At 40.6% G+C, this 144,179-nt stretch overlaps 3 protein-coding genes and 1 long non-coding RNA gene across 6 annotated transcripts; 1 reads left to right on the forward strand and 3 right to left on the reverse strand.

Moving 5' to 3' along the window:
* Positions 1-246: 246 nt before the first annotated feature.
* Positions 247-14,825, reverse strand: LOC117524564 (UDP-glucuronosyltransferase-like). Its single transcript, XM_034186371.1, is given in 6 exon segments — positions 247-2,062; positions 6,112-6,331; positions 7,590-7,677; positions 7,898-8,029; positions 13,914-14,506; positions 14,509-14,825. Coding segments are annotated over 6 exon segments (1,581 nt in total). The 5' UTR covers positions 14,774-14,825; the 3' UTR covers positions 247-1,779.
* On the forward strand, positions 14,677-90,559 carry LOC117524565 (neurexophilin-2-like). Of its 3 annotated transcripts, XM_034186373.1 has the most exons (4): positions 14,677-14,791; positions 38,506-38,713; positions 40,644-40,793; positions 89,305-90,559. In XM_034186373.1, exons 3-4 carry the CDS (start codon positions 40,749-40,751, stop codon positions 90,049-90,051), a joined length of 792 nt encoding a protein of 263 aa, XP_034042264.1. In that variant the 5' UTR covers positions 14,677-14,791; positions 38,506-38,713; positions 40,644-40,748; the 3' UTR covers positions 90,052-90,559. The 3 variants fall into 3 exon arrangements, with proteins under 3 accessions (XP_034042264.1, XP_034042263.1, XP_034042265.1); XM_034186372.1 differs by lacking the exons at positions 14,677-14,791; positions 38,506-38,713 and adding an exon at positions 40,025-40,563 and having other exon boundaries at positions 40,647-40,793; XM_034186374.1 differs by lacking the exons at positions 14,677-14,791; positions 38,506-38,713 and adding an exon at positions 40,025-40,559.
* On the reverse strand, positions 25,431-25,924 carry LOC117524566. The gene is made up of 3 exons (XR_004564797.1): positions 25,881-25,924; positions 25,687-25,774; positions 25,431-25,450 (listed from the first exon to the last, which is right to left on the reverse strand). It is a non-coding gene; the product is annotated as an uncharacterized LOC117524566 (long non-coding RNA).
* A 17,304-nt stretch (positions 90,560-107,863) lies between the features above and the next one.
* LOC117524459 (speckle-type POZ protein-like A) lies at positions 107,864-141,492 on the reverse strand. Its single transcript, XM_034186247.1, has 11 exons — positions 141,327-141,492; positions 130,885-131,001; positions 128,852-128,973; positions 128,113-128,264; positions 127,060-127,187; positions 123,507-123,684; positions 111,752-111,807; positions 111,330-111,452; positions 109,450-109,592; positions 109,268-109,321; positions 107,864-108,700 (listed from the first exon to the last, which is right to left on the reverse strand). Exons 2-11 carry the CDS (start codon positions 130,960-130,962, stop codon positions 108,556-108,558), a joined length of 1,179 nt encoding a protein of 392 aa, XP_034042138.1. The 5' UTR covers positions 130,963-131,001; positions 141,327-141,492; the 3' UTR covers positions 107,864-108,555.
* Between the last annotated feature and the right edge of the window lie 2,687 nt (positions 141,493-144,179).

Genomic DNA, 144,179 nt, shown 5'->3' on the forward strand with positions numbered 1-144,179 from the left:
GATGACGGATTAGGTGAGTTTATTTTAGACTTTCTTTCATTGGAAAAAAGACACCGTGGCTTTGAATGGATTTAAAGTAATTTAAACAAGAATATAAGTGACTTTTTGACTATAAGGTATGTCGATATTTTACCATGATTTTCAAAATGTTCAAGTTTTAGCTGTTTTTTTTTAATGCTTTAACAGTCTTTTCAATCTTCATGAATTTCATGTAGTTTGTTCTTAGTTCATGCATAATTTGGTTTACAATTAAAAAGAAAATCATTCCAGGTCCTGCTTCCATATTGTCATATTCTGTTATTTCAACATTATCATTGACAGTTCGAATGAAAGGTTGAATCTAGGATCATTTAAATATGCACTTATCAAGGTATTAAGGTGTCTATTATTATCCCCAATGAGGCAATTTGTTGTGCAGCCAGCAGATAGCACATTCATACATACAGAAACTTAAACATAACATGACCTTAAATATGGCATGAAAACTCAAACAGTAGACATAATTATACAACATAAAATATGAAGACAGTTATGTTTTCATATTATTACGCTCATGTAATGTTTAAAAACCTAGTGACAGTTGGTATAAAAGAGTTCTTGTACCTACTGGTCTGACATCTCTTGGACATAGTCAACTTTCAGGATTTGTATTCTTTTACATGACGTAGTTTTTTTAACAGATAGTATATAAGTTTGGGGTTTCCATTAGAAAGCATGTAGAGTACGGAATTTGTCTTTTTATACTAACTATCCATAACTTAGCTAGCAGGGTGAACTTTAGATAGGAACCTAATACATATATCAGTTTCTGTTTCTATAATATAACTAGATTTATATCTTAGCCTATTAGCCATAACTTTGTTTTACAACATGTCTACAGACTAGGTAGATGTTTATTTCAATCTTTTTCTGTAGGAACATTTAGGTTTCAGGTACTAACTCCTATATTATGTAGTTATATTTCTTGTACATGTTTGCTGCCTTGGTTGTGTTAATGTCACTTATATACATGCTGTTCATATTCTTGAGCCTCTTGGGTGGGTAGGGAAAGTTCCCATGGGATTAAAAAAAAAAAGCTTTTCAACCTACCATCCCTGGTTCTCAAGACCAGGCACCTACGTGGCTCTGTCTCTTTTGCTCTTTTTAAATATTTAGGAGTACCTTAGTAGAGTTCCACCTTAGATTTGGAATGTATAATACGAGAAGATATACCTTACTGAATTTTCATAAATCTACGACCAGATGGAAGCAGTTTGAACTCTGGGTACGAGGGGTAACTGGATCATCCAAGATGAACCTTTTTAATCGATCTGTTTTATATATAGATGGCAGGTCATTTAAGGAATCACCAGCAATCTTGCTGTACTCATTTACAAAACGATGCCGACGGTTTGTTTTTCAAATTAAAACCCACACCAGCAGATAAAAGAAAAGGTAAGATCAGATTCAATAAAACATCTTCATAAAAGTACTGTCCACATTGAGATTTTGTTTCATTTCTCCAGGAGATGCTAAAAATGTATCATTAGATACAAAATTTGGTATTTGGGGCCCCACGGGCCCTAGACCCCGGCTCTGGGGGACTGCCCGCCTGCAAATTTTCCTCAGATTTCACAATTTTCATTTCACAGCCCTGAGTATGCAATTTGAATTTTACACCATTTGTACACTAGGCACATGCAGACAGTTGCACACGGGTTCCAAATTTTAATGAAGTATTTCTCATTCACTTAAATTACAGAATACCTAAAAAAACAAAACAAATCAACGCTAGAAACTCTACTCTCGCTTCCTCTTGGCAACCGCTTTTCTGCAACATTTACGGATGCAAAACAAACACAATTTAAGTTCCAACCACAGCACAGATATGACAACGATGAGCAGGAATCCGATGACATCCAGGCTGTGATACTGGATCCAGTTCAAGTCGTGGGCGGCTACTCTGAGATGGGCCGCTCCTTTGTGTCTCATAACAAACTCAGACCAGAAGACAGCCAGGTCTAAAGGCTCCACGGGACGGTCGTTATGTATCAGGGACAGTTTCACCATCTGCTCTCTGTAACTGGGCACAGGGAGCATCGTGTTAGTTTCTACATCACCCGTCTGTACAAACTGCAGTCTGTGCTTTGATTTTACACATGTTAAGACAAATGACACAATATAAGGTGATGTTCTACTTCATAATCCATATTCATACTTCACAACAAAAGCTAAAAAAAATATGGTAAAGGTTATGTATAAATACAGGGAATTTGTGTAGATTCCAGGAACTCTCAAAGCAGAAAAATCATGACATCAAATTTACCTGCTGTGTATAGTTTATTAGTCATCCCCTTGATAAAGGGTGTGGCCTGTTACGAAAGCCGAGTGGCTGCGATTACGCCACTTGTCATTAAATTAAGAGGTTTATGAATCTAGCTGTCCTGTTCAATTTTAGTGGAGCAGATAATGAACAAATTATACATTTGGTGGTACAAGCACCAAATTGTGGCATGGTGACTCATCATATGACTCAGCACATCTGGTCGACTCCTGCCTGAAAATTCAAGATGGGCCCGTTTTCCAGCATACTCCTATTTGAGTGATGAAAATGATATTGATGTGATATTCCATTTAGTTGCATCATATTTTATTGTGTCCGCCAAGGACGCAATAAAATCATTGGTGTCTGTTAGCAAGATTACATCAAAACTACTGCATAGATTTTGATGACATTTTCACCACAGATAGATATTAGATCAAGGAAGACACCACTGAATTTTGGAGGTGATCCGGATCTGGATTCTGGACCAAGTTTCACTTTATACAGGCTTTGAAGTATTACTGTTAGCAAGACTACGTCAAAACTACTGCATGGATTTTGACAATTTTCAACATATATTAAGCCATGAAGACTCCATTAAATTTTGGAGGTGATCCAGATCTGAATTTTGGATCACGTTTCACTATATAGGTTTTGAAGGATTCCATCAAAACTACTTCACTGGTTATCCCCAAATTTTCACCAGAGCCATATGAGGCCATGAAAGACTCCATTAAATTTTGGACATGATCTGGATCGACATTCTGGATCAAGATTTCAACTTACATAGCCTTTGAAGGATTACTTCAAAACTACTACACAGATTCTCACCAAATTTGCACCACAAACTGATAATAGGGCACGGAAGACTCCACTGAATTTTGGAGGTAATCTGGATATCACTTTATATAGGCTTTGAAGGATTGCGTCAAAACTACTTCATGGATTCTCACTAAATTTGCGACAGATATTAGGGCACGGAAGACTCCACTGAATTTTGGAGGTGATTGGGAATCAGTGGACGTGAGAAATCTGTTTGCTCTTGTTTTATTTGCCATTATGGTATTTTTTAATGCTATTTGCCAAATTAGAATGAAGTTTATTGAATTTAGTGTTAATCGATTCCACTCAGCATGTTTTTAAAATGCTCATCTCATGAAATTACTGCATGTAGGCCTATTAGAAGGTATTAAATGTTAAATGTATTGTAATTTTTAATATCTTAATACTTTCATGTTGGAACATGAAAAAATAAATCAGGCATGCCTGAAAACCTTGCAATTTGACGGCAACATCACACAAATCAAATAGACAATGCCATTTTTGTGAGAAAAATGGTTGTGGGGTTGATTTGGTGGTCATCATCAAATTAGGCACCATCTTGGATTTCACTGATGCTGCAAATCAGATCCATTGTGATCGGACCATTTCAATGGTCAAAGTAATTGGTAGGTTATTTTGGTGGACTTCTTGGATTTTCAAGTGGCCAATCGACCAGATTTGTTGAGTACCATCATTTCAAATTGGTGTTTGTACTGGCATTTTCATGCTTTTGTCAAATTGATGCCACCAGGTCAATTGTGATCAAGCAACAACTACAGCATGACAATATATGAACTGTAACAGGATGAGCCGAGCCAAAATACACAATGGTTTACTTAATAAATGTAATGCAAACACTTGGTCACTAATTCACAAGTGCAAGTATGACACACAGCATGCTGGGAAGTGGTGGAGACAACCACACCACACTCAGGAGGCTGTAATAGTATAAATTCAAGTCACCAGTCTGATTATGGCACTTCAGCAGACTAATGCCTTTAATATAAATGTCCCTCTCAGAATTAAACCATAAAAGCAACTTTTTTCAAACAAAGAATGCCTATTTAGAAGTCAAAGCTTTACTGATCCTGGAGATTTCCAGTTATATTTTGGAGTTTTGATTCTTTACTGCCTAATAAAAGACAAATTGCATTGTGTGCCCAAGTATTTAACTATCAATATCCCACATACTGTATACATCCCCTTCTAAATATTAGTAGGTCTTGTTATGTCATAAAAAAGGCATCCAGATGATTCCAGTGCACATTTTCATGGCATTAGTCCCATGGATTAGTCCTATGGTCCTTGGTCCAAAGAACTAAAATGGAAACTCATCCTTTTAAACTTTAAAGAAATTGATTATTTTTCAGTTTACATGTAGGTTATAATACATTTGTGAATAAATTGGCCCCTTCACACACAACACGAAGCCGACTGGGGCATGAAGGAGGAATCGCATGCCACTCATGAAAAATCGGAGTCCAGCTGTCGCCACAACCATAAGTGTACACCAGCGGCTGAAAGACAGAAAGTGCCCTGCAAGTGCCCATTCGACCTCCCTCTCGGCAGGTGTCAGCCAAATTCCAGGTGCCACACGAACATCCAACACCTCTTGCTGGGCACTTAGAAAAGGCAGAGCTATTTGCAATCCCAGCACGAGAATAGAGTGCAGATGACCACATTCGAGCTGTTTGTGAAAACTGTCTAAGTGCAACACAAGTGTGGCATTACCAAGCAACACACATGGATGTGACTGTGCCAAACTCCCCCCCCCCCCCCCACCCCCCACACACACACAAATGGCTTGTGGAGTGTGCCATTGTCCCCTCCCCCCCAACACACACGCCATGAATCCAACATTGTCAGCTGTGGCTGAAGGTCCCAGAGTCCGGTCGCTGTCCAGCATGGTGCGCTGCTGGAACAGCTGACTGTTGTGTACTGTGACTCAGCTGATGAACACGTGTGGCAGGCGCTCATGCCCTCATGATATGCTGATAATTATGTACAGACAGGATCACATGAGGACCGGCTAGCATCTGAGTGCGCAGCACGGTGAGAAATGAGCTGGCCGGCCAGGCTGATGCCACTTCCACCATGTAAATTGTAGTTTACATGACAGACAGAGTGGAAATTAAATAAAACAAATAAGGGTAAAGGCATGAGCTCATTCATGTGTGATCGCTTTGTTCGTACGCATTGCTGTGGACATACGGCACCTGTCAGCTGACCACAACGCTAGTGAATATCGTGCCATGCAGAAAATCACAGGGAAGCATGTGTATCTGCGGGATTTTGGCCAAGTGGTTAATGCGTTTTTTTTCAGTGCAGAAGGTTCCGGGTTCAAATCCCACCCCTGCCACATTTCTCCATGTAATGTGAAGTTGTGTCAGGAAGGGCATCCGGCGTAAAACCTGTGCCAATTCAACATGCAGATCCACCTTGGATTTGCTGTGGCGACCCCGAGTGCAAACAAGGGAGCAGCCGAAGGGACTTACTCTAATAATTAAAACATCACATTTGTAATGTGGTCACCAGCGGATCACTGTGCGCTGGACATGCCATGCCGGCTGATGTGTTCATGACACAGGAGCCGGCTCTTCATGAGACGAGCGCATCAGGTACTTCATGTAAAGCATAAAAGGAAAGAGGAAGCTACGTCATTTCAGTACTTCCTGGTGTACGTCTAAACGGAAGCTAAATCCGCTCTTTGTAACAGGAATTAGAATTATAATTTTTTTATTTGCTCTGCTGCCTGACTTTACACGTGCCTGCATCGTGTTCGTGTGCACGAACACAAGCATGCACAAAACCACTGCCACAGTATTGTGCATGCCTGTCCGACCAAGTGTCCTTCCTGACAGCAGGTCGAATGTTTCGCGGTTCTTAATTTCGTTTTGTGTTCACTGATTGTTGTCTGGTTTCTGCTTATTTCACCCAGCGTCGTGTTATGTGTGAAGGGGCTCCAATGGATGTTTAAGTTGTCTTACCTGCTGTTGTTGATGACTTTATTTATTGCAGCCAGCAGTCTTTCAGTAGTCAAGTCAAAAATATCAAGTTTTTCTGCAACACCACGAACTACCATGCGATGTACGTTGTCTGCCTGGTCGCCAAACAGTGGAAACATCAACATTGGTACGGCATTACAGATGCCCTCATAGATACCGTGGGTACCCCCATGAGTGATAAAGAGCTTAATTTTTGGATGCCCTGAGAAACAGGAGGGAAAGAGACATGTATATTTTACAGTTAAATAAAAGATGGGGGCTTGTACCCCAAAATATATATTTAGATCAATTTGAAATTCTATAACAAATACATCAGCATATGAAAAATTATAAATAGAATGTGGCATTGTAGGTTAATATGGGGGAAAATGCGATTCTATGTTTTTATTTCACAGTGTTTAAAGTTTTAAGAGTGACAGCAAAACTGATTTAAATTTTATGAAAATATATTCAGACTAATTTCAACTGTGTGAAATCATGACATGATCCATTCACAAGTAGTAGTGTCGGGCTTAGAGAGCTAAAATGTAGGTGAGTGAGTCCACTGGTCCTCCACATGATCAGAATGCGTCCAAACTGCCTAATTTTCAAACATAAGGAAACTGGATTGTTTGAACATATTCAGACAATGTGCAATGTACACATTTAAATCATGTAAAATGGATTTTTTTTTTATTTAGCAAAGCATGATTTCGAGGCTCAAATGGCATTGTTTGGGATGTCACCATCTTGGTGTGGCGTAATTCCTCCAGAGGTGATGTGTGGGCAAGACCACTGGAGCCAGATGAATGTAGCCCAAACACCCCATCACAGACTGACCTCCCAAACAGGTGATGCAAGAGCTAATAGGCCAACTTTGGTTCAGGTGTTTGATAAGACATTAATGGGGACTGGGCGATGGTTTCCATAACAGGTAGTAAACAGTATGACCAGCATATGGCCTTAGTAATCATCGCACCATCAGTTCAGCTAATATCAACATGCTACCTGGTGTGAATGGTGTTAGCATATGCGATAAATAAAATTTCACTCTGATGGTCCATTAGTATAATTATCCACACAGTAAAAGCTATATTTGTAATCAGATGCTGAGAACAGACAAACGAGTTGACAGAGTCAAATCCACAGCAACTAGCTGCCACTCCTAGCTGGAGGCTAACTCTGGCACACAGCTGTCCCCTAATTATTATGATTATTAATTAATTATTATAACATTATGGCTTAAACAGATATGTTATAAAAACTAATTCACCCCCATACAGTTGTCAAATAGACCAAAACCATTTATTTGTCCTGAAAGTTTGACATTTTAACATGGGGTTCTACAGGGAGTCACTCCCTTTTGGAGCCAGCCTCTAGCTGTCATTCAAGGAACTGCAACATTTGCCATTTCTGCACTGGCTTCATTTATAAGATTGATTATAAGATTCAAAAATATTCTATAGATGAATTAAACACACCTAACAGATCGTTTTGAGGAAGCCACTTGAGAATTTTGACATTCTTAGGCATGTCTCTGGGAGCAGGTCCAGTGTATCGCCACAAAACCTGTAACAGAAAATAATGTTTAACATGACATACAAACTAAGACAAAAATGAGATGGTCTTCAAAAAAGCAGGGCACAGTGGTGAACCCTGCAGTTCAAACTGATACAAGATTAGTTATCACTCCTGAAGTTATAAGATTAAAAGGATGATGTAGCAGTTAATTAGAGCATTCAGAGGATAATATGTGAGCTGATTGAATTTAGTGAAAATAATTGATTACCCTTTGAGGAATTTGCCTAAAGGCATCAAAGAACACTTTGGCCTTATTCTCAGGAATGCGGGACACTATTGAGCCAAATGTGAAGACAATAAAGCCATCGTCTCCTGAACCGTCCACAAACTCCTCCAAGTCCTGCAGACAAAATAAAAAACAAGAATGTGCGGGAGGAAAATACTGTGAAGTGTGCAGATGGAAAACTTGTAAAATATCCTCTGAAACTCAATTTGGAATTCAGTTTACAGTCCTCATTCTATCACATTTCTAATTCAGTGGAACATGAAAAACCCACCATGTCTACAACAGTTTCTTCTCTCTGTAATCTGATCAGCTCTGATCTTCTGTCAGCAAAATATACGTATATTAGTTTCTACATAGTCAAATCCACGAGTATTTAACTTCTGCAAACCTCCTTAATGGAGCTGAGATTAAACACTCATGTGCTCTTTTGGCAGACTTTCAGTTCTAAATCAAGGGATGATCCATAAAAATGGCCCATAAGTGTCCAGTTTGTGAATTCTGACCACAGACTTCTTGTGGCTTAACTGAGGATTCAGTTGACGTCTCACAGGCTAATGCCTGCTCAGTGCCCAAGATTAAATCTGGCCAGATGTCAAAATCAGACTGAGGAATTTGTGTGTAATCTGGCTGGGGGACCAGGCTGTGATGTCCCCAAGAATGGACAAGGAGGTATTTGTTAGATGAATCTGTGATCAGGTGACAGACCATCTGTGGTCTAGTGACCCTCAATCTGCTTACATAGGAATCAAAGCACTTTGTTCCTCCAAACCTACACCTCGTGCCATTGTACTTACAGCAGAATATGGATCAGTCCTAACAGATGATTCTCCTGCATTGTCTCATTGGTCCAGCTACTTTGAGCATTTTTTAAAATGCTGACCCTCCTGCTGGGATGTTGGACATCTGGCACCAGGGTTTTGGGGCTGATTCTCCAGTCAATCGTGAACCATCAATGGCTGAGAAACAAATGAGGGCAGGGAAAGCTTGAGGGATCTGTGGCATTGGAGCTAAGCTCCTCCAGAAGGTTGAAGATGCTGTTCATTACCTCTGCCATCGAAGTTGGGAGGTTGTGTTTTCACTCCTGTTTGCTTATCTGTTTGTGAACAACCTGGATCCCACAATTTTTCCCGTATGACATTTTTTACAGAGGATTCATATATAGGTGTTCTGATAGTTCTGATAGGAAAGAACTGATTAAATTGTCAAGGTCACAGGTCAAGTGACAAAGTCAGGAAAAATCCCTATCCTTTAAAATTGAAGACATTTTTCAAAAATTCAAAATTTTCATATTTGACAGCATTATGGAGGACTGTATCCTTTATCGACTGAAAGTTTGACCAGGATCTGATCCGGTGTCGCCGAATGGTTTCCCCCTAAAAATTGGCCTGCCTTTAATGCACATGTGTCATTTTGGAGCGTAAGCAGCAATTCACTGATTGCCTCGTTTCTGTTTAAAACTGTCTTTAGAATGATTTAAAAGGTTAGAATTTGTCATTGGAAGGTTAATAATCACATTATTCCCTTTGACTGCTTTGGGTGTAGAGACTCAGTGTTGCTGTGCTGCTGTGGTCTGAAATGACGCATGCACAGTGAAGACAGGGCGGACCAATTTTGGGCGGGGGGGACCATTCGGTCGGCGACACCGGATTACAGATTTTAACCCCTTAATTCCTAGAGCCCATTTCACCAAAATCACATACCCATACATTACGATTTATTTCTCAGTTTGTACAAGATTAAAAATGAAAAAGTTTGGATCAGCTAAAAGACAGGTCCTAGGGGATGTTGTGGATGCAAAAAAATTGAAAGTAAATAATACTTGGTAGGAGTAAATGAGGTTTTGTTCCCAAAAAATGAATTCCGATTTATGTCTATTTGCTTGGCATTTCAGCTGTGGTTAGTTGATATGTGATTGGAGTGGATACTTTTGTAGAGGAGACTTCACTTGACATTTTGATGTCTATTAAGTGTATGTTATATTGGTTAGTTATGAGTGTTCAAATGTTCCAAAACAGGGCAAGTCCCCAAATTTGGGGACTCTAGGATTTGAGGTTAAAATTTAACATTGAAAACTCTAATGTATATTTTGCATTGTATTGTAATCAAATGTGCCCCAATCACTCATATTTGAAAGTGCGGTGCAGACTGGCACTCAGTATCACCTGACAAAGTTTGATCTGGATCTGATCAAGGTTGTGGATTTTGCAGTATACTCGTATATAATAATCAAAAGTGCTGTTATGGATTTACCTACACCACCAAAATTGGATGGAGGTTCCAATTTTATGCCTGTGTATCTTCCAGTCAGTCGGAAACCAAGTGCCAAAAAGCAAAGACAAACTGTGCATAAGAGAGAACCAATGTTCCTTGATTATCTGAAAAAGAATTTAGAAACCAAAAAAAGTCAAAAAACAAATAAACCATGACAATGCCACAGGACTCACCTTGATTTTTTCTTTGAAAGTAAAAATTTGTGGAATTAAAAACTAGTGTTGTCGGAGGTCTGCGCTCTACAAGCACAGTGCTCTGGTCTGGCATTGCAAACAGTCTTTGATTCAATCTGAGAGAGGGGTGTTATCACTAAAGATTGACAGGAAGGACTTATTGTCCCTATCTGGAAAGCAAAGGGTGATTGTATGGATTGTAACAACTAAAGGGGTTTCACACTGCTGTCTGTGCCGAGGAAGGTGACGGCAAGGATTATTAAGAATAGTCCTTGTACTTACTGGAACAGTCTGGCTTCACACCCAAGAAGTCAACCATCGACTGCTTTCTAGCCCTGCAAGTCATGGTGATGCTAACATCTTTGGTGATACAGTTGAATACAATGAGTCTGATTTAGTGACATGCCATTGTGTGCACATTAGGAAAAACAGGAACTGGAAAAGCAGTATAGTCAGCCAGGTCACAGGTGAGTTGGCCTATTTGACTTGTTGATCTAACACTAATATTAATCTAAACACTAATCCTAAACTGAACACTTTCATTATTTGATGAGAGAACAGAAAATCTGCTACAATCTGGATAGAATATGGACTGGCTAATGACTGTTTCTTGGTGCCACCCGCTCACATCACAAGGTGGCTCAGGTGATTTCACTGATGAACTCATCCCATCTGCTCAGCGTGATGTTAATCAGTGAAATCACCTGGTATTGTTGGTTGTTGCAAAGAAAACCTGCACCCTCTTGGCCCTTTCTATGCGTTAAAATAAGTTCTGATCAGTGTTTACAAACTAGTTGAGAAAGAGCCAAGTGGGTGCAGGTTTTCATTCCTACCGATCACATCAGCAGCTGATGTTCCAGACAAACTCCTCCCCTGGATTAACTGATTAACAAATCAATGCAATCAGCTGCTGGAGGCCGTGGCTTCTACAACGCCAATTTTGATGTGTCAGGATTCAGAGCCAGGTATTTAACAAAATAGAACCCAAATGCAAGACAGCCAAAACACAGGAGGTGAGTTCAAAAAGTTGCCAAGTTTTAATAAACAGTCAATGAGCCCGATATACAAAAAAAGGAGTGGGTAAGGCTGCAACAAAAATAGGCTTTATCCAAATAGGAGTGAGGTTACAAAAAACAAGAGTGAGGAAAGTTATAACTAAAATACAAATAACCCTGAACACAGGGTGAGGAAAAACCCAGTCAAACAGAAAGGACAAACAAAAGCCAAATATGCTTAGAGTCCCAGGAAATTACCTGAACATAACAAACAAATAAACTTAAAGAATTTCCTTGATCATTAATATAATACATACCACCATGACATGAGAAGCATCAGCAACAAACAATGGACCAGCCAGGACTAACTCAAAATGTGACCTTAAATAGCCAGCTGATCTAATGAGGCACACCTGTATTGATTACACAACAAGAACATGTACTGACAAAAGGAGAACACCAGAGTGCAGCAAAGAACAGCCTTCCATGTGAAAAGAAATATAACACTTGACCCCCAAGTCATAACCTAAATACATCAGAGACAGGAACTGCAAAAATCAAATGAAACCTGAAGGACTGTTAACAAATAAAACAAAGAAATAACTTAACAGACTAAAAAGGGGAACAGACCTGAACAAACACCAAAAAATAATCCATCACAGATGGCTGCATGACACAATGAAGTTGGGACATTGTGTAAAATGTAAATAAAAACAGAATACAATGATTTGCAAATCCTCTTCAACCTATATTCAATTGAATACATCACAAAGACAAGATATTTAATGTTCAAACTGATAAACTCTACGTATTGTTTTTGTGCAAATATTTGCTCATTTTGAAATGGATGCCTGCAACATGTTTCAAAAAAGCTGGGACAGTGGTATGTTTACCACTGTGTTACATCACCTTTCCTTCTAACAACACTCAATAAGCATTTGGGAACTGAGGACACTAATTGTTGAAACTTTGTAGGTGTAATTCTTTCCCATTCTTGATTGATGTAGGACTTCAGTTGTTAAACAGTCCGGGGTCTCCATTGTCGTATTTTGTGCTTCATAATGTGCCACACATTTTCAATGGGTGACAGGTCTGGACTGCAGGCAGGTCAGTCTAGTACCCGCACTCTTTTACTATGAAGCCACGCTGTTGTAACACGTGCAGAATGTGGCTTGTCATTGTCTTGCTGAAATAAACAGGGACGTCCCTGAAAAAGTCGTTGCTTAGATGGCAACATGTGTTGCTCCAAAACCTGGATGGACCTTTCAGCATTGATGGTGCCATCACAGATGTGTAAGTTGGCCATGCCATGGGCACTAACACACCCCCATACCATCACAGATGCTGGCTTTTGAACTTTGCGCTGGTAACAATCTGGATGGTCTTTTTCCTCTTTTGTCCAGAGGACACGACGTCCATGATTTCCAAAAACAATTTGAAATGTGGACTCATCAGACCACAGCACACTTTTCCACTTTGCGTCTGTCCATTTCAAATGAGCTCAGGCCCAGAGAAGGCGGCGGTGTTTCTGGATGTTGTTTATGTATGGGTTTCACTTTGCATGATAGAGTTTTAACTTGCACTTGTAGATGTAGCGTCGAACTGTGTTAACTGACATTGGTTTTCTTTAGTGTTCCTGAGCCCACCCGGTAAGATTCTTTACACAATGATGTTGGTTTTTAATGCAGTGCCGCCTGAGGGATCGAAGGTCACGGGCATTCAATGTTGGTTTTCGGCCTTGCCACTTACGTGTAGAAAGTTCTCCAGAGTCTCTGAATCTTCTGATTATATTATGGACTGTAGTTGATGGAATCCCTAAATTCCTTGCAATTGAACGTTGAGAAACATTGTTCTTAAACTGTTGGACTATTTGTTCATGCAGTCGTTCACAAAGTGGTGATCCTCACCCCATCCTTGCTTGTGAATGGCTGAGACTTTTGGGGATGCTCCTTTTATACCCAATCATGACACTCGCAATTAGTGTCCTCAGTTCCCAAACGCTTATTGAGTGTTGTTAGAAGGAAAGGTGATGTAACACAGTGGTAAACATACCACTGTCCCAGCTTTTTTGAAACATGTTGCAGGCATCCATTTCAAAATGAGCAAATATTTGCACAGAAACAATAAAGTTTATCAGTTCGAACATTAAATATCTCGTCTTTGTGGTGTATTCAATTGAATATAGGTTGAAGAGGATTTGCAAATCATTGTATTCTGTTTTTATTTACATTTTATACAACATCCTAACTTCAGTGGAATTGGGGTTGTAATCAAAACTTGCACTCTCTCTGCTCTTTCTTGGACTAGTTTGACAACACTGTTAATAAATTAAATCAGTATGCAAGATGACCAAATTATGCATTTTATTTGGAATCATGGATTGAATTACTCAGATTAAAAAAAGAAAAAACAAATACGTAGAACGAAGTAACCTCTCGTGTATGACACGCCTACGTGTCTTATGCCAAGATTTAACTTCACGTTGGCGTCAAAACAAAGTGATTATCTCAAATTTCCCTGCAGCACATCCTGTGTACACGTGTTTTTTTAAGTACTCACCATTGGCAGAGGACCTCTCTTTGCACAGTTTATGCCCCCAATAAACACCATGTTGGGCATGATCGGTCTGGGCCATTCAAAGGTAAAGTCGTATCTCACGAGCCAGATTGCAGCATAGCTGAGAAGACCTTGGTAGGTCATGTTGTCTCCCAGGTATTTGGAAGTGATGTGATCAAAGCTGGCATAGGCTTTACGACATACGTAGTGCTCCACAGAAGACATGAGGATGTTCTTCACTCTCTGGAGGAAGTTCATGTGGTCAGTATTTCCGGTGAACTCCACAGGAACATATGAAAGAGGTGTGGGACACTGATTAGCCTTTAAATCCATCAAACAAGGAAGTCCGCGCAAAACATAAACAGCTGGGATTGAAAACATATGTGAGATAATAGAGCCGCAGGGAAGGAAGGGGTCAGTGAGCAGAAGATCGAAGTCCTCACGTTGTAGTCGACTCATCAGAGGCTGAGTGTTGAGTAAGCTCTCACATCCCGTTACTTGCATTGAGGTAAAGTTAACTAATCGCTCGATATTGACAAACAGATCTGTGATGTCCGGTGGTTTCATGAACACTGACCCGTTAGCTCCTTTAATCTTTCATCCAGGTCAGCTTGGTCATACGGAACTTGATAGACCTCAGTCCGGTAGCTCTCTGAGCCTTGGATCAGTATGCTGCTTTCAGGCACCAGGACCACCACCTCGTGGCTCCTGCGGGCGAGCTCCTGCACCACAAGCTTCAAGCTCAGCCAGTGGCTCCCATCTACAGGCAAAATCAGCACTTTCCCCCCCTGAACGGGCCCCAAGCTGAGGCAGCACAGCCAGACCAGAATCCCAGACGCAGGAAACCGCACCCCGCCACTCATGGCCTCGTCTCTGCAGTGGTAAGTTTGGTGTGTGTGTGTGAGCGAGTGTTTATCTTCTGCAGGAAGCTCCAGCTGTAGTGGCGTGCAGGCTTTTATAAAGTTAGGAAACAGAGAGAGAGAGAGAGAGAGAGAAAGAGAGAGAGAGAGAGTCAGTGGGCTCGAGGGTAAAATGTCTAGAAGGTGGACTTTGTCCCTACTTTTTCATTCTGTTAATATCCTCTTAGCTACATAAAGTACATTTATTGCAGTTTGGTTGGTTTGATAAATATACTACAATACTCAGCTTGGAGGATTTTGTGCAATAAGATACAAATTTTTCAAATATGTAAGGCAGTGAGATGAAAGTGTAGGCCATTGACCTCGTCTTTCTAGACTATGCACAGTAAATAAAACACCGGAGATCATTTTATGCCACTCCATGCAGCTAGGGGGCGCAGAGTGGGTCCACGGTAGCTTTGCATCAGCATGTGGTAAAGTCAAAACTGCAGTACAGGGGCAATTAGGTAGGGCGTGGTTCACCATCTTTTCCATTCTGAGAAACCAACAATTCTCTTGACAATGTGGAAGTTTTGACTCACTGGGTGCAATGTTGAGAAATGTTGACTTCTTGGAATTCAAAAGATGGAGAACTACACCCTACTTTCTCTGTGTCAGACTCAAAACTTCTCAATCACCCCTCCTAGGAATGTGTGTTATGGCAGGATTATAGATGCTGGACAAAGTTTCATCTGCCCCCTGGCCATGACAATTTGCCACTAGGATAATGATGATCTACAACATTTAACAAGAACACAGAAATAATTGGGACTTTCTAGAATCAGATCTGTTTGACTTTTTTTTTGTCTGTACTTTCTTCATTTATACTTTTTCAGGTACTCTGTTAGAATGGCCTCAGCAGTGGGTCCCCCCTCTGATTCTGGTCTGCTTGAGGTTTCTTCCTCAAAAAATGAGGAGAGGGAGATTTTCAGTCCGATTGTTGCCTATGTACTTGTTCAAGGTGGTTGGTAAAGTTAGACCTTGCCCATGCAAAGTGCATTGGGATGACTTTGTTGTGATTTGGTGCTATTTTAATGAACTGAACTGATTTGTTCTTGATTTTTTTTCCTTAGAATTACAAACCCTCGCAAGTAGGGGGTGCTCCAATCCTGTCAGTACCCCTAATTTCAGCATTCCTTTCTGTAACTGCAATGGGATCCTTTATGATGGCTGTATCTCTTGACTTTGATCATGTTCGATCATCCTGCAATCATGTCTGCGTCATATTTTATCATGAGGCGTACTGCAGAGCGAGTAAACAATTCATAGTATTTGGCTTTGGCTTCTTTATAGTGACTGCACGGTTCTCCGTGCAGTGTCTTGTCACTAGCATGCACACTGGCCTTCATCGCCTTTCACAGTTTTTTAACATTCAAATGGATCCGTCTGCAACAAATCCACAAACTCTGCAAGAACTCATTGAGAAAAGAGTCACAAATGACTTGCAGTAGCAGCTGTCAGCAAACGGGCTGTGGTTGCATTTTAAACAACCTCTGCAAATGGTTCGCGTACTTCGTAAATCATATTTCGACAGTGTTCTGCTCCTTAATTCCAGAAACCTGCTGTCAAACCACAAAGTTATATGTTAAACAAGTTTGAGGGCAGAATCCCTGCAGGGAGGATCACCACTTAGACAATACAGTTAAACATCCACTGTTACCGAGGAGGGCAAAAAGCAACGTATCTACATACAGTGCCCTCCGAAAGCAGTGCCCTCCGATTTTAATTTGTTTGTGCCATTTCAAATACAAAAAATAAATAAATAAACATACAAAAAAATCTAATAAATATCTTCATTTTAAACTCAAACTGAAACCAAATCACAACTTGATTTAAATTAATAAAAAATATAAAAGCCAAAATGATGGGTTGCATAAATAATGGAACACTTTGGTATAATATGTTGTACCAAAGGTAATCAGGTATACCTGTAAATAAGCAGTTTTATTACCAGTTTTCTTCAGACGAGTCAGGGGATGGATACATGAACATTTCCAAGACACTGAATATGTCTTTGACTTTATTTACATCAATTATTAACATAACAATAATGACTAATGTCATCATCATGAAGCTGTAAAACTGGGGATAGAAAATGCAAAACATGCACTATGCACAATTTTTCAATCACAGCCACAGAAGCCTATAACTGTTGTGTGTGGGCCGCCAGAAGAGGAGGTACTGCTGGCCCACCACCACCAGTGGGCGCCCTGCCTGAAGTGCGGGCTTCAGGCACGAGAGGGCGCTGCCGCCATGGACACAGCCGGGGGTGACAGCTGTCACTCATTACCTCTTGACAGCTGTTACCCATCTACTCAACGTCCTCTCACTCCATAAAGACCAGACGTCATTTCCACCTCGTTGCCGAGATATCATACTTCATTGGAGGTAATATCCTCAGCCGTTCTGTAATTGCAATATTTGTATATTGTGAGTGTTTGCAGGAGTACCAGTTCCTCCGTTGGTGAAAGCTGTGAGAGCGCTGAAGGCACTCTTTTCCCCTGAGGAATCTACAGTACTCAGCAGTGTTTGAGTGAGAGGTGGAGGTGGCATTCCCACCGTTGTTGTTACTGGGTGTACACACACCCACACTTGACTGTCTTTGTTCTCGCCAGCAGTACCAGATCCGACAGTCGGGGACGGTGATCACCTGGGAATTCGGGACTTGGCGGCTCCAGTATTCACCAGGTTCTGTGGCGGCGGAAATCGTGTGGTTCCAGCTCTTCTCAGGACAGACGTCTTCTATCCTCGAGCCTGCCCACACGTCACCTTTGTGGATTGACTGTAATTATATTCTGAGATTGTCTGTATTTCGTTGTGCACATTTCACAACATTAAATTGTTACTTTTTTGGCTCATCTATTGGCCGTTCATTTGCGCCCCCTGTTGTGGGTCCGTGTCACTACACTTTCACAACAGGATATCTCGGCCAGCGTCATGGACTCCGAGGGGCGTCACCCGGCTGTTGAACGACCAATGGGAGAGCAGGGAGCGCAGGCGTCTGCAGGAGGCGTGATTGGTGAGCTGCAGCACATTCTCACCGCCTTTACGGCTCGGTTGGATCAAATGACCGAGCAAAACATCCTCCTGAACCGCAGGGTGGAGGCTCTCTCCGCACAGATGGCGGCGAGCGCTCAGGGCGCTGCTGCAGCTCCTCCTCCTGCCGACCCTGTGCAGGATATGAACGTTCCAGTGGTGGTTCAACAACCCCTCCCACCATCCCCTGAAGCATACATAAGCCCTCCTGAGCCGTACGGAGGTTGTGTGGAGACGTGCGCGGACTTTCTCATGCAGTGTTCGCTCGTCTTCGCACAACGTCCCGTCATGTACGCGTCAGATGCTAGTAAAATAGCTTATGTGATTGCTCTGCTTCGGGGTAAGGCACGCGCCTGGGCTACGGCGCTCTGGGAACAGAACTCACGGTTGTTATCAGCATACACTGGGTTTGTGGGGGAGTTCAGAACAGTGTTCGATCACCCAAATAGAGGAGAGACCGCTTCAGCCGTGCTGCTGTCAATGAGACAGGGACGCGAGAGCGCAGCCGCTTATGCAGTCAACTTCCGCATCGCGGCTGCGAGGTCTGGCTGGAATAACGTTGCGCTTCGTGCCGCCTTCATAAACGGACTGTCGTTGGTCCTGAAGGAGCAGCTGGTAGCTAAGGAGGAACCGCGGGATTTAGATGGGCTTATCGATCTCGTTATACGGTTAGACAATCGGTTGGAGGAACGCCGTCGGGAGCGAGGCGAAGGACGTGACCGGATACGCGCCACCCCTCTCCCTTCCGGGTTCGAAAAGGGGCCGCCCTCCCCACGCTCCACAGCCGCAGCACTCTGTGGGGCAACAGCTCCCCCTGCTGACGTTGTTAGGGAAACGCACAGGGCCAAAATGAGGAGGCTGATCCGTGGGGAGTGTTTTCTCTGCAGCTCAAAAGAGCACACACAGAAAAACTGCCCCAAACAGCCACAACAACAACCGCCCTCAGAGACTGGGCTAAGGGGGGGTCAAAACATTCACGTGAGACACACACAGATTGCCACATGACTCCCAGTTACAATCCTGAGCGGGGATTTAACCCTTCAAGCCCCAGTACTGGTGGACACGGGGTCAGAAGGGAATTTGCTAGACAGCAGATGGGCAAGGGAGGTAGGGCTCCCTCTGGTGGCGCTTCCTTCGCCATTGCAGGTTCGGACACTAGATGGCACCCTCCTCCCTTTAATCACACACAAGACACAACCAGTAACTCTGGTGGTGTCTGGAAACCATCGGGAGGAGATTGAGTTTTTTGTAACTCCTTCTACCTCCCGCGTGATTTTGGGCTTCCTATGGATGTAGAAGCACAATCCCCGGATTGATTGGCCGTCTGGGGTGGTGGTTCAGTGGAGCGAAACCTGCCATCGGGTGTGTTTAGGATCCGAGGTGATAAACGAACCGTCATCATGAGATTCATCAACAGAAAACACAAAACAGCACTGTTAAAACAAGGAAGAAAACTGAAAGGGACAAACGTATTCATCAATGAACATCTCACCAAACAGAATGCCGACATCGCCAGGAAAGCACGCTTCTTGAAGAAACAGGGAAAAATCCAGCACACATGGACTTCAAACTGTAAAATATTCATCAAACTGAACGGATCACCAGAACAAGCAAAAGTCATGGCAATAAGGAACATCGAGGAGCTGGACAAATATGAACAATGGTGTTTCTTAAAGCGAGGATCTGGACAAATATGACCAATAAGGTATGAGGACACAAACACATCACAACACCATGACACAGACCAGAGGAACCTATTCATCTACTACCTATTCATCTACATCTGGAGACAAGAAGGATATAACTCAAAGGATTGCTGATCATGGAAAAGTAGAACTGAGAACATTTAAATACACAGACCACAATGTACTGGACTTGGAGCACGATATAGACCCGGACAATAATTTCTTCTCAAATATCAATGACAGTTGTTGCTATTATACAGATGAACAGTTTAATCGGATCATTAGAACGGATAACAAATTATCAATAATCCATTTCAACAGCAGAAGTCTGTATGCAAACTTTAACAACATTAAAGAATATTTAAGTCAGTTTAAAAAAATATTTAACATACACTCAACAAAAATATAAATGCAACACTTTTGGTTTTGCTCCCATTTTGTATGAGATGAACTCAAAGATCTAAAACTTTTTCCACATACACAATATCACCATTTCTCTCAAATATTGTTCACAAACCACTCTAAATCTGTGATAGTGAGCACTTCTCCTTTGCTGAGATAATCCATCCCACCTCACAGGTGTGCCATACCAAGATGCTGATTAGACACCATGATTAGTGCACAGGTGTGCCTTAGACTGCCCACAATAAAAGGCCACTCTGAAAGGTGCAGTTTTATCACACAGCACAATGCCACAGATGTCGCAAGATTTGAGGGAGCGTGCAATTGGCATGCTGACAGCAGGAATGTCAACCACAGCTGTTGCTCGTGTATTGAATGTTCATGTCTCTACCATAAGCCGTCTCCAAAGGCGTGTCCGAGAATTTGGCAGTACATCCAACCAGCCTCACAACCGCAGACCACGTGTAACCACACCAGCCCAGGACCTCCACATCCAGCATGTTCACCTCCAAGATCGTCTGAGACCAGCCACTCGGACAGCTGCTGAAACAATCGGTTTGCATAACCAAAGAATTTCTGCACAAACTGTCAGAAACCGTCTCAGGGAAGCTCATCTGCATGCTCGTCATCCTCATCGGGGTCTCGACCTGACTCCAGTTCATCGTCGTAACCGACTTGAGTGGACAAATGCTCACATTCGCTGGCGTTTGGCACGTTGGAGAGGTGTTCTCTTCATGGATGATGCGAAGGAGATGTGTTGCACTGCATGAGGCAAATGGTGGTCACACCAGATACTGACTGGTATCCCCCCCCAATAAAACAAAACTGCACCTTTCAGAGTGGCCTTTTATTGTGGGCAGTATAAGGCACACCTGTGCACTAATCATGGTGTCTAATCAGCATCTTGATATGGCACACCTGTGAGGTGGGATGGATTATCTCAGCAAAGGAGAAGTGCTCACTATCACAGATTTAGACTGGTTTGTGAAGAATATTTGAGGGAAATGGTGATATTGTGTATGTGGAAAAAGTTTTAGATCTTTGAGTTCATCTAATACAAAATGGGAGCAAAACCAAAAGTGTTGCGTTTATATTTTTGTTGAGTATAATTGCTATATCAGAAACATGGATCAATGAAGATAAAGGAATGGATTTTGAACTGGATGGATATGAATTTAATTGTGTAAACAGAAAAAATAAGAGTGGAGGAGTGGCTGTGTATGTGGATAAGAACATGGATTATAAAATAGTAGACAATATGACAACTGTGATTGATAACTTATTAGAATGTATAACTATTGAAATATGTGAAGAAAAAAGCAAAAATGTATTAGTCAGCTGTATATATAGAGCACCAGGATCTAGTATTGAAACATTCACTGACTGTATGGGAAAAATGTTCTCAAAAACTAATCAAAAAACTGTGTTCATTTGTGGTGACTTAAATATTGATCTGCTCAATCCAAATAAGCATAAAATAACAGATGAATTTATCAGTATAATGTACAGTATGAGTTTATATCCAAAAATCACCAGGCCAAGCAGAATTACATCCCATAGTGCTACCTTAATTGATAATATATTCAGCAATGATATTGAGAATAACACTGTGAGTGGATTATTAATCAATGACATTAGTGATCATCTACCAGTTTTCATCGTTTATAATAGAAACCATCGGCGGAATCAGCCAGAGGAGAAAATAAAATACAGGCGAGTGCGGACAGAGGAAAACATGAACACACTAAAGAAGGATTTACAGGAGCAAAACTGGGAAAAGGTATACAGTGAAAGTGATGTTGATAGTGCATATGAAACTTTTTTACAAATATTTACATCATTATATGATAAAAATTGTCCAATTAAACAAGACTACAGAAAACAAAAAATCCAAGATCGACCATGGATGACGAAAGGGTTACGAAATGCATGTAATAAGAAAAATACACTGTATAGAGAATTCATAAAACTAAAGACTAAAGAGGCAGAAAATAGATATAAGAAATACAAAAATAGATTAACTAATATTATACGGGTATGTAGGAAGGAATATTATAGTAACATATTATATAATAACAAAAACAATATTAAAGGAATATGGGATATATTAAATAGCATTATCAAAAATGGTAATAAAAAACAGAGTTACCCTCAGTATTTCATTGATAATAATGTCAAGAAGGAAAATAAGGATGAGGTAGTCAACGGTTTTAATAATTTTTTTGTAAATATTGGACCAAGCTTGGCAGAAAAAATTCCCGATTCCCAATCTGAGGATTGGGATAATAATCTTATAGAAAGAAATCCCTGTTCAATGTTCCTCACAGCAGTGGATGGAAATGAAATTATAGACATTGTGAATAATTGTAAATATAAAACATCTACCGATTTAAATGAAATTGATATGGTGGTGGTAAAACAGGTCATTGAATGGATTGTAGAACCATTAACATACATCTGTAACTTATCATTTCAAACCGGTAAATTTCCCAATCAAATGAAAATAGCTAAGGTTGTGCCGCTGTATAAGACTGGGGATAGACACCACTTCACAAATTATAGACCTGTTTCTTTGCTTCCACAATTTTCCAAATTATTAGAAAAGTTATTCAATAATAGATTAGACAAATTCATAAATAAACATAAATTACTTACTGATAGTCAATATGGATTCAGAGCACATAGTTCAACATCACTTGCATTAATAGAATCAGTTGAGGAGATTACAAACGCCATAGACCACAAATTATATTCAGTTGGAATATTTATAGACCTTAAAAAGGCTTTTGATACAATTAATCATGACATATTAATCAATAAACTTGAACAGTATGGGATTAGGGGGTTGGTGTTGCACTGGGTGAGAAGCTACTTAAGTAACAGAAAACAGTTTGTGAAGTTGGGGGAATATACATCATCATGCTTGGACAATGCTTGTGGCGTCCCACAGGGGTCAGTATTGGGTCCAAAACTGTTTCTAATTTATATAAATGATATTGTCAATGTTTCCAAAATATTAAAATTAGTATTATTTGCAGATGACACAAGCATTTTTTGTTCAGGGGGGGATTTGCAGGAGTTACTGAGGAGGATCAGTATAGAAATGGGAAAATTGAAAATATGGTTTGACAGAAACAAATTATCATTAAACTTAAGTAAAACAAAATACATGTTATTTGGCTATTGTAATACAGACATACAGGTTCAGTTACAAGTCGAGGGGGTAGATATTGAAAGGGTACATGAAAATAAGTTTCTGGGGGTGATAATAGATGATAAGATAAACTGGAAGACTCATATAAAACATATACAAAGTAAACTGTCAAGAAGCATTTCAGTTCTAAACAAAGCGAAACATATTCTGGACCACAACTCACTCCGCATTCTTTACTGCTCACTGGTTTTACCATATTTACAGTACTGTGCAGAGGTATGGGGTAATACTTATAAAGGTACAACACAATCACTATCAGTAATGCAGAAAAGAGCTATAAGAATTATTCATAATACTGGCTATAGAGATCATACAAATCCACTATTTTTACAATCCAAATTCTTAAAATTCACAGACTTGGTTCATTTTCAAACAGTACAAATTGTGTATAAAGCAATAAACAATTTACTTCCAGCAAATATTAAAAATATGTTTTTTAACAGATCAGGGGATTACAGTCTGAGGGGGAAATTTAATTTAAAGCATCAGTGGGCACGAACAACATTAAAAGGTTTCTTTATTTCTGTCTGTGGGGTGAGGATGTGGAACAGATTGGGAGTGGGGCTCAAGCAATGTCCAAGCATGAACCAGTTCAAACAGCGGTACAAAAATATGTTTTTTTCTGGGTATAGGGAGGAGGAAGGGTAATGAGGGTTAGGGTGTTTTTGTTTTTTGCTTCGGCTTGTAAATATATAGTATTTTGTATGTAAGTAGGTATGTGTAGGTGTATATTTATGTTTGTGTATATATATGTGTATATATGTATATGTGTATATATGTGTATGTATGTTGATGTGTGTATGTATATATGTATGTGTATGTGTATGTATATGTATATATATATATATTGATATCGGTTTAGGTGTGTAGGAATCTATGTGTATATGTGGCAAAGGGTATTACTGGTTGTGGGGAAGAAGGGGTAGGGATAAATAAGCTGATGCTTCACCCTACCCCTTTTCGGTCATGTTGGGTACACAGTAGGAACTTTTTTGTTGTTGTCTTTACTGATCTATCTTGTAATTGTTGTTGTATCAAATGTTCGAAATAAACAGTTTTCATTCATTCATTCATTCATTCATTCATTCATTCATCCTCTGTTGGTGAAAGCTGTGAGAGCGCTGAAGGCACTCTTTTCCCCTGAGGAATCTACAGTACTCAGCAGTGTTTGAGTGAGAGGTGGAGGTGGCATTCCCACCGTTGTTGTTACTGGGTGTACACACACCCACACTTGACTGTAATTATATTCTGAGATTGTCTGTATTTCGTTGTGCACATTTCACAACATTAAATTGTTACTTTTTTGGCTCATCTATTGGCCGTTCATTTGCGCCCCCTGTTGTGGGTCCATGTCACTACACTTTCACAACAATAACTCCTTCTGGGTGTCTTGGTGGCTTTCCTCACTCTTATCCTTCTTGCACAGTCACTCAGTTTTTGAGAACTGTCTACTCCACACTGATTTACCGTAGAGTGTTTGTAAAGTCCCTCTGTTAAATAAAAGACATGTGCAGAAGAGGTTACAATTTGCCAAAGAACACATCAACTGGCCTAAAGAGAAATGGAGGAATATTTTGTAGACTGATGAGAGTAAAATTGTTCTTTTTGGGTCCAAGGGCCGCAGAGAGTTTGTGAGACAACCCCCAAACTCTGAATTCAAGCCACAGTTCACAGTGAAGACAGTGAAGCATGGTGGTGCAAGCATCATGATATGGGCATGTTTCTCCTACTATGGTGTTGGGCCTATATATCGCATACCAGGTATCATGAATCAGTTTGGATATGTCAAAATACTTGAAGAGGTCATGTTGCCTTATGCTGAAGAGGACCCTTGAAATTAATGTTTCAACAAGACAATGACCCCAAGCACACTAGTAAATGAGCAAAATCTTGGTTCCAAACCAACAAAATTAATGCCTCGCCGATCTGAAGAAATCATGAAAAACTGTGGTTATACAACTAAATACTAGTTTAGTGATTCACAGGATTGCTAAAAATGCAGTTTGAACATAATAGTTTTGAGCTTGTAGCGTCAACAGCAGATGCTACTATTATTGTGAACACCCCCTTTTCTACTTTTTTTTACTAATAGCCCAATTTCATAGCCTTAAGAGTGTGCATATCATGAATGCTTGGTCTTGTTGGAGTCACATTAAATATACTCAGCTCCTCTGCCACACCACGGGAAACCATGTGATGAACATTGTTCGTGTGGTCCCCAAAAAGTGGAAACATCACCATTGGTTATTACAGATTCCCTCGTACAGACCGTGGGACCCTCCGTGAGTTTAACCTTTGCATGACCTGAGAAACACAAGAAAACAAGGTCACATTCCAGCTCCAGTTGACAGTAAAGGCTACAGTTATGATCATTTCATGCAGTTCGGCAAAAGTTGCATAATTGTACAATTTTGGAATTTTGATGAATACCCTAAAATATCTGAGGTAAACCAGTTTTATAAAATGGTAAGGCTTGTTTTAACACTGTGGTCTTGTGCTGCACTGTCATCACATCATGCATTTGGTAACAATTTACACACCTAAAAGATCATTTTGAGGAAGCCACTTCAAAAGTTTGACATTCTTGGGTACTTCTCCAGGTACGGGTCCAGTATATCTCCATAAAACCTGAAACACGCAATAACACATGGGGTCCGGGGATTTGACTTATTCATCTATTTACCTACTCATACTGTAGGTTAGATGAGTTATTAGTGAGTGATTCTTCTGGTACCCTTTGTGGAATTTGCCTGAAAACATCAAAGAACACTTTGGCTTATTGGTTATAAATTGAGCACTCACTTTATGTCATTAAATTCTCTTATCCTTTGAACCGTGCTCTGTTTCCTTTATACTGGGTCCTGTCAAACGCTGGGTCGGTGCTCCGACTGCGTCCGACACATAACAGTAGTCTCTGGCCAATACATCACGGACCCAGCGGTAGCAGAGGCGGTACTGTGCCGGGAAGGCAGCAGCAGACGTCAGAAGTTATCCGGATCAGTTGCGGGTGCTCTCCGCCCGGATGGTGCATGTCGGAGAACTGATTATTGAATAGTGATTTGAGCTCTCTTGCAGCCGTGTTCCTGTGGTGTTGCCTTATCTGTGGGTTTGTTGTGGAGTGTGAATAGCGACGGTTTTGCGTCACACTTCGTCCGGATAAGAGGTAAAACGGGAGCTGCATGAGTGTGTGTTTAATGGGTGAACGCGCATGGCGGAGTTCTGTGGCACGGGTCGCTGTGCGTCCTGTTGTTACAGTTGTAGCCCCGTCTCCCCGGGTGAAGATAGCTACTGCGTCTGTTGTGTCAGCTTCGGCGTAATTTAGTTGAAGCACATTTTGGTTGTGTGTTACACGTAGCTGCGCACAGGGAAAGCAGCGTGAGTTGTTTTCTCGGTTACCGAAGGGGTTTTTATTTTTAGCACTTTGGCTCCCCCTGTTGGTGACTGAGTCACATTACCGTCATAGCTCTTAAGGTGGAACAGGTGTGTTCCATTTGTTTGAGGTTAACGGTATAAGTCACTTATTAGTTTTGTGTTGGTTCATTTTTTGTGGCGGTTTTTTGAGTTGGTTTTTGTGTGGGATGTTCAGCACTATTAGTGTTCTGGGGTCGTGAACGTGCAGGCTGTCTGGAGCATAGAAGGGACCCAGGTGACTTTATGTTAGTCTGTTAGTCTTTCTTTTTTATTTCTTTTGGTTTCACCTCCCAGGGTTTGATAGGACGGTCCTCTGGGGGGTGATGGGGGGGGGGTAATTGGGTTGTTTTTTCTTTTTTCTTTTTTTGTTTTTGTTGTGCCCTCTCTTCTCCTCTGGCTCCAGCCGTGTGAGCCGTAGGTGTGCAGTTTGGTTATGCTGGGCGTTTCCCAGGTAACCTCTGCACCCGGGAGGGGGGGGGGTTTGGGGTATTTTTTTTAATTCCGTCTTCTCCTCCAGCCCCAGCCGTTTGAGCCGTACGTTGTCGGCGTTGCTGGGGTGGTGCAGTTCGGTTATGCTGGGCGTTTCCCAGGTCACCTCTGCACCCGGGAGGGGGGGGGGTTTGGGGTATTTTTTTTTTATTCCCTTTGCAACCTCCAACCTTGGCGCGCCTCTGTGCCGTTTGCCATTGGCGTTGCTGGGGTGGTGCAGTTCGGTTATGCTGGGCGTTTCCCAGGTAACCTCTGCACCCGGGTGGGGGGGGTTTAGGTTTTTTTTTTGTTACTTCCCTGTTCCACCTCCGGCTTCAGCGCGCCTTTGAGCCGTATGCCATCGGCGTAGCTGAGGTTTGGGGCAGTGAAATATACCCGCAGCTGGTGGCTGGTTTAAAAGTCGGAGGGGTGGCGCCGTCTTGTGCCGTATGCCATTACCGCTGTTCCACTCCTCCCGGTTGACTTTTGGGGTATAGTCGTGGTTGGTGACACTGGACGTACTTCCAGTTTCCACTGCGGACTCTAAACATGGTCGGACAAAGGCTGACCGCACAGGTTCAAGAACTCCTGGCCCCACCTGTGCAAATTGAATGACAGAAACAAAGGCAAAGATGCAGTCAGAGGAGAAGACGTCAACAGTTCTGTTAGATGAAGATTCATTTGGAAGATGAATGCAGATACGGTTTCCAGCCATGGTCCCTGGAGGGGGGTGTTTTTCCTGGGCCAGGTTTGTGTGGTCGCCGGGAGGCTTCCCATGAGGGTGGGGTGCTGTTGTGTGGCTGGGGTGCCTGGCTGGCTTTTGTTTCTGTTTTCTGTCTTTCCTTCCAGGTGGCATGCGTTCAGGACTGAGTGGCTGATGTGTGGCTGAGTTATCAGGACCTCACCCTGATCACCTGAGGCTTGTCATGTGCAGCTCGTCAGGACTCACAGCTGTGGTGCATCTGTATGGATTGGGGCATGGTTGCATTTAAGTCTGGAGTACACAGTGTGTATTTGCCAGAGACTCGACCTTGTGACCAGACGGGTGAGATCGACGTTTGGAGAACCATCTCATCATTATGGATGCAGAGACCGTACCAGGTTTGATGCCATGGTCTGTGAAAGAGGAGGGGGTGAGGTCTCACGCTCGTCAGCACACGTCCTGAGGTACTTTAGGTTTTGTGACTAACATGAGTACAGTCAGTAGATGTGGTGTCCCTCACACCTTATTATATTGAGCTGTTATGTTAGTCGTTTAATCAGCTTCCACTGCAGTGGAGAATTGAACTGGGTGTTCCATGCCTGCAGGGTGGGAAGCTGATTGGTGATTAAGCCAGGAAGTGTTTGCTGATTATGTATACCTTTGAGTGGTCTCTCTGTGTGTGGAGTGGTGGACTCACATTATAGTTTCTTCTTTCACAGACTCGGTTGGTCGCAGACATATTAATATAGGTTTGTGTGCATGAGCAGCATATGCATTTTTTTTATAAGAAATCCAAGCTCTGTGATATCGATTGTTTGGTTTTGCAGTAAATTCCATCTCGTGTTGTTTTAATTTTCCACTTCACCATATGAGGCTTTATTTGTTGTGCAAAATGTGTTCTCACCACACATTCTTCCTTTATAAACTCCACTTCATGTATGGGAAAATGTGCACACATGATCTTTATTGGTACACAACAATTACAACCCCTGGCAAAAATTATGGAATCACCGGCCTCGGAGGATGTTCATTCAGTTGTTTAATTTTGTAGAAAAAAATCAGATCACAGACATGACACAAAACTAAAGTCATTTCAAATGGCAACTTTCTGGCTTTAAGAAACACTATAAGAAATCAAGAAAAAAAGATTGTGGCAGTCAGTAACGGTTACTTTTTTAGACCAAGCAGAGGAAAAAAATATGGAATCACTCAATTCTGAGGAAAAAATTATGGAATCACCCTGTAAATTTTCATCCCCAAAACTAACACCTGCATCATATCAGATCTGCTCATTAGTCTGCATCTAAAAAGGAGTGAACACACCTTGGAGAGCTGTTGCACCAAGTGGACTGACATGAATCATGGCTCCAACACGAGAGATGTCAATTGAAACAAAGGAGAGGATTATCAAACTTTTAAAAGAGGGTAAATCATCACGCAATGCTGCAAAAGATGTTGGTTGTTCACAGTCAGCTGTGTCTAAACTCTGGACCAAATACAAACAACATGGGAAGGTTGTTAAAGGCAAATATACTGGTAGACCAAGGAAGACATCAAAGCGTCAAGACAGAAAACTTAAAGCAATATGTCTCAAAAATCGAAAAATGCACAACAAAACAAATGAGGAACGAATGGGAGGAAACTGGAGTCAACGTCTGTGACCGAACTGTAAGAAACCGCCTAAAGGAAATGGGATTTACATACAGAAAAGCTAAACAAAAGCCATCATTAACACCTAAACAGAAAAAAATAAGGTTACAATGGGCTAAGGAAAAGCAATCGTGGACTGTGGATGACTGGATGAAAGTCATATTCAGTGATGAATCTCGAATCTGCATTGGGCAAGGTGATGATGCTGGAACTTTTGTTTGGTGCCGTTCCAATGAGACTTATAAAGATGACTGCCTGAAGAGAACATGTAAATTTCCACAGTCATTGATGATATGGGGCTGCATGTCAGGTAAAGGCACTGGGGAGATGGCTGTCATTACGTCATCAATAAATGCACAAGTTTACGTTGATATTTTGGACAATTGAAGGATGTTTGGGGATGATTAAATCATTTTTCAAGATGATAATGCATCTTGCCATAGAGCAAAAACTGTGAAAACATTCCTTGCAAAAAGACACATAGGGTCAATGTCAATGAGCAGATCTGATTTGATGCAGGTGTTAGTTTGGGGGATAAAAATTTACAGGGTGATTCCATAATTTATTCCTCAGAATTGAGTGATTCCATATTTTTTTCCTCTGCTTGGTCTAAAAAAGTAACCGTTACTGACTGCCACAATCTTTTTTTCTTGATTTCTTATAGTGTTTCTTAAAGCCAGAAAGTTGCCATTTGAAATGACTTTAGTTTTGTCATGTCTGTGATCTGCTTTTTTTCTACAAAATTAAACAACTGAATGAACATCCTCTGAGGCCGGTGATTCCATAATGTTTGCCAGGGGTTGTATCAATGAGGCTCCTGCTCTTACTTCTATCTATCTTCTATCTATATGGAGTTCCTCAAGGTTCTGTGCTAGGACCAATTTTATTCACATTATACATGCTTCCCTTAGGCAGTATTATTAGAAAGCATTGCTTAAATTTTCATTGTTACGCAGATGATACCCAGCTTTATCTATCCATGAAGCCAGAGGACACACACCAATTAGCTAAACTGCAGGATTGTCTTACAGACATAAAGACATGGATGACCTCTAATTTCCTGCTTTTAAACTCAGATAAAACTGAAGTTATTGTGCTTGGCCCCACAAATCTTAGAAACATGGTGTCTAACCAGATCCTTACTCTGGCATTACCCTGACCTCTAGTAATACTGCAAGAAATCTTGGAGTCATTTTTGATCAGGATATGTCCTTCAATGCGCATATTAAGCAAATATGTAGGACTGCTTTTTTGCATTTGCGCAATATCTCTAAAATTAGAAAGGTCTTGTCTCAGAGTGATGCTGAAAAACTAATTCATGCATTTATTTCCTCTAGGCTGGACTATTGTAATTCATTATTATCAGGTTGTCCTAAAAGTTCCCTGAAAAGCCTTCAGTTAATTCAAAATGCTGCAGCTAGAGTACTGACGGGGACTAGAAGGAGAGAGCATATTTCACCCGTATTGGCCTCTCTTCATTGGCTTCCTGTTAATTCTAGAATAGAATTTAAAATTCTTCTTCTTACTTATAAGGTTTTGAATAATCAGGTCCCATCTTATCTTAGGGACCTCATAGTACCATATCACCCCAATAGAGTGCTTCGCTCTCAGACTGCAGGCTTACTTGTAGTTCCTAGGGTTTGTAAGAGTAGAATGGGAGGCAGAGCGTTCAGCTTTCAGGCTCCTCTCCTGTAGAACCAGCTCCCAATTCAGATCAGGGAGACAGACACCCTCTCTACTTTTAAGATTAGGCTTAAAACTTTCCTTTTTGCTAAAGCTTATAGTTAGGGCTGGATCAGGTGACCCTGAACCATCCCTTAGTTATGCTGCTATAGACTTAGACTGCTGGGGGGTTCCCATGATGCACTGAGTGTTTCTTTCTCTTTTTGCTCTGTATGCACCACTCTGCATTTAATCATTAGTGATTGATCTCTGCTCTCTTCCACAGCATGGAAGAGAGCAGCTTTTTCCTGGTTCTCTCCCTCAGCCCCAACCAGTCCCAGCAGAAGACTGCCTCTCCCTGAGCCTGGTTCTGCTGGAGGTTTCTTCCTGTTAAAAGGGAGTTTTTCCTTCCCACTGTCGCCAAGTGCTTGCTCACAGGGGGTCGTTTTGACTGTTGGAGTTTTTCTGTAATTATTGTATGGCTTTTGCCTTACAATATAAAGCGCCTTGGGGCAACTGTTTGTTGTGATTTGGTGCTATATAAATAAAATTGATTTGGATTTTGATTTGAAATGCTGAATCCTTGAGCTTCTTAAATCTTGCATCCAGCTCAGCCTGGGTGTATGGAACTGGGAAAACTTCGGTCCTGAAGCTGTCTGAGCCACAAATAACTAAGTTGGTTTCAGGTAACAGGACCACCACCGCATGGTCCCTAAGTGTGAGCTGGTCTACTAGGACTTTCATGGTAAGCCAGTGGCTCCCATCCACAGGGATGGGAACCTTACCACCCTCAACGGGCATCGAGCTGAGGCAGTACAGCCAGACCACCAGCCCAAACACAGGAACCCACATGACCTTTTCTCTGAACAGCAAGAGAGCAGCTGGTAGCTGGCTAAAAGAGGTGACTATGCAACATTTTGCAGGAGTTCAGAATGTAGATGGAGCAAGCTTTTCTACACAGTAGCAATCGTAGAATGATTCATACTAGAACTGAGAGTAAAGTGAACAGGGTGGAACTTGTCTCTGTTAACCATCCACTTGGGAATTGCATATGTATTTATACAGTATATAGGTACAGTGCAAAATGATCAGATTTACACTTTATTATGACTATTCCTGTTTCATGCAAATTATTCCTGCAAAGTATTATAGCTGTTAATCATATACAAGTGAAACAAAGTTGTCTTTTGTGATATCAGCTACCAGTTTCTTCACTGCCAGCTATATTCTTGTATTAAAGTTATTCATAACATTTGATTTCTACTTGCACTTTGGTTTCTTTTTTTGCTTTTGAAGATGTGGAGGTTATAGCACAAACCAGAGGCCGTAGTAACTGTATTTACAGCTGACCAAGTGTAAAAGCTGTTTATTTTGGCAGTGCCTTTTCTGCCCCCTGTAACTGACACTCCGGCAGACTTAATGGAGCTCACATAATGCCCTCTTACCCACATTCTCACTTCATTCTTTTCTTCTTTTTCTCTCTCATGTAGTTGCACGCACACCAACACCCATTGCAAACAACAGTAGCGTGCAAAAGCGAGCTGTAATACGATCCTCTCACCTACCCCTTTGCACGGAGGTGGTGATAACATCAAAACCAGTGACACCACATCTGGAATTTTAACCTTACTGAGGGAGTGTTTGTTGTGGGGAAATATTTGAGAGAGATAGTAAACATTAATTTATTTTAGCTTCAGTTTTATGTCAAATATGCTTCGTTGCACGACTCCAGATCCACAAGTAGAATGAGGCAACGGTGACCTCAAACTGGGCAACGTATGAGTGTAATGTTAATCATTTCAAGATGTATATGAAAGTATATTATAAACTTGGAGGGCAGACTAGAAAGCAGTTTCCAGGCTGTCACTTATGCGCAAAGAGAAGGAAATTCAGGCTATTTGCATGACATCTAGTTCATACACAGTTTTAGTCAAAGACTGTCTAGTCAAGAACATAAAATGCACCATTGTACAGTTATTTTTTAGTCCGATACTAAATTTTAAATACTGGTCAGGTGACTCTTGGGCCATGACTTAGCCCAAAGCATTCTAGTATTGCCAAAAACAACAACAAAACATAAACAAAAATCCCCCCCCAAAACAAACAAAAAAAAGTGCACAGTTCTTGTTGTGGCAATCCCTTGGTGGTGAGGAAGATTCTCTCCTGATTGATTTCTGAACGGGATGCAAAATTTACATCCATGGTTGATCTAGAGATGCCTGTACGTTGGTTTGTTTGACATGGGAAAGTTTTTGTATGCAGACGATTGGGGTCTGAGGACCTGCTGCAGCCTTCATAGCTGTTAGGTTACAAGGCACTGCCTCCTCCTGTTCTGCTGTTGAGGACTTCTTGTTTCACCAGAGCCGTGTTAGCTGTCTTGTCTTAGGGTTCCTTTTGGGCCTTCATGGTTACGATAGTGGCCACAGGGCACAGGATGTTCCCATCGTATTTTACCCCAACAGGCAATCCCCGACTTAATTTGTTGCCGAAGTGCCACGACACAGACGAGGCGTTGGATTCAAGTCCAGGTCTCACAACCACGCATAAAACAGGAAGCACCATGGCCCAGTTTTATGGAAAGAATGCATATGTACATTTCTGCCCTTTTGTTATGTTACAACTGTTAGCCAAATTCTGTTGAGCCTGTATTAATGGTAAATGCCCACCAGATGGAGATATTGCTCCATTTCAAGAACTCCGAGTACAGGCTGCTTTTGGACCTGTTGTAGATAGTAGTAGATATTCACAAGGCTCCTGCACATACTTGCCACTTTTGATCAATTTTATACTTCAAAACAATACATTAGGCAACTCGAATGACAGCTATGTTTCCATAAGCCAGATTCACATTAATTTTTTGATCATTATGCATATGCATTAATTGACATGTTACTGTTACTACATTACATTTTAACATTAGCATGGAATATCACTGTTGGCATCTGAGCTTTTTGTGTAGTATAAGGTGTGAAAAAATGTCACATATTGGTATAAAATCATATCAGCCCTCAAGTAAAGAACATAGCAGACTGCCCCGTCTCTCAGTGGTAGAAAATCCTTTGAAAGAGTCTTGAGTCTACATCTGCAACCGGAATTGGCTGAGCCACACACCAGATCTTGTGTAAACTTGACCAAATGAATAGTTTTTTGAGTTCTGCATGTGGTGGCACACAAACAAAATGACAAACACTGATGAATAAATAAAGAATATGTTGCATTTAACAACTGGTTTTGAAGACTGTTGTAACTTTAAGTTTCCCAAACCTGTACTTGTTGCGATGCCATGGTGGAGACTCATCCTCTCACACAGTCCCACTGTTATCTACTATTACTGATATGGGAGATGTTTGTCTTTCCCTGCCATTGATAGTTCAGATGTGAGACATTGTTATTTGGGTAATAATTACACATAATTTTACAGAGTCAAACAACACAACTTTTTAAAATGTTACATAATGATCTGATCTGTTTGGAGATGTTTCAGATGGCAACATTCACATGCACAGAGCTGCTTATCTCATACAGGAGTGATTTGAAGAAGATTCATGATTGGCCTTCTTTAAAGGTGAAATAATAGCAGTGTACTGTATGAGACAAAAAGACAAAATTGTATTAATCTGTCCTATTTTGGTATAATGGGATTCTTTGGATTTATGTACATTGGGTTTGAACAGATATTCTGCTGGTTCAGTGATCTCTCATTGCTAAACTCATGCTGCTTTAAACATCACATGATTTCAAAGACTGACCCCAAATACGCATGTGTGAATGACAGAAATCCGAGGGACAAATTCATGAAAGAATGTGTCAGATCCCTTCTGTCACCACACAGATTGTATTCACTCATCATCAATGATGATTCATTCGTTCATTATTCAGTCATGTTCTGTCATTTATCTGGGTCTTGGCTATGAAATACTGGACTAGGCAGTTCATCCAACACTTCACTATCCTCGACCAAGTCCTCTAACTCTTCCTGGGGGATCCCAAAATGTTCCCAAACTAGCTTGAAAGTATAATCCCTCCAGTGTGTCCTGGATCTTCCCCGTTGGACATGCCTTGAAGAACTCCCTAGGGACATGACCAGGGCACATCCTCACTAGATGTTCTAATCACCTCAGCTGGCTCCTTTTGATTACAAAGAAGCAGTGCCTCTACTCCAAGTCCCTCCTGGATACTTGAGCTTCTCACTCTGTCCAGGAGTGTAAAACCAGATACCCCACGGAAGAATCCCATTTCTGCTGCTTGTGTCTGCGACCTTATTCTTTTGATCATTACCCAAAATTGATGACCATAGATGAGGATAGGAGCATTAATCGAATGGTTATTGGTACTATGGAGGAGATTTAGAGCATTAGTCAAACATCAGATTCAGGAGGAGTAATGTGGGTTCCATCCTTGTCTTGGAATGGTGGACCAGTTTGTTACCCTCACAAGGATATTGGAAGGGCTTGGGAGTATGACCAACCAGTCAACGTGTGTTTTGTGGACTTGGAAGAAACATATGACCGGGTCTCTCAAGGTGTCCTGTGGGGGGGTGCTGCATGAGTAAGGAGTTCCGCAACCGCTACAACGCATGATCCAGTCTCTATATGACCAAAAGTAGGAGATGTGTCTGTATTCTCTTCATTGCATCAAACCTGCTTGCAGTGAGTGTTGGACTCCACCAGGGCTGCCCCTTGTAATCAATCTTGTTCGTGTTGTTCATAGACAGAATTTCAAGGCACAGGAGTCCAGTTTGGTGACCTCAGAGTTGCATCTCTAGTTTTTGCAGATGATGTGGTTCTATTGGCTTCATTGGGCAGTGACCTCTGATGCACATTGAACAGGTTTGAGGCCAAGGGGGAAGCAACTGGGATGACAATCAGCACTTCCAAATCCCAGACCATGGTCCTCTGTCAGAAAAAAGGGCGGATTGTTCCCTCTGGTCTGGGGGAGAGTTATTGCCCCAAGTGGAGGAGTTTAAGTATCTCGAGGTCTTGTTCACAAGTGGGTGATACACATTTTTTAAATTTATTTTATTTTTAATTTTGTTGTTGCTACAGCCCATAATTATTGAAATAAAAGTTTTTAAAATGTTTCAAACATTCAGTTTGTATGTAATGAATGTAGAATATAGAAAATATCCACTTTCCGAAATACCTGACCAAAAATTATTTAACTTTTTTATAATTATTTTTTCTACATCCACTTGTAATTCCAGGTAGATACAATGAAACTGCTAGCAGCAAGGGACAGCCACAGTCCCGCACACAGTGACCAGCTCCATATTGAGACATGCCACCCTGGTCAAGGACACAGAAAGGATCTTGACCCTAATGTGCATGTTTCCATGTTGACAGGAAAGTAGAGTCTCTGGAGTGAACCGGTGTCACAGACTCTGGTGATGATCAAAAATGACACATTCACAGTGACGGCAGGGTGGACTGATTTTTAGGGGGGACCATTTTGTTGGCGACACAGTCATGATTATACTCTTCAGAGTTCTGTGCCTAACTCAGAATTTAGTAACCCATAGAGATGTGAAACAAGCATGCAAACTCCTCAAAGAAAGGAACTGGGCACATGTGGCATCAAACCCCAGACCTTCTTGATGTGAGGTAAGCATGGTAACCGCTGAGCCACTGTGCTGTAAATCATATGCAGTTCCATGTGGAAAAACAGCTCTGGACAACCAAACAATACAAACATGGAAGAAATGATCTCGTCACCATCCTATCACACACCTGTTGTATTGAGTAAATATCAGTGTTCAGTTTAATCCTCACGTTTGAGTACCAAACAATGCAGTTTCCACTTCAAATGCACTATTGTGGCCACTTGCGCCATGTAGGTTGCAAAAGATCATGATAAGTATTTGTGAACCTCCTCTTCAAACATGCTTTCAAATGAACCTACAGACAGACTTTGCAGTTTGCACATGGTGTGGTTTGGTTTCCACATCTGTATTTATTTGCCACTGTGCACATCTGACAATCAATATTTGTTGCTTTCTCCTTCTTTCTGGCCACTATATTCTTGCCCAGCAATAGTACCACTTCAAGTCTACCATAGGTCCCTTTGCTTAAGAACAGCTTTCATTTGTTATTAAAGTGATAACTAGATATCTCAGTGTGTATATATATATATATATATATATATATATATATATATATATATATATATATATATATATATATATATATATGTATGTATGTGTGTGTGTGTGTGTGTGTGTGTATGCATATAGACACACACTTCCAAATTAACACAACACCAGAAAGTAGACAACATGAAAAAAAACATCTGCATCAATTCAACAACAGGTCGCTGGAAAAAAAAAGTCTTGCATTTTGGCGAAAAAAAAAAAAAACCTGTTGCAAACATGTAGAACATGAACAAATATAATCTACAGCACAGCTTATGATGTCTGCCAACGTAATAAAATCATTGGCATTTACTTATTTATTTGTCTGTCTGTCAGCAGGATTACTTTAAAATTAATGCACAGATTTTGATGAAAATTTTGTTGTGGTTTGGCGCTATATGAATGAAAATAAATTGAAACTGAAATATAAACATACAAATATATCTAATAAGACATACACCAAATTCCTTGTATTGTCTTGGAGAAATCTTACAGAATATATAGTTTACTCCGTCTCCAACTTTCCATTAAGTCACTATTACTGTTTTACGTCATGAAAAATTCAACTGAGCTGCTCTCAAAAATCAAACTGGCAGCCTTAACCTTGAGATTTCACAATGGTCACCAAAATTAATCTTGACATGAAAATTCAGTAGGTATATCTTATATATTATATTCCAATTCTAAGGTGGAACTATGCTGGTATAGTAAGGTATATCTAAATATCTAATAAGGAAGAGTAAAATAGAAGAGTAGAAAAGAGTAGAGTAGAGCCACTTAGGTGCCTGGTCTTGAGAACCAGGGATGGTAGGTTATGATCAAGGGGGAGGTTTAGTCTATTCCATCAGTCATGTAGTGAGAAGCGCTGTACACTCTGGACAGGATGCCAGTGTATCACAGGGCCACATATAGACGGACAAACACATATACAGTCAATTTAAAGTTTCCAATTCGCCTGACCTTTGGAGGTAGGAGGAAGCTGATGTAAACCCAGTGAGAACATGCAAATTTCACAGTTTCCTACCAGATGGGAAGCAAAACCATGACCTTCTCACTGTGAGTCAACAGTACTAACCACTAAGCTGCCTCTGTTTGTGCTCGTGATTCCTAAACTTCTTCCTTTATGTGTGACAGATAATTTAAAATGTTGTAAAAATGTAATTAATTATGGTTTTCAACCATTTTCAGGCTAAAAGACAGACTGGATGTTGTCACATTGTGCTTCAAGGGTTATGCCCAATGGATTCCTGATGATATCCTGCATAAAATGCTGATCTAGAGAAGGTTGACTGTTCCATTCAGTCCTGTACTGATCAGGAGGTTTGTTTTTTCCTGCAGACTGATTATCTGGTAGATCTGCTGGGGGCAGTTCTTGGGCCACATGGCAAACACATCCATTTTGCACTGAGGTCAATGCATCCTAATCGTACAACCATACAGGAAGACAGGAAGCACTGGCAGTCAAAAGACTACTTGGACCTTCGTTCTCCGGAAAAGTATCGGCATCACCAAACACGTCTGTCCAGCGACGTCATGACTCCTTGAGGTGTGTCTCTAGATCCCAACTTTCCTTTGATTTGCACAAGCTCTCTGGAATTAATAAAGTACAGTGAAGTAAATTAAATAAAAGTGATTGTATTTGGTTGAAATTTCATTTTAGAATTAGAATTCCACCTTGAATTTGCTGTGGTGACCAAAAGCGCAAACAAGCGAGCAGCCAAAGGGACTTACTGTTTTTTTTTTGTTGTTGTTGTTCAGTTACTCTAACAAATCTAGTTGGCCTGACCCAAGGCAATTAAGTAACAGTAACACAAATACATCATGTTGACCCAACACATTTACATTTAGGTCACTCAGCAAAATTATTTCTGGGTACATTAACGCATTTTACTTGGGTGGAAATATTTTCCACAATTTTGTTATGTTCACTGAGCAAGTTAAATTTTAAGTTGTTGCATGTTATGTTAAAACTGCATGATTTCAATGTGTTCACCCATAAAACTTGATTCTATATTGTAGAAGCTACATGTTAGACTTACGTTCATGTAACATAAAAACCAACAACACCCATGTTGTTTTGGTTGTTTTTTGTTTTTGTTTTTTTGAGCGTATAAAATATAATGCTTGTAGTTGACACTGTATGTAATTCACACAAGATAAATATTTTTGGCCCGTGGCCCTCCGTTCAGTTTCATTTATAGTTCAAGTTCAGAATTTGGACAGCTCTGTTTTTAAGGGGAAAAGATAAAAGCACGATCCATAAGCTCCCTCATGTCAGAAACTGCTGCATCAACATTGATCACAACTACAAAAAGAATCAGTGTAACTTCTATGAAATATATATGATTCGTGGTAACGGTGTATATTTAATTAATGTAGACCGATAATAATAAACTGTGCATACATATCATGCAGGAAAGGTTTTATTCAATTGTGCATCACATTTGAACATCACAATTCATCGACTGAATGGGGACTCCACTTTTTTTTTAACCACATAGAGACCAGGGACTCCAAATGTCCAAACCGTGACTCGAACCCTGATTTATTTACTGTTGTTTGTTTTTATCCTCTCCAGCAACGGTATGTTGGTTCTGACCACATGGTGGCGCCAAAGCTGCATGAATCCCCTGTTCAGGTTGCTCCTAAAGCCATCAGCACATTGTTCGACCTTTTGCTGTGCGCAGCGCTGTGCGGGCACAAAGTGGTCACCCTGCAGCCTCAGCCACTTCTCTGCTGACTGACAGGTCCCATTGTTTAGTTTGTACAGATTTGAACACAGACTCAAACACGCGCTCCCGTTTGCACATGTGCAGAAATGACTGTGAAAGAAAATTCAAACGGTGGAACAGAAGCCACGTTCGTCACTGCGCGATAAAACGGCTGCTGATCCTTTATAGAGCTGAACGCGTGCGTGTTGCTGAGTAGAACTTGATAAGAGCCTCTTCTATTAAAAAACAAAAACAAAAAAAAATCTTTGGACCGTCTCCGCGGATGCGCACCGACCTTGGAGTCGCCAGACGCGCGCAGCGGAGGATTTTGCGCACTGAGAACTCCAGTGGAGCTGAGGAGAGCGCACGGCGCACTGCTGTCTGCACCCGCAGCCCTGTCAATGGGATCCCTCCTCACTTTACTTAAAGTCTACATCTCGTTTTTGTTCGTGCCGCTGCTCGGGATGAATTAGAAGAACGCAAAAATATTACACTTTATTTCACTTTGGGTTCGTTCGCAACTTGTTTTGCGCAGCGAAAGCGCATAAATGTTTGCAGCTGTGGGGAAGAAATTCAGCAAACCTTTTGGAAGGATTTTGTTTTTTAAAGGAGCCTTTTTCTGAGGTGGATAAGAACAAGGATGATTCTTCCAGATAAGTGAGGTATTACCTTTGCGCAACGGTAAGGAAAGATTCTGCATTTTTTTTCTGGAAACATTTCGTGTCCTCCCAGTTTTACGCGCGCATAATTCCTTTTTATTTGCAGGTTATCCCAGCAATGATCCAGCGGCATGTGCGCCTGCCTCTCTCCACATCTCCCAGAGAGGATTTAAGTGCCGTTCGCCTTGAGTAAGTCGAGAAGTCATCGAAGATGCGAGCCCTGCAGACACTGCTCTTTGTTTTTCTCCTGTACCAGGTGAGCGCCCGTTCATCTCATCACAAGCTTTTAGAGGAGCAAAAGTGGCATACATCATCTGGGCAACACTCAAACTTATATATGATTCATGCATTTATTACTATATTGTAATTATATTTTATAATCTGCGCCGGAGCGCCGCCCATACATCATTTAATCAATGACATCCATCAAGAAAATGTAAACATTAATTCCACTTTTTTCCAGCAAAAAATAAACAAATAAAATAAAAGTTGGTTCAGTAATCAGCAGCAACTGTCGACTGGCATTAAAAATGAAAGTGATAAATTATTGTTTATATTACCGGTCAATAAAATCTTAAATCATGTTTTTTTTTTTTTTTTTTTTTTTTTGAGAACACAAAAGTTACACTTATCTTGGTTCTGTTAAGATTCCAGTATAATTGATTGAATTTCATGTATGCAGAACAGTATGTGATGTTAAAAAAATCTGTGCAGACTGCAGGAAATTTCTGTCATAATAATCTGTCATTGTGTCCAACGTCCTTAAAAAGAAATGATATTTGAATTTAAATTTATATTTGATTTCAGTAGTGTTCTTCATTAAGAAATGAAGTAAATTTCAAAATTCTATTTGCTTTCCACTGACAAAAGTTTTCAGGTGATGCATTCAGGCAATTTTCAGATTTTATTTGTGTTTGTTTTTTTTCTGCACCCATCTCACTATTTGGTTGCTGCTCCCTCATTTATTTGTGTTCATTCAGATACAGTTTGCTTCTCAGAATGAATGATGTTTGTTAAACCTCTGGCCTTTATTATTCACTCAAATCCTAAATTCCTGTGAATACACACTAAATTGTATTTATATTTGCAGACGTTTGGTTGAAGCTTAGAAGATTTTCTGTCATAATCCTGTTCTTATTGAAAGTTCTCCAATGAAAGATCATGATTTTTTTTTTGGGGGGGGGGGGGTCATATGTGTCCTCTACGGTTGAATGCAGTAAAGATTTTCTGATGCTTCTCTGACTCTCGCTGTGATCGCACCTGAGCCAAAAATGCCGGCTGGGTGAAGTTTTTCTCCTGGTCACTGTCCTTACACAGGATTCTTTAAAACACTGAAGCTTTGCGTGCTCGTGAGGCTGCTGTAATCAGCCGTGTGCCTGTGGGAGCTCATGGCCCCAAAGAGAAGGAGAGGCTGCCTCCCTGGAGAGTCTCTCCCTCATACGCCTCGACACGCTCCCTTCCCAGCAGGCCCGGCACTATCAGAGTAGGGACACGTTGGCTCTCATCAATATCCCTTGTCCCACTGGGCCTACGCATTCTGAAACATAGAAGAGCTGTGCATATGAAACCGTTCTGAGCTATATTGCGTTTTGTGATAGAGTTGAAAGTTGAAGATACCAAAGTTTTACTGGGACACCCTGCACCACAGAAGAAGAACAGAGCTTTTGTAGCATTTAGTCTCACGTTTGCATCCAAATATGAGAAACTATGGATATTTCTAAGCTTATAAGAGATCTTCAGAACATGCATCGCATAACAAACGCGTGACCTCGGCCCCAACATCTGTGCAACACCTCAGGGACAAATAAGAGGGTCAGTGGCATCCTGTGAGAATCCACTCATCTTCCCCGTGACATCTGCCGCTGTTATCCTCACAGCAGAACAATGGAGATGAAGATAAAATGTACTCGAGTGCTCTGATTCGCGCCCGCTCTTCCTACAACTGTTCGCCTTTATTGCAGAAATTTCAAGCAGGGAAAGTGGCTTTGGAAACATTGCTTTGGATTAAGAGTGAGAGGCTCGCGCAGAAAGTCTATTCCACCTTTATATCTCGCTGATGTAGCGCGAGCGCTCAGATGATATTATGTCACGGAGGAGCATCCATGTGGCTCATTACAAGGGGATCAGCCGTGTCATAAAATGTGCAGCTGCCTCCTTTCAGTGTTGGGGCCAGGCGGCGCGGTGGTGGAACAAGGCCTAATCACACGGTCCTGATAGGAGGTAGCCTGGCCACGCTGAGTCTCAATGTGAAAATGAGCTTGGAACCTATCACTTAAATATGTTTTATTTCTAAGGGCAATTACAGATGTGGACCAAAAGGCTTTGAGATGCAGTTAAGGAGACATTCAACCAATAAGAAGAATGAAAATTAGATCCTGATCGATTTATCGGTCGGCCAGTATGAGCTTTTCATGAACATACTGGTATTTTGCAAATATAAAACTTATTTTTATAAAAGAAAAAAAAAACAATGGAGAAAACACTTTGGCTTTTGAAATGGTGTCACTGTGTAGTTTGTCCCACAGAAGGTGCATCAGCAGTGGTGTTTACAATGCTGTCAAGCAGGGCTGGGACCCCATCACCACTTGATCACATTAGTTGCAAGGGACAGAGACAAAGTGACTATTTGTCATAGTGGGTGTTTTACAGTGAAAAGACATGAGTGGCAGAAAGGCTAAACTAGACGAGAAGCCAATTTTATGCAAATGCTGCGAGATGTGACGTGGCGATGGCCAATCTGAGTGAAGGTCAGTGCGACGGCAGCACGACACATGAAGTTTGATGTTTTACAGTTTAGTAAAACATCAAACCTCAGTTGCATTTCGTTGTCATTAGGGTTAGACAACAAAATGTTAAGCATCATAGTCTTATTACCCAAGGCCATCAAATATTCCAATTGGGTATTGCGAAGGCATTGCATCCGTCTGTCCATCTGTCCCTATGTCTGTCTGTCCCTCTGTCCGTTTGTGCTCAGCATAAGTCCGGTCCTATTACTGCCAGAGTGTTCAAATTAACAGGGAACATTCTTGGGACACAGACTTTGGAGAAGTTCAAAGATGGCTAACCTTGACCTATTTTAAGAGGATAAAATGTCACATTCTATTTCAATCTATTCAGTTTTCTGTTTGAGTGCTGGGGGTGACAGCCAATCGGAGTAGAGCGGCACCGTGATGTTAGTCGCTGGTCTCTTCAAAACCACTTCATTTTGTATGTTTATATACGTTACTCATATATTATGTAAAAGCTAGCAATAAAAAACACTTCCAAAACTGAAAATGCTGTTTTTGAAACCCAATAACACTTCTGAACAAGGCATTTCATGAACAATAGCATGGTGACGCCACAGGCTGGTAGCTAGTTGCAACATTTTGTTTGTGTGTAAACGTATCCTCTTTGTCATATATTATGTAAAAGCTAGTGAGAAATAAACACGTCTAAAACTGAAAATACTATTTCTGTAACCTGATTAACACCTGTGCAGTCATTTACAAGACATTTTGCGGATACTAGTGTCATGCTAACTTCTGTTAACCCAAAGCTACTTTCCTGTGGAGTTAAATTTGTCTCAATACCTGCAAATGCACAGAGGGTGATCTACAAATATTCCTTGATTTTCACAACATGAACAAGTGATGATTTGATTTGAACATGTACAAATTGTACATAAGACAATATGATCTTGATAATTAAGTCAACAATTGTAAATTATAAAGAACACAATGCTCATACAACAGAGGGTATTAGCACTGGGTTATATTTTTAATGTACAGATATATCGGTATTGTAAAATTTTTACTCCCTAATATTGGTATTGTCTTACACACCTCCAAAATCCACATCAGTCGGACTGTAATGAAAATGTGACATATATGTTGTACAACACAAAAAGCACATATGAACAGTGAGCTTGTTAGTTTGTAATAAACAGCTCACAAAAGCTGACAAACTACACTAAACTACTAATATTAATAACATAACAGAGTGTCCAGAATTGCAGAATGCTGCTTTGTATTGGTATTTTTTATCACATTGTAAAATAACTTGATAAGCTCACTTCCATAACTACAGATAGGCTAGGCTAGGCAACTAGCTACAACATCCAATTAATATGGTTTGTAGTTGAACATATACACAGATGTTTGGCCTGGTTTTTGCTATTTAGTAGCGGAATCATGCTGTTTGTACATAAAATTAACTTCGACCTCAGCAACCCCCAAAAAGATTGCTTGGAAAGCCTTGAAGGTAACATCTATCACCACTTGCAGCCACGAATCGGGACTACCAAATAAAATCTGAGTTAGTTAATTAGCTGTGGGTGGAGAACATGCAGGGAAATTGTTCTCCAGGAACAGGGTTGGGGATTACTGGACTAGACCAATCTCCCAAATCAAATTGAATCTGAGTTCTCAGATTCACCTGGTTCCCAGAGTGTGGAACTGGAAAGAGACAAAGCTTAGATGGGTGTGGTCCCCTTACATCCACACAGCTTTGCTGTGTTCTGACTCTAAACATAGGTGGTCCAATAAGGGTTGGTTATACTTTTATGGGGCTTGAACCCCACCATATGCTTTACCCATCAAACTCCTGTTCTTAGCCTTGGTTTATCACATTCTTTGTTTTCATGTGTGTCATGTTTATGACATATTTCATAATTGTGACATACTAATAATTATGAGATAAGAAGTCTGAAATATGAGATAAACAGGTGTAATTCTGACACATAAGTTATAATTATGTCATAATTATAAGCTATTAAGTCATAATTGTGACATGCTAAATAATAATGATACATTGTTATAAATGAGATACAAAGTCATATTTCTAAGTAATAACGAGATACAGGTGTGAAATTCTCACTCAGAATAAGGCTGTATTTATGACACATCAAAGCATAATAGTGACATCCTGTCCTAAAGATTAGTTACATAATTCAGAAATATGACATATTAACTAATAATTGTGACATACTAAGTCAAAATTATGAGCTACTATGTTGAAACTGACATGCTAAGTAATGGATTCATAATTCATACATAATGGCATACAACTGTGCAAGTCTAAGTCATAATTATGTCATAATTATACGATTATATGAGCTGCATAGTTTTGAATGATGAGATATTAACTCATAATTTTAACTCAATTACTATGCACAATGTCATAATTTTGAGACATTAAGTCATAATTGTGATGTACTAACTCGTAATAATGTGATACATAAAGGCAGAGGTTCGTATAATTGCCCCCAAACTGGAAGGTCACCCATGTTCTATTGTTATATTTCTGGAGTTGCATCAAGAAGGGCAAAATCAACACGTGGATCCATACCAGCTCTACTGTAGCGATTTTGAGCAAAAACAGAAAATTATTACTGTGTATCTGATAGCTGTATGCCATAATATGATATACTAATTTACAGTTATGAAATAGATGACTCTGAGAACACATAGTTAAAATTAGGACATACTAAGTGAGAATATGTTATAAATAATTATCCAAAGTTGTATTTATAGCATACTAAGTCACAATTATGAAATATATAAGCAGAAATTATGAGTAGTTTTAATTATGAGATTGTAATTCAGAATTATATATTAATTATGAGATATTAAGTCATAATTATGACCTAATACCTTACCATTTTGAGATATCAGGTCACAATTATGGCATAATTCAGATAAACGTAGTGTTCCATAATTATAATTGTAACAACATGCCATAATATGACATATCAAGTCACAATTTTGAGATACAAGTGTGAGAATTTAATTCTAGAGATGCAAAGTCATAATTATATCAGATTTATGAGATACTACACACATGAACTGGGATTTTGAGATACATAGTTATAGTTGTGAGATACTAAGGCAAAATTATGTTGCAAGTAATTACAAGAGATCATAGTTATGTGATATGACCAAAATGATCATATACTCAGTTTTTGTGGCATTCATGAGATCAGCTGTGTGACAGTACTGTGACATCTCACCACTTCATACAAGATATCACTTAATATGTGTTCATTACGAACATTATTTAGTTTGCTTTGTGCCTGAGTTTGATTTTAAAAGCCAGCAGCTTAAAATTGACAGTGATGAAGAATAAAGCATCTTCATCCTGAGCGCTTCTTGTCATTAACTGTGTACTTGTTATATTACGTTTCTGTAACTTGTGCACATTTTCCATAGACGGTTCTGTCAGAAGACTGATAATGTTTGTTTTTTAAAGTACTGCTGTTAATTCTGTCTATTGTGTATTGCTTATGTGAATTAGCAGACGCACACATGAAATTTATATAAATATGCAAATGTATGGCTAAATAATCATTCCCAACCAAGGAAAACCTGGTGGTGCTGTCACTGATTGCACATCATCGCTGAAAGCATTTGGCATTAATTGCCGCTGTTAATTGCATTTATGTTAAATTCATTCGTATTTGTCAGCAGTAAAGCTGCAAACACGAGAGCATAAAACTGTGATCAGAGCGTTGTCCAAATATCAGACGCTAATACTGTTGTGGAAAATCTGCCGTTGGATTTTCTTCCCACATGGATTTTTCTCCACGGCGCCGGAGCGGGACAGCGTGTCTCCATTCAATGTCAAAACGGGGCTCCTGCAAGGACAACAGTTTTGTCCCCGTCTTCATAACAAAACACAAATTCGACATAAAGTCGCCCTCTGAGGGCTCTTTAACCCGTTCCCCCATCCCCACGCTCAATTAGGTTTTGTTTTAATTATTTATTTATTGTATATTTAAAGGCAGTGAACACCGGGGAGCGTAATAAAATGTACAGTGGGGGGATTAGAGCAGCTCTTTAATCTCATGCTTCTGATAATACTGCATGGGCTGATTGATTAGTTTTTCAGGAAGCTTATGTCAGAAAAACCTAATCCGTCTTTGGATTGTGCCAGCCTTGTAAGGGTTTCTGCGCCGCCACTTTATCATGGCGGCGAATTACAGAGCTGCTGGGCTGTGATAAGGTCCTCGTCTCTTTTACAGACCCCGACCGCCCAACCCCCGGCACCCCTCCTTCCCCTGTGGACAATAAAAAAAAGAAGTGTTTATATTCTTCACATCCCTGCTCTGCCTGGTCTTCACATCAACCTCTCTCAGGATTTGCCTTGTAAGAAAGAGCAAGAAGAAGAAGAAGAAGAAGGAAAAAAAAAGTCAAAGTTAAGTCTTTGGAAAAAAACCACTGAAGAAATTGAGTTGGGAGAGGGGAAAATTGCAGCGAAAAATGGCAGGCAGACGAGGAGGAAGGAGTGATTAAACGTGGTTTGGTGACGTGAATGCATGTGGTGCCTTCCAGGAATCATTTGGAGAGCTTACACGGTGCTGATGTGTATCTCTGCCCATATTGGGGTCACAATCTTTGTAGCCAGAAGGCTTGACTGTAATTCCTCATAAACAATACTGTCTGTGGCATTTGCAGTCCTCAGCCTGCACATTGTCTCAGATGCAAGAAGAAAGGTTGTCAATTCCTCGGGTTAATCCCTCAAATGTAGCTCACAGCCTCTCACGGGTCTTATTGACCGTATTGAGCACTGCAACATATTCTGTTTGCAGTCATCAGTCATAATCGTGTGCATGCTGGCAATAAATCCATACCGGGAGAGAAATTCGGAGTGATTGATAGGTGTTACGCGGTTGGCCTTTGCATCATCAATGCCCCTAATTTGACTACTGGACGGGCCGTTAAAGACGAAGGTCGCGCCGTTACTTTCCTCGTGGAGCTGCTTGTTTCAGCTCTGGTGGCTCTGGTGGAGGATGCATTATGTGTAATGTGGTGTGGACCTGATCCTGGTCCACAGCTATGAATTGTTACCGCGGACGTGCAGCCCAAGGCGCTGTAAGATCTGGAGGCTTGGCTGCCTGATAGCTTTAACTCTTTGCAGGGCCACAAATATGGTAAACTGGCACAGGCTGGCGCTAACTTTTACCTGCCACAAAACAAAATGAGATTGGTTTTATGTACAGAAGGTATATTGTGTAAATCCTGAGGAATTGTGTACAAGACCTCATTTTTACCAAAGTGCAGTGATGCAGATGCTTCCTTTCTAAAACTAAATGAAACTCACACTAATTTTTTTTAAATCTCTGCACAAAAGACTGAAACAGCATGTGAAGAAAAAAAAAAACCCAGCATGAGCATCTGTAGTAATCTCATACCTCTCTATAGTCTGACGGCGTGCGAACAGGGTGACAGCAACACCTGACAACCATTCTCACCTACGTGTTAAAACAGATTATCTATATAACCAATTTAAATAATTACAATATCTAATAAGCAGAGAGTCAGACATAGTATCAGACTGTGTTTCTGCAATATCCCACTCCAGCCAGTTCATAAGAAAAAATAATCAGCACTGCAGGGTTGTCTGATTATCAATAGAAATTTTCTCTGAATTATGATACTAAAATCACCATTATGAGATGGTAAATATAATAAGTCAAAACTATACTAAGTCGTACTTACTGAGATACATTCTCATTATGACATACATAAATCAGAATTTGAAGCCACAAACGTATAATTATAAGACTTTATATTGGAATTATAAGCACGAAGTCATGATATAAAATCACAATTATGACATTGTCATTCAAAATTATGTCTAACTAAGCCAAAAATGAAACATAAATTTGAATTATGAGATAATAAATGTGACGTCTGACATAACAAAGACAGAATTATGAGCTACAGTCCTTCATATAGCAAACTATCTCAGAATAATGTCATAATTACCACATAGCCAGAGTTCCGAGATACAAAGTTATAAGTTTGAAACATTCACTTATAATACAAAATAATAATCATTCTAAGCCAGGCACCTCTTAATTATGAGATCTTAAATCTGAATTGTGACAAAGTACATCATAATTGAGACACAAATTGGAATTATGAGATAACTAGTATGGTGTATAAGATACCTATGTCAAAATAATGATACGGGCATATGTGTGTGACAGTCATAAGTGTGATATACTAACTCAGAATTATATCACAGTTGTCCAATATTGAGTCACAGACAGTTGTCACACACTAAGTTATAAATGAGATATAAACGTCATAGTTATGAGATAATGAATGCCACAATTATGAGACACAGTAATGAGAGTGACACACTAACTCAGAATTTTGTCACAGTTATGAGATATTGAGTCACAGTTATTATGTATATTATAAGTCATAAATGAAATACAAATGTTGGAATTATATTTGTGAAATTGTGAAGTCATGATTCTGAGATATCGTAATTATGTGGTGTGAAATATCATTTTGACTTTCTATGAATTAATATGTCATAATTAGGACCTGCTATCTGACAACAAAGAGGAAACATAATGATGTGAGGCAAAAGAAAGGTGGTGATGTTTTTGTGTGTGTGTGTGTGTGTGTGTGTGTGTGTGTGTGTGTGTGTGTGTGATGTCTTGAGATGATCATCCTGCAGTATTACGCACAACCAAATCTCTACATTAATTTTTTTTAAACATTGGCAAATTATTTTAGTCATACTAATTAGTTAGGTGTCTGTATCTTGTTATGCATGTTTTTTTTTCAATAAATTTGTAGCAGTTTCACTTCACTGATTATTTGATAGGAAGTGAAATGAACAATGTGAGAAGGCTGTTTGTAAATTCCAGTTTTATTTTATAAATTCACCTCCAGTATCAATGACGTGGGAGGTGTTGCACATTATTTGTCACCCCGTTTGGTGTGTGTGTGTGTGTGTAGTGATTATAAGTGGTGCATGGTGCCCAGCTCAGCTTGTCCAAAATCTATCAGACAACATGACAATGTTTCCTAAACATTATCATCATTTGTCATTTTGTTGCACCCGTTTTGGTCAGGATCGCCACAGCAAATCCAGTACAGATCCGGATTGGGATTTGGCACAAGTTTTACATCAGATGCACTTCCTAACGTAACCCCATCTTTACCCAGAGAAACCCACACAGCCTCTAGTCTTCCCCAGAGGTCTCATGATGTTTCCTAGAAGTACGTCAGCAGGTGCTTCTTTCTGGATTCCATATTATGAAGCAGACAAGAGTGTGTGACTCCCCCTGGACAGGACCCCGGTCCAATGCAGGTTGCTTCCCAGCTAAGGCCAGTACCTGTTTACAGCTGGGTGGACTGAGACAAAATAGATTGAGGGCCTGGTTTATTAAGATCCCACAAAACAAGTGCTAAATTGTTCCACACAGACAGCTGTGCACACAGTTCTCGGTGTTCCACCTGCAGAACATTGCATAATTATTCACCAATTTGCTTAACAATAAATGTCTGAAACAGAAGATTTTTTTTTTTTTTTTTTTGTAATAGCCATTGCATGAGCATGTTCATGTACTGTGTGCTCTGTGCACACAGCCGTAATGTCACACACACACACTCAGATATGTGATCCAGTTGTTATGCATAGAGACATTTATTCTTAAAGAAACAAGCACAGTGTTAACACTTACTCGTTAAATATGCCCAATGTTTACAATGACTGATTAATTAATTTTTATTCCATGTATGAGGCGGTGGCAGTGTCTGTTAATCAATAAGCTGAAGCCAAAAATACACAAACTACCAGCACCCACTAAACTTCCTTTTTACCTTGATAAATCATGTTACATGTTCAAACCCCACTTATTTACATGTTTCCTCCCGTAATTTTGCACACTCGGGTGGACAAACCTTAAATTACATATCCATAAAGCCTACACACCATCACCACTAGACCATTTGTTTGTGTCTTGTCACAACAACAACAAAAAAAGTCAAATTGTTCAAAAACACAAAAGCAGTGAAGCAACAATGAAAACAATTACAGAAATATTTGACTGCACAACCCCAAATCAGAACAAGTTGGGATGTATGGAAAATGCAAATAAAGAAGTGTGTTTCTTACATTTACTTTCACTTCTGTTACATTGCAGACAGTATGAAACCAAGACATTTTAGTTTGTTGTTTATTTATTGGTTTATTTATTTATTCATTTCTGATTTTTAAGCCATGCAACATATTCCAAAAAAAAAAAGTTTGGAAGCTAAACCCTTTACCACTTTGTAATGTTGCCATTCCTCCTCACAAAACTTAAAATATGTTTTGACATTGAAGATATGTCAAACTATCAAATATTTCAGGTACAGTTTTGTCCCATTCTCTCTGCAAACACATCTTAAGGTGTGAAACAATATGGGGTCATCATTGCATTCTTCATTTCAAAATTTTCCACACATTCTGTGCTGGGGACAGGTCAGGACAGCAGGCAGGCCAGTCCAGTACCCATAACTTCTTCTGCAGACATGCATTTGTAATAGGTGCAGAATGTGGTTTTGCACTGTTTGGTTGAAAAATATGGACGTCCCTGGAAAAGATGTTGTGACATACAGGATGCGAGTGCTGGTCTGAGTGCTGCCGATGCAACCATATCTCACAGGCAATTTATGATGCCATCACAAAAAATGATTTAATCTATTAGTTCCTGATACCGTCAAAAATGCAGTTGATTTGCGTGATAGGACCACAAACTAATTTCATGATTGTATCATTGGGGTTGGAGGGGGGGGGGGGCTTTTAGGCAACAGTTATGGTTATGGTTACATTTGTGGTTATAGTCATGGTTAGGGTTGGACAACCCCATCATGAAAATCTACCACATTTTGTGATGATATTACTAATAGCATGAGACTGGGCTATTAATGATTATTACAAAATGATTATTGCTTTCCAAATGAATGAATATTTGGCATTAGTTTTTGTTGGCGTTATTAAAAACTTTTCTGGCCTGGCAGGAGCTCTTACTGGCCTGGGGCCTGCCAGGCCTATATTATTAATATGTATATGTCGCAGACATGAATGAGTGAAGCTCTTCAGCATCTCACCACATCATTTAGGTTCTTCAGACTTTTTTTTTTCAGTAAATGCTTCTGGGGAGCATTAGCATGGCTAAAAACCTTCAAGCCAGACCCCCTAACTATGACCCTCTTAACCCCCGCCACTTTAACCAGTTTTCTTTATTTGCCTGTCACATGTGTGGAAAGTCCTCACCGTCTCATTTAGGTCCTTCACTTTATTTTCAGTAAATGCTCCTGGAGAGCATTACCATGGCTAAAAATCTTCAGCCTCTGGGGGCTTCACCCCCAGACTCCCCAACTACGGCCCCCTTAACCTCCGCCATTTTAAGTATTTTTTAAGTATTTTTCTTTATTTGCATCTTACATGACTGGAAAGTCCTCACCATCTCATTTAGGTCCTTCACACTTTATTTTCAGTATATGCAGAGCATTAGCATGGCTAAAAAAACTTCATGCAATTTACACACTCAATAGTCACTGACTGACCTCATGTACTGTCAAGGTGCGTGCTGCCTCTCACTTTAGCGTTCCCGGATTCAGTGTCGACTCAACATTTAGCATTTCCTGTTTACAGTGTTGACTGTGCGCAGAATTCCCATGAGATTCCTCTATTCACACGACAACTCTTCTTTGTATTTTTTTATTTCATTTTCAGTTTTTTGTTTAATTGAAACAAACAAAAAGTTACACAAAAATTTTACAGAGGATAAAGATAGCAGTGCAAAAACAACATAATGAAAAACAGGTTAATATCCCCTGCTGTAGCTCCAGGAAGTGTTCAGTATTTCACATTTCCTGTTTCACTATGGGCTCAAAATTTGTCACTTTCTGTTTCAGTGGCAAGTTGACACTGAAATCCCACAAATCTCGCAAGATCCCACAAGATCTCCTCTATTGTCAATCCAGGAAATGTTCAACATTTCCTGTTTCACTATGGACTCAAAATTTGGCACTTCCTGTTTGGGGCTCCCGTGTACCATGAGTGAGCTTGCACCACTTGTGTGGCGCTTTGCTCATATTATTATTATTATTATTATTATTATTATTATTATTATTATTGTGTATGTGCCATCTTTCTCAAATTTTCAATTAAATTTTAATTTATTTAAACTTGTGATAAATGTCTTAATCCAGGAAAAAACATTGGTGACTTTGCCACACTACATTATTTTGTGGAGATTTCATTTTTAGATGATGATGATGAAATATTGCTGCTGGTTTTCAAACATAATGTTTACATAGTAACTGATGTCTTTTTCCTCTTGGTCAGTCATGTCATTTATTGGCTCCACACCAACACAGTTTTAGAATATTCTGGAGCACAGAAAATACTTTTACTTGACTGGGCAGCAGTTTTTTTTTTTTTTTGGTTTCGTTTCTTTTTTTAAGCAGACGTATCCCAAGCCAAGAGTGGCATTGGTCTGCATTCAGTGGGTGATAATGTTAAGTTCTTGGTAATTTTACAAACTACTGCAGCAGTTGGAGAAGTTTTACATTTACCAGCAAATGTGCACTCATAAAATCAACAATCCAGAAACATTTCCGGTGTCACCTCTCAATGCTCTGATATTTCATAAACACCCTGACAGTGGTTTTTGGCATTACGAACCGGGCAGCCACCTAGGCAGGCTGTCCTTTCTACACACCTTTTTTTTCCCACGAGTGAGCAGTTTGTTCTCTGCGGTGAGATCCAGACCCGTTCTTATACCCTGTCTGTCCACTTTTAGACGCCTTTTATTTTGTAAACCGGCTGCCTGCCTCATCCTTCCTTTGTTTTGGTGCAGAGAAATGTGGCACAGAGAGTTCTGGTTTGGTGTTGCATCCTAAGTGGACTTTGCCCTGCCAGGGTAGATGCTGTGGAGCCGGACAGCAGGATCTCGTTGAGCTGAGCAGGATGTTCCGCCCGGAGCCAAAGTGGAGCAGGCTGTCGTCTCCCCGTGCACTCTCATAATTGTTTTGTATTTTACAGTATATTCTGTTCAATATTTAAACAGTGGAGGTATGTGGGACAGAACTAGATTAAGTGAATATAGCAGGACGTGTTCATTCAGATGTGCAAATCAAGGATGTTATATTGTAGCCTGCAGTCTGTTGATGTCAATTTTGCAATTTCAGGCCCACTTCTAAAATATAAAAAAATAAATAAATAAAATAAAATAATAAAAAATGGCTGTTTGTGCAAAATTTTGTGTTTTTTTTTTGGGGGGGGGGGGGCTCTTTGAGGGGGTTGCTCCCGGGGAGTAAATCAGTGTAGAACCGCCACTGCACCCTGACCTATAAAGCTGCTAATTACTGCCTGATTTGGCAGACGGAAAAGACAATCCCGCGTCACGTCCGAGCTCTGGTGAGTGATTGCCCTCGCGTAGAAGGCATGGTGTGACAGTTTCAGAATAAATCCAATAAATCTTCTCTCAGATTACTCTCAGGGTTGGGTTTTCGCCCCGCCTGCCTCTGGGCTTTGACGCCTTTCTTTTTGTCTTGTCATTTGCCGCCCTAACAAAGTGCTGTCAGCTCCTTTCACTCTCTGTGTATTTCTTGTGAAGTACCTGTCTTCAGAGCTGCTCGTGGAAAAATGGAAGCGTTGTCTTCAACCCCCCCCACCCCCCAGTCTTGTTTCTTCTTCAAAGAGAGCCGTTCCTGTATAATCAGCGGAGGCGCAAATGCGCTCTGAGAACAGAGACGTTTGCTCTGTCAAACTCGTGCGGATGCACGTTTGAGCGAATCAAGCAAAAGCGTGTTGGGATAAAGCGTCCGTGTTTGCAGCAGGTTTAGACGAGGACATGAAACTGGATTTGAGGTGGAAGCGCTCAGTGAACCGTTGGGATGGCTGAGTTGTTTGAGGCCTTCCAGAAGTACGGTTTGGGTCGAGGAGTTTTTACACTTTTACTGTTCTTGGTTTCCTCCAGTGGTCAACAGAACGATAATTAGAGTGAGTCCAAGGCGCTCGGCGGTATTACCCTCTTGGATCCCCGCTATCAGACGCGTGGAGGTGCGCCGCCGGTGTCACATGCAGTGCAGGAGCTGGTGCTTTAACCATGTAAGGGGATTATGAAAGTGATGATGCGCTGAAAGGTAACGCCTTTCAAAAAGTGAAGTGTTAAGTGCTGCGCTGCTGTCACATGTGGCAGGTGCTGAGATAACACTGGGATCCAGACCACCTGAAGCTTTTTGTGTCTCCGAGCCTCCCCCCACTCTTCCTCTCGCCCAGATGGCTCTTTCGTTAACACGTCCTAAACACCTGTGATCCTCGCTGCACTTTAAATTTTCCACATCAAAACACGCTTGCTGATATCTGACTTCAGCCCCCAGACCGTGGTGCCTGAGAGCCGTTACTTCATCAGACAGTTCCATTACTTTTTAGTCTTTAATTCAGACGGAAAACAAGAGCTTAATATTGTGGAGTGTATATACATCACAAAGCTTTGTTTAAATTGCAGCATTTGCTAGTTTTCACACCTGTGTGAAACAGTAGCACATGCAGGTGTGTTGTTTTAGTATTTTGTGTCCACCCATCTGGGTGCAAACTGAATAACTTCAACAGCCGAAAGCCAATTTGGACTAAACGTGGTGTAATCATTGACGACTGCCCAAATACAAATTGATTTGATTTTTGAAAAATCAGTTAAAAGTCAAAGTCCCAGTTCAAGGTCAACATTTTGGCCCAGTGAGTATATATAAGGGATATTTACAACAACCATTTCAAGGGATTTGGTTAAGATATACGAAGAGTTACAGCACCATTCTATTGGGAAGAGACCCTTGATGTTGGGCAGCCTTGAAAAGTCAAACTCCTTTCAAATGATTATTTTGAGGAAGTGGTTACACAGATGGTTATTCGCAACTGTACGTTTTGCTTACTGCCTATGCTCCTGCTCTTACTTCCCTTCCACTTGGTCTCTTGCACACATAATATGTCTATCATTCTCCTCTCCATCATGTTAGCCAGCTCTCTCCCCTTACCTTTGGACCACCAGATCATCACTTGAGAGGTGATGGTCTAGTGGCTAAGCATTGGGCTTGAGACCAGAGGATCCTCGGTTCAAACACCATCCTGACTGGGAAATTATTAAGGACCCTTGGGCAAAGTCCTTAATCCCCTGTTTTGCTCCCAGTGTGCACGACAGCACCCTGACATCGGTGTGTGGGTGCGTAAAGGTGAATGTGAGGCGTAATTGTAAAGTGCTTTGAATGTCTGCTGCAGATGGGAAAGTGCTGTATAAATGCACTCCATTTACCAGTCATACTGCAAACATTCAAAGTTCCGACTCTTGCTTCCAATCTTCTAGATTTCCTCTTCTCCCACTGTCTGGACACGTTTTCCACCTTCTTTTTTGCCCAGCAATAGCCCAGTGGCACCGGTGGCAGTTGTTGTTAACCCGGGTCTCAATTGATCTGGTATGGAAATCTGATTTGTACTCTGCATGCTTATGTTGGCTTACTTCGCGCCTTGCTGATGCAACCCTACTCTTTTATCCAGGCTTGGGACTGGCACTAAGAATGTACTGGCTGCACACCTCGTGGCTGAAATAAACACTAGTCAAGTAATGATGAAAAAATATACAAAATTTGGATTATTTATGGCTTCTTTCTGTTCTTTCTGCTTTGACCCTCTGTGTTGATTACCAACTCTGTTTTGATTTCCGACTTTAATTTTGGCATTAAACAAGCAGGTTAACACTGATGCACCTGCTCAACACTGCCACATGCTGACAGGTTCAGGAATGTGCATTAAATGATGAATTTCAAGTCTGCAGGCAGTTAATGTCCTGAATGTGTGATACCTGTTTGCAGCTTCAGTCAGATCCCCCCAGAATTAGCTGAAAGTAGCAGGAGGAGAATTAAAACACACATTTCTTTTCTTCTTAAGTTTTCTTTTCTTTTAAGTTTTTATAATTTATTCAACATTATCACAGATTAACATGCAAACAACAGGACAGCCATAGTGTATAACAATGGGTGTGCATGATGACAATTATGTGATAAATGCTTATGGTGTTTTTGTTATTACTGCACGGTCTGGTTATAAAGAAAAGAGGATTAAAAATCAGCTCCAGTATGACTCACAAAGCATCTTAAATTTTCCTTCTTGCTGCAATCAGTTTTATAATGACGTGCCTTCTGTTAATACATGTATTAATAATATTTTTCTTGATTAATCTGAGGTTCTGGCGCATTTTCCTTATGAAAAAACATTTTTTAAAGTATCTGATTTATGGAGAAGTTATCTAATGAAAACTGGGCTATTTTTGAACAAAGAAATTCAAAAGTAAGATGTCAAATGATACAAAAATAACATTTTCTTTGCTTCAGGCTGTGTGTTGGTGCACAGATGAAGTCATTTTGAAAACTAATATATAAGAAGTGCTGTTGTTAGCTGTGCACTATGTTTGGCTGCAGAAATGCTTTTCCACAAATTACCCATAAAATGAGATCGTATGCAAGAAACAAGCAAGCAAACAACTCTCAGTAAATATACCAAGGTCCTTAAAAGAAGTCATTAGTGTCCAGTTAATGGCAGATGATGCTGGCTTGTGTTCATGGTTACTGTTGACTAGGTAACAGCGGCACGATGCTTTGAGATCCAGCAGGAGCACTATAATGAGCGATACTGGGATCCAACTGTCATGTCAGCACGGTTAGAACTAACTAAGTGTCAAATCATCTCTTCTATACTTATTCCAGTTATTTAGGCATAATTCATTTCATGCACAGTTCTGGAACTTTGGTGGTTTCAAGAAAACAAGTTGTTTCTCCAGTGTTTGTGTCGTGCTTCTTTTAATGAAACAGAAGAGAGGAGGTGACGGAGGAAAACACCAATACACATGGAAATCTGCTTTAAGCCCCAGAATGTGAGGTGGGGCAGTGCTTCCTTCACTGTCATTTGCTGGGAGGGAAAAATAACAAGAATGATGCTGCATAAACACGGCTAATGTAAGTCACCTCGTGTGGTTTAAGCTGCCCGGGGTAGAGTTGTGTTATAATATATGCTAATCATGGAATGCAAAGAGCCCAAAGTGACACCATGAGCAGTCAGATCAACAGGCACACTTCCTCCTGAATATAGTTATTTTTAGTTGCATGTATGAAGAATTCATGCATTATAATGACTTTAACAGCTCAATAAGCATTTGGGCTCATTGTGTCATAAACACCCAACACTCAGAAAACTTGCTTTTTTAAAATATTTTTTGTGTATGCAAGATGGCGAGAGGTACAACTCACCCGGGGTTTGGCAAAACACCTTTCAGCCGTGCTACTGACAGTAAAGCCAGCAACTTTATAGAATGTCACCACTGCTATTTTGAAGCATTTTCTACAAACAAACAGTGTTGGCCTTTCTCTTCACCCGTTCAAGGCTGTGGAAGTGAAACTAAAGCCCAATTTATGCTACTCCACACTCAGCTCCTCTGCATCACTGCAAACCTCCACCGAGCCCCTCTATGTAGCCTGACGTGCACCTCCAAAAAATTATAACTACAGTGCCTTGCAAAAGTATTCGGCCACTTGGTATTTCACATATTTTAATTCATTTATGCCATTTCAAATACAAAAAGTAAATCAGGCTTCTCAATGTAAAAATTTCTAAAATGATCTTCCTTTATCTAGTGGCCGGTCTGCTCTGTGTAAGCCTGATCCCGTCAGATCTCAGAAGCTAACCAGTGCCGGATCTGGTTAGTATTTGGTTGGGAGACCTCTTCGGAACAACAGCGGCTGTGTGTGTTTCTCCAGGTTATACTAAGGGAGCTACGACCACTACCTTTCCACCCCCCTTCAGGACTAAACCAAACCAACTTTTTTAGGTTCCTTAGATGACCCCAAAATACAATCAGGATGTTCCCAAAAATCAAAACTGGCCTCAAGCCAGTTAGCCAAGATGGCTGCCAAAATGGGATTTTTCACTAAAACACTTTTAAACAACATATAAACAACTTAAATATCACAGTGATTCAATGGGAAGACCATTGCATGTCACAGCAAACTCATTTGTGCCTAAACTAAATTCATTAATGGGTTTAAGATTCAAAATGGCTTCCAAAATGGCCACCAATAGACCCTTATCATTAAAATACATAGTAGGAAGTTGTTTATATGTTCTTTAAAGGTGTTTTAGTGAAAAGCCCTATTTTGGTGGCCATCTTGGATGCAATCTTGGATAACTGGCTTGAGGCCAGCTTTTATTTTTGGGAACATCCTGATTGTGTTTTGGGGTCATCCAAGGAACCTAAAAAGTTGGTTTGGTTTAGTCCTGGGAGGGGGGGGGGGGGGGTGCAAAGGTAGTGGTTGTAGCTCCCCTAGTATTACACTGGAGTTGCATCAGGAAGGGCATCAGGCGTAAAACTTGTGCCAAATGCCAAAGCGGATCTGCCTGTCTCCACTGTGGTGACCCCAAATAAACGGGAGCAGTCAAATGGACAACAACAACTACAACATCTTCCTTTAACTCAAACTCAAAGTAAATCTCTACAATTTGATAAAATTTTATTAAAAATATAGAAGCCAAGGTGATGGGTTGCATACGTAATGGGCCCCATTGGTATAATATCTGAAAATAATCAGTTTTATTGGCAATTTTGTTCAGACAAGTCAGGATACGTGAGCATTTCCAAGTTACTGAATATGTCTTGGACTTTATTTACATCAGTTATGAAGTCAAACAAACAATATGGCACTCTATGGAAAATCTGTGTGGAGTAGACAGTTCTCAAAAACTGAGTAACTGTGCAGAAAGGAGAAGAGTGAGAAAAGACACCCAGACAACCCAGAATCAAAAATCATTATATAAGATCCAAAAAAAAAGTAAAAGCAAACCAAGTCCTATATAGTCCCTGAGACTCATTGGTGCCTGGGGCATATCCCTGGTTTCTGCAGCCTGAAGCGGATGAGAATCTACTAGTCTACCTTCATGGTAAGCAAGTTGATGGCAGGTTGCCAACCTACTGCCACTGGATTGACTGAGACAATGCAGATGAAGTGTGTCGTCCAAGGACACAGACATGACCAGGAATCAACAGACATGACCAGGAATCAACCCTAGGTCTGCATATCGGTAACTCAACTCCTTTGCCCACTCATCTACCTGCTCTGCTCTGAGTAAAATAGAGTATTATCCATTCATTTCCTTCCACTTATCTGGGGTCAGGTTGTGGTAGAACCAGAGGGGATCCCAAGGTGTTCCCACTCCATATGGAACCTATAATCCCTTCAGTGTCTTCTGGATCTAATCTGCAGTCTCCTCTCATTTGCCCATGTCCAAAACCCCTTCAGGATTCCAAGGGGCATTAAAACACGTTAAGCTCATTTCCAGCCACTTGTATTTGTTCTCTCATTATTTCATTCATGATCCAAAGTTTTTATAAGTGAGTTTTAGAAAAATCTCAAGAGGGAATTGAGAACTTCACTTTTTAGTTCAGCTCCTTCCTCACCACTACAGTCTGAAGTAAGGCTGATACTGTTGCTATTTTGCTTAACCCGTCCATAGAACATGCCAGCTTGACTTGCCACAGTGTCCTCAAGCAAGTGACAAGGAGACATAGAACTGGTTGCATTTTTTTAATGTGGCACAAGATCATATGAAAAGCCATTTGGTAACTTTACCTTCAATAGTTTGGATTCTACATTTATTAGGAATGAAGAAGAACTAAGTACTATACAGGCCCTGTGGTCCATCAGGCCTGTGCTTATACCTGGATACCCTACAGCACCTCCTGGATGGGGAACCAGTCCACTGCAGATTACGTCCCCATCCAAAGGCTGGTACCATTTACAGCTTGGTGGACTTGGAAAATGCAAATTAAGTGTTTTGTCCAAGGACACGGGTAAAATGAAGCACAGACCTGCAATCAACCGTGGTCTGTATACTGGTAGTCCAACTCCTACCACAGAGACACACCATTTATTATGAAAAGAGAAACAAATTTAAAAGACTTGAACAGACACCAGACCACACGTGTATCTGTTTAAAAGCGCTCTTTAGACAGCATGTGCACACGTTACGTTATGTTTCATGACCAGTTTTTGTTTTTTTTTCTCTCCAGCACATCTGTCAGCGGTAAACGACATGGTGATAATAAAGTGGAAATACAGCTGAGAATATAGAAACATCATTTATATGAAAACATCAGCAACACTTCTTTCAGCCTGTCATCTCCTCCCTCCTCAACAGAAAAATGTTTAGACAGACTAAAGTTGACGTGGTGCACGTGGTGTACAGAGGCAGTGACATGATGGCTGTGTCTCTGTTCAGGAGGCCACATTCTGTGAAGGCTGCGTTCCACAAAGATCTGGCTCGCAAGACCATGAAGGCCAAAGCAACCATTCTTAAATGAGAAATGGTAGGAACTGGGAGACTAGTCAGGATTGAGGGAAAGATGAATGCAGCAATGTAGAGAGACATCCTGGATGAAAACCTGCTCCAGAGCACTCCAGACCTCAGACTGGGGTGACGGTTCATCTTTCAGCAGGACAATGACCCTAAGCACAGCCAAGATATCAAAGGAGTGGCTTCAGGACAACTCTGTGAATGTCCTTGAGTGGCCCAGCTGGAGCCCAGCCCTGAATCTGATTGAACATCTCTGGAGAGATCTAAAAATGGCTGTGCACCGACGCTCCCCATCCAACCTGATGGAGCTTGCGAAGTGCCAGAGGTGGGGTGAAGTCACCATCAAGTCACTCTCAAGTCATCAATCAGCAGGTTCCAAGTCAATCTCAAGTCATAATGACCATCAATTGTTTGCAAGCTGACTTGAGACTTGACTTGGACCTGCAGATTGATGACTTGAGAATGACTTGACAGTGACTTTGTCCCACCTCTGTGAGATGGAGCAAAGAGGAAGGGACAAAAAAATACATGTGATTTCTTAGGTTTTTTTAAATAAATTTGCAACAATTTAAACAAGACTTTAAGTTGTCATTATGGGGTGTTGTGAGTGGAATTTTGAGGGGGAAAAAATTAACTTACTCCATTATGGAATAAGGCTGTAATATGACAAAATGTGGAAAACGTAAGCACTGTGAATACTTTGCGGATGCACCGTAAACATATAAACAGATACACACAACATGTACACACAACACAATTTCTCAATCTCAAAAGTAAATTTTGCATGTTCTGATCTACTTCTTTCGGCTGCCTCCCGTTTGGGGTCGCCATAGCAGACTAAACCTCTGTATCTTCCTCTGCCACACCAACCACCTGCATGTCCTCCCTTACCACATCCATAAAACTCTTCCTTGTCCTCCCTCTTCTTGTTGGGAAGGTGTCGTGACACGGACCCACAACAGGGGGGCGTTAATGAACGGACAATGGATAAGCCAAAAAGTAACAATTTAATGTTGTGAAGCGCACAACGAAGTACAGACAATAACAATATTGCGGAATGTCAATCATACATAAGGTGGCGTGTGGCAGGCTCGAAGATAGAAGACGTCTGGTGATAGAAGAGCCGGAACCCACACAGCTTCCACCACCAACGGATCTGAAGAACACCGGAGCCGCCAAGCCCTGCGCCCCAGGTGGCCACTGTCTTCAGCAGTCAGACCCGGTACTGCTGGCAGAGAACAGAAACAGTTTGATGAGTGTGAGTACGCACACTCAGTAATCCCACAGTCTGTGTTCAGTAAGGAGGGAGCACCTCCACCTCCAATCACAGACTCGTGCAGCTCCTGAGACAACCACTTATCTGGGTGGGGTGGGAGGCGAAGCCGTCGCAGTCCACACCAAACGCCAACACAGCAGACAAGGAATCCGTCACAGGAAAACGGCTGCAAAAGAGATCAGACTATTGTTCGGTTTAGATTCAGCAGAGAAAATTACCTGTATGGTAGATGATTTCTCGGCGAGGAGGTGGAGTTGCAGTCTGGCCTTTACGGTGATGGTGATGGGTTGAATGAGTGACAGCTGGTGCTGATGAAGAGCGACAGCTGTCACTCCCAGTGGCTCCGGTGCCCTCTCGTGCTTGAAGCCCGCACTCCAAGCAGGGCGCCATCTGGTGGTGGTGGGCCAGCAGTACCTCCTCTTCAGCGGCCCACACAACACTTCTCCTGCCTGGTGGCTCCATCCTCAGCATCCTTCTCCCTATATACCCTGGGTCCCTCCTCTGCACATGTCCAAACATCTCATTCTTGCCTCTCTGACTTTGTCTCCAAACCGTCCCACCTGAGCTGTCCCTCTGATATGTTCATTCCTAATCCTGTCCATTTGTGTCACTCCCAAAGAGAATCGCAACATCTTCAGCTCTGCCACCTCCAGCTCTGCCTCCTGTCTTTTTCTTAGTGCCACCGTCTCTAAGACGTACAACATAGAAACCTTGACTTATTGCGCTTGACAGACTGCTGTGGTAGAATGCTGTTCCAGCACAGAGGCTGCACAGGATTTAAAAAAAAAATGCCTTTTGAACATCGGCATCTTTTTCCCTTTAGGAATAAACATCTCCATGTGTAACAGATGGACCACACATATTGCAGTCTGTGTGGGACATCAAGTGCAAAGGACACACAGCACTTGAACATGCTCATTCCTTGGCTCTTACAACAAACAAACAAACAAACATACAAAATCTGCTGAACTCTGCTGGTAGAACTCACCACCAGCAGATACAGAATTATTCATCAGTTTGCTAAAATACCATGGATGTAACAATAATTAAATGTCTGAAATAAGAGTATTTTTTAAAATTATCAACACATGAAGATGCTCAGTTACGTGACAGAGTTTGTTTTTAACGAAGTGCAACGCAAGTGAATATACTCCTGATCTTAAGTCACACTGTAAAATCCAATGTGTCGTTTCAACTTAAAATACGAGTGAAAGGGCTGCTTTAAAATTTCAAGTTAAGTGAAAGAAAATAAGTTGTTATCTAGGTTAGATATTCCTTGTTGGGTAAACACCTGCGTTAGTTTGGGTTGACTTTCATAACTGATTTAACTCATTCAGGTAGTTGTTTGAATCTGAAATGGTCAGTTTTATAAACCTTTTGTTTCAGTTAAGTTGACTTGGATTTGTCAGTTGATTTAACTATTTAGGGTAGTTGTCTGAACTAGCAAATCTGTTTCATTTTAATTAAAACTGTAAGTTGTGTAAACCTTTTGTGTCAGTTAACTTGACTTGGATTTATTAATTGATTGACCTGCTTGGTTGTGATTTGAATTTGCACACACACACACACACACACACACACACACACACACACACACACACACACACACACACACACACACACACACACACACACACACACACACACACACACACACACATACACACACACACTTAAATGAAAACTATTAATTTCACAGAGAGAAGGTTTTACCTCCAAAGAAACATGCGGTCGACGATGCCCTCCAACTTGCATCCAAAATGGAGGAAGGGAGGAAAGGAGCGCATGTTCACCCGCCTGCAGCTGCATTCCCACAATGCATTTCAAGAAAAGCATGATGACGCGGGCGTTTTTATCCCCAAAGTCAAGCTGACTTACATTTCTAATTCAGTTGGGCCTGGATTTTCAAATTAGCATTTATTTTGTAGTTGAGATGTTTTAACTAATAATTTCATGTTATTATAACAACCTCAGTAATCATGGGTCTTAATGACATAGAATAATATGTTAAGATAACAAACAGACAAAATCACAATTTACAGTGCAGGACCCAAATGTGTTAAAATGGTCACACAAATAACTCATGTGAAAAATTCTGCTTTACAATGTTCTATATACTGGTTTTCTCTTGACTGAACCTATATATATATATATATATATATATAAAATTTAAAATGTAGAAAGGCAGCTTCTTTTATTTTTATGTGTTGCTGTGTTGTAAAGTCACAACTTCACAATATAACCACAAATCTGGTTCACATACATATGTATCTCCAGCCATTCTAAATTTTGATTCCATATTATTTATTTTGTACTCTCTGGGTTTTATTTGTGTGGTTTCAGTTTTTCATTTAATAATGTTCATTTAATTTTTATTTACTGGTTTCATTCTGTATTTTTAATTTCATTCTGTATTTTAAACATTTATTCCATTTTACAAGTATTAAAAGTAATTTTATACCAATTTTCTTTCTTTGTATATTGTCAAATTTCATTCCATTTTCTATTTTTCTCGTATAATTAAATACAATTTTATATTCTCAGATGTCTTTCCACATGGGCAATTTTAATTTCATTTCATTCTAAATTATGTTTCATTTCATGTCACAAATTACATTCTGTATTCTCAATTATTGTGTTCCATGTTCTCAATATCTTCCATATTCTTAAATTCCAGTCTATATTCCCAGTTGTCTCTCTACATTCATTTTCTATAAATGTTATGTGCTTTATGTGTGTTATGTGCTCAAAATGAAATTATTTCTATAATATTATTGAATTTAAGTAAAAATATAAAATCCCAAAATAATCCATTCTGAAAACATTCACATACTTTAATATAATGCACCTAAATCATCACATTTACACACAGTACATGGGTGGTCAAGCAGCAAGGCAGAGGTAGCAGACAGTCGAGAGGCTGAGGTGTGGTCCAAGAAGCAAAAAAAAAAAAAAAAAAAAAAAGGCTGGAATGTAAATGAAAATTCAAGGAACTGGCAGTGAGGAGGAAAAGACAAAGGGCTTAAATAGAATGGCAGTGATTAGGAAACGACACAAGTGTGAGGGAACAATCAGCACGGGGGTGTGGCAAACAGAAGGGACAATTAAGACACAACCATACCAAACCCTGAACACCAGACAAGAGCGTGCAGTAAGACAAAAGCAAAGTGAACAGGACCCAACTAAAAGATGTACATAAAACCACAGTGGTCTAAACAAAATACCAAAACCAAAGAGGAACAAAACCCAAGTTCTAATGAATAAAAAAATAAAGAAGACCCAACACCAAAGAATGAGGAATTAAACCAGCAAACAAATGTCAGAACTGAAAAGGGATCGACAAGAAAATTAAGGTTAAGACAAAACTAGAACAGAACTCACATGTGGCAAAAGAATAATAAATAATACAACTAATGATTACACAATGGAGAAAAACAAAGTCTGGTATATCATAATATCGTAATATCACAAACAGAAAATCAAAGACAGAGGATCAAAGAGGGAGGGCATAGAGACAAAACCATAACAAGAGCCTAGAATAGGCAGAATCATGACACATGCCTATGTTAAATAAATCCAGGAACACTTTTTGGAGTTTAGTTCAGGCACTCTTTCAAAAATTGAACAAGTATAAAACCGTGTCTTCAAGCAATGAGTGACTGTGCATGAATTTTATGAATGAGTGAACCCACCGTGATGCTTCTCAAAGAGTTACAAGCTTCAATGGTTGTGATTAGAGACAGTCTTTGCACATTATTTTACTTTTTGCAGAGTTAAAGAGATCTGTTCAAATGAGGCTGTAATTTTACTAAACACATATGGCAGACTATTTTTTTCTCACATTTTATTGCCTAAACAGCAAACATCAGTCTTAATTATAGCTGTAATATCAAAACATGGAACAACTACTAGCCGTAAAATATATTTGTGAATATATTTATTAAAGCCAAACTGTGAAGCGTATTTGTTATAATTTTTTGTTATCATTAATTGAATTCTTCTTCTTTGGGCTGTTTTTGATTGGGGTTGCTGCAGTGGCTCAAGCATCTCTAGCTCACCCTGTCCTCTGCACCTTCATCTGTCTCACCTACCACCTGCATGTCCTCCAGCACATCCATAAACCTCCTCTTTGCCTCCCTCTTCGCCTCCTGTCTGATAGGTCAACCCTCTGCATTGTGCTCCACATATTCCCCCAATCCCTCCTATGCAGATACTCACCCCGTGGCAATTTTACCTTTCTCGATTTTCAAATACATCATCCTGCTGCTGTCCCTCAGATATGCTCATTTCTACTGCTGTCCACATCACTCTCAAGGAAAATCACATCATCTTCAACTCCAGCTGCCGTCTTTTGTCAACACCACTGGTTCCAAGCCGTACAACACAGCTGGTCTCACTACCATCTCGTAAACTTTCTCTGACATTCTGGCAGATACCTTCTTTCACAAATCACTCCTGCCACTCCTCTCCACCCACTCCACCCTGCCTGCACTCTCTTCTTCACCTCTTTGCAACACTCTCCATTACTTTGAGCAGTTGACCACAAGTATTTAATGTCATCTACCTTCACCACCTTTACTCCATGCAGCCTCAACAGTCCTCTGTCCTCTCTCGTTCGCATACATGAACTTCTCCTTATTCCAACTTGCTTTAATTCCTCTCCTTTCCAGTGCATATTTCCACCACTTCAAAGTGTGCCTCAACCTACTCCCTACTCTCTCTAGGAATCACACTTTCATCTGCAAACATCATCGTCCATGGAGACTCAATCCTTGATGTAATCTCACCTCCACCTTGAATACATCCATCATCCTTATTGCACATCTTACTGTCCCCATACATATCCTTCCCCACTTTCACATCTTTCTCTGCCACTATGACTTCCTCATACAAAACCACAACTCTTCTCTTGGCACCGTGTCATGAAATTTCTCTAAATCCATAAACACACAATCCATCTCCTTCTGGCCTTCTCTATACTTCTCTGTCAGCACTCTCAGAGCAAACATTGCATCTGTGGTGCTCTTGGCATGAAACTACATTGCTGCTCACATAACTTCACCACTCTTCTTTGCCTAGACTCATTAATTCCCACAACCTCTTGCTGTGTTTGAACAACTTCAGGCTTCTGCTGTTACAACAGCTCTGCACATCAACCTTTTTTCTTAAAAATATGTACCAGTACACTTGAACGTCACTCCTCAAGCACCCTCTCGTTTTCTAAGCCATGAAGCCGAGTACAGGAGTGTAGTGGACAGGTTTGTGGAGTGATGTGGACTCAAACACCTGCAGCTCAGTGTGTCTAAGATGAAGGAGCTGGTGGTGGACTTCAGAAGACAGAAGACCCCTCTGAACCCAGTTACTGTCGGTGGAACAGAGGTGGACATTGCAGATTACTACAAGTGCCTGGGTACAATAAACTGTACTGGACTGTAAACACAGATGCTGTGTATGAGAAAGGTCAGAGCCAACTGTACTTCCTCAGGAGGCTCAGATCTTTCAATGTCTGCAGAAATATGTTGCAGATGTTTTTTTCACTCAGTGGTCTCCAGTGTCATCTTCTATGCTGTAGTGTGCTGGGGCAGCAGGCTGAAGGCAGCTGCCATGAACAGACTCAATAAGCTCATCAGGATTGCTGGAGTCTGTGGTGGAGGTGACAGAGAGGAGGATGCTGAGGAAGCTGCTCAGAATCCTGGACAACACGTCCCACCCCCTGCATGCCACACTGATGTCCTGTCAGAGCATCTTCAGTCATAGACTGAGACCACTGAGGTGCACCACAGACAACCTGGTCTCATGGCAAGTCGTGCTTCAGCAGCACAAAATACACATTAATCTATTGGTTCGTGATATTGTGACAAAAAGCTCCTCATTTTCATCATGGCAGCACAAATTCATTCTAATTCATTCTGTGATGGCTGCATGAAATTAAAAGTGAAGTAGGGTGGTCGGGTGGTTATGGTTAGGGTGGGGGTAAGGAGTATGATTAGGTTATGGTTAAGGTTAGGGTTTGGGGTGGGAGTAGGGTTAGGAATAGTGAGTTAAAAAAAAAAGCTCCGTCACAAAAATTTGTCTCATTTCATCACCGGAGCACAAAAAAATAAATAATTAATAAATAAAGTGAGACTGGGCTGACCACAGAACACCATGGGAGGTCTTTCCTGCCTGTGACAGTCTGTATAATTCTTCCCCCTTCTGCAGGATGAATACTTTTTTATTACAGAACACTTTCTGTAATTGTGTATTTAACTAACTGTTGTTTACTGTTTTGGTACTCTGGCAAAATAATTTCTTTCTGGATAAATAAAGTTGATCTTTATCTTTATTTTGTTAAACAATAGGGTTAGAAACTGGATGAACCCATATCTCCTACAAATTTCCATGATACTGGTATGCCATCTGGTCCAATTCCTTTTCACTCTTTAATGTCTTCACAGCGACCCTTACTTCATCACAAGTAATCCACCACATTTCCTGATTCATTTTCTCCACATCATCCAGCCTTCTTTCCCTCTTATTTACTTCATTCGTCAGCTCCTCAAAGTACTCTCTCCACCTTTTTAACACACTGTTCTTTCTTGTCAAACCATTTCTCTTTCCATTTTGTCATCATACCTTGCTGTACATCTTTTCCAGTTTGGCTCTTCTGTCACACTAATTGGTACAAGTCCTTTTCTCATTCTTTAGTGTCCAAATTCACATCCAGGTTGCCATATACCTTTTAATCAATTCAAATAAATGTGTTTATACAGGGCCTAAACACAAAATAAGTCACCCCAACAACAATGCATCATGAGGGCTTTGCCACCTCTCTCTCAATGTATGTATGCTGTATCTCCTGATACTGTTGTCTGTTTTCTTTTTGCCATCCTCTTCCCCCTTGTACTTTCCTGTGGTTCTTCATTCCACCACTAATTCTTCTTGTCTTTGTTCCTCTGTTCAGAGGTCTCGCCAATTACCTTTCTAACTGTTTCCCTCACAACTTATGCAACACTTGTCTAGTCAGTTAATACCTCTTCAGTACCACCCAGACCCTGTCTCACCTCTGCCCAGAATTTCACAGAACAGTTTTCCTCCTTCAACTTCCATCATCTATTTCTTACTTCAGCTTTTTTCTTCTTCTTCTTCACACCCATAGTCATTCTGCAAACCATTATCCAATGCTGTCTTGTGTGAAACAAATGGTAGCATAGGGACACTCACTTGAAGAGTATCATTTGCATTGTGAGAGACTGTCAGATATGACATTCTGCTCATGTGGCATGCTTCTCTGGATATGATCCAGCACTTAGGTGCTTCAGTGTCAATGACTCCAGCAACTGGAAAATGCCAAGGGGCCAACGGTGTATCACATGACTGTGACAGATAGACTGCTAATTTTGCAAGGTGGGGATAGAGCAGATGTCTGTTCGGGTTGTTGTCATTCAGGAGATTCAATGCGATGGATGAGGTGACGTGTGGCTCCTACGTATATTCCCAGATGTCTCTAACTACATTTTGCCCTGTTAATACCTCACGTCTCCTGCTTAAGACATAGTCCACCTGTGTGAAGTGTCTACCACTCACATAGTGATACCGTGTCACCTCTGTGCTTCTTTTTCTTAAAATACAAATTAAAAAAAAAATCATCAGCAAAAGTGATGAATGAAATCACTCATTCTGTCCTGTCACGATGCCTGTTGAACAGTCATTGTCAAACCGGCCTGGGTGAAATGGCCCAGAGATTATTCTGCAGGGTAGAGTTGGTATCATACACACACACACACACATACATGCACACGCACGCAGACACACACACACACACACACACACACTGATGCCCTGCATGACCCATTAGGTGCCCCAAGTGTGCATTTGCTGTTGCGATCCACCACAATACTGAAGCACCTGTCAAGTGCTTTCATGGACAGCCTCTGATTAAAAGTGATGGCTTTGGAGCGTGATGCTGTTGTAGCGATGGGAGTACTGATCTATTCTTCAGCAGCATGTAGACTCTCGCTCTGGGCTGCCTCAGGGCCTCCGGGGTCTGCTCTCCTGAAACCAGCTCTAGGTGTGAATCATTACAAATGATATGCCCCATAACATCAGGAGGAAGATGACTGGGGGAAGGACGAGGGAGACGGGGATGCAGGCAGGGAGCGTCTCAGTACAAGCAAGGCTGCTTGTCATGTTCAGTGCACGAAAGCAAGATGCTGCACTCAATCCGGGTCCAGCCAGTAGCTGAGCACCTCGAATATAGCAGGTGTTGCCCCCACCCTCAAAACCCCCCAAAAACTCTGGTGTAATTTCAGAAGGATATCCAGATTTTTACTACGTAGAAACACATTAAGTTAATGAAGCTTTGGATGCAGAAAATTAGCAGAGAAATGAATTGCACTGCCAAAGTGAGGTCAATTTGCACAGATAAATCCATGAAGAACAGTCCAGTGCATGATTGGAACTGCTCGGCGTGCACTGATGAGCAGGTTAATTGCCCAGTTTGTTTATTGTGAGAGAAAATGCCTGAAACCAATTTTCCCCCAAATGCATATTCTAACCTTACGTGCTGGAAAAAAAAAAAAAAAAAAAATCAGCCATGAAAAATGCAAAAATTAAAACCCCCAAAACATTATTTTAGCTTGTTCCTACAATTACGAAAATGCAGAACGCAGTGATGGCAGCTAAGAGAAACGGAACATCGTTGAACTCGTGAATGGGAACAACATTGTCAACTGCGACACGTTTGGGGGCGAGAAGGATCGCATTCCTTTTGCTGCCATCAATGCAATCATGCGGCCTCGCCCGCGGCTCAGAAATCATCACTGCTGAGCACAATGTCACCGGCTGCTCGCTGAAAATGTGTTTTAACAGCATCTCTTCAGATCATCCAGGAGCCAGATGTTGCTGGCTTCTTAATAACTTTCTGGAGGCTAGTTCTGGTCACTGTGGCAATTACCTTTATGTCAAGCCTCTAAAAGATATGTCTACCCACGGGACAAGGAAGTAGCCAGCTCCATAATACTCATTACAGATAAATGTCCAGGCTAATTCATCCTGACTGACTGTGTGGCTGTTATCAGGACCGTGTCAGTGTTCAACTCCCACCAATACCTCTGGATATGAGTGACATGCTGTTAAATACCGTGTACAGTACACGTGTCACAATCTTATAGATGATTATTGTGCTGCTGTCAGGTTTGTCACACTGCACAGATCTGTACTCACACACTCAAAAGTACTTTAATTGTCCTTATTTTTTAAACAGGAAGGTTTTCTTGGGTTTATGCAGGTGACAGGAAAAAAAACTCAGACATTATACATTATGAACATTCTCAGCACACTTTACATTGCATCCTTTTTAAATGAGCCAACACAAGTAGGTCTCTTTCAAAAGTAGCGGAAGAAGGCGACGCTTTAATGAAATCCCATTTCGCAGTTCATCTCTCAAAGAAGCTGTGGAGAAACAGACAGCTTTTTTCTTTTTAACTCACTTGCGACTGCACTTTTGACACATGTAAAAGAATTCGACAACACCATCTAGCGCAGTAATCACTTGTGAAGTAAGATAAAAGGCTGGAGATGTACAGTAAAGAGGTAATTTACCCAACAAGTGTAAATAAGAGAGTGTATTTTTCTTCCTCTGATATGGGAGAGGCCTGCCTGTAAGTGGCAGTTAGACTGAAGGATGTAGTCGAGGGTGAATGACCCAAAAGTCTGTTTTTACGTCTTTTAGATGCACATTCACATGCTGCAGCACAGACCCCGCATGTACGACGGGTACTGCAGATGTATCAGACCAAAAAACAATCAACTATCAGTTAATTAGTGTTTCTTTAACTGAATATTTCATTTATCTGTTTATTTATTCCCATATGTACTCTGAGTGTGCGTGAGTGAGTTTGTCTGTCTATATATGGCTCTGTGATAGGTTTGTGTCCTGTCCAGGGTATAAACTGCCTCACGCCCTATGACTGCTGGGATAGCTCCCCCTCAGACATTTCATTGGAGTAAATGGGACAATAATAATAATAATAATGGGAAAATAAATGAATGAATGAATGAATGTATACTCTGTAAAATACAATTAGTTCATATATACGAGGTCTGTCAATAAAGTAACGGATGTTTTTATTTTTTTTTAAAACTATATGGATTTGATTCATATGTTTTTACGTCAGACAAGCTTGAACCCTCATGCGCATGCGTGAGTTTTTCCACGCCTGTCGGTGATGTCATTCGCCTGTGAGCACGCCTTGTGAAAGGAGTGGTCCTGCCCCCTCATCGGATTTTCATTGTCTGGAAATGGCGGAATGATTTGGACTTTTTTCCATCAGAATTTTTTCAGAAGCTGTTAGAGACTGGCACCTGGAAACCATTTGAAAAATTTATCTGGCTTTCAGTGAAAATTTTACGGGCTTCACAGAGAATAAGGTCTGTTAATACAGCTTTAAGGACCCCTTTAAGGACACTCGGCGCTCCGAGCTGCGACGACGAGGCAGAAAACGGCAGATCATTTCTAAGCTGATGGCTCTGTGGATACGAGACCATCGTGTGCACTTTCTCTGGTTATCACAAGAGCTGGACATCAGCCATTTTCTGGCAGATTTCACTTTTAACAAGAGATTTTGTCATGGAAAGCCGCGCGGAGGCTTCGTGCGTAACGACCGATTCGCTGTTTGAGCGAGACAAAGGAACACCTCCGTTTCAGCGTGTCAGAGGACAAGTTAGGACAAGCCCAGCTCTCCACAATTTCTGTGATACTTACTGGACTGGTAAGCATTGAAAGCCGAGATAGGCATGTCCCAACTTCATCAGAAAATGGCTGTGCACTGACCCTCTCCATCCAAGCTGATGAAGCTTGAGAGGTGCTGCAAAGAGGAATGGACAAAACTGCCCAGAGATAATTGTGCCAAGCTTGTGGCATCATATTCAAGAAGATTTGAGACTGTAAGCAAAGGGTGTGAAAATGTATGTATATGTGATTTCTTTGTTTTTTTTAATAAACTTTGTTCATGTTGTCATTATGGGGTGTTGTGAGTAGAATTTTGAGGGATAAATGAATTTAGTCCATTTTAGAATTAAGCTGTAACATCCAATGTCGAAAAAGTGCAGCACTGTGAGTACTTTCTGGATGCACTGTAGCTCGGTCAGTCGGTTGGTCAGTCTTTGACAGACAGACAGACAGACAGATAAGGTGAATCCACCCAGTATAGCTTAAAACAATTATTCAAAAACAATTAAACCTATCATCTTGGAACTCAAATTCTAAGGGTATTATAATGGGGCAAAACTCATAAAAATCTTTGATGCAACAGATTAGTCCAAAAAAGCAACTTTTTTGCCAGTGCAATGTCACATACCTAGATGTGTCTGCCACCTGCGGTATGACAGGCAAACTTCAACTGTACTAAATCAAAGAAATGAAAATTTATTTTCTGATTAGTATTACAACTACATTTGAGAACCCAAATAACATGGGCGTGCCTCCACACAACCCTTCAGAAAAGATTTTGTATATAACACATTACAAAGGGAGGGTGGGGGGTTGGTTGAGTGAAGTACACACTGAATGTGTTCTGTGAGAGAGAGAGAGAGAGAGAGAGAGAGAGAGAGAGAGAGAGAGAGAGAGAGAGAGAGAGAGAGAGAGAGAGAGAGAGAGAGAGAGAGAGAGAGAGAGAGAGAGAGAGAGAGAGAGAGAGAGAGAGAGAGAGAGAGAGAGAGAGAGAGAGAGAGAGAGAGCATTTTGTTCCACCTAAATTTTCTAAATCTGATAAATAAACCATTTTTCTATTATTGTTTAACAGTGGTTCTTTTCTAAAACTCAAACAACACTGTCCCAATCCATATTACCCTACAGAAAGGATTTTGTATGAATGCAGCTGAAACAGACACTTCTTCATTCTCTCTTTATTTCTGTGCTAAGCAAAAATATATACTGTATTTGCACTTTGCAGTGCCCAGGGCGTTCCCCACACAATTCCGCCTGAAGAGGGGGTGGCCTGATGCTCAGATATGGCCAATATTACATTTGTTGGAACACCCATTTCAATAAAATATCTGATTTCATCACAAATAAAGAATAAATCACAAATAACTCACTTACTTGTGTTTGTTTTTGTCCTATTCTTATTCAGGAAATGTGTTCCTTGTCAGCTGATGTTTGGTGAGCCCACTGAAACGTTATGCACATGCTCAAAACTTTGAGCAGACATCAGACAGAGAACTTTCCAGATGATTGTTTTGTCATAACTTGACCGTCGACGTCCAGTCATTGTTAAGCTACTTGCTCATGTCAGTAGCATAAAAACCATCACAGCAGAATTCTGCCTTAACCTTCAAAAAAGGTAGCCACTGTCCTGGAAAACTTCCTGTTTTCTTGCACAAGAGTCTTTAAAAAAAAAACAAAAAAAAACCAATATAAACTTCCACTACCAGCGCACACTGATGTAGTCACAGGTAAGATGCGGAAGAGATGAGGAAAAACATCATGAAAACTCATTATTTTCTGCTTTATACGATGTGTTGAAGTCACAACATTAATTTGTTTTAGGGTGGGTGTTTAATCAAGTTTAATAAAAAAAATTAATTTAGGCTGAAGGTTTTACCAACTTTCTTCGAAAAGGGGGTGGGCTGATGCTCAGCCCGGAGCACTCCGACGCGCTGATACAGTACTATATCTTTCTAATTACTGTGTTCATTGTGTCACGCTCGTTGCATTTAAATCGTACTGTTGTTCAGGATTTACAGAGCAGGAAGATGTTGGTTTGTCTCGTCTGCTGGAATGAGTTCTGGCGTTTTCAGCTCCATAAGTCTGAGGTTATTATCATAATAACGTCTTGTTTCAAGTTGCCCTAAAACGCCTCTAGCATAGAGGCGCCGATTAACAAATCTTAATTAAGCGTTTGTAGATTCTCCTTCACCAGACCTTGTCATTTTTTCTTTCTTCCAGAGTGTCTCATTGTGCAGGATCCCATCTACTCTTCGTTTTATTTTTTTCTTCATCAAACAAACCACTTCCGCCAAAAAGAACGAGGTGTGCTGGTGTGTACGTACATGCTGCGAGAAAGACATACACGTCAGTGGAAGCTATCAAGTTGTCGGCGTTTCATCTCTCTCAGGGCATTTGAGTATTACATATCCCTCTCATGATCCCCCTTGTTGTCATAGCGATTTCCCCAATTGCTCATCTTACTTAAACTCCTCTCTCAATCCTGTTACACTGTAATAGTCCACACAAAGCTCACCTGAGTTTTACAGTCAGAGACAAAATGTGCTCTCACTTTTGAAGCCATGCAGCGTGACATTTACCGGCGCTCACAGCGGAACAGAAATGTCCACATCGGGCCCGTGCAGCTCCACAGACGTTCTCGTCTGCTTTTCGTGATCGCTTAAGAGTCAAATTAACAACTGACTTTGCCTGAGCTATTACTAAATATCATTGAGGGGGTACTGACAATTAAACGACTGTGAATGTGGTTCACAGAGGAAAATCACTGCAACAGCGCCTCGTCCATCCATGTTTACAAGGAGTGACTGTCTTAATTAAACGGCGTGAGAGCTGATAGATAGACCAGGTGCACTGTCCGTAGAAGAAACACCGATTTCACATTACAAATGCAAGGCCCTCAAACAGTTGAGCTTTTCATGACATTAAGGTGTTACTGCTGTTTGAAACCTCAGCGATACTGAGAAAAGAAGCTCTGCTCTGGGGTCGCCGGGTCAATACAACTGTGCTGGGGAAGCGGCCCACTATCAAGAGGCTTTGGGCTCCATGTGGCCCCCAGTGTTGCCAAAGTAACTTTGAAAAGTTACTTCATTAGTTATTTTATACATTTACTTCATTAACAGCTGCGGACAACTTGTCAGCAGCTGCTGAATGTAATTAATAAAGTAACTCATAATGTAACTTGGTTATTTTTAAGATTTAGTACTCAGAAAAGTAACTATTAGTTATTTTACTGATTGCTCAGTCTTAAGTGTAACCAAGTTAGATTACTAGTTACCTTATTAGTGACATTACTTTTAGTTGCAAGTTTTTGGCAGATTCTGATAAAGTAACTGCATAAAGTTACTGCATAAAGCAACTAAAACAGTAACTAAAAAAGTAACTTTTCAAAGTTACTTTGACAACACTGGTGGCCCCTGTAAATGCAGGGTGATTGGTGTAGATTATAAACTTTCATAAGTACTATAATTTTGACCATAACAGTAGAAGATAATGTCAGGTCCATAAGTATTTAAACAGGGACACAGTCTTTGTAAGTTTACACCACTGCAGTAGAGTTGAAATTTTACACTCAATGGGCCTCATGTATCAATGTTGCGCACTTGTGGCGTAAATTTACGGTGTAAACTTGAAATACACCAAAGTCGCCGTGACATGTATCAAGCAGTGCGCACCTGCCCATTTCTGACGTACGCCTGACGTGATCTTGATAAATATGGCGGGTTGAAACGATCGTAATTATAATAAACATGCCCATAAATATTCAGACTCCGCTTCAGACACACCCTCATTTTACGACATGGAAGCCGGGAAGACGGCAATGAAAAAGAACTCCACCAATCACGACGCGTGCCAATAGAGCGTCAAAAGCGGCTGTCGTATCAATTGTTTTGTAGTATATAATCAATAAAGTGTTACAGTGGTCCCTCATTAATCACTGGAGTTACGTTCTAAAAAATAGCCCGTAATACGCGAAACCGCGACGTAGTCAGTGTTATTTTTTACAATTATTATAGACGTTTCAAAGCTGTAAAACCCCTCACTACACAGTTTATACACTTTCTCAATCAGGCATGAACATTTTCTCACTTTTCTCTTGTGTGTAAACACTCTCAAAGTTCAAACCTTAGTAGGAAAATAATACCAAACTGTTTTCAGGCCCAAACCTTTGTTTGAGAAATAAAAATAGAACATTTTCCTATAAATAATTATGATGGCATTTAGAACTAACGAATTAATTTTAACAATCAATGAACGAGGTCGGACACATAAGAAATTATTAATAGTGACTCATCAGTATTTCACAGATCGGGCCTCTGCGTCCTGGCGCTGTGCCTTTTCCACTCACACCTGGCTGCAGCAGGTGTTTGTTTCCGTGTGACAAACACAGTTATGAGTAGTTGTTGGTGCGCTTTTTTCTTCTGGGCAACAAGATTCTTATAAACAGATACGCAGAACACAGAACACTGTAAAAAAAAGGCATGCAAAATTGGACTAAATACTCCGCGAGACTCCGAGGCCACGACAGGTGAACGGCGTTATAACGACGGACCACTGTATTCTCTTTTCACATGTCAATAATTCTTGACGTGGATATTTGCTCACTCAATTAATAAGACATGCCTAATCTGACAGATTTCTTTATTTTTTAAATGTATTTCTGTATTTATTTTATTGTGACAACCGAATGGAGACAAGAAAACCTGGCTGCAGCACGGGCGAATTAAGGGAATGACGAAACTACAGTTGTTATTATCAATTTCATAGTCTAAAACGATCACACCACATGAAGTTAAGCTCAGCGCTGCTCTGGCTCCAGGCTCGAAGTCTGGAGAAAAAGGCGAGCAGCGCTGTGACCACGGATCGTGCTCCATGACAATCCCGCGAAGGCGGGATTTGTATTGATTATTATGTAGTATAATCAGGAAAGTGTTATTTATGTAACATATGCATTGATTTCTATAATGGCACTGTTTATCATGTTGATCATCTTCATTTTTATGTGGATTCCAGCGCTGGTTTATTTTGGTGTATAATTTACGCCACCTCTCGACCTGGTGTATATTTTCAGCGCAGCGTACGCCAACGACCACATTGATAAATGCCAAGTAGCGCAGCCATTTTGGCGTACACCCCATATACGCTCAAATGTCACCGTACGCAACGTTGATACATGAGGCCCACTGTGCGCTTGTATTGTAGACTTTTAGATTCAATTCAAGGACTTGAATGAAAAATATCACATTTACCATTTAGAAACAATGGCTATTTTTATACACAGTCCCTCAAACTAAATATACACATTCTGTTCATACACATGATCACTTTTACAGCTAGTTTTATAAAAAAAAACAAGGCAATGGGCAGATACATGAACATTTCCAAGTCACTGGGTATGTCTTGGGCAGCACGGTGGATTAGTGGTCAGCACTGTTGCCTCGCAGCGAGAAGGTCATGGGTTCGATTCCCAGCTGTGGCCTTTCTGTGTGGAGTTTGCATGTTCTCCCCATGTTTGCGTGGGGTCTTTCCAGATGCTCTGGCTTCCTCCCACATCCAAAGACATGCAGGTTAGGTGGATTGGAGACTTTAAATTGTCCTTAGGTGTTTGTGCAGGCGTGAATGTATTTGTTTGTCTATATGTGGCCCTGCGACAGACTGTTGTCCTGTCCAGGGTGTACCCTGCCATGCACTCTATGACTGCTGGGATAGGCTGCAGCACCTTGTGGCCCTGCATTGGACTAAGCGGTTGAAGATGATGTGAGTGGGTATGTTCTGACTTCATTTACATCAATCATGAAGAAATGCAGACAACGTGGAACTGTCTGCTAAATCTGACTGGCATTGGCTGTTCCAAAAGTCACTGGGAAACAGGAAGTCACCAAGGCTTTGTACAGACTGCCAGTAAACATCCAATTTTAATCTATTCTATGTTGCAAGTCCTAACTCCTAGATGGCTTGAAATGAGATTCAAATGTGTTTTGGTTTGAACGCTCAGATCGGACTCTGCGTGTGTTTTATGTCTGTGACTCTTCACGCCACGTAACGCTCACAGGGCGAACATTGCACTGTGAGAGGTGTAATGTCCTCCTGCCGCTCACAGCCACTGCAGACCCCTTTGCTCATTATCTCTGCCTGCTCTGGTCAGTTTTCATCCTGCCCCAATAAATTCGCTCACTGGTCACTTCAAAAAACATTCAACATACAGTAAGATGTGCTTACGGGGACGTGCTGTCAGGTGACAGACATCATTCAGATGAATGAGCCAGTGAGGAGAAGAAAAAAGATAAAGAACGTGTGCACACGCACACGCAAAAGCTTATATTTCTTGTATATGTTGTTTATTACCCTTATTGTGTAAATATCACTTATATGCATGATGTCCACTTTCTTGAGCTGCTTGGGTGGGTAGGGAGAGTTCCCATGGGATAAAAAAGCTTTTCAACCTACCATTCCTGGTTCTCAAGACCAGGCACCTAATGGCCCTGTCCCAGTGGCATTTAGGAGGATTTGCGTATGGATTGCACACAAAATTGGCCCATATTTGCCAAACAGCCGCAATATCTGTGTAACATGCCTGTATGAGTCGGCCGTCATCCGAACAGTCCGTGATCATCTGCAGAGTCATGCATGTCCGCAGCCAGGATTTTTGAGCTGTTCAAAAATCTGAATGCGGATGACATCTGCCTTACATACTCCATACATACTCAATTCATACACAGTACATACTCACTCTATGTGCTGTATATCTGCCGTTAACCGCTGATATCCGCAAATGATGGGGATTTGAAGCTTGGCAGCGGACTGGGACAGTGTGTAAAACAGATATATTGCGTGCCCATCATGTCCACATCATAAACTAAAATATGTTGTAGCGAATGCATACAGATTGGCCATGAATAAAGCATTTTTATTACATCTGCTTTTCAGCTGATTTGCGGACAATCTGTGAATGCATAACAAACACGTCACGTAAACCCAAAGTACTATATGTGGCAGAAAGCAACATACCTGCCAGTCAGTGCCGGTCCGACTGTGTAGATCCACAAAGACGTAGCTGCTGCAATCCAGGACTTTTATTTAACACCAACAAAAGGAAGAGTTGCTGTTTAGCCACAACTTACGCTGAAGTCTGTTTTCTGTGACACTCTCAAAAAAAACCCGAGTGTCTTCCCCCCTCCCGCTCCCCAAACTCATGAACAGTTAACCCTCACATGACAACACTCTGTGATCAACTTGTCCAAGTCCAGCAAATGCTCCAGAGCCTGTATTGTTGGTGTGAATAGTGATGCTGATGGCCCGAGTGCACTTCTTTTATGACCACAATGTAGATGCCATGCACGCGCAACACGTGCGCGATGCATTCATAATACACCCGTAATACTGCCGTGATAATCTTGATGTGTCGGATCAGTTTCCTCACTACATGCGTTATATAACCATGATTGTTCATCATATATTCGCTATATATTATTAATATGTCTGTAATTCATACTGGGACATTTGTCATTTTTGGCCATTTATGTTGTGGACAACAACGAATGCCCGTAATTTGTATACTCCATTCATGCGCGATTAATCTTCTCCCCAGTGGGACAGGGCCCTAAGGGGCTCTACTCTACTCTATTTTACTTTTCTTCTTCTTTTTTTTAGATATACCTCATTATACACTAATAGAATTCTACCTTAGAATTGGAATGTATTATAGAAGACATACCTTATTGAATTTTCATGTCCAAAAAAAATGGTCACAGAAGAGTGTGTGTGTGTGTGTGTGTGTGTGTGTGTGTGTGTGTGTGTGTGTGTGTGTGTGTGTGTGTGTGTGTGTGTGTGTGTGTGTGTGTGTGTGTGTGTGTGTGTGTGTGTGTGTGTGTGTCGCATGTCTGACACAATGCTTGCAGTGTCTTTCAGACTTTATAATCACAGATGCATCCTGGGCCAGTCAGGGGTGGTGGCCAAGCAGTTAAGTGCGTTTGCGTCCACAGTGGAAGGGTACTGGTTCGAGGCCACCCCTGCACAGTTTGTCTAATCACAGCCACAGCGACCTTTGACTTCTTCAAAGTTTTCATGGGGGTCTCTGTGTAATATGCAAATGCATCTGGCATAAAACTTTTGCCAAGTCAACACACGGACCTGCTGTGGCAAGTCTGAGCGAAACAGGGCAGAGGCTGAAGAGATCACTTTACATTCTGGGTCAGTCAGCCTTCATACATGTGGTGTAAGTGAGTCTGGTTCTGCTTTGGTATGAGGAGATGGAGCGAGCAGTTAAGATCACATCCCATTCTGTTTTTTTGTTTTTTTTCCACATATGCTGCTCCACGCTCGCTTCCACTCTCTCTGCTGGGTGCTACATCATTACTATAGCAACCAATGGAAATAAGACTTTAAAAGAGAATTGCCGCACAAACACACAGATCAAACCTGGTCACTTGCCATATATCATGTGGACAAATCAGATCAGATTTGATTCAGATATCCAACAACTCCGATTTGAAGTGGACCCATGTGAAAACTGTGCAGATGGTAAAGGTTTCTGTGGCTGTAGTTCGACAAACTGTGCACAGTGCAACTTCTGTCTGTTACATCACTGATCAGACAGCTTAAAACAAAGAAAGAGTTTCTTAAAAACAAGAAGAAACTTTCTGCCTAGTTTGCCAGAAGGCACATGGGAGACTTTAGTCTGCATTTGACCTGTGTTCTTGTATGAAAATCTTCATCTGTACCACTTCATTTAAGTGTTTCTTAACATGTTCACATTTGAGGTAAACAGGTGTTTTTTTTAAATCACCTCTCTTTGTTGGAGTCATTTCTTTTCACACTCTTTTCACCTGACTCTAATGACTGTCACGTGACTGTCCTGTAACCACGACAACAAGAGTGTGAAAGACCAGGATCAAATACATGCGATAACAAACTAATCAGACAAACTCAGATCCAGAACATACAGCTCACCTTCCACGTTACTGTGGAACCTGAGACCTTTTACTGACTTAATGAGATTCCCAGACACAGGAAAAATAATATCAGAGTTTCAGTGCAATTAAAAGTGCTTCACATGCTTTAGTGAAGAACTCACAACAGCGAGGAACTCCTGTCAATTCAGTTACAGCTCAAGAGAATATCAGAGTTTACGATGATGAATGCAGCTGAATGTGAAACACACTCAGTTTCACAGAAACGCAAATCACATGAGACTCACTGTTATAGATGATTTATTCATTTACAATTGTCTACATTGTGGCACAACCTTCTCAATAAGTTGGTTCAGTTAGTGTGTAATTAGATTTTTAAAATACCCCACAAACAAAAATGAGTGTGTGTGTGTGTGTGTGTGTGTGTGTGTGTGTGTGTGTGTGTGTGTGTGTGTGTGTGTGTGTGTGTGTGTGTGTGTGTGTGTGTGTGTGTGTGTGTGTGTGTGTGTGTGTGTGTGTGTGTGTGTGTGTGTGTGTGTATCCGTTTTCTGTCCAAATGGCACCATGGAATGGAACCAACCTTGGCACACATAAACCTTGACATACGGGGAGTTACACAGGCTATTGAACACCTTAGTAGTAGTGCTACAAAGGTTGGTGTCATACTTTTCTTTATCCTTTGAACTTTTTACCTCTTCATTTTTGCAAGTAACAGGAGCATAGTAGTAACAGTCGTAGTAATAGCAGCTGTCTCTTTAGTTGAACACTATAGTTCTGTAGAATCCGGGAGAGGTGGGAGGTGATAGCTTTAGCTTTGTTGGTGAAGATACAGTTTTCATTTGAGTTTCTGAATCAAACCCACCCTGTGGTGGGTAATCAGCTAGTCAACATATTTTGATTTTTGTTTGGTTTTTGTAACAAGACCATGGAAATGTCAACATTAAAGTGACATATCTTTTTTTTTTTTTGGAATGTGCTGTAGGGCAGAAATGCATTATTGAATGCATTATTTGATATTATCATATTAATAAATGAAAAGAGGTTGACATGAAACATGAAATGGTTTGGGTCCATACTATCTGTAAATAAATAGCAGTAAAAGTAAATTTAAGATCACTGCATTTTTTTAAATTTACATTTTCCACATCTTCCTAATTTACAGTAAATGCAAGCAACTAGCATGGTAGAGCAGGGGATATATCTTTTGTTAGTTTTACAATTTTTTTTTTATTATTTATTCATTTTATTTTTTATTACCTCGACTTTATTACCTCTGCTCAGCCTTGCCTAATTAATTTTTTTCTTGTGCTATTTGTTGAAACAGTTATGTAAAATCTAAAGAACCAATTGTAATGCAACTTGCTGGAAGCGTGGGGCATGGGCCAAGGAAGAGCCCATTAAATTCTGGTGTATATTAACATCAACCCTAAGGCCACATTTAATTCAGGATCAAATATCAGTGGTAGGGATAAACGTGTAGCAGTAAAGATCAAGGATTACTAATCAGTAGATCAAAGGTCATTGATCAGCTCAGGATCAAATGTTTGGCCCACAATCAATGGTCAGGATTAGGATTAAAGTACAAATATGAAGATCATGTATTAGTAATTAGGATATAAGGCATTGGTATGTGCTCCAATGAGTGCCCTTCTGTTTTATGATTGTCCCTCTTTCATCAAGTTTTGTTGTTTTTCTTCTTTCTGCATTCAGTCTCATTTCTTTGTCAATATAATTTCATTTTCTGATGGTTTGACTTTAATGTATTGCATTTTGCTTTCATTATTCACAACTTTAAGCTGTGCTTGCCATCAAGAGAAATTGTTGTCCTTCCATCCCTCCATCTGGTATGTCAAAAATATCCACGTCCTAAAACTCAAGAACCATAAAACTTTCAAAGTTGAAATTTCTTACACATTTTTTTAACAGAATGTTGGGTTTCAAATAGGATATATACAGGAGCACTGAAATGCTCACATCACCCACTAGATGGTGACAAAAGCTGCTCAAATGTGCAGCAAGGTCTTGACTGTTAATTCATTTGAGAAGTTAACTTATGACAGCGAACAATCAACTTACAGTTGTCTCCATTGCCCTTACGGGCAGTTTTCTTGCTATTATTATTATTATTATTATTATTATTATTGTAAAAAGAAGAAGATTGTGTGATGTGATGATTTTAATAACATGACAGAATAAACTGAAACCAGTAGAAATATTGTTTTAGGGCAGAATTTTTCACTTTTGGGTGTTTTTGCCAGTAAATGGCTCCCCGTAATGAATCATGTGCACTATTTATTGTGCAGAAACACACAACACAGCCAGTAATTGTCCTTTAATCATTTTATTGAGTCACAAAGTCAACTGTCTTAAATGCTGTTTTGTTCCAGGAAACGATAAAACTGCAGACGACTCAATGTCATGAAAATGTCCCCAAAAATTACAACACAATAAATAAAAGGTTGAACTGGTTTAACGTTGTCTTTTGCATCCTAATGCCCAGAATAAAGTGAATATTTATCTGGAGGATGATGTCATCTTCATCTAGATCGTAGTTTTATACCATGAATGTAAAGTTTGTAGGGATGTAAGTGGCGTAATGTGTCAGACAAAGTCTGGTCGACAGTCCTACTTTGTCGGCTTTGTACACATGTGCCTCGCTTAAGCTTACAGCGAAATTATAATTAGTCTGGAAGTAGTCCGCCGGAGCTCGGAGAGATTTCAAACAGCTGCCGTTCTGTGCTTTCAACATCTGCTTTTCTCAGTGATCCCTGCAGCCAGGCCCGGGGAAAGCCGGCGCTACTAATTACTAATAAAAACGAGCTAAGCTTATTGCTGTGAATTATTAAAGCTTTATCTGGAGTGGACCAGGAATCACTCCTGAAGCTAAAAGGCTTTGAGGTACAAGCAGGGATCATAGTTCATTGCAGCGTCTGGATTAGCACTTAGCACATAGAAGGATATTATATTGTCAGGAGCCGCACAGATCAAAGTTCATGTGCATACGCTAACTAAGAATAGCGCCACTGCACTGAGAGCAGCTCATGTATTAAATCCATGGAATTTTCATTGTCGCCTGAGGCTTCTGTGGCTGTGATTGGAGGATTTTCTTAAAATGAAGGCATGAAATTTCAGCTACATTTTGCCGAAGGGCACATGGGAGAGTTGAGTCATGATCCGATCTGTTTTCTTGTACGAAAATCCTTTTCTGTGACACTCCACTATGACGCTGCAACTGGTGATGCAACAGACAAAAGTTTCACTGTGCACAGGTTCTCCATTCACAGCCACAGAATTTTCTGGGTGTCTTGATGGCTTCCCTCGGGAGCTTCCTTGCACAGTCACTCTGTTTTTGAGAACTGCTTCCTCCAGACAGATTTACCCAATTCATTCGTCATTCAGCAGTACAAAATATACATGAATCTACTTGTATTGGTTCATCATATTGTCACAAAAAGTGCTAAATTTTCATCACGTCAGCACAAATTCATTCTAATTCATTCTGTGGTGGCTGCACGAAATTAAAAGTGCAGCAGGGGGTCGGGGTGGCTATGGGTAGGGTTAGGGGAAGGAGTAGGGTTAGGTTATGGTTAAGGTTATGGTTGGGGGTTGGAGTAGGGTTAGGAATAGTGAGTTAAAAAAAACTGTCATGAAAATTTGAATCATTTTGTGACTGGAGGACAAAAAAAAAAAACGTGACTGGGCTGGATTCACGGCACAGTACCATACTATTTATATTAATTAATGATTGAAGTAAATGAAGTCAAGACTCAGTCATATTCACAGCCTTGCAAATATTCATGTATTCACTTCCTGAGTTGCATGTAAAAAAAGAAAATGTTATTGTAATGTCATTGTTAATGTAATTGTAATATTTAGTTTGACAAATTTCTTATGGGCTGTAATTCCTCAATATTTGTGGTAAAATGAATTAAAGGTAAAATTTTACATGAACAAGCACATTTCAACTCCAGTGTAATGTTAAAGGAGGATAAAGTACAAAAAAGGGGAAAGGTTGTTGTCCAATTACTTATGAGCCCAACAGTATCTGTATTATTATTATTAGCACACATCAGTGCAGTTTAATTTGCATAAGGAATTGTGCAGTTGTGATTTTTCTCATTAGTTCAAATATTGAAATTCACGGTGCAGAACCTGCGTGCATTGTATTGTATGTATTTACTAGGACACTGACCCACGGGGCACCACAGGTTCAAAATATGGTCGTTTGTACTCTACACAGAGGACAGCTGACGTTTGGGGAAAATCTGTTTACAGTTGTGTTGTATTTTTTAAGTATTGACAGAAAAATGTCTTGGCTTTTATGAAAGTATTTATTGAAGGTTTAATCTGTTTTCACTTGTCTTCAATTTTCTAAAATTAATTTTTGCTGTTGATAAGCTTATCTGCAGCTGTTTAACCAGTACAATATTCCATGTAAAAATAACTGAAGTTTTATATTTGCACTGTGACAGTGTTCACAAGATCAAATTTCTTTTTTTTTTTCTTCTTTTTTTTAACCTGTGTGAAACACTGTTGAGACACAATTCTCTTTTTTCAGAGTTAGAGGAGGGACAGACTGATGAATTCTCTCAGGTCTGCAGCAACCTCACAGGCTTTTATTTTGAAATACAGGCTCTTATTGGGCCTCATGTATCAAAGTTGCGCACTTGTGGCGTAAATTTACGGTGTAAATTTGAAGTACACCAAAGTTGCCGTGACATGTATCAAGCAGTACGCACCTGCCCATTTCCAGCATACGCCCGACGTGACCTTGATAAATGCGGCGGGTGAAAACAATCGTAATTATAATAAACACGCCCATAAATATTCAGACTCCGCTTCAGACACACCCTCATTTTACGACATGGAAGCCAGGAAGACGGCAAAGAAAAAGAACTCCACCAATCACGACGCATGCCAATAGAGCGTCAAAAGCGACCATCGTATTAACTGTTTTGTAGTATAATCAAAAAAGTGTTACAGTGGTCCTTCGTTTATTGCGGGAGTTATGTTCTAAAAATAGCCCGCAAAAAGCGAAGTCCGCGACGTAGTCAGCGTTATTTTTTACAATTATTATAGACGTTTTAAAGCTGTAAAAACCCTGTAAAACCACTTTATACACTTTCTCAATCAGGCATGAACATTTTCTCACTTTTCTCTCATGTGTAAACACTCTCAGAGTTCAAACCAGTAGATTCATTAGATTCTCACAAATCCAACAAGACCAAGCATTCATGATATGCACACTGTTAAGGCTATGCAATTGGGCTATTAGTAAAACAAAGGAGAAAAGGGGGTGTTCACAATAATAGTAGCATCTGCTGTTGATGCTACAAACTCAAAACTATTATGTTCAAACTGCTTTTTTTAGCAATCCTGTGAATCACTAAACTAGTATTTAGTTGTATAACCACAGTTTTTCATGATTTCTTCACATCTGCGAAGCATTCATTTTGTTGGTTTGGAACCAAGATTTTGCTGGTTTACTAGAGTGCTTGGGGTCATTGTCTTGTTGAAACACCCATTTCAAGGGCATGTCCTCTTCAGCATAAGGCAACATGACCTCTTCAAGTATTTTGACATATCCAAACTGATCCATGATACCTGGTATGCGATATATAGGCCCAACACCATAGTAGGAGAAACATGCCCATATCATGATGCTTGCACCACCATGCTTCACTGTCTTCACTGTGAACTGTGGCTTGAATTCAGAGTTTGGGGGTCGTCTCACAAACTGTCTGCAGCCCTTGGACCCAAAAAGAACAATTTTACTCTCATCAGTCCACAAAATATTCCTCCATTTCTCTTTAGGCGAGCTGATGTGTTCTTTGGCAAATTGTAACATCTTCTGCACATGTCTTTTATTTAACAGAGGGACTTTGCGGGGGATTCTTGCAAATAAATTAGCTTCACACAGGCGTCTTCTAACTGTCACAGCACTTACAGGTAACTCCAGACTGTCTTTGATCATCCTGGAGCTGATCAATGGGTGAGCCTTTGCTATTCTGGTTATTCTTCTATCCATTTTGATGGTTTTCCATTTTCTTCCACACGTCTCTGTTTTTTTTTTGTGTCCATTTTAAAGCATTGGAGATCATTGTAGATGAACAGCCTATAATTTTTTGCACCTGCGTATAGGTTTTCCCCTCTCCAATCAACTTTGTAATCAAACTGCACTGTTCTTCTGAACAATGTCTTGAACGTCCCATTTTCCTCAGGCTTTCAAAGAGAAAAGCATGTTCAACAGGTGCTGGCTTCATCCTTAAAATGGGGGACACCTGATTCAAACCTGTTTGTTCCACAAAACTGACGAACTCACTGACTGAATGCCACACTACTATTATTGAGAACACCCCCTTTTCTACTTTTTTTTTAACTAATAGCCCAATTTCATAGCCTTAAGAGTGTGCATATCATGAATGCTTGGTCTTGTTGGATTTGTGAGAATCTACTGAATCTACTGGTAACTTGTTTCCCATGTAACAATAAGAAATATACTCAAACCCTGGATTCATCTTTTTAGTCACATAGGACTTCTGTTATTCTGAACACTACTGTATGTTGAAAGACCAGAAAAATACTTCCATGAGCTTAAAACTCTCACTGGTTTCAAGTTGTAAAATATAAAATATATGGATGATAGCTTGTATGATTTGTGTCACTAATGGCTGCTTTTGTTTCTGCCCGTGTTGTGCTTTTTCTAAAGGTCACATGCAGGAAAGTACGCGGAGCCGCTACGGAGCTCATAAAGTGGGAGGACGGCGACAATGAGCAGAGGATTTCTCCCACAGGGGCCAGTCCGCGAATCCTCAACCCCCTGCGTTTATTTGCCAGAAGCTCCCCCGTGTTCAAGAGCAACATGAGGGAGATGACATATTTACAGAACATGGAGGACTTCTGGGACTGGTTATCTAACCAGACAGATGTCCAGAGTGTGCAGGCCAGAACTAAACGCCGGCCCATTGTCAAAACTGGCAAATTCAAAAAGATGTTCGGCTGGGGGGACTTCCACTCCAACATCAAGACGGTCAAACTCAACCTGCTGATCACAGGAAAGATCGTGGACCACGGGAACGGCACATTCAGTGTTTACTTCCGCCACAACTCGACCGGCCTGGGGAACGTGTCGGTCAGCTTGGTGCCGCCATCCAAGGTGGTGGAGTTTGAGCTCGCCCAGCAGTCCACGCTGGAGACCAAAGACACCAAATCGTTCAACTGTCGCATTGAGTACGAGAAGACGGACCGCAACAAGAAGACTGCCCTGTGCAGCTTTGACCCGTCCAAGGTGTGCTACCAGGAGCAGACGCAGAGCCACGTGTCCTGGCTGTGCTCCAAGCCCTTCAAAGTCATATGCATCTATATCGCATTTTACAGCGTGGACTATAAACTGGTGCAGAAAGTTTGCCCCGACTACAATTACCACAGTGACACGCCCTACTCCTCCACAGGATGACCCCATCATTAGTGTGCATCGAGCGTGTTCTCTCTTTAGTTAACATCCTGTAAATATATCAAATCGCTCTCTAAACTCAGAGTCCCTCAATGCTTAAAAACCTGCAAGCTGTTGCAGAACGTGCAATGTTCTTTTCATGGGAATTGGCGCGTTAATAAAAATTTTGCATATCATCACAAGGTGTAAGGTTCAGCAGCCAGACTGGGATCATTCTCGTGGTTGACTTGGGATAGATATGTGACTCCGCCCATCAGAAGGGTGCGAATTCTGTGCAAAGCACTGGCAGTTAGTATCATATCCCGATGTTTTATATGCAGCTTCACTTCAGGTGGTCAGGCTCCCTGTTAGAAGTATGTCACTGGCTTCTTCTAAACTAGGTGTTAAAACTGTCATTTATGGGGAAAAGAATGTAAGAAATTCAAATATGCATTCATCATGATAGCATTAAAGGAGTCATATTGTGACAATTGGTTTTATGTACTTTTAACACTTAAACATAGGTCTCATGTTAAATGCCCTCAACATCCCACAATCCTGTGACTGAAATGTAGAAATGTAAAGCATAAAACTTTAGTCCTGAAATGGCTCAGTTTCAATTTCCGTGACATATGTCACATAAGCCCACATCTGGACTCCTGCTTTGCTCTGTGAGACATTCCACTGAGCCAGCCCTGTGCTCATTGTGACTTGTCATCCACAATATCTGTAGGAGATAACGGAGGCTGTGCACGAGACATAGTCAAACCTGGAAGCAGGCAGTATACCGCCGCGCTGGATGGTAAACAAATGACAGCAGCTGTGTTCGCTCATCCATAAACCGCGTTGTCTGCTCTCACAATGTGGACAACGGGACATTCCACATTGTGAGAGCAGGAATCAAACAGAGTCAAACAGAAAAAAACATCATGAATCAAACAGTTTTAGACTGTTTTCAGCCTGGGATCAAAAAAACTGATGCATTGGATGAACTCAATTCAATTATGTGCAGGATTTCCATCTAATAAATATATATAGCCCATAATCAAATAAAACACATCCATACAAGATAATTTAATTTAATTTAGTTGGGATTACATATATTTATTAGATGGAAATCCTGCACATAATTGAATTGAGTTCATCCATTGAGTCATTTGTTTGTGTGATACACTCAAAAAACTGACTCACTGGATTGGATTCTATCTAATAAATATATGTAGTCCCAACTCAATTAAATTACATTCTTTTGCATGGATGTGTTTTATTTTAGTTGGGGCTACAAATATTTATTAGATGGAAATCCTGCACATAATTTAATTGAGTTCAGCCAAAGAGCCATTTTTTGAGTGTGTTGGAGCTCTGAGAGGCTGTTTAAGTAACAATTGTAAAAGTCAAACTAGTGCGTTGTTTTGAACGTCGGTAAACGCGCACACTCCCACATTTGTGACAAAACAATGACAATTCTTACAGCAAGTTACTTTGGTATTAAAAGTTTTTAATGTATTTTATCTATGTGTTTCGCTGAGCAGGAGGTACAACATAAACTACCCCGTGCGCTGTGGATGCACGTGATTTTCCTAGCTGCCATTTAAAAAACACAACACACACAACACACAAAGCAACTCACTTTTGCTATGATGATCTGAGACACGTCTTATGATGATCTTGTTCAACGCAATACAATTACCTGTAATTTGGTCACTTTTCAAAGGGGTCAGACTCATCAGTTAAGTCAATTTAATGTAATGTAATGTTCATTTCAGGTCAGTTTGGTGTATAAATCTCACCGTTTCAGGAAATGACAGCTGTCAGCTGGCTGTGAGAAGCAAGTTAGAGAAAAAACAAAACCAGCTGATTTTAATAGACAAGCATACAGCCCAAGTGTGTTTTCACTGGGCGGCGAGTTGCGGAAGTACGAATTCTAGCCTTTGGATTCGCCACTTTGCCCGAAGTGACGTATAGCCGCGCCCTCCCATAGGAGACACTTTGGAGATGGGTTGGGGGTGTGGCCAGTTGCAGTTCCTTTCCATTAAAGGCAGGAAGCACAGAAACAAATCATTTATGAAAATCCTGAGAAACTAATAATAAAACCCAGTGAGTATGAAGTATTTCTGGCTACAAATTTTGATATCTGTTGAAAAGGTTCATACTGTATCCAGAGGTCAGAACGCCCACCTCAAGCACGCATCCACACCCTTCTTCCGTGAAAGTTGCTTAAACCCCTCGTCTAAATGAAAATAAATTTACTGACTCAACACATTGTAAAAAAAAAAAAAAAAAAGTCTTCACAAGGTTTTTCTCTTGCTTTCACATCCTGCTTGTCGATGATGTCATAGGTTTGTGCGGGTAGTTGTTGAGGACTGAGACTTTTATTACAAATACCTGTGTGTACATGCCTTGTTGTGTGGATAATTGCCTGAGCATATCATCCAAAAAGTCTATCTGGCAGTCTTTACGTCAAGTGAAATGTTTGCGTTATTTAATTTATGTTAGCAAGGTTAGCACCTGTTAGCACTTTTAGCGGCAATGTGTATCTTTATGATTTTAGGTAGCTGATCTCTTAGGACTGAGGAACAAGGTTGGGTAGGATTACTTTGAAAGAATACATGTGGATTATATGTATGTATGTACATACATTTGGATTACTTGTAATCTGATTACTTTTGGATTACATTTCAAAGTAATCCTACCCAACCCTAATGAGGAAATACACTGGTCATGTTTTTTCAATACTCACACCAAGCAAACCGTTATGAAAGTAAATATACTTTAATAAAATACTATTGGGATGTGAATATGTCAGGATGGTCCTGGCTCTACTGTGTCTCTGACCCAGTACACCCTAACAAACGACCCCAGTTAGTGACGCAGAAGAACAGCTAATCAAAGTGTCAAAGTCCAATTCTAATCCAATTACATTTTTTCCACAAATCTGATTGGTTAATCGTGTGAGATTTCAGATCACGCAATATCGGGTATATGGTCGCAAAATATTCAACCTTTCACATTTCTTGTATTACTCCACGCCCTGACGATGTGCGCTGCTACGCAGATAGATCAAAACGAGAGAAAGTCTCATAGCGACGACAATGCCAAAATGGGTGAATTTAAGCTACCATATGAAAGTATTAATATGGATTCTGATACAGAATTATCATTTCACATTTGATGGATTTGATCAATTTTCACATTTGATGGATTACTCCGTGCCTGCGCCCTGCCTCGACGGTAAGCCTTGCTGACCGAATTACCTACAGAAAAATAAACCACGTAAACGACAGAATTGGATTAGAATGGGAATAACCCTCTTGTATCTGACGATTTGCGGATGTTCATGCTGGATTATGGACCCAAATATCTGTTTTACCAGCTCCGTTAACGCATCGCTGGTAAAGCTCAATTTGCGACTATAAAACCAGCATGAACATCCACAAATCATCAGACACAACAGGGTTATTCCCTAAGTATAAAAACCAGCCCAGGCTTTCAACCTGGGTCTCCACTTTGCTTCTGACTCTTGGGTGGAGAAACTGAGGGACCCGTTTGATTCTGTGTCTCATGGCCTATTTAACCACAACAATACCTGAACCAGTAGGTTAGTGTGATAAGTGTTAGTTTGGTAGCGGGTTGGTTTGGTGGCCAGGTCACATAGGGTATCGCTAATACTCTAATGGGTTAGCTGGGAAGTGATCCATTATGTTCCATTATTTGTAATATTGACCATGTGCAGGTGAACCCGTCCACCCCCTTTTTATAACATATTATCAAGCAGAACGCCCACCGTGAGAGTACGCTAACATGACTCCTTTAAGCATGAGCCATTTTGTTACATCACCACATTCTGATGAAACAGAATGATCTTGTGGCGCCATGGTCCGTTTGTACATGTTAACAGATCACAGGGGGTGGGGGATGGGGGGTGGTACGTATGATTTGAGATTACTTTGATCCATGGGCATTCTTAGCAGCTCTGATTTATTCACACCTTTTATCTTTATCCCCTTTTCTGGGCTGCAGGTTAGAAATAAAGTGAAACGAATGATTGAGCCCAGTATTAATAGTCGGGGACAAAAAGAAATTGATCCAACAAATCTAAGTTCACTCAAGGCCTAACCATAAGTCACATGTAATCTGAAGGCTGTTTGATATTTAAAACTTGCCGGTTTATGACACTGTGAGATATTAAAATATTCCTTGTGCCGCCCGGGCCCAGCGTGGATTATCGTGTCAGGAGAGGTGTGGGAACGCGATAATTGCAGGACAGGTGGATTTAGTGAGTCTGGCAGACAATTATCAGCACTTTACCATAGTTCTGCCACCAGCCCTGACATTACCTGTCTTTAATTGCCTTTAATTAGCCTGGGAAATTTCATTTACCTAACGTGCAGAATGAAGAAGCCAATAAGAAGACGGTGGTGGTGGTGGGGGCTCAATCTGTGTTGAATATTAATGTGAAATGGGACTGGATTTGAAAATGTCACGCGTTTCTCAGCCAGCTTAAGATGACTTTTTTGTGCGAAAGTGGTTAACACTTGGTCTTGTAATAAATTGCTGTAACGTTCTTCAACTCGGCAGCCAGAAGCCATCGCGTCGAAGAGCGTCGGCACATATCTGGAGGATTTTTTTAATTTTGATTTTTTTCCCACTCATGTGCTGCCACTTTGAAAGTCATTTCAAACCTGATTTGCTCGACAGGCTGTAAACGATCGCATCCCACATGAGGACGGCTGTACGATAAAGACTTGTTCTATGTTGATGTTTTAGTTTTGCTCCCTTGTGTAAATTTGGTGTATTAACGTGTAACTCCGTGCTGCAGACGCGTGCTTACATGTAGCTTCAGAGTAAATGGTGTCCGTTTCTTTTACTGTTTCTACAAAGAAAAAAAGAGATACAGTATATAAATATATGAATATCCCTTACTTTTGGTGTTTGTTCAGTCATATCACACGGTTTCATGTAATTTTTTTATTGTAATTCTTGTACTGATTTTGACTTCCTGTTTGTTTAAATGGTTTCCCCTGTAAAATAGGAATAAGCGCACTGCGTATGTGTGTATAGTGTAAGTAGACTTTTATTTGGAAATACCTGATTTCAAGGTTTTTTTTATTTTTGTTAAAACTCAAACTGTAAAGATGAATTTTTGGTTTTTATGGCATTAAACCATGTTTGGACTCGGGTCCCAGCACGTCACACTGAGTCGGCTGAACTCTGTCGCCGCTCACGGCTGTTGCGTTTCATTCCAACGAGGACTCCTCAGCGGGACAAACATGCCGTTTTTAAGAGGTACATTTCAGTGAAGCTTTTTAATGGCCAATAAATCTGTGTCCACAGGCGTGGATGATACCAGCGGTACACCTCAGGGAGCACATCCATTTTGCTGTGGCCGTCAGGGACGGGGGAGCTTTTCACTCGCCTCCATTACTCTTATCTGATCAGAGAGAGGCGTCCGCTCACAGCGAGCATCCTGACTACATGTCAAAATCCTTCCAGAGACACACCAGCCACTCCGGTTCTGCTGGTTTTCAGTGATGTTCTACGATATACAACGGCTATTAAAGACGATAAATGTCAATAAGACTTTCCTTATGTGGTCAATAATCTGCAAGACTGTGTAAAAATCAAATCCATCAGCATGTACATGTAGCTAGGTGCAATACAATGGGCTTGATAAATATGGCAAATTCAGAGGAAAGTTATATCAACTAGAAGGGACACCAAGGCAGATACCGTACCCATAACGGCGTGCCTGGGGCCAAGCATCAGCCCACCCCCTTTTTTAAGCCCACCCAAAATTATTATTTTTTTTATTAAAGTTTATTAATCACCCACAATGAATGAACTTCGTGATCCTGACACATTGTAAAAGCAGAAAAAAGAGTTTTCATGATATTTTTCTCATCTCTCCCACGTCTTACCTGTGACATCAACAGTGTGCACAGGGAGTGGAATCGAGGTTTATGTTGAAATGTGCTCTTATTTTAAAAGTCTTGTGCAAGGAAACAGGAAGTGTTCTGGGACAATGCCTAGTGTTTGTGAAGGTTAAGACGGAATTCTGCTGTGATAGTTTTTATGTTGCAACTTAACATCGACAGGACGTCCACTGGCGAGCTATGAACAAGGACAGGACAAAACAGCCATCGGGAAAGTTCTCTGTCTGATGTCCGTGCCATATTTTGAGCATGTCAACCGTGTCTCATAGCATGTCGTGATTCAGCAGCATGAAATATACATCAATCTATAGGTTCGTCATACTGTCACGAAAAGTGCAAAATTTTCGTCATGGGAGCACAAATTTATTCTAATTCATTCCATGGTGGGTGCACGTAATTAAAAGTGCAGCGGGGGGGGTTATGGTTAGGGGTAAGGTTAGAAATAGCGAGTTAACATGGGAGGATGAAAAAAAAACGTGAGACTGGGCTGTGTGTACATGTACATAACTTTCTGATGGACTCAGCAGACATCAGATGACAACATAATGAATGAAAAAAGGACAGAAACGGACGTAGTTGTCATTTATCTTTTTATTTGTGATTAAATCCGAAAATGTATTAAAATGAGTGTTCTGACAAACATAATATTGGTAGTGTTCGAGCACCCACCCCCTCTTCAGGCAGAATTTCGTGTGGTACTCCAATGCGCAAATATAGTAGTTTTGCCAACACCTGTAATCTTCACTTTCATTTTGAGCCTTTCTGTAACTAGCGTGATGAGCAGTCTTAGCAGGGGTTTCCCCTTTAGCGGATGTGGTAGAGCAGTGGTCTCGCAAGTGAGAACCCTGGTATTGGAGTCCCATTGGACACCACAGTGATGTATCCTTTGGTTATAAACTGGTGGTTGTCCAGATCATCACAGGTGAAGTCTGTTAATTGTGAAAAGCACCTGCGACATTGGGATGAGGTCAAAATGTGGTGTTGGGGGGGGGGGGGGGGGGGTACACAACAAGATGAAATTCAGATTTAAATCCGTTTCTGCTCACTCAGTTACCCTTCATTGACCTGGTAGAGCATTGATCTCATGAATGATGTCTGGTTTAAGAATCCCACTGGAAAACACATACCGGGAGATACTCACTCATCTTCAACCGCTTATCCAAGACTGGGTCGCTAGTATACCTGGAAATACTGGTTACATTTAATTTACATTCTAATGTGAGTCTCCATCTTATCACCAATCTGACGAAAGTTGTTTTTAATCTGTTCTACTAATAAACCAACAAACAAGTCTAAGCATAATTAAATTCATTTAAACAGCCAGATAAATGTTAAGGTGTGACATATGGTCAAGGTTTAATCGTCCAGTCATATTGAGACTTGACCCACCACTAAAAAAAAAAAAAAAAGCAAACAACTATAAATCTTGTATCCATCATCAAAAGGACTGAAATGCTATTCAAACTCACCTGTAGGATTGTTAGAAACACTAGAAACTGAAATCGGGTGACCTTTTGGATAATTATCTAATTATGTAATGATAAGCTAAACTAAAGTATCACCATTTTTGAAAAGAACACCTATTTTACCATAATGCTTAGAACTTTGTACAAATATGTATAAGTGTCAAATTCAGGAAGTGTTCAAATAACGTGTAAGAATCCCAAAGAGGTTGTAATTATGTAAATATGTCTTAAACAATAAGTAAGCCTCGTACCAGATAAGACAAAACCCGGCGCGAGATGATTCCAAAGTCACTGAAACACTGAAGCTCTGTGATTGTTCATTCACAATTTCTGGATCCTTTGCAGCCTCCACAAGCAAATGTACACTCAAGGTTACGCCTGTGACAGGTGCATTTCAAAGTACTGCATCCGGTTTTACAGTTACAGTGAATAATGTCCAATAAGCGGTCAGGAGCTGGAGGAAGGTCTGTTTGTACCGGAATTAACTTGCCGTTCTTTTCCGTCTACTCATATTCAGTGGCATTTAGGCTTTTTCCTTTCCATTCACATACAGTGAAGCAAATAAGTATTTGAGCCACTGTCAATTTTGCAAGTTTTCCCATCTACAAAGAATGGAGAGGTCTGTAAGTTTTACCGTAGGCACACTTCAACTGTGAGCGACAGAATCTAAAAACTTTCAGAAAATCGCATTGTATGATTAAGTAATTAATTAGCATTTTATTGCAATGAAATAAGCATTTGATTCAATATAAAACAGACCTTATATTTGGTACAGAAAGCTTTGTTTGCAATTACAGAGGTCAGATGTTTCCTTTTCAAGTTCTTGACCACTGCAATGGGGATTTTGTTCCGCTCCTCCATACAGATCATCTAGGTTTGGAATATCAGCACCCTTCAAATATTTTCTATTGAGTTCAGGTCTGTAGACTGGCTCGGCCACTCCAGGACATTGAAATGCTTCTTATAGAGCCCCTCCTTAGTTGCCCTGGTTGTGTGTTTCGGTTCGTTGTCATGCTGGAAGACCTGTAGCCATGACCCATGAGCATGACCCAAAATCTCACAATACACGACTCCCTTCAATACGGTGCAGTCGTCCTGTCCCCTTTGCAGAAAAGCACCCCCAAACATGTTTCCACCCCCATGCTTCACAGACGGTTGGGACGGTGTTCTTGGGATTGTTCTCATCTTCCAAACACGGCGAGTGGAGTTGATACCAAAAAGCTCTATTTTGGTCTCATCTGACCCATGCCTCCTCTGGATCATGCAGATGGTCACTGGTGAACTTCAAATGGGCCTGGACATGTGCTGGCTTGAGCAGGGGGACCTTGCTGTACTGCAGGATTTTAAACCATGACGGTGTTGTGTGTTACTAATGTAATCTTTGCATCTGTGGTCCCAGCTCTCTTCAGGTCACTGACCAGGTCCTCCCGTGTAGCTCTGGACTTTCTCATAATCATCCTTACTCTACGAAGTGAGATCTTGCACGGAGCCCCTGATGGAGGAAGAATTACAGTCATCTTGTGTTTCTTCCATTTTCTAATAATTACACTAACAGTTGTCTTCTCACCAAGCTGCTTGCCTTTTGTCCTGTAGTCCATCCCAGCCTTGTGCAGGTCTACAATTTTGTTCCTGGTGTCCTTAGACAGCTCTTTGGTCTTGGCTATGGTGGACAGGTTGGAGTGTGATTGATTGAGTGTGTGGACAGGTGTCTTTTATACAGGTAACGAGTTCAAACAGGTGCAATTAATACAGGTAAAGAGTGCAGAATAGAAGGACTCCTTAAAGATTTTTGTTTAGATTCTGTCTCAGAGCTGAAGTGTACCTAGGATAAAAATTACAGACCTCTCCATTCCTTGTAGTTGGGAAAACTTGCAAAATTGACAGTGGATCAAATACTTTTTGCCTCACTGTATTTGATGGAAGACACATAGTGATACTTTGCTACACCTTAAGTTGGTGGCAAAACCTGTGGCTGAATTTCTTTTTAACATCTGACCATCTTTGGCAACTAATTTTGTCGAGGCCGTAATTTTTTCCTCCATTGTACAGGGACACAATGCCTTATCCACAGCTTCAGTAATTCAATCATGTTCAGTACCTGGGCCAGTCAGAAAGATTTCTGCATATTTCATGAATTTAGAATTGAGCAGCATAATTAGCTAATTATCCAAAAGGGCACCCAATTTCAGTTTCTAGTATTTCTAAAAACACTACAGGTGAATTTGAATAGCATTTCAGTCCTTCTTTTGATGACAGCTACAAGATTTTCAGTTGTTTGACTGGTTCCTTTGATGGTCATACCAAATTAACATAAATTAGCACACGATTTGGGGCCCTCCCAACACTTCTATTGTTCTCTATTTTTAATGTTATTCCTGGGAGGAGAATGCCACATGAAACTTTTTTTTTTTGCAATTAGTGGTGGGTTGGGGCTTTATATTGAATAACTTGACTGGACGACAACACTTACCTGCCCCATGAGCAGGACACTGGTGATCGTGGGGAGTAAAACATTATTTTATGCTCACTGACCCCAGGTCTAGGAGCAGGTGCTGATGCCATGCGTCACCACCTCCACACAAAACTGCCTTGGTCCCTGAATGGGAACCACTTAGGCAACTGGCCCATCATCATCTCTTCAAAGCGGCCAGGTGAAATAGGAGTATCCTCTTAACTGGACTTTTGCAGGTGCTGGAATTCTAATCAGTGAGGCACCTGCGTGTTGGATATAGACCAGAGAAATGGCCAAAATGTAGCTGGTAGTGTAAACCACACACCTCCACTGAGTCCCTCAATCCAGCAGTACCCAAGGATCCTTACCAGTGGATAGGATCACACACACTTTACCTTATTAATATGCAAATTAGCTCACTGCTGCTATGGTGCTTGTCCTCCCACTGGGACTACTCATGGTAATTTTGGTTGATTTGGGCTGATGAGCCTTGAAGATACAAGATGCTATGCTGACGAACTATTAGGTACGGTCTAAAGCATGTAGCACAAGCCAAGGCAGTGCAAAAATGAGGCACAAACCAGAGTTAAGGGGTTTTTGGGGAATATTTTTGGGTTTATTTTCGTTTGATGAGTGGTGGAAGATTCATGAGCGTCGTTACTGTACTTAAGAAGAGCTTTGATGCATCTGTACTTCGTTATTTATACATTTCTGGTAATTTTCTTTTATGCCACTACGTTTCCTCAATATATAGTTTTAGCCCGATACATTTCCGTTAACCATCTTCATTACTCCATGAAGACACACACCTGTGGACAAGTATCATGTGCCAAAAACCAAACAAAAGTGAATAAAGAGCAAAAACACTGCACAGTCAAAAAAATGACTCATTGGATGAACCCAATTCAATTATGAGCAGGATTCCCATCTAATAAATGTATGTAGCCCCGACTCAAAGATAATTTCATTTAGTTGGGACTACATACATTTATTAGATGGAACTCCAATCCAATGAGTCAGTTTTTTTGAGTGCACTCAAAATCAGACTGTTTTTGGTGCTTTATGGTGCAGTTGCTTTGTGCAGCACCATGATAGAAATGAACTGGTGCTGCACCCGACCACACCTCACAGAGACACACAGAGCGCACAGGTGACTGCACGATCACTCGCTAATTAAGACCGTGGGTGCTGGGCACAAAAACGACAGCTGTGTCAGTTGGAAATTAGGACTGACACACGTGCTGTGCCCTGCTTTGTGTTGGGTTTAAGACGGTGCCGATTCCTCAAGCAACCAAGCTGTTTTCACAACTAAACCGACCCTGTGGTGTGTGTGTGTGTGTGTGTGTGTACAACCCCTGGCAATAATTATGGAATCACCGGCCTCGGAGGATGTTCATTCAGTTGTTTAATTTTGTAGAAAAAAATTAAATCACAGACATGACACAAAACTAAAGTCATTTCAAATGGCAACTTTCTGGCTTTAAGAAACACTATAAGAAATCAGGAAAAATAATTGCGGCAGTCAGTAACGGTTACTTTTTTAGACCAAGCAGAGGGAAAAAAATATGTACTCACTCAATTCTGAGGAATAAATTATGGAATCACCCTGTAAATTTTCATCCCCAAAACTAACACCTGCATCAAATCAAATCTGCTTGTTAGTCTGCATCTAAAAAGGAGTGATCACACCTTGGAGAGCTGTTGCACCAAGTGGACTGACATGAATCATGGCTCCAACACGAGAGATGTCAATTGAAACAAAGGAGAGGATTATCAAACTCTTAAAAGAGGATAAATCATCACGCAATGTTGCAAAAGATGTTGGTTGTTCACAGTCAGCTGTGTCTAAACTCTGGACCAAATACAAACAACATGGGAAGGTTGTTAAAGGCAAACATACTGGTAGACCAAGGAAGACATCAAAGTGTCAAGACAGAAAACTTAAAGCAATATGTCTCAAAAATTGAAAATGCACAACAAAACAAATGAGGAACAAATGGGAGGAAACTGGAGTCAACGTCTGTGACCGAACTGTAAGAAACCGCCTAAAGGAAATGGGATCTACATACACAAAAGCTAAACGAAAGCCATCATTAACACCTAAACAGAAAAAAACAAGGTTACAATGGGCTAAGGAAAAGCAATCGCGGACTGTGGATGACTGGATGAAAGTCATATTCAGTGATGAATCTCGAATCTGCATTGGGCAAGGTGATGATGCTGGAACTTTTGTTTGGTGCCGTTCCAATGAGATTTATAAAGATGACTGCCTGAAGAGAACATGTAAATTTCCACAGTCATTGATGATATGGGGCTGCATGTCAGGTAAAGGCACTGGGGAGATGGCTGTCATTACATCATCAATAAAAGCACAAGTTTACGCTGATATTTTAGACACTTTTCTTATCCCATCAATTGAAAGGATGTTTGGGGATGCTGAAATCATTTTTCAAGATGATAATGCATCTTGCCATAGAGCAAAAACTGTGATAACATTCCTTGCAAAAAGACACATAGGGTCAATGTCATGGTCTGCAAATAGTCTGGCTCTTAATCCAATTGAAAATCTTTGGTGGAAGTTGAAGAAAATGTTCCATGACAAGGCTCCAACCTGCAAAGCTGATCTGGCAACAGCAATCAGAGAAAGTTGGAGCCAGATTGATGAAGAGTACTGTTTGTCACTCATTAAGTCCATGCCTCAGAGACTGCAAGCTGTTATAAAAGCCAGAGGTGGTGCAACAAAATACTAGTGATGTGTTGGAGCGTTCTTTTGTTTTTCATGATTCCATAATTTTTTCCTCAGAATTGAGTGATTCCATATTTTTTTCTCTCTGCTTGGTCTAAAAAAGTAATCGTTACTGACTGCCAGAATTGTTTTTCCTGATTTCTTATAGTGTTTCTTAAAGCCAGAAAGTTGCCATTTGAAATTACTTTAGTTTTGTGTCATGTCTGTGATCTGCTTTTTTTCTACAAAATTAAACAACTGAATGAACATCCTCCGAGGCCGGTGATTCCATAATTTTTGCCAGGGGTTGTATATACACTCAACAAAAATATAAACGTAACACTTTTGGTTTTGCTCCCATTTTGTATGAGATGAACTCAAAGATCTAAAACTTTTTCCACATACACAATATCACAATTTCCCTCAAATATTGTTCACAAACCAGTCTAAATCTGTGATAGTGAGCACCTCACAGGTGTGCCATATCAAGATGCTGATTAGACACCATGATTAGTGCACAGGTGTGCCGTAGACTGCCCACAATAAAAGGTCACTCTGAAAGGTGCAGTTTTATCACACAGCACAATGCCACAGATGTCGTAAGATTTGAGGGAGCGTGCAACTGGCATGCTGACAGCAGGAACGTGTATTGAATGTTCATTTCTCTACCATAAGCCGTCTCCAAAGGCGTTTCAGAGAATTTGGCAGTACATCCAACCAGCCTCACAACCGCAGACCACATGTAACCACACCAGCCCAGGACCTCCACATCCAGCATGTTCACCTCCAAGATCGTCTGAGACCAGCCACTCGGACAGCTGCTGAAACAATCGGTTTGCATAACCAAAGAATTTCTGCTCAAATTGTCAGAAACCGTCTCAGGGAAGCTCATCTGCATGCTCGTCGTCCTCATCGGGGTCTCGACCTGACTCCAGTTCGTCGTCGTAACCGACTTCAGTGGGCAAATGCTCACATACACTGGCGTTTGGCATGTTGGAGAGGTGTTCTCTTCACGGATGAATACCGGTTCACACTGTTCAGGGCAGATGGCAGACAGCGTGTGGCGTCGTGTGGGTGAGCGATTTTCTGATGTCAATGTTGTGGATCGAGTGGCCCATGGTGGCGGTGGGGTTATGGTATGGGCAGGCGTCTGTTATGGACTAAGAACACAGGTGCATTTTATTGATGGCATTTTGAATGCACAGAGATACCGTGACGAGATCCTGAGGCCCATTGTTGTGCCATACATCCAAGATCAGCTCATGTTGCAGCAGGATAATGCACGGCCCCATGTTGCAAGGATCTGTACACAATTCTTGGAAGCTGAAAATGTCACAGTTCTTGCATGGCTGGCATACTCACCGGACATGTCACCCATTGAGCACGTTTGGGATGCTCTGGACCGGCGTATACGACAGCGTGTACCAGTTCCTGCCAATATCCAGCAACTTTGCACAGCCATTGAAGAGGAGTGGACCAACATTGCACAGGCCACAATTGACAACCTGATTAACTCTATGTGAAGGAGATGTGTTGCACTGCATGAGGCAAATGGTGGTCACACCAGATACTGACTGGTATCTCCCCCCCCCCCCCCCCCCCCCCCCCAATAAAACAAAACTGCACCTTTCAGAGTGGCCTTTTATTGTGGGCAGTCTAAGGCACACCTGTGCACTAATCATGGTGTCTAATCAGCATCTTAGTATGGCACACCTGTGAGGTGGGATGGATTATCTCAGCAAAGGAGAAGTGCTCACTATCACAGATTTAGACTGGTTTGTGAACAGTATTTGAGGGAAAAGGTGATATTGTGTATGTGGAAAAAGTTTTAGATCTTTGAGTTCATCTCATACAAAATGGGAGCAAAACCAAGTGTTGCGTTTATATTTTTGTTGTGTGTATATATATGTGTCTGTTAGAAAACTATCCGACCTTTTTATTTTTTGCAAAAAACTATATGGATTTGAATCATGTGCGCTTGCATCAGCCAAGCTTGAACCTTCGTTCGCATGCGTGAGTTTTTTCACGCCTGTCGGTTACGTCATTCGCCTGTGAGCACGCTTTGAGTGAGCAGTGGTCCACCCCCCTCGTCGGATTTTTATTGTGAGGAAAATGTCTGAACGATTTGGAGCTTTGGTGGATCAAATTTTTCCAGAAACTGTGAGAGACAGCCTGGTGGACACCATTCGGAAGATTCAGACGGCTTTCAGGGAAGATTCTATGGGGATCACACAGATTAAGGAGTGTTACAACCAGTTTAAAGATGGCGCACAATGGTGGAGGGCGCGCCGCGCTCAGAGCGGTGATCAACAGGCTGAAACGACCAGATCATTTCCAAACTGAATGCTGTGTTGATCCGGGACGTAGTCTGACTACTACAGAAATGGCAGAAGATCTGGACATACCACTTTTTCGGCATATTCCACGGTTACAGGAGTTTTTGTCATGGAAAGAGGAGCGGAGGAATTCGCCACGGAGCCGCTAATGGTGCGGGACAAAAGCAACGCCGTGATGAAGCCTCACAGGACATGTTGTGGCATGTCCAGCTCGTCCATAATTTCTCGTATAGTCACACGACTGAAAAGCCACCAAAAGCCGTCTCAATCTTCCGAATGGCGCAAGAGCTGGGCATGTTAGAACATGTCCTGTGAGACCAACACGGAGGTGCTTTTGTCCTGCGCCGTTAGTGGCTCCGTGGCGAATTCCTCCTCTGCCATTTGAATTTCTGATATGAAAAACAAGGATGCTCACAGAACTAACGCACAATGAGTTGTGATCATTCTGTAAAGGTTTTTCCAAAGCTTGGGAAGGGGGCGTGTCCACAACCCTTCACAGCTGTACTCTGTAAAATGTACTCTGTCAAACACTGGAAATTAATTAAGCCCCAAGTACCTCTTGCAGTGCACAATTTAATAATTACCAGCACACATTTTCTGGCAAACATTAACTATATGAGACAAACATTTTAAATTTCGTAAACATGTCAACCAGGAGTCTCTTTTTTAACTGACCCACTTTGTTATTCAGTCTTATGAGACAAATGAAGATTTTCCAGAGAGTCGGTTTAGCTGTAATCCCTCAGTGAGCCCTTCTTCATAATGAAGCATCTGAATGTTCTGGCTCAGCATCCCGAACGTCCTCTGATCCAAATGGCAACAAACTTCGTAACGTCGCACTGCCATTGCAGGAATCTTCTTTCAACCGTTGGAAAAAGGGAATAAGAAAAATGGAAGATGAAGATGAAAGCTTGGAGATGCATCCTAAAGCAGAGAGAGATGTTATCAGGGTTCTGGGTGGGATCTGTGCCGAGAGGAGAGGACTGGATTCAGCAAGCTGCTGCTGAACACGCCTGTGTTCCAGCTGGAGAGAGCAGCTTCAGCGTCACTTTAATTAGAGCTTATGTCTGGCATTCACACAAGAAACAAAGAGGGAAAACTGCTTTTCATGTATTTTAACAGTCCAACATTAACCCTTAAGTGTGCTAATACACAAATAATGAATGTTTGAGTGCAGCGGAAAGAACGTATACACCCAAGTAGATCAGAAATAAGGCAAAGCCCAAGTGCTGATAGATCATTCATGTCATCGGCACATTTTAACAAAAAAGAAACAGCAGTTACGTTCAGTGGAGCAAAACATATGGAACCAAGTTGCACGAAAAATAACGCAAATCATACAATCAAATGACAAACTGTTTACGCATTAGATAACATGAACTAAGCGCACATCTTTGTGCATAACAAATGTGTGAAAGCTTCAGTTCACTTTGCCAAGAGCTTGGATCAGTTCGAATAAGCAAAGACAAGTGTGTGCAAAGCGCAAACTTGCTGCGTTGACTGAAAGTGAAGAGAAATAAATCAGAGCTCAGCTCGTGCACCACAAACAGTAAACAATAAGCCCATGTTCAACCACAGGAACTGTCAAGCCATTTTAGGGAGCCTGATGCCTTTGGGAGTCTCCACTGTGGCAAATGCCCTGAAAGGTGATTGTTCAGGGAGTGAGACAATTCTGGTGTATTGTATTTGCCTGAGTGTAATTGGCACCCCTCAAAAATGCTTCGGGGGGGGGGGTCTACATGCACTCTTTTTTCTTTATTAATACTTTCATATGGGATTTTTGTGCACTTGTAGTAGGTTAATTCACATTATTGTATAGTTAATTGTGCTGAGTGTGTCAATTCCTGTGAAAGCCTGATTATTATTAATAAGGAACGTGTGATTTTTCGATATGCGTTGCACAGAATCCAAGTGGCATGCCATCCCGAAGTAGTTGAACAACAACAAAAAAATAACCTGAAAAAACCCTTGGGCGTGGTTCCATCCTGATTGGTTGATAACTCACACAGGAGAAGAGGACATCAAGAACTGCTACGCCAGACTCATCAAGTGACAGCAAGATGGACCAAGGAGGTGGTACAGATGTGACAGGTTTGCTTCCCAATGGACGAAGACCAGAAAGGACACAAGTGCTCCAGTGGGAATGATGAAATGTACCCTACAATCGACACACTCGCAGAACTATTAGGGTGGACAAGGAGACAAGGAGCAGCTCTGAAAGCCTTCATGACATGAGAAGTAGGACGGGTTCCCGTAGTGGAAGAAGTCCTAGAAGTAACTGAACAAGTGCTTGAAGGAATACCCGATATGAATTTAGACCTGGTCACTTCAGTGATGGAAAACGTTTTAATGGGTTAATGCACGCATTCCTGCAAACATCGTTTTTACTTCCACACACACATACACACCTCAACATGAGACAGAACAAGCACCATCATGTAATGATGGTACCATCATCTTACAAAACCAACACGACCCCCTCCCCACCCTCCCCAAACACAGACTAACATCTTCAACAGTGATGCTCAACATCCTACATATATCAACGCTTATTAGAGGAAGTTTTGTACGTACTCAAGTCGTTTAATTCTGCACAAATTCTCAAATGACTGCAGAATACAGGGAAAAATAAATGTTAAAAAGAAAATTGGTACTCAGAGATGTTCTTTTTGACAATAACAGGACCATGCATTAGTCTCTCCACAGTATATTAACACATTAATATTGGCATGTTGGCAATACTTTGAAAATAAATTCTGAAAATTTCCATCGATAACAGGTCACAGAAGCATGTCAGTCCATGGGATATCGGGTAAATACTTGCAATGTTCTCGTACATCATGGCCAAACATCATGGCCAAAGTGTCGATACTTGTCAATCGTAACGTGTGTAAGAACTAACAGTGGATCAGATTAGTCATTTTTTCCACAAATACGCAACAGAACACACTTTCGTATACACTGGTCTTCGGAAGATTGTTCATCGGTCACAGAAATGGTGCCATCAATATGGGGCATACACATCTTTTAAAAAGTGTAAAGAACCAACCTTGCACTGAAAGTGTACATGCTTTTTTTAATGTCTAGTCACAAAACGAGCTAAACATTACAAATATATAGTATTTCCCATATAGTTAAACCTTTGTTATGTTCCTATAGAACTCCATATCAAAATGACTTCACAGGAACTAGTGCAACGTGGAGGAGGCCTGGTCTTTGTGACAAGGTAGGCACGGAGTAAAAGAGATGTACTCTGGAGCAGCTCCAGAACAATGGCAGATATATTAAGGCCATTTTGAAAATTATGGAAAGAAAGAAAGAAAACAAAAAAACACAGTTGCAGACGACTCGCCACCCGGGCTGAGCAAAATTCAGTCGGGGCAGAAAAGCAAGAAAGCAATGCTGTGTGAACCAATTTAAGCCCGTTCCTTTGAAGTCAGTTGGCCCGGTGCCTCCACATCCCTGGCCTTAGGCTCCACAATTCTTTATTCAAGTGTGTTCAGTTTTGGGGGGGGGGGGGGGGGGGGGGGGGGGAATTGAGTGGTGCCATCCCTAGTCCTTCTTTTGTAAACCCAATACGTCACACAACCAGTCCAGTCCTGGGGAGGAGTCAGAGTCAGGACTGTTTTAAACGCTTCCTGGGAGGGCCGAAGGGGGGGCACTGTGCTGACGCCAGGGCGCGGAAGGCCTCGGCTACCAAGTGAGGATGGGACTGGATCATTGACTTCCAGCCTGCAGTCTCCATTATATCTGTGGTATGACTGTAAGCACAGGCAAAAACGAGGTTAGCGCGCGTGCGCACACACACACACACACACACACACACACACACACACACACACACACACACACACACACACACACACACACACACACACGAGGGTGTGCACATTAAAATCCAATCAACATAAAAGAGAGCGTAACGACAATGCAAATATAGCAGGTTTCAAACACTTGTGAGGGGCCATCGGTGCTGCACGTGCACGCATTCTGACACGAATGTTGAATTACAAAAGGCTTCGTGTACTCCATTCAACATGGCTAAACTTAAGGTCAACAACATTTCAAGGTGTCCTGTAGCGCTGCACGATGTAAGCATCAGGAAAAAAAAAAGTAAACTAATATTCCACAAATATTCCATTCTCGGGGTTTGTCCAGGTACAAGTCTATTAATAACTTGGATACAAAGATATAGAGCTTCAAACAGAAAAGGCAAATAGCGTTCTGTCTGACTTCGGCTAAAACAATGAATTCTAATGCATCTGGTTGGGGGGAGAGATAAGCGCACGTTATTAATCTTGTGTCACATATATCAGCTAATTACATACTTGCTATTCCAGTTCTTTCCATCTTTACAGCCCAGCTGTCTCAGGACACTGCACCTATGGCAAGGAGATAAAAAAGGTAAGCATTCAGAGCTGGTAAACAGAAATGGCAGCAGGAATTTATCACTGAAGGATTTTTTTTTTCCCACCTTCCCTTCTCGCTTTTTTTTTTTTGCGATACTTGCCTGTTGATAAAATCTATGGCTTGTGCTTTGAGCTGCTCGGCACTGTGCAAATCTGCGAGGATGAGGGTGTCGGCCACGTTTTCCACTGAAAGGCTGTTGCACAAGGCCTCTTCACACATGACCTTTAAACGCTCCAGAGCATACTGGCACGAGGAGAGAGACAGACAGCTGTGGGTACACTCAAAATGTACTGTGGATCCCCAGGACTTTAGATGCTTACTAAACTATGCTTCAGAATGAAAAAAGTTCACAAAATGTGCTGCAATAGCTCAGCTTCTGAAGACTACTGAGATACTTTTAACTTTACACTGTAGTTTTGTTGTAAAGTGCTGGTGCTGCAATTTGTAGCATTTCTATAAACTGTATTTAGAAGTTAAACAACTGAATTGACCACACACACACACACACACACACACACACAGTGGAGCAGAAAAGGTCCATTTTACAGTGAAATCGTGCAAATGTTGGCATATGCACCAAATTCCGCATGATGATTCTTAAGATAGTACTTAACAAATCTGGTTGATTGGCTACTTGAAAATCCAAGATGGCCACCAAAATAACGTACCGACAAGGTTGGGTAGGATTACTTTGAAAGAATACATGTGGATTACATGCATGTACGTACATACATTTGGATTACTTGTAATCTGATTACTTTTGGATTACATTTCAAAGTAATCCTACCCAAAATTGCTTATCGAGAAATTACTTTTTGCATTAAAATGCTCTGATCACAGTGGATCTGTTTTACAGCATCAGTGAAATCCAAGATGGCGCCTAATTTCACAATTGCCACCAAATCAACCCCCAAATTATTTTTTCCCCCCCTCACAAAAAACAAAAAAAAAACAAAAACAAAAAAAAAACATCATTACTTATTGGATTTGTGTGATTTTCAGGCATATGACACTCTTAGTGTCAAACTGTTGCTGGAATGTGAAAAATGCCGGATTTAATTTTTCACGTTCCAACAACAATATGACACTCTTCGTGGTATAAATTGTCATTTGTCCATTTTGATGGCAGATATTAAAAGTTGCAATAATATATTCAGCACTTAATACATAATAACAACAACATTATTTTCAAAAGATGAACACTTTTAAAACATTTGCTAGGTGGAACCATAAATAATGTAGTTAACTTCACACTAATTTGCCACGTAAGCCAAACAAAACATCAAAATACCATGAACAGCAAATAAAATACAACTAAATCGGATCAATATTATTTTAATTAATCAAGTAGGAGCATTCTGATGCAAAACTGATACACGAAAGGCATCTTGTGAAATGTCAGCTGATTGGTCGCATGAACTCACTGTGCAAAACCTGGTGCTTGTATTATTGGTTATTCATGTTAGTCCTTTTTGTAACATGATGTGAGAGTATTTTAAAGCACTGGAGTCTGATTGACAAGACACTGAATATTTTGTCAAATGGTTCGATATTCTCAGCGTTTCCGCCACTAGCAGAGCTAACACATGTCTCTTGGTGCCTCAGTGACAATCATCCGAGCGTTCACCACTCCCATGTACAGTAGTTCCACGAATAAAATGAAAACCTGCCTGAATGATTTTTATTGCTCACATTACTCGAGTTCCTCAAGGAATCATCTACCTCCGAGCTTGAATGAACTACTGCTTCATTTGTAATAACAAGCCAATGGTTGCGTCCCCGGAGATTTTTAGTACGAGCACAGGAGCAAAAAAGTGAAACGCAGGGTTTACCAGGTAATGTTTTTCCACAACATTCAAAATGAAAAATGACTGTTTAGGAGGGGAAGAACACTGATAAACACGAAACCCGTCAGTAAGAAGAGTCCATTTCTGCCTTCTAAAAGAAATGGACTTACAGTACAGTTGCTGAAGCTCTTACCTTATCTGCAGCTGCCAGCAAATTGTCAGCCATTTTCTCGAGGTTTGGAGCCTTTCCTGTGTAGATGAATCCCATCATCTCCTTAAAGACGTCCGGGTCCACATCACTAATATCAACACGGTTCTGTCAGGAAAGATCAGGTTTCTGCATTCACTATTTCAGCCTCATAACTGCAGGTTTGTGATGAAGTCAGCGTTAATGAGGACACAATCAGTCTTTCAATGAAAATTGTCAAAAGAAACAGATTCACCCGAAGATTCAAATTATTGCTGAACCTCTTTGTTGGTTCATCGGTCATCTTTTCTCTCGTCAGCTGTTATTTGGCTTATTTCAGTTTCACAAATGCAGATAAAATTCATGGCGTGAATTCCAAACAAACACCGCAATGGCAAATCATTATCATAATCAGTAGCTTTTCTTACCTTTTTACTCTCTTCCATTTCATGTTCAAACATAGCATTAAACACTGGAGACCTTGCTGTGGAAGAAACACAAGACTAATAAATGCAAAAGCCAGGCAGCTATAAAAAAAACAAAAAACAAAAAAAAAAAACACCAAAACAATCATCAATACTTATTGAGACTAGACATGGGCCGATAACTGGTTTCAAAGCATACCACGTTATCAAAAAGCCACGGTATCAAAACCACAAAAATTTTCCATTATACCATCCCCATGGTATGAGCGGGTTATGAGAATTCGTGACAGGCAGAGGGGAAGCCCTCCCCCCGGTGCGCACCTCTGTCTCTGTTTACAATCAGGCAGCTAACGTTAGCTAGCTCTGCATCATGACTGAAGGAGGCAAAGCCTGCGCTGAACTTTTCCCTCCGTCCAAAAGGACTAAGTCGGCTTTTTCGTTTTATTTTCCATGGAATAGCCCTTTAAACCAAAAACGGTGGCAACAAAGCACCGTAGCTATGGCCTGTGTTGGACTCGGAGCGATTCAAGATACCCGCAAAGGATTACATGGAAGGCGTAAACTTTATCCCGTCTTTGAAACCACTGAGAAGTACAAACAGTGGATTCGAGTCGTGCTTGTGGTCGACCCAATTTCTCCCACAAACATGTCAAGAAGGACAAATACATCTATTCCAAGCACTTTGTTGGTGACGCTGGGCCAAGTATTGAGCATTCGGAGTTCTGGACCTTATTCCAGCAGCCCCTTTCACACCGGGGCTGCTCCCAGTTGCTTCCTGTGGCGTCATGACGATGCAGGAATTTCTGCATCAGGTGCGTGCAGCAGGGGGCAGAGAGGAGGTGAGAACACAGCCTGCAGGTTCTCACCTCCTTCTCTGCACAGAAAAGTCAGAGTGCACAGTTTAGCTGCAGACAGACTGTGCACTCTGACTTCTCTTCTACTTGTGCTGAGCTGCAGGGCTGCGCTCTGAGTTCTGTTCTAGTTTATCTTTCCTCTCTTGACTGCGAGATGCGCGTGCGCGTAGAAACGTTCTTGAGCAAATGTGGAGAAAGGAACTAACTGCCTGCAGACAATTTCTTTTCTTTCCTCCTTTGACCGCGAGATGCGCGCACACGAACAAACCGTCAAGCAAATGTGGAGATGTCTGGAGTTCTATTTGATGTTAACATGTCCTTTTTTGTCCCTTTTTTAACTGTGATGTGAGAGTTTGAGCAGAGAACAAGGAACTAATGCCTGCATCCAGACTTTTTTTTTTTCTTTTAATTGTTCACATGTGCGCGCGTGAACGAACGTCCATTAGTGGACTAGAGATGTCCGGACTTGTACTGGATATTTCTGGCAATCAGTCTGCATTTTTTTTTTCTGTGGTCTTTTTTTTTTTCAGCGTGTAGTTTTTACTGCATTAAGTACATGGTATAAAAACAATCCTGAGTGATTTATACTGCGGGAACAATGGAACACGGCAGGAATCATAAATTGGCTTCCGAGTCACGCCGAGTAACGCCTCTTTGCCCCGAGTTATGCCTCTTTGCCCCGACTTGCGCTGGAACCGCTTCCTTTCTGCGTCAAGCACAGGACGCCAAAAAAATTAAACAGGTTTAATTTTTCGGCGCCTGATTGCATATCCAGTGCAAAACCTGTGCCAAATTAACATGCAGACCCACCTTGGATCTGCTGCGGTGACCCTTAATGAAAACAAGGGAGCAGCCGAAGGTCCTTTTTCCCCCCCTCCCTTTTCATATAAAATACCAATAAATATATCTTTAGTCAGCCTAAAAACACCAGGATACAATTTTTGGCCTTGCGGCTGCCTCATTTTCTGTGTGGTTCTCAGTGGACTGGTGCTTTGAGGTTTACAGTATCTGTACTTTTTTTTTTTTTTAAATCAATTTTAACACATTCTAACAATTCCACAATAATTTTGGTAATTGTAGTCTATAATAAAGGTACCACATTTTTATAGAGTTTTCTACACACCTTGTTTCCCCAGTGTGTGCACTGGAGGCTGTGCCTAACAAGTCGTAACTCAAAGTGTGCTTAAATGAGGGAGTTATGAGAAAACCTTTGTACTCGCGCTTCATGCATACCTACCACACAAAATGTTCGATTACAGATTTTTGGATACATAAGCATACAACTTCAGCAAATCACATCTTACCACGTATTACTCACTTCACCTGATGGACTCACCTCCAAGCATCGTGAACACACTTAATTTGACTCAGTTGTACATGGATTAATAAGTCACTAAAAACACATCAACAAATTCTGCTATTAATATGAAAATTTGATCTGCCATTAAAAAAAGGGGAAAAAAGTGATGCATGTGGAAATGCAATAGGTGGACCGTTGGTTCGTCCGGTGCACTTGATCTGAACAGCTTAATGTCAGTTCAACACACCGTTTGTTAAAAATGGAACATATCTACCCTCTACACTTTAACTGTCCCGTGACCTGCTAACTCTCAGGCATCACACAAGACTTCAGAGAAATCACGAGGGCTGCATCTAATGACTATTTTTAAGTCGATTAATCAACATTTTTTTTGATTGAGTACTTGACTGATTTTTTTGCTGAATTGAACAATTATTTTTAATCACTCAATTAATATAACAAGTTTACCTAAATTAAACTTTAAAGTATTTCCATTAATATTTCAATATTACATTCAATCATCTCTTTAAAAATATGACAAAGTATGCACTCCTGGACATTATTTTGCAACAAAAAATAGCCTAGTATTACCTCCAGGGGTGTCACTGAGAAATTTTACTTGAAATACAAGTTGCTGTAGTGTAATTTGTTTTGTTAAAGGAAGATGATGTGCTAATGAAAAACCCATCATGATAATATGTAATGCCAGAAACGGGGTTTGTGAAACACTTAATTTGTGAAGAACATGAATATTGGATTAAAAATATAGGATTTACCAGAGGAGTAAAGTGTCATGGCTCAGGCCCTGCTGACCCAGAGATGCACCCACTAGCCTGGTAATTTTCCACAACAAAGGTATTTTTGTTTTATTTATTTATTTATTTATTTTTTACACCTCCACCCTGACCGAGAGTGAACTCACTGGCTGGGTGATGCCCAAGAAATGAAATAATTTTCATTTGTTTTCATTTGATGTTACTAATAACTGTTTTTATTGGTGTAAAAAGTGCTAAATTTAGAAAGGCCGCCCCTTGTGGGTGGAGTTGCTGACCCCTGTGTGTATAAAGTGCATAGTCAGTCATTGACTCTTTGAATCTGTCCTGATGTTGCTGAAGACTGTGGATTTTGCTTCCTTTTTAGTTGGCAAAAAATAAAAACTGTTGCTTTGAGACTCTGATTCTCTCAAATTTATTTGGACACCTTTGAGGAAATGATTTTATGATTAAGCAGCAAAAATCCTTTGTCCTAAATTCTCCACGACTCTGCTACTTGACCAGCTTGGCGTGACTGGCCGACGGACCTCCACTGGTGGACTAATCCCTGTATACTACTCATTATCAATCAATCAATCAACTTTTTTCTTGTATAGCGCCAAATCACAACAAACAGTTGCCCCAAGGCGCTCCACATTGCAAGGCAAGGCCATACAATAATTATGAAACACAGTCTACGTCTAAAGCAACATAACCAAGGGATGGTCCAGGGTCACCCGATCCAGCCCTAACTATAAGCCTTAGCGAAAAGGAAAGTTTTAAGCCTAATCTTAAAAGTAGAGAGGGTATCTGTCTCCCTGATCTGAATTGGGAGCTGGTTCCACAGGAGAGGAGCCTGAAAGCTGAAGGCTCTGCCTCCCATTCTACTCTTACAAACCCTAGGAACTACAAGTAAGCCCGCAGTCTGAGAGCGAAGCGCTCTAATGGGGTAATATGGTACTATGAGGTCCCTAAGATAAGATGGGACCTGATTATTCAAAACCTTATAAGTAAGAAGAAGAATTTTAAATTCTATTCTAGCATTAACAGGAAGCCAATGAAGGGAGGCCAACACGGGTGAGATATGCTCTCTCCTGCTAGTCCCCGTCAGTACTCTAGCTGCAGCATTCTGAACCAACTGAAGGCTTTTTAGGGAACTTTTAGGACAACCTGATAATAATGAATTACAATAGTCCAGCCTAGAGGAAACAAATGCATGAATTAGTTTTTCAGCATCACTCTGAGACAAGACCTTTCTGATTTTAGAGATATTGCGTAAATGCAAAAAGGCAGTCCTACATATTTGTTTAATATGCGCTTTGAATGACATATCCTGATCAAAAATAACTCCAAGATTCTCACAGTATTACTAGAGATCAGGGAAATGCCATCCAGAGTAACGATCTGGTTAGACACCATGCTTCTAAGATTTGTGGGGCCAAGTACAATAACTTCAGTTTTATCTGAGTTTAAAAGCAGGAAATTAGAGGTCATCCATGTCTTTATGTCTGTAAGACAATCCTGCAGTTTAGCTAATTGGTGCGTATCCTCTGGCTTCATGGATAGATAAAGCTGGGTATCATCTGCGTAACAATGAAAATTTAAGCAATACCGTCTAATAATACTGCCCAAGGGAAGCATGTATAAAGTGAATAAAATTGGTCCTAGCACAGAACCTTGTGGAACTCCATAATTAACTTTAGTCTGTGAAGAAGATTCCCCATTTACATGAACAAACTGTAATCTATTAGACAAATATGATTCAAACCACCGCAGCGCAATGCCTTTAATACCTATGACATGCTCTAATCTCTGTAATAAAATTTTATGGTCAACAGTATCAAAAGCAGCACTGAGGTCCAACAGAACAAGCACAGAGATAAGTCCACTGTCCGAAGCCATAAGAAGATCATTTGTAACCTTCACTAATGCTGTTTCTGTACTATGATGAATTCTAAAACCTGACTGAAACTCTTCAAATAGACCATTCCTCTGCAGGTGATCAGTTAGCTGTTTTACAACTACCCTCTCAAGAATCTTTGAGAGAAAAGGAAGGTTGGAGATTGGCCTATAATTAGCTAAGATAGCTGGGTCAAGTGATGGCTTTTTAAGTAATGGTTTAATTACTGCCACCTTAAAGGCCTGTGGTACATAACCAACTAACAAAGATAGATTGATCATATTTAAGATTGAAGCATTAAATAATGGTAGGACTTCCTTGAGCAGCCTGGCAGGAATGGGGTCTAATAAGCATGTTGATGGTTTGGATGAAGTAACTAATGAAAATAACTCAGACAGAACAATCGGAGAGAAAGAGTCTAACCAAATACCGGCATCACTGAAAGCAGCCAAAGATAACGATACATCTTGGGATGGTTATGAGTAATTTTTTCTCTAATAGTCAAAATTTTGTTAGCAAAGAAAGTCATGAAGTCATTACTAGTTAAAGTTAATGGAATACTCAGCTCAATAGAGCTCTGACTCTTTGTCAGCCTGGCTACAGTGCTGAAAAGAAACCTGGGGTTGTTCTTATTTTCTTCAATTAGTGATGAGTAGAAAGATGTCCTAGCTTCACGAAGGGCTTTCTTATAGAGCAACAAACTCTTTTTCCAGGCTAAGTGAAGATCTTCTAAATTAGTGAGACGCCATTTCCTCTCCAACTTACGGGTTATCAGCTTTAAGCTACGAGTTTGTGAGTTATACCACGGAGTCAGACACTTCTGATTTAAAGCTCTCTTTTTCAGAGGAGCTACAGCATCCAAAGTTGTCTTCAATGAGGATGTAAAACTATTGACAAGATACTCTAACTCCCTTACAGAGTTTAGGTAGCTACTCTGCTCTGTGTTGGTATATGACATTAGAGAACATAAAGAAGGAATCATATCCTTAAACCTAGTTACAGCGCTTTCTGAAAGACTTCTAGTGTAATGAAACTTATTCCCCACTGCAGGGTAGTCCATCAGGGTAAATGTAAATGTTATTAAAAATGATCAGACAAAAGGGAGTTTTCAGGGAATACTGTTAAGTCTTCTATTTCCATACCATAAGTCAGAACAAGATCTAAAATATGATTAAAGTGGTGGGTGGACTCATTTACTTTTTGAGCAAAGCCGATAGAGTCTAATAATAGATTAAATGCAGTGTTGAGGCTGTCATTCTCAGCATCTGTGTGGATGTTAAAATCGCCCATTATAATTATCTTATCTGAGCTAAGCACTAAGTCAGACAAAAGGTCTGAAAATTCACAGAGAAACTCACAGTAACGACCAGGTGGACGATAGATAATAACAAATAAAACTGGTTTTTGGGACTTCCAATTTGGATGGACAAGACTAAGAGACAAGCTTTCAAATGAATTAAAGCTCTGTCTAGGTTTTTGATTAATTAATAAGCTGGAATGGAAGATTGCTGCTAATCCTCCGCCCCGGCCCGTGCTACGAGCATTCTGACAGTTAGTGTGACTCGGGGGTGTTGACTCATTTAAACTAACATATTCATCCTGCTGTAACCAAGTTTCTGTTAGGCAGAATAAATCAATACGTTGATCAATTATTATATCATTTACCAACAGGGACTTAGAAGAAAGAGACCTAATGTTTAATAGACCACATTTAACTGTTTTAGTCTGTGGTGCAATTGAAGGTGCTATATTATTTTTCTTTTTGAATTTTTATGCTTAAATAGATTTTTGCTAGTTATTGGTGGTCTGGGAGCAGGCACCGTCTCTACGGGGATGGGGTAATAGGGGGATGGCAGGGGGAGAGAAGCTGCAGAGAGGTGTATAAGACCACAGCTCTGCCTCCTGGTCCCAACGCTAGACAGTCACAGTTTGGAGGATCCCAAAAAATTGGCCAGATTTCTAGAAATGAGAGCTGCTCCCTCTAAAGTGGGATGGATGCCGTCTCTCCTAACAAGACCAGGTTTTCCCCAGAAGCTTTGCCAATTATCAATGAAGCCCACCTCATTTTTTGGACACCACTCAGACAGCCAGCAATTCAAGGAGAACATGCGGCTAAACATGTCACTCCCGGTCTGATTGGGGAGGGGCCCAGAGAAAACAACAGAGTCCGACATTGTTTTTGCAAAGTTACACACCGATTCAATGTTAATTTTAGTGACCTCCGATTGGCGTAACCGAGTGTCATTACTGCCGACGTGAATTACAATCTTACCAAATTTACGCTTAGCCTTAGCCAGCAATTTCAAATGTCCTTCGATGTCGCCTGCTCTGGCCCCCGGAAGACAATTGACAATGGTTGCTGGTGTCGCTAACTTCACATTTCTCAAAACAGTCGCCAATAACCAGAGTTTGATCCTCGGCGAGTGTATCGTCGAGTGGGGAAAAACGGTTAGAGATGTGAACGGGTTGACGGTGTACACGGGGCTTCTGTTTAGGGCTACGCTTCCTCCTCACAGTCACCCAGTCAGCCTGCCTTCCCGACTGCACGGGGTCTGCCAGGGGGGAACTAACGGCGGCTAAACTACCTTGGTCCGCACCGACTACAGGGGCCTGGCTAGCTGTAGAATTTTCCACGGTGCGGAGCCGAGCCTCCAATTCGCCCAGCCTGGCCTCCAAAGCTACGAATAAGCTGCACTTATTACATGTACCGTTACTGCTAAAAGAGGCCGAGGAATAACTAAACATTTCACACCCAGAGCAGAAAAGTACGGGAGAGACAGGAGAAGCCGCCATGCTAAAACGGCTAAGAGCTAGTAGCTACGCTAAGCTAGCGGATTCCCAAACAGGGAATCCGACACTAGACAGGCTGTGGAGCAGCACAGGTAACGCACGACAACAGTGCTAAAATAAAATAAAAATCCACTAGACAGGCTGTGGAGCAGCACAGGTAACGCACAACAACAGTGCTAAAAAATAAAATAAAATAAAAATAAAAATCCACTGGACAGGCTGTGGAGCAGCACAGGCAACGCACGACAACAGTGCTAAAACAAAATAAAAATCCACTAGACAGGCTGTGGAGCAGCACAGGTAACGCACGACAACAGTGCTAAAATAAAATAAAAATCCACTAGACAGGCTGTGGAGCAGCACAGGTAACGCACAACAACAGTGCTAAAAAATAAAATAAAATAAAAATAAAAATCCACTGGACAGGCTGTGGAGCAGCACAGGCAACGCACGACAACAGTGCTAAAACAAAATAAAAATCCACTAGACAGGCTGTGGAGCAGCACAGGTAACGCACGACAACAGTGCTAAAACAAAATAGAAATCCACTAGACAGGCTGTGGAGCAGCACAGGTAACGCACAACAACAGTGCTAAAACAAAATAAAAATCCACTAGACAGGCTGTGGAGCAGCACAGGTAACGCACAACAACAGTGCTAAAACAAAATAAAAATCCACTAGACAGGCTGTGGAGCAGCACAGGTAACGCACGACAACAGTGCTAAAACAAAATAAAAATCCACTAGACAGGCTGTGGAGCAGCACAGGTAACGCACAACAACAGTGCTAAAACAAAATAAAAATCCACTGGACAGGCTGTGGAGCAGCACAGGTAACGCACAACAACAGTGCTAAAAAAAAAAAAAAAAAAAAATCCACTGGACAGGCTGTGGAGCAGCACAGGCAACGCACGACAACAGTGCTAAAACAAAATAAAAATCCACTAGACAGGCTGTGGAGCAGCACAGGTAACGCACGACAACAGCGCTAAATAAAAATCCACTGGACAGGCTGTGGAGCAGCACAGGTAACGCACGACAACAGCGCCCAAAAAAATAAAATAAAAATCAAAATCCACTGGACAGGCTGTGGAGCAGCACAGGTAACGCACGACAACAGTGCTAAAAAATAAAATAAAAATCCACTGGACAGGCTGTGGAGCAGCACAGGTAACGCACGACAACAGTGCTAAAAATAAAATAAAAATCCACTGGACAGGCTGTGGAGCAGCACAGGTAACGCACGACAACAGTGCTAAAAAAAAATAAATAAATAAATAAATAAAATAAAATAATAAAATAAAAATCCACTGGACAGGCTGCGGAGCAGCACAGGTAACACACGACAACAGTGGTAAAAAATAAAATAAAAATCCACTAGACAGGCTGTGGAGCAGCACAGGTAACACACGACAACAGTGCCAAAAAAAATAAAATCAAAATCAAAATCCACTGGACAGGCTGTGGAGCAGCACAGGCAACGCACGACAACAGTGCTAAAACAAAATAAAAATCCACTAGACAGGCTGTGGAGCAGCACAGGTAACGCACGACAACAGCGCTAAATAAAAATCCACTGGACAGGCTGTGGAGCAGCACAGGTAACGCACGACAACAGCGCCCAAAAAAATAAAATAAAAATCAAAATCCACTGGACAGGCTGTGGAGCAGCACAGGTAACGCACGACAACAGTGGTAAAAAATAAAATAAAAATCCACTGGACAGGCTGTGGAGCAGCACAGGTAACACACGACAACAGTGGTAAAAAATAAAATAAAAATCCACTGGACAGGCTGTGGAACAGCACAGGTAACGCACGACAACAGTGCTAAAAAATAAAATAAAAATCCACTGAACAGGCTGTGGAGCAGCACAGGTAACACACGACAACAGTGCTAAAAATAAAATAAAAATCCACTGGACAGGCTGTGGAGCAGCACAGGTAACACACGACAACAGTGGTAAAAAATAAAATAAAAATCCACTGGACAGGCTGTGGAGCAGCACAGGCAACGCACGACAACAGCGCCAAAAAATAAAATAAAAATCCACTGAACAGGCTGTGGAGCAGCACAGGTAACGCACGACAACAGTGCTAAAAAATAAAATAAAAATCCACTGGACAGGCTGTGGAGCAGCACAGGTAACGCACGACAACAGTGCTAAAATAAAATAAAAATCCACTAGGCAGGCTGTGGAGCAGCACGACAACAGTGCTAAAAAATAAAATAAAAATAAAAACGAAAGCGTTAGCAAGCTAGTTAGCTTGCCAACGCTGATGAAGGTTAGCTGATAAAAGAGCTCCGTCGCGATGCTTCGACCGTTAGAGGTCTTCTTTAGGCGTTGGAGCACGGTGAAAAAGTAAAAAAAAAGTAAAAAAGTCTTGAAAAAGACTGTTAATTCAAAGAACTCAAACAGCTCAGTTCAAACAGCTAACAGATACAGCAGAACACCGCTGTGCTCCGGAACCAGAAAAAAGTCCACCCTCCACCACAATAAGGTGGAGGGTGGACTCCACATTAAATACCAACACCTCGGCACCACCTATTAAAATCAGTTGGAGACCACTGATCCTTGATGTTCTGCTCCTTTAACCCAGTACATCTCTCGGTGGCAGAGGACGGCAGGGATTTCCCCCTGCTGTTGCCTTGACACTTGCCTGATTGCCAACTACCATGCCTCCTCCTCAGCCACAAACAGAAGCTGCCTTGCTCATCCTCTTCAACCAGCTCCTTCAGAAACACCACTCCTACCACCCCCATGTCACATTGTCAGGCCGCAGTGATGTTGAAACAATTTCTCTTGGGAACTGAAGACGCTTCCTGTTATCACCTGTCAAGCTCCATTCCGTGCCAGGTGAGAGGAGTCTTGCCACGAGTCTCTCTGGAGGAGGAACGTTTCTACTGTCTCCGGCCCTGACAAACTGGATGGACTGCTTGGTCAAAACAAGAGGCCTGTCACTGGCATCCTGCCAGCTTCCTCAGGACCTGGACACTCATATTTGGAACTCCTTCCCTGATCATCTGAGGGCTCCACAAACTGTTGAAGCTTTTTTAAAAAGCCTCAAGACATACCTGTTTAGACAGGCCTATCACATATCTCAATAATTTCAATCTTTTAGTCTTTTTATTCCATTTTATTTTATTTTGGCTTTATTCTATTCTGCTGACTGTTTTTATCTTAAGATTTGCTGTTTTTAATCTCGTTTGTCTGAGCTTATTAATAATATGGTTTTTGATCATTTCAGCCATTTAATACTGGGTTTCGGCACCTATCCCTCTCACAATTTTACATGACCATGGGTGAGGTTTTTTTTTTTTGTTTTTGAGTTGATCTTCGGTGGAGTCCAAGCTGACTAAACACAGCCACATTACTCCCTCCCTGCAATGTGTCAACATGTTACACAAATTGCCATTTATTAAACAGATCAATGCATTGCCAAGCCCGGTTCATTTTTTTACAACCTTAGTCATATTAAATCAGCCATCAATCTCAGAGTGCTTTACTCACCTGTGACAAATTCATCATGAGTAAAATCTTGTACTCCAATTACACTACTATAATTACTTCGGTATCGAGTGAATGTGGTTAATTATTCACACACACACACACACACACACACACACACACACACCCTTATTGTATTATTATTTCATAAATGATAGTACAAATTGTAGTTGTTATTAATCATTAATAATTTAGGTGTAGTTGATGTAAGGCAAGGTCAGGAGAATCTTACACATTACTGGACCCTTGGTCTAGCTGTTAAGTTAATAATAAATTACTGATAATAATAAGGAACCTTGTGGTGGCAGAATGTATTTCATTAAGAGTTTTAAAATGTAAATGCTTTGTAACTGCCCACTGATCACTGCAGCTGCCACATCTCTAAAACAGACAAACTAAAGTGAGTGAGCTCACCACTTAATCTCATGGATCCTACAGTCATCTGGGTCAAGCAGGTCCAAGTAGGTGGATTAGAGCCCACTAGAGAACAGACCAGCTGAAACTCCAGCCAGGGAAACAGACCCTCAGTAGCTGTGAGGTGCTTACGGCTCTGCAGGAGAGGCCGTTAAGAAAAGCCACAGACAGGTCTTGCTACACTGAGCTCGACTCTCAGACTTGGCACGCTGCAGTGCCCCAGACAGGAGTCAGTCTTACCAGCAAGGATGGATTTGTGCGCTTTGAACTCCTGCCCTCCCACGTAGAGACTGCAGTCTGTGAACCGTGAACACTCCCAAAGATTCCCTAGGTCATCAGACAGCTGACACTCTGGTACCTTCAGCATGTTCATGTTGGACTGCCCAGAAATGTTAACGGAATCTTGGACAACGCTTACCTTTTCAGGAGAAACACACAAAGAGAGACGCAATCATAAGTGCATATTTTAAAGACCCATTACAACACTATGACAACAATGTGACGACTCATTCCACAAGTACGACCCCTCAAAATGATAGAAAACAAAACTATTCTCATAGCTATTGGACAGAAAACAAGCACAAGAGTATTGATTTAAACAAAATTTGGCAACTTGAATCAAAACAGAACTTGGAAATGCTGTCAGATGCACCATTTACTGGTGGAAATTGGCCCAATTACAGAGAAAAGACATTTATCAAAGTTTTATTGCTCTGACACAGTGAATTCAGTTATTTCTTTTCAACTAGAGCAAGTGTCACTCTCAAGAATGAAAAACTGGGGGAGCAATTTCCTTTCCAAGGTGTAGAAAGGAAATGACTCATGGAATTTTAAATTATTGCATCAATATGTGCCATTCAAAGACACCATTACAGCTTGTGCATCCAAAGTCAGGTGCATTTTCATCCTGACAAGGTAAAAGACTTTTATGAATGGAAAAAAAAAGAAACGAAAGGAAAGACTGCTCAGTGAAAAAAGACATCTTCAATTTCTATTCATTTTTGTTAAAGCAGGAATGAATCCAGTTTCTGTACATCTAAACACAAAGCAGTTCTAATAAGTAATGTTAACCAGAGTACACACCACGCACACAAATTTTCAAGGCCTTGTTTTTTTTTTTCCCCTCACTATTTTCGGGTATAAACACAGCTTCTGTTCTCATTCCCTTCTCCTCATCGCGCAGAGTGAAGGGCAATTGGAGCTTTTTAAACTAGTCGGCCATCTGGCTGGTCCCACTCTGACCACTACCACATGGAGTTTGTTTTAGGAATTTCTGGAAAGTCAATACTATCTACCATCTTGAAAAATTCAACAGCTATGCACTGAATTGTGAACACTACAGCAGAACAGCTTCACGATTAAGTTTAATTACACATGTGCCATCGTGGTCCGTTTTGCCATAAGCATTCTTTGGCCATTATTTGAGGTGCTGAAAGGTACAGTGAGCTGTTCCACAAATAAATATAAAAAAATTAAATAAAATAAATAAATAACAAAAATCTGAATTTCTGAAATATGACCTTTAAAACTACATAATTTCTTGTTTTTGCTTTCTGACAACTAAAATTGATCACTTCTTGAAAAAAAAAAAAAAGGAACCTTTTTTCTGAATTAAAAGCTGTTTTTGAAAAATGACGTACGTGCAAAATATCTCTCAGCATCTCAACAGTTGAGCTCTAATCATAAGGTAGGGATCTCCCTGGCCCGAGTTTGCCTGTGAATGACCACAGTAGCAAATAAAAATAAAACAAACAAACAAAATCTTAAAAATTCTGCCAGTACTAGTGGTAAAAACTAAGATTTCTGACCTTTTGGATGAACAGTGAAAGCACTGTTGTGGTTTGTGCGGCACTGTGTGTGTTTCTATAAAAAAAAAAAAGTCTGAAATAAAAGTCAAGTACAAACTATGACGTGTCCTTGGCAACGGGGTGGGGGGCATTTATTTTAATTCGTGACCATACTTGAGTTAAAGCGATTACTTCATGCTTGTTTCATGAGGTTAGTTTTGTGTGTTCACTCTGTGCTTCCACTGAGAAAACAGCACAAGTAATCATTTTGCTTCAATTCTGTTGGTTGGAACAAATAAATGTCACAATTTACTTAGTTAAAGGTGCACACATGCTCAGTTATGTGGATGCGTTTGTGTGCTATGGACAAAGAGGTTATATATGAGAACTAGAGTCCACATTCCCAATGCTGCCCACTAAACACAAACATCTTTCATGGACAGCGACATGACGCCTCCTAACCGGGAAAAATATTGACAAAGCTCCCGGATGTTAATGCATTTTCAATGGGATTCACGAATGAACACACTCAGAAAAACGCTCACAAAATACATGTTAAAATGCCATTCTGACCTGAATATCGAGCCAGTAAAATTAGTTTACATTAAATTATCTAAGGAAAGTATTAAAAACTTTCTCTGACACACACATTACCAAATATTAGTGTTGAAAGTTACACAGATCTGATCTGTTCCAGCTGTGCTGCTGTGTTCAGTGTATGTGTATATATATATATATATATATATATATATATATATATATATATATATATATATATATATATATATATATATATATATATATATATATATATAAACTATTTTTTCACAATTACCCTTTATTGACTGAGTTTCATTCATTCTGTGTGGGTGTGACTGTGGGCAGCACAGCGCGGGTCATTATAATCTCCCAGCAGCAGCTCATTATTTTAAGGTGGAAATAAAAAAAAATTTGTTGGTCTTGTCGAACAATTCTAATCACTAACGACAAGTATTTTAACTAGATATCAGTCTAGCAGGGGAAAATGTCAACTAGACATAAGTGAAGAGTTAATGGTCCGTGTCATCGGACGACACAGGAACAGGCAGGAAACATATCAACCAAATGTCACGGACAAAGTGACAAGAATAACCAAAACCACTTACTTAAGGAAGGAAATATTGTCTCCCTTGTTCCTCAGTTTGTGGCTTTGCCAACATGCGCAGCTTTCCGGCATATTCCACTTGTTTCTTGACGAGACTAATTGAGCGTCTATGGGCGCTGCCTAATAAGTTGCCCAGAATTATATTGGCAATCACGCCTTCTTGCCGGGACATGGGTCAGTGCAAGTGCGGGCGCTAGTTCTCATATAATAACCTCTTTGGCTGTGGGCACAGTCACTGCATCATACAGAGCACTTTTATCTGCTTTGTGCACATGGAACTGTGCAAATAAAATATTCTGATTAATTCTTCACAAATCTCAGTTTCTTAAAAAGTTGAGCAAAAAGGTGCATCACACTTGCCTGAGCTGAACATTAAAATTAAACAAAAATGTATTTTCTCAAGTCTTTGAATAACACTATATTTGTAACTTAATGATACAAATACTGTACACTGATACAGAAAAATCAGAGTGCACCAAAGAGGCGGAGAAAGAAACTGCAAAAATATTTGACAAATTGTAACTGATTATCTGCACCAGGACAGAAATCACATCCCAAAACAGGAGGCACTGGGTTCCCAAACTGCTCAAAATGTCCTGAGGGCCAGCTGAGATGAACAGACCCTCAGATCAGCTTTCTAGTCTGCTTCTTTGTAAGTAGCCAACTTGTAAGCAACTCTAAAAAACAATTTTTCAACACAAGGACAGAAAATGTTTTCAAACTCAATACTGACAGAAACCGCTGTGCTACTTTCAATCTCTGCTTTCACTCATTGACATTTGAATGTATCAACCAGAAATGGCCAACACAAGACAAAAAATTACCATCGTATGGACTATAAAAAAAGCATATGTAGGTGTACCTCGCAGAATAGGGTTAACTTGTCATCTGGTAAGAGCCCGTTAGCTTCATCAAGGAGGAAATCTCGCCTTATAAATTTTTTAAAGCCCCAGTCTTTGCCTTGAACAAATCTATACGCTCTTTGGCTTTCTGTAACAAGAAAATCATGGTTAGCAAGTTGACGCACCTCGTGCATGACAAAGTTCAACAGCAAATGACACGAGACAAAAAGTAAATAACTAAATATACATATATCGTACTCGCACGTCGGACTGCCCAGGGCATTCTGCGTGAAATTCTGTTTGAAGAGGGGGGTGGGCTGATGCATGAACACGGCTAATAATACATTATCATTTGTGTACACTTTTGTCCTGTACAAATCCTTTTATTATTCATTAAATGTGTTCCTTATGAGGTGACATCAGCTGATGTCTGGAATGTCTGGAGACAAGTTGTGTACTTGCTCAAAACTTTGAGCAGACAGCAGACAGGGACCTTTCCAGGTTTGTTTTGTCCCGTCTTTGTTCGCAACTTGCCAGTGGGCTTCCAGTCAACACTGATGATGTTGTCACAGATAAGACGTGGAAGTGATGAGAAAAACATCATGAAAACTATTTTTTTTTTATGATGTGCTGGGATCATGAAATTATTTAATTGTGGGTGGCTGTTTAATAAACTTAATAAAAAAAAAAAAAAAAAACTCCATTTAGGCTGGTCTTTAAGCCAATGTTCTACAAAAAAAGGGGGTGGCTGATGCTTGGCCCTGGGTACTCTGAAGTGCAGATACGGTAACAAAGTACTTATACATACACACACACACACGCACGCACACAAAGCCAAGGATCAAGTTTTGCAGGGATATGGTCTGAGATCATAAATAAAGAGCACATCATTTTAGCTTTTGCATTTTGGAACCTCACACCTCTTTCAGTTTTTCAGCAAGTACCACCAGGCCTGAAAAAATTCCTCGGGAAAACATTGCATAATGATTGTCAGACTAAAATCTACACCATATACTCAAAACTACTCAGGAAGTCAAATAAAATCTTCATACTGTCCAGAGAATGATACTCACCCATTGCTTTTGTCTCCTCTCTTTTAGCATTCAACAACGAAAATTTGAACTTTGCTCTGACTTCACTTTTTGGACAACTAACAAGAAGTAAATATAATGACAGATAATCTTTGCTTTCATCATCAAGCCCCTTTGGATTGACTCGCAGACACCTGCAAACAAACAAAGAATTAAAGTTCCGCATCATCATGAATTGCAGAACATGTTACATCACAACAAAAGGATTAATATAATAAGACAATAAGATAAAAGATTTATTTGCATCAGCAAGTGTCACATATTTTCAAAATGAATCTGATATTCAACATGTGAAGCAATATGCTGAGTGAACCAGGAATGGTGTCCAATGAAGGCAAAATTACAAAAACAAGCAGCAGTGACCTTTGTGGTCACCAGGATCATGTGCTTAGCAACAAGCCTTCATCAGAAACTTGATCTTGGCCTGTCGTTAGTTTATGTCAGCGTCATTGTGCATGTTATAAAGATACTAACAGGGCTGGTCTTCACCTGCATCTATCCAAACCTAAATTCCAGAGATGAACATAGTAGTTTAGATGGAGTTACATATGAAAATTCTGCAGACCCATTCACTAACTCAGTCATACTCCATTAATCCTATGCTTGCCCTGCTGACCACAAATTTTAAAATTCTCACTTCCTTGAATAAAACACAGTGATACCACATCACCCCTCTGCTGCTTAAATATTAAAAAGCATTTTTTTTTGTCAGAATACTAACCATTTCATTTTGTCATTCGGGCCAGAGGAGAAGGTTGAGCTCTTCAACACCTCCCCCATTTCTTCTCTGCAAAAACTAAAGTTGTTTATGGTCCACATGTATGAAAATTTCACAACTTTGACCTAGAAAACAGAAGAGGAAAGAAACAAATGCATAAGACTACACAGACAATGCTACAGCTCATAGAATTTCTAATTCCTTGTAGTTCAAACACAATTTCATTGTTTTGACCGTATGTATTTGTTGTACCAGTGCTCCCCAGTTTTGTTTTTTCTACTGGGTACGCTTTTTTTTTTTTTTTTTTTTGCATTTTAAGAAGTATTACCACTCTCTGCGAAAAACTTAAAAACCATTTGCAAGGTTGGATATAATGTAACTTTCAGTACTGGCACAAGTCTTCAGTATACCAGCTCCTACTGCTTCACTCACTGCTACTGAGAGAATCCTGGTTGCCGTATTTTTTGGAGTATTTGTCACACCAGAGTATAAGTCACATTTCTGTTCAGGTAATGAGACAAATTTAACTCCATAGACCCTGAGCTGAGCTCTAGCAGATGGCTGCACTGCACGTCAGGGTGTAATTCATAAAGAACACAGGACGTCTCATTTTGGGGAAAAAATGGTTTCAATCATTTGTAGTTGATTATTTATATTACAACGTTTGGAAAGAGGTGTGATTTGATTTAAAACAGCGATGCGCTTTGAAGTTATTAATTCCGACCAAAATCTATCTTTTGAACTTCACTCAGCAGAGAGGCATGCAGCGTTTGGAGCTGTGCAGTTAGTGCCACAAAACAAAGGATATCATTATTATTATTATTAATATCATTTCCTTTACCGACCGGTGAAGTGGGTCCAGCTCACACCAGAGAACCATCGGCGAAAACTCCGGTGTGGAATGGAGAACAAATCTCAAGAGTCCCAGTTAGGGACTTTGATCCTCACAAAGGTCAGGTGCTTAGCTTCGTAGCTTCTCACAACAGCGAGCCCGCAATCAACGTAGAGAAATGATCATTTACCCAATACACACCCTCAAAAACAACGGCCACTCCTGCGTAATGTGAACTGAAGAACCGGCAAGGGAATAGTGAAGAAGAAAGTCTATTGATGTTGGTGGAATGAATTATTTATTGTCGATTCTTAACAGGAACCGGTTTTTGATACCCATCCCTATATATAAGTCACACTGGAGTATAAGTCTCACATCAGCTCATTAAAGATATAAAGCCTTTTTTTTTTCCTCACTCAGATTTTAACTTTGAAGGAGATTTGAAAATGAAAACAAACCAAATTCATTAATTGGGGTGGGTGGGGGGGAGCTACATATTGAAGCGCCATACAGTGCAAAACTAGTAATAGTATGACTGAATACAGATACTATTCAACAAGTGAAAAACACCAGGATATTGTAAAATAGGTTGGTTGTAAAATAGGTCAAATGTTTCAATAACAAAAATGTCTTGATTCTTTTAAGCATGAAATAAAACTACAAAATATTACCAGTACTTACTCAATACAATAAATATATATGAAGCCCAGAGGAGCATTAAAATATATTGAATAGGTAAAGCTCAATCTGAAGCAGTTAATTAACCTAATTGGTAGTTGTTTTCAAGATGGCCTCTCAATCTACCCACCCACGTTATCACCTGGACATCCGACACTCAATACATTTATGCGTTTAATACTGCTTATATAAATTGTATTTAAATACATTTGTAAATTAGAGTGTATGGCGTTTGCATAACTCAGCTTTTTAATACTTTAGTTGTACTGCTTTCTTTTGTACATTTTCACCTTTTCGTTGCTTCTACCCTATCCCAAATTGGCATCACAACTATGTGTTGGTTTGATAAAACTGAAAATGTGAGGAGGGGATCACTGGTATGCGTACTGAAGGTCTTATATCGGTACTTTGATAACACCATGATCCAGTATAGACCCCTATGTCTTGGACTTAATTTTCATCAGTTATTAATAAAGACAAACAGCATGGTAGAGATTTCCACCCACAGATTCTAACATGAACAAACCTGTGTGTAACACCAGCTCTCTGCCACAGGTCCACTTGACATCTCCCCAGGTGGTGGGGGGGTAGGAACCCGTGACATCACCAACTTCTGTTTCACTTGTGCTCTAAAAAACACAAACTTTAAAAAAAAAAAAAAAGAAAAAAAAAAAAAAAAAAAGATGCATTAATTTATGCTATGATGGTAAAAAGTCTGCATTTCTACAGCGCTTTTCCATTGGATGCACACTCTTAAAGCACTTCAAAACGATGACTCACATTCATGATTACACACTGGAAGCAACTTGGGGAGTAAGGACCTTGTTCAAGTGCACATTTGAGGTCACCATGGGGTTCCAAAGTCACCCATTTAGATCCCCATGAAAATATTCACAGGTCTACAGATTCAAAACTTACAGAGAAATACCAAATATTAGGTTTGTATCTACACGTCTGAAACCACAGCTCTCTAAAATGTCAGTTCATTTTTTTGGATTTGTCCAAATGAGCCTTTTGGTCAAATTTTGAAAATTACAGCTCCTTTGATATGACATGTACTGTTTTGAATATCTGTGACTAGAACTAATTTTCCCTGTAGAATTAAAAAATGGAATCAAAATAGGTATATTTTATTTACTTTTTCTCCTGCAACACTCTGTAAACAGCCTAAAATTTAAATTTTTCAAAATGATGCCTCCTTTGAGAGCCTCTTACTAAAATAATATTCAATATGACACACTCATGATTTTTTTCCCCTAGGTAAGTCACAATATGCCTGAAACCTGTTGCTGTTAAAAATGGCAACAATGAACTTGTTTCCGAAGCTGCAAACTAAACACAGCAAAGAACATGAAAAGCCTAAATCAGCTAAGGTGCCCGCATAAAAGCAAACTACGTATATTTGATACAAGTCATATGTGCACTTGTAATTCATGTTTTTCTATTGTTTTTAATTTAATGCTCAAGTTTTGTGGAAATAAATAAGAGCCGCTTTCCTTAAACATTGTGTCTATTAATGTCATTATTAAGCAACAATTAATGTCTGCAAGTACTAAGACTGCTGGGATAGGCTCCAGCCCCCCCACGACCCTTGATTGGACTAAGCGGTTAAAGATGAGTGTGTGTGTGTGTGTGTGTAAGTAATAAGACTTTTACAAATTTTTGAAGAATATCATCAAATTATTGTCAATGTCCAAAAAAACCAAACATTTTATTTATGTCTTGGGTTAAAGCAATAAATTTTCATATGACTGAAATTTTTTCCTGGCAAAAATCAATGCCAGCAATTCCCTAAAATGTGGCGTAGTGGGGGCACACACTGTTTTTTCCTCAATAAATACAATAAACACATTATACAGTATACAAATCAATTCTAAATAGCCTCTAAGGAGAGACAGACAAAGCATAAAAAGAATGCAAAACCTGAACATAAAGGTACATAAAAGGGTGGTGGGGGTGGGGTGTAGTCTTGATTCTAGGGGGTCTGGGGGTGCTCCCCCAGAACATTTTTTAAAGACCAAGTCAAATTTTGTAAATTCTGGTGAATTTTAATGGGTATGAAGCCCTCTGAAACAAACAAAAGTCACTTCAAACTGTTAAGTAAAAACAGTATTGATTATGGGGGGTCTGGGGGATCTCCCCCAGAATTTTTTTTTTAAAAAGCAAGTCAAATTTTGTATATTCTGGTGAATTTTAATGGGTATGAAGCCCTCTGGAACAAAGAAAACTCACTTCAAACTATGGGGGTCTGGGGGATCTCCCACAGAATTTTTTTTTTAAAAAAAGCAAGTCAAATTTTGGATATTCTGGTGAATTTTAATGAGCATGAAGCCCTCTGAAACAAAGAAAAGTCACTTCAATCTGTGAAGTAAAAACACACTATTGATTATGGGGGTCTGGGGGTCCTGCCCCAGAAATTGTTTTTAAAAGAGCAAGTCAAATTTTGTATATTCTGGTGAATTTTAATGGGTATGAAGTCTTCTGAAACAAAGAAAAGGCACTTCAAACTGTCAAGTAAAAATTCTTTGTCTTCTGTAGTATTTTGATTTGTTCTAATCCGGTAAATGCACCAAATGGATGCTGTGTCGCTGTACAGTCAATAAAATACAAAATTAGGGCCTAAAGCAACTGACGTTCTGCTGTGCACAAAGTAATACTGTCACCAGTTTTGAAAACGCATGCGCGCTGAGAAACTCAAAACTGTCTTATTCACATTTAATCTGTAAAATGCTCTCACTTCTAAACTGGGGCTGCAACTAACGATTATTTTAGTAATCGATTAATCATTTTTTTTGTGGGGGTTTTTTTTTTTGTTTTTTACTTACATGTGAGTTTTGCCATTATTTCTTGAAGTGAGTTATTATTAAAAAGCCTTTATCACGCAACATCGTTTGACCTTGTAATAAAGTTATGATGTTATATTCTCGTCAAAAACATACCTGGAGTAATGTTTTGTTTTATTTTGAGAGATTTCCATCATGTTTCATCCGATTATGAGCATTTTTAGATGCCTACAGAAATTATCTCAACCACTGACAACATATTACAGCAAGAGTCCACAAAAGTATTTTAAAGGCCTGACTAAAGTGTAATATGTGATCTTTAATAAGATATTTTCATGAAAAAGACACAAATGTGCAGTTTACTCCATTTTATTTTTGTGTGTAAAAACACAGCTTAGATGTGGTTTGACCGAAACTGTCATTAAAATTACCGTAACCAGTTGTATATGATTCTCGTTTTACATTACTTAGTCCACATTTCATTTTATTTTACTTTATGTTTATATTAGTTGTGCATATACTCTGAATAATTTGCCGTTAAATTTCACGATCTTTCATTTGGCTAAAAATTACTCGCACCACGGAAAGCACCTTTTTGGAATTGCACTCAAATCTCGTTGTAATGGAAATTACAATGACAATAAAGGCGATTCTGATTCTTCTGATTATTATTATTATTATTAATATATAAATAAAAATAAATTATAATCCGTAATACATTTGACTTTTATGACAACAAACACTAAGCCATTATTTATTATACAGAATAACATGCACACAAACTGTGCTGGGATGCGAACTGCTTAATGCTAACTTTATCATTGAAAACGCCATAGACATGCTAATGCGTTAGCATTGGTCCCGTTTTTAAGTTATAAAATACATCTATCAACTGTTTTAGAAGACCATAACAGGTCAGTTTAATATAAAAAAGGTAAATATTACTCACAGACATATGCTCTTTAGGGTTTTAGCGGGGGAAAATTAAGATAACGCGACAAACCATCGAAGCAGAGTCAGATCATTGCTTCATTGGTTCAAAGCAAAGCCACGCCTCGCTCTACTTGGGGAGTGTCTGCCAATGTTCCCATGAAGACAGAGAGGAGAAGGACCGTGGCTCATAGCAAGCAGTAAACAGTGCGGAGAGGAGTGAAAATTCACACAGTCCCTTCCTCCGCAGTCCACGCTGACATTGCTGCTGTTTTGATTAGCGCAGAATGGGATGCTGCTTTGACAGTGAGACTATCATATTTCGGCCCTAAAACACACGACACCACGTGCGCACGTGTATGTGTGGTTAAATTTTCCAAATGACGGAAATCCGTCGCGGTGATGGAGAACTTTAACCCATGATTTATGTAAACATTAATTTTCTTTCTTGTACAGATGCTAGCATGTCCAGCAACCTCTTTCTTACATAATCTTTTCTTGGACATGTCTTGATGTCAAGGGCCAAGGACACAGAGACATGAATGCCGCTGCCCAGACAAGTGAATACCTCCACAAGTTTTATGGGCCTTTCAGACCGGAAACATCAGATGCGGCAGTTAATGGCCCTTAAGGCATCAGTGACATCAGATGCATCGCGTCGGAAGCGGCAAGAGGGGCAGAAATTCTACGTCACACTCTGGCTGCTTCTACAACTCGAAAAGCTGAGCGATCGACATATTGGATTTGCATCTGTAGACCCACAAAAAAGCTTAAAAAACAGCAGTAGAATGAGTCTGCCATCATCCTGCTGGGAGAAGCTTTTTTTCCAGCTAATTTACGGAGCAACGCCAAGCCAAGGGAGGACCGATGACTTGGTGGGATCCATTGAACTGCGACAGCGTGCAGCCAGAGTTCAGGCCCCATTTTGGGGCAGAGGAAGACAGGCAGCCGGGATGATGAAGCAGACCGACACAATCCGAAATTCCTCACTTTTTGGATATATACAAACACCCAGTTTGACCAATGAGGCTTAGTTCTGCAGCTTAGTCTGAGGTGAGAATAATTAAAAATAAAACATGACGTTACTGCACTGCTGAATTAAAACCTGCTGCACTGCATTCAGTTTCATTGTTGCAGTATGCTGAAGAAGGACAGTGACACCAAGTCAGCTAAAAGTCTCGTTCCAGTGCTCATCAGCGCGCTCCTGCAGGTGTTCCACCTACTGCATGTGTCTGATATTTGGTAAAATGAGCAAGACAGGAGCCGTGTGAAGCCACACATCTGGCTCTCTCCGTCTCCTCCTCCTTTGTGTGCCGCTCCATGGCACAGAGCTCAACTAAGCATGCAATCACAAAGTTCTGCTGTGGATTTTGAGGAGCAAGCTGGAGCGATCTGAACTGTTCAGCAGCTGAAGGTTGGATGAATGTGTGTGTGGGTGGAGACAAATCACCTCATTCACAACATGACAGAACTTAACGATGTGCTGTTACACTTGATAGCGCGCAACAATGCAGAACATTATTCTTGACCGTGCGTAATGGTTCCTGATAATGTACCAGCAACACGTGCCATTAATCGTAATGTGTGGTAACAGGCTGCAGCAGTTCCTGAGGACACCTGACGCCTCAAATCATCACACTTGTGATCAGCGGATAAGAATGTATACTTCGTGGCATTCGTGACTTGCCATAGTAATGTGTAAATGCAGCTTAAGGACAATCACAAACGCAGACACTCACTCAATTTGTCAAGTGCTGCGATCAGGGTACCAATTAAATCTGCAAAGATTGCCACATCATTTGCAAAAGTCACACTCAGTAATCCTTGTCTCACCAAAAAAGTTAAACATGCCACTGATTTCCACAATCCTAACCAAAACCTCATAGATAAATGTATTCAACAGCAGAGGGACCAGAGTAGATTTCTGAATGGATGCCAGAAGTCTAAAAGTCAAACACTGCCCACTCTGCATAGTCCCTTCATACAAGCTCATAATGACATCCAACACTAACACTGCTGAAAAATAAAGCCATAAACTGTAACGACACAAACACACAGTCATATCCAACAGAAGTAGACATGGAAAAACATGACACTGTTTTCAACAAGTGAACAAATAAATCGCTCATGAACCGCTGCTTCCAGTCGCTTCATTCCCTCAGGTTGTCACATTTCTGTGTGATTTTTGTTTAACTCTTGTTCATTTGTTTGAATGTTAAATGAATATAAAACTTTCATACTGACAAATTTTGGTGTAGCGCAGTTCATCATGTGATGTGACACAATGTCATGTGGTGACATCCAGAATTATGACAAAAAAAGGGTCGTTAATGATAAATCATAAAAACGACAATTCAACACAAGGGAAACATTATCAACAAGTGTCAAGCATTTTGTTCAAGATATAAAAAGGCTTGTCAGAATTACTCAAAAATATATTTAATACTATACTGCTGTAACAAGTATGTTTTTTAAAAAAAGATTTTATTGATCCCCACCATGGGATCAATAAAATTATTGTAAAGCACTATGAGCGTCTGATGCAGATGGAAAAGTGCTATATAACTGCAGTCCATTTACCGTTTAGGAATATTATCACTGCAGCAACAAATAAACTCGCATCTACAGCTTCTTTCTGCATTTCCGTGCACCTCATCCTGAAGCGTGTGCACACTCATCGTGCAGCACTAATGCAATGCTAACTGCTACGGCTGAAACGATTAGTCGAGTAACTCAAATAATTTGTTTACAAAAATGTTTGAGGTAAATTCTGTGCCTCAAAGCTCCATTTAACGTTGTAGTACATATGGCAGGCCTGTGTGTGATGCTGTAACTTCCCCAGAAAAAAAAAAACAAAAGACGACGAGAGCATGCACATAAGCTGCGTAAGAGCTAATCAATGCAGCACCAAAAGGTGATTTCACTGAACTGATTCCATCTGCTCAAAGTGATATTAATGAGTGAAATCACCTGGTGGAGTAAGTGGCTGCAAAACCTGCACCCTCTTGGTCCTTTCTGGAACAAGTTGCCCACCCCTGGCTTAGCAAGTCTTTTTCTTGGAATGCTGTGTTCTTTTCAGCCATGCATACCGCCCCAAATAACTCAATTTTAGTTTCATCAGTCCACAGCACCTTATTCCAAAATAAAGCTGGCTTGTCCAAATGTGCTTTAGCATACCTCAAGTGACTCTGTTTGTTTCGTGTATGCAGAAATGGCTTCCTCTGCATTACTTTCTCATCCAGCAACTCGTGCAATGTGCGTTGTATAGTTGAACGATCTACAGAGACACTATCTGCAGCAAGATCATGTTGTAGGTCTCTGGAGCTGGTCTGTGGGTTGACTATGACTGTTCTCACCATCCTTCGCTTCATTTATCTAAGATTTTTCTTGGCCTGCCACTTCAGACCTTAACTAGTACTGTGCCTGCGGTCTTACATTTCCTCACTATGTTCCTCACAGCTGAAATCTCCGAGATAGCTTGTTAAGGGCGCAATTTAGAACTAGAAACTGGTGGGGGGACAAAGTGCGAGGCCCAATTCTGTTTAAATAATTATTGCACACTTTCTGTAAATCCTAGAAACTTCATTTCACTTCTGTAATATCAGTGTGTTCAGCTGCTATATGATATATTTAACTGAAATTTCTGATCCAGGGATGCCCAAACGTTTGCATACAACTGTGTGTATATACACTCAACAAAAATATAAATGCAACACTTTTGGTTTTGCTCCCATTTTGTATGAGATGAACTCAAAGATCTAAAACTTTTTCCACATACACAATATCACCATTTCCCTCAAATATTGTTCACAAACCAGTCTAAATCTGTGATAGTGAGCACTTCTCCTTTGCTGAGATAATCCTTCCCACCTCACAGGTGTGCCATATCAAGATGCTGATTAGACACCATGATTAGTGCACAGGTGTGCCTTAGACTGCCCACAATAAAAGGCCACTCTGAAAGGTGCAATTTTATCACACAGCACAATGCCACAGATGTTGCAAGATTTGAGGGAGCGTGCAATTGGCATACTGACAGCAGGAATGTCAACCAGAGCTGTTACTTGTGTATTGAATGTTCATTTCTCTACCATAAGCCGTCTCCAAAGGCATTTCAGAGAATTTGGCAGCACATCCAACCAGCCTCACAACCGCAGACCACGTGTAACCATACCAGCCCAGGACCTCCACATCCAGCATGTTCACCTCCAAGATCGTCTGAGACCAGCCACTCGGACAGCTGCTGAAACAATCGGTTTGCATTACCAAAGAATTTCTGCACAAACTGTCAGAAACCGTCTCAGGGAAGCTCATCTGCATGCTCGTCGTCCTCATCGGGGTCTTGACGTGTCTCCAGTTCGTCGTCGTAACCGACTTGAGTGGGCAAATGCTCACATTCGCTGGCGTATGGCATGTTGGAGAGGTATTCTCTTCACGGATGAATCCCGGTTCACACTGTTCAGGGCAGATGGCAGACAGCGTGTGTGGCGTCGTGTGGGTGAGCGGTTTTCTGATGTCAATGTTGTGGATCGAGTGGCCCATGGTGGCGGTGGGGTTATGGTATGGGCAGGCGTCTGTTATGGACGAAGAACACAGGTGCATTTTATTGATGGCATTTTGAATGCACAGAGATACCGTGACGAGATCCTGAGGCCCATTGTTGTGCCACACATCCAAGAACATCACCTCATGTTGCAGCAGGATAATGCACGGCCCCATGTTGCAAGGATCTGTACACAATTCTTGGAAGCTAAAAATGTCCCAGTTCTTGCATGGCCGGCATACTCACCAGACATGTCACCCATTGAGCATGTTTGGGATGCTCTGGACCGGCGTATACGACAGCGTGTACCAGTTCCTGCCAATATCCAGCAACTTCGCACAGCCATTGAAGAGGAGTGGACCAACATTCCACAGGCCACAATTGACAACCTGATCAACTCTATGCGAAGGAGATGTGCTGCACTGCATGAGGCAAATGGTGGTCACACCAGATACTGACTGGTATCCCCCCCCAATAAAACAAAACTGCACCTTTCAGAGTGGCCTTTTATTGTGGGCAGTCTAAGGCACACCTGTGCACTAATCATAGTGTCTAATCAGCATCTTGATATGGCACACCTGTGAGGTGGGATGGATTATCTCAGCAAAGGAGAAGTGCTCACTATCACAGATTTAGACTGGTTTGTGAACAATATTTGAGGGAAATGGTGATACTGTGTATGTGGAAAAAGTTTTAGATCTTTGAGTTCATCTCATACAAAATGGGAGCAAAACCAAAAGTGTTGCATTTATATTTTTGTTGAGTGTATATACATACTTTTTGCTACTGGCCCTGTGGGCCAGTGGCAAAAAAGGGTCAATGTCTAGCCCTGGCGTACATGTGAGACGCAAACTACAGCCGATGAAATTGTTTAATTTTGATGCAATTTTGTGCATCGTGGTGCAGCCTAAGGCTGAAATGAAGTCTTACAGTCTTACAGTATATTTACTGGAATACAGTCCCGGGGGAGGGGCTATATTATGCATTATGCAATGCAAATGACATTAAAATATACTGTTCTAATTTTGTCCACAAACCTAGCACAATAATTTGATGTAAACAGACTACCCATGTGAAACAAGCTGTACTCTAAGCTATATATATATTTTTTAATTTGCATTAAATTATGTTGAGAACTGCAAAAAAAAACAAAAAAAAAAAAAACTAAATGGACTGTATTTATATAACACGTTTCCATCTGAATCAGAAGCTCAAAACACTTTACAAAGACGCCTCACAGTCACTCACCCACACACACAAACACCCCAGCATCAATGTGCTACACAATGGGAGCAACTTGGGGTTTCAGGACCTTGCCCAGGGCCCTTGACGATTTTCCGGTCTGAAGGGGGTTTGATCTGAGGATCCTCTGGTCTCAAGCCAACCACTTAACAATAACACCAGCACCTCCCCAATGTGTATCATATCATAAAGATACAATACAATATAAAAGTACAGGGACTCAGCTATCTTGAAAGGCATTGTAAAGTTCTCCAGAGTACCAAGCAGTCCTCTACACACAGCTATTTAACTGAACTACGTGTGTTTGGACCTGGTAGACCTGGCAGACACCAGACCTGACTAATCAAAAGTGGGTGAGCAGATGCAGACAGAAAAGGTGCAAGGCAGGTGAACTTCTAAAGCAGGGTTGGTAACACTGCTATAAGACAAGTCACAGCTGCTTATTTCAGGCCAACTGCCACATTAAGACGCACAAAAGTCAGAAGACAAACATAAACAACACTGGTCATTATTACTCTAGAAGAGATATATGCTCTGAATGCCCTTCTAATTCATCCAATTATAAATATTTGAGGTGACGTTGCCAGAAAATGACTTAGCCCAGTATCTGATAAACTGATGACAAAAAGACAGATTGAAATACGTTAACTCATTAATACTGTGCTCAGCAGGTTAAATGCTATGTGTGATCCTTTTATTATTTTGGGGTAAAACTTCAGCCTCCGAATGAGAGTTCGGTCCTAAAGCAACCAGGCTAATTGGCTGCAAGTTCAGCTAACAGTGTCTGTAACATAACAACAAAATAAAACTCTGAAAAGCTAATTCGCTGCGTTGCATCATCCGTTCACTATAATTTTACTTGAGATCCTGAGTTCAGTTACGGTACATTTAACGAGATGCAATAGGATATAATAAACGTAACTAATCACAAAAAACACCTTATATGTCAACTAGCATCAGCTAAAATATTCGCTGTTTTTTCTAACCATGATTTCAACATTACACACCTGAACGGTCGACATTTAAATGATAGCAAGAATTTGTCTGATAAACAATTACAATTCGAAAGAATAACTGTTTAGTGTTTCTGTAAATGCTCCACATATTTAGCAAACAAACACCAAGACAAATGGAATCTCACTTAGCTTCAGACCGTAAATGCAGCTATCGCCTGGGAACCAACAACCTATAAAGTCGTAAACAAACAACGCTTATATTTTTAATCTCGTAGCAAAACAAACAGTTACACTGAATGAAATTGGGAATGTTGCTGTTTAAATACCAGACTATCCTGTGTAAAACAAAGGGGCCTAATCCTTGTTAGCCGGATGCTAACAAGCTAAGCTAACGCAAAGTATCGCTACTTGACGCTATGACGGAAAAAAAACAACGTCGGCTAAACTGCTAACCAGTGCTAGTGTGTACATCTACTGCTCAGAAAAAGTTTAAAAACACATAACGGTGTCATACCTTTGGATTTCACACTTCCATAAATATGAAATAACACATTGAGCTTTGTGTCACAGTGGCTCCTTTCACCCTCCGCTACTTTACACTCTTATTCACTCAGTCTCTTCCCAGGGTTTCTTTGTACTGATGCTACGTCTGGTACACCAGCTTTGAAGCATGTGTCGAACGGAACATGTCGCGTAGTAACATCTGAAACAAAGAATCGACACTTGTCTTATTTTACAGCACACTACGGTGGCCGATAGGTGCTTTAACATTTTCAAACTGAGACAACATCAGCAAAAAACAAACAATACACAAATACCTTTATCACTTAAATAACACGTAGTTGGATCAAAAGAGTGTTGCAAAAGAAAAGAAGAGGAAAAAAAATCCAACAACCTGACAATAACTTGCAGCTCATGTAACAATTATTTTGATGCCACAGGCATTCCAAAACATATGAATCACAATCAAGTTGACCAACTTGCAAGTGTTGATGTCATAGCCCAATCTACAATAAACTGTGTGTTCAAAAGTATGGTGTTTGTTGTAATTTCCATTGTTGCCAAAAGATGCCCTTAACTTCCAAATTTGATAGAGATCGGATGAAAACTTTTCGAGTGACAGCAAATTCTACACTTCTAATATCCTGGATATCTTACCCCCCACCCTGGATAGCTTACCCCCCACCCACCCCAATATGTTGCCAATGTTTTGGCAGGATATGTTTGTCAGTATGTATTTTTGTTTGTTTGTAATTGTTGCATTTTTCACCTTGGACTCGCTGTGCAGCACACAGTTTACATCGCAGACTCTTGCAACTTCACATATAGCAGCCCTAGTAAGGTGCCTTTCAGTACACAAAAGGATCAAGCTCAAGGTCACAGGAAGACCAAACACTAAATTCAACTAAACAACTTTCCTGGTCACAATTTTTGAAATTTTGCCTACAAATTTGCCATGAACATAGTCATAGGCCTTGCCCATTACCTGGGATAAGCGATTGACCTTGACCTTCAGGGTTTCACTTGAGGTCAAATGTCACCTAAATTAGGTCAAATGTCAGATTACAGTAAAACATGTTGTGTAATACACTAAATTAATAATATTTTATGATTACATTAGTACTAGCAGAATATAGTTTTATGATTACACATAGGTAAAACTTTAATTATAAGTAAAGTGTTCATGACAGCAAACTATTGCTATCATACTGGGTGTTGAAAAAGTAACATAAATGTGTTGTTTGCTTATTATCATACTGTCAGTATAATAAGAAGTAAAGTGATTTTTGCAGTGTAGAGAAGGGTCTGTTCCAGGGACATTGTTCTTTTGAATATATTTGATCTTTACTTATTGTCGGGTCACTTGCCGTGTAGTTCAACAACAGTTGGGACTCTAAAGTTTGAGTCATTCTTCATGCTACTAAAACTTGAAACCATTTTGCTGTAATATTTAGTGGATAAAAATGATTTGAACACATTTTTATTAATTCTGTCCCCTGCCGAGTTGCTCATCCAGTGAAAATCACACAGTTTCAAATAATCAGATTAGTGATTTCCAGGGTGAGGGGGAAGATATCCAGGGTAGGGGGTAAGATATACTAGGACAACTTCCCCCCGGGAGTAAGATACCCAGCGAGGTAAGATATACTGTTACACTGGTGCATAAGGTTTCACTAGCTCGGCCATGTAGGGAGGTGATTCATGTAAGATAATAACAAAACTTTAGAATCTGACCTCACACGAACAGGAAGCCAATGAAGGGAGGCCATAATTGGGGTAACATGGTCAAACCTTCGTCTGTTGAATAGAACTCTGGCAGCATCATTGTGAACCATTCAAAGACCGCTGATGCTTTTCTGTGTTGCTCCACAAAATAAGATATTATAATAATTAGTTGCAGATGACACAAAGCATGAATTAATGTCTCTGCATCTCCTATAGACAGAACAGGTTGAATCTTTGCAATATTACACAGATGATGCAGAACATGTTTTGTAATTACTCAAATATGTAGTTCAGAGGACAGTATGTGGTCAGAGATCACACTGTGCATCCAGTGTTCATGGTCACCGATCAAACGGGTGTCTGTATCTAGCAGGACCAACTACCATCATCTCGGTCTTCTTATCCACTCAGTTCTTCTTCTGTCCACCTTTGAAAGTGCATCTCAATATTCTCATCTGAATTCTTCTCCTGCACTTCCTTCACTGACCACAGCTTCATATATGGCTACAAAGAATACATTTATTAAGCACCAGGCACCATTTAAAAAAGTCTGCTGTTGCAAAATTGAAATTTTCATGGTATACGTGGGTATGCGCCAAGTGATAAACTTCGATGGCATCTGATGAGGCCTTCCCTGAAGTAAAAAATATTGCAGTTCCTTAACTGGCCACTTGAGGGTGGCTCCAAAACAGAGCACATTATTATAGGACTCCTTCCTAAAATGTCCAGATTTAAAGCAGAAATAAGCTGATAAAAACTGTTAAAAAGAAAAAAAAAACTAGTGTCTTAGTTTAATATGTTTTAAGCCATAAAGTTCTGTATAATTGTGGGCGTGGCAGCTGAGCCCGCAACGTCTCTGCCTCTCGTACCCTCTGACGGTACCTCAGAGTCTGCTTGCTGTGGCTGCTAGCTGTTGTATTTGTCTCTTTTGAGTATTTTATTGCAAATATCTGGAATAATATGTCTTGCTGTGTGATATCTCTTCTGCAAATGTGCACTGAGTGACACTCTTGTTCGGGTTAATATTATATGCAAATGGCATTTGCACTTTTAGCAGCTGTCAGTAGCTTCATATATTAGGTCCACTTAATGCACGATTACTGAGAAAATAACATTTTTAATGTTCACGTCAAAGTAAATC

Source organism: Thalassophryne amazonica, chromosome 14, assembly GCF_902500255.1.
Source record: "Thalassophryne amazonica chromosome 14, fThaAma1.1, whole genome shotgun sequence".
Lineage (NCBI taxonomy): Eukaryota > Metazoa > Chordata > Actinopteri > Batrachoidiformes > Batrachoididae > Thalassophryne > Thalassophryne amazonica.

Excerpts from the sequence above, each read along its gene's own strand:
- LOC117524459 (XM_034186247.1), bottom strand. The coding sequence starts at position 130,962 with ATGTCACGGGTTCCTACCCCCCCACCACCTGGGGAGATGTCAAGTGGA. Across the intron at positions 123,685-127,059 it reads AGTTAACCCTATTCTGCGAG|GTAAGCGTTGTCCAAGATTC; the intron begins GTACACCTACAT and ends TCTCCTGAAAAG. Across the intron at positions 109,593-111,329 it reads TGCTGGCAGCTGCAGATAAG|TATGCTCTGGAGCGTTTAAA; the intron begins GTAAGAGCTTCA and ends TCCTCGTGCCAG.
- LOC117524565 (XM_034186373.1), top strand. The coding sequence starts at position 40,749 with ATGCGAGCCCTGCAGACACTGCTCTTTGTTTTTCTCCTGTACCAG. Across the intron at positions 40,794-89,304 it reads TTGTTTTTCTCCTGTACCAG|GTCACATGCAGGAAAGTACG; the intron begins GTGAGCGCCCGT and ends CTTTTTCTAAAG.